At 47.3% G+C, this 144,179-nt stretch overlaps 2 protein-coding genes across 3 annotated transcripts; both read right to left on the reverse strand.

The window, feature by feature from the left end:
• Positions 1 to 21,410: 21,410 nt before the first annotated feature.
• Positions 21,411 to 62,569, reverse strand: TMEM74B (transmembrane protein 74B). 2 transcript variants are annotated; one of them, XM_086929054.1, is made up of 2 exons: positions 62,510 to 62,569; positions 21,411 to 23,055 (listed from the first exon to the last, which is right to left on the reverse strand). In XM_086929054.1, exon 2 carries the CDS (start codon positions 22,989 to 22,991, stop codon positions 22,257 to 22,259), a length of 735 nt encoding a protein of 244 aa, XP_086785180.1. In that variant the 5' UTR covers positions 22,992 to 23,055; positions 62,510 to 62,569; the 3' UTR covers positions 21,411 to 22,256. The 2 variants fall into 2 exon arrangements, with proteins under 2 accessions (XP_086785180.1, XP_086785179.1); XM_086929053.1 differs by having other exon boundaries at positions 21,411 to 23,189; positions 62,510 to 62,551.
• Positions 62,570 to 90,102: 27,533 nt separating this feature from the next.
• LOC147706284 (uncharacterized) lies at positions 90,103 to 91,053 on the reverse strand. Its single transcript, XM_086929055.1, has one exon. It carries the CDS (start codon positions 91,051 to 91,053, stop codon positions 90,103 to 90,105), a length of 951 nt encoding a protein of 316 aa, XP_086785181.1.
• Between the last annotated feature and the right edge of the window lie 53,126 nt (positions 91,054 to 144,179).

The following is a 144,179-nucleotide window of genomic DNA, read 5'->3' on the forward strand; positions in this document are numbered from 1 at the left end:
GATTCCTCCCTATTCAATCCGAACAAGATTGCTCCCTCTATATTTCCAATGGAGAGCACCTCCAGATGCATCAGATAATCTGCCCAAGGTGTACTGGAGATTCTATTAACCCTGTTAGTCCCCCTTGAAAATTCCCCAGTGTAAAGTCATTTGTTGGCTCTTTGAAGTTCCTTTCTTCTATAAGCTTTAATTTACCTTATTGTGGTTATAATGTATGATGGTGTTCTGGTGCTGATAAACTTGTTGATGCTTAGCAGTAAAAGAAAATACATGCAAGGAGCAAAACCGCTAAAGAGTCTATAGCGAGGTTTTGCTACAGTTTCCTGAAGGATAACCAATTATTGATGGAACACGATTGAAGGGGGAGATAATTCCATAACTGTGCAGTCTACATAGAAAAAGCATTGGGAGCTAGCAAACTGGAACTGCCAGAGCGAAGCAAACGAGTAGGACTGTTGTGGTTGAATCTCATTTGGAGAAGGCCGGCCTGATTAAATGTGGAGAATTATGAACTATACTAAGGGCCTTAAAAGAAACCCTTGTTGACACTGCTAACCAGTGGAATGGCTTCAGGGCACCAGATGAGGAAGGACAGTGTGGACGAAACAGGGCTAACTTTGCCACAGTGGTTTGAATAGCACTCATACGCTAGATAAGATAGTCAGGCGACAGGGTTGGATTGCCCTATAGTGCAATCAGGCAGTGCCTGATGGGCTAGTCTGACAAATAAGTGCATGGGCTGATTATATGGCCTGGTGAGACTGTTTTTACTGTTGATTTCCCAGATATTGCCACTTCTTTTAGCTATCTAATGCACTAATGGGGGCTGATTTTAGTTTTGTGCCTAGGCCTATTTTTTTTAGCCCAGTCCGACTATGTCAGGTGCACCTAAAAACAAAGAGGTGAAATTGTAAGGTGAACTTAGGCTCGACGACTGAAGTACCAATGGACAGTATTGATGTGGTAGCAATGGCAACGTTTTGGGGAGAAAACACATTAGACAAAAGCAAGTGGATGAAAGCGTATTTACATGAACGAAGTAGGTAAACACCAAGTCTACAAAGTGACCTTTATCTGCTGCCAATCTGAGGTCGTCAAGCACAACAACCAATGCTGATCCCATGCTGTGCGTCAGACTTAACCTCGACAATGCAGGGTCAAGTAAATCATCGTCTTTGAGAAATTTGGAAAAGCTTTTATTAACCTATTTGTCCACAATTTCCCCTGGAAAAAAGCAGGATATAGCTTCAGTGGGGTTGCTTGGGGTGTGACACCCCCCAAATAAATGCATTTGTGGTCTGAGAGTTGGGTCTGGGGACCCTGATTTGGGTCTTTGTCCTTATTTGACTAAAAGGTTTTAACTTGTTAATGTTTTTATCATGAACTTAGACCGAAGACCCACCCAATACAAATCAACATAGAACCTGTTTCTCATGGGAACAGTTTATCCCAGACCTTGGTCATCCCATCCCTTCACCATACTGGTTTTTAGTTGGGAAATTTGCAATTCACACACACCCCGAATCTCACGGACTAAGCAACGCCCTTGGAAAAGGGAGTAGAGATATAGGGCCAAATATATGTACCTTTTTTTTTTATATATAAATCTTTTTATTAAACAGTCATCGACATTTAACAAATTAAACCAAGCAATTACCATTGTTGTAGGCATAGCAGAGTAAAATAGAGTATCATTCACAGCATACACAGTGTGTGAAAATTATGGGGTGTGTAAATCATCCAGTTCAATATTAAGTGGGGGAGGGCATATGTCTCCAAGATACGAGTTCCACGCATTCCATATTCAGGACCATTTTTTGGGGGCAGCCTCTGGGCAGATACACTGTCTTTTCACGGTACATGCACCAGTCGAGGTTTGTTTCCCAGGTACCTATCATGGGTGGTGCCGCTGCTCCCCAGGCCTGAGCAATATCCCTCCTTGCTATCATAAGCCCCAGAGTGATCCACTGTGTTGGGTGTGTGTTGAAATCAGTAGGCTCCCAAATGTTTAGAAGACATCTACGTGCTTCCGGGCGAATAGGAATTCCAAACACGGCACTTATTACCTCATGGATTTCCCTCCAATACGATTGAATATGGTCACACTCCCATATGATATGCATAAAGGTGCCTAGCTGTCCGCACTTCCTCCGACACTCCCCCCTCACCCGCCCTTCCCATTTGCACCAAACGGGGCACTGTAATGTATGTCCTGTGTAGGATTTTGAGCTGCACTAATCTGAGACATGATGGAATTGCTACCACTCTGGGGGAGGACACCACATCCTGCCATTCCTCATCATCCATTTTCAGACCCTCTGCCACCCATTTATTTCGCAAAGCTAGGAGTGGGTCATCCATATTACATATTATTTTTTTTATAGATTAGGGAGTTTGTTTTCTCGGGGAGGTGGCCATCTAATATCCTATCTTCCAGTGGAGATAATTCCTGAAGGGAGGAACCAGTTGGCAGGAGTGAGTGCAGTGCGTGATGAACCTGGGCATAGCGAAAATATTCAGTATTAGCCAGCTTGTGTTGGCGTTGGAGAGTAGCAAAGGGTTACACTTCTCCCTTGTCCCACAAGTCTGTGATCCGTCAGATGCGAATCAAGTCCCATTTAACAAAGCCCTTTGTCCTCTATAAGTTACCCAATTGCTCAGAATCCCACGGGGATAGCCAGACTCATCCTATTCCCCCACCAGAGGGCTCTGTTTGCCACGTGCCACACTTTAACTGAATGGCCGGTGGGGCCTGTTAACTGAAATTGGTTCGGTTTCGAGTATAGTGCTCTATTGGAGTTACCTCCCGGGAGGAGCCACCTATCCATGCGGAATTCAGGGTTACTGTAGGTGCCATGGTTGATAGCCGCTAAGTGAGCAGCCCAATAATATTTCTTTATATCGGGAAGGCTGATGCCCCCGTCGTACCAATATAAGGTGAGTTTGCCAAGGGCGATACGTGGTGCGCCATTCCACAATAAGTCTCTGGAAACTTTCAATTTCCCGGAAATATGATGGCGGGACTGGGTAGAGTGAGTTCTGCAGGGCGTAGAGAAAGCGGGGGAGGGTTATTATTTTAAAAAGGACGGCCTTGCCCAGGAATGAAAGGGGAAGCGATTGCCAGCTAGCTATATATCGCTTCAATCTCAGTAGCGAGGAAGTAGGTTTCTATCATATATGTACCTTTTTTAAGGTATCAAACGGCCGCATTTCCAGAATCTGGCCATTTTCGAACAGAAAAAAGGCTTTCCCAATGTACCAAACACTATTTTGTGATTTGGTTACCTATTACGGAATCGCAAAATTAGATAGCAATTTGCTATTGGGAAGGGGCGTGTTTAGGGCATCACTTCCTAATACCGAATCACATCGATATATAGGAATGTTTTGTGAGCGAAATGAGGTTACAAAACATTTGCATTTTTATACCTACTTCAAGTAGGTGGTAACCCATTCGCAAATGGGAAGGGGTCCCTAAGGGACCCCTTTCCCTTTGTGATTGTATGCAAAAACATTTTTTAAGATCAGGCAGTGGTCCCACGGCCCCACTGCCTTCTCTTAAAAAATGTAAAGAAAATGTTTCTTTTTTTTTTCTCTAAACGCAACCCGTTTTCATTTCAGGAAAATGGGCTGCATTAAAAAGAAAATAGCTTTTTTTTAAAGCAATTACAGACATGTTGGGTCTGCTGACCCCAGCATACTACCGTCCCTGTGATTTTAGCTATTCCTATGGGGTTTCAAATTGCGACTTACCTCATTAATATTAATTAGGTAGATTGATATGCAACCCCCTACGAATCACTATATGAAACTCTTGGACTTTCGTACATTTGTAATAGTGATTACCTAATTGCGATTTGTAGAAAATTGCAATTCGGTAATCACTATTACAAATGTTGATACATGTGGCACATATAAATCTGAAATTCCTTAGGACTGTGTGGGCTGTTTTTTTGTTTTGTTTTGCAGCGGGTGCCCCTTTGCTTTTTACTAGTCTGAAAATACCACTTCCATTTATAGTGAGATTTACATAAGGATTGCACATGTGTGGCAAGGTAGCTTGATGCCTGTTTCCAGAAACTTGGGAGTAAAACATTTAAGAGTCATCCTGGTGTGTTTAAAGTGAGCAAGACTCAGGAACATGGCTGTCTTCAGCAAGCCTAGATTGACAAAATTTGGTGATGTTCTATCTCCAATTATGGTTTGCTGGGTGTCGGTTGATTTAGTATTGGAAAGCATATCTAGATTGTATAGGGATGTTTTTGGGTGCAGGAGGCTGTAGACAATATGTGCCACTTTAAGAAGTGAAGGGAAAGATAATTGCAAAGTAGATGTGCATGTTCTAACAAGTTCAAATAGCAAGAGGGTTTACTAATGACAAACCTTAAATCAATAGTGTGGTTTCTGAGAAATGCTGCTTGAGAACTGATTTAGCATAGTAATTTGTTTTTGCAGAATGAAGGCATTGCTTGTAGATGTCCGTTTTTGTTTTTAGTTCAAGTCTAAGTTTTGGGGAATAATTCACTTGCTAATGTTTCTCAAATTGTTTTTACATTCAAGGTTTGCTTGTCTAAGGGTGTCGATGTGCCAAGGTGCCGATGTGCCATGGTGCAGAGGGTCACGCACAAGGCTGGATTTCATTATCAGAAGAACAATGTGATGGGCCTACTTAATCCAATTGGAGATTGGAGGTGATGCCTCCTCCATTAGGATGTTAGTAGGAGAGCAAGATGCAGAGTCCTCTGCCTCTACTAAATGGTCAATTTGCGGATTAAGAGTTACAGAAAGAGTAGCTGATAGTTTATCACTGGGAAGTCTAGCGCAAGGATGGGACATGATAGGTTTGTGATCGGGTGTGCCATTAAATCGTTGTAGGTGCAAAAAGAACAATTGATGGACAGAATGCAGACCAAAGTCATACATTCCCCCCAGTACAGAGATCTGGGCCTAAATCCATTGTTTTTTGCTCTCCGTGCCATTCAAGTTTTAACCCAGCCGTATGCAATCAGTCTTGGCCCTGCATCCAATGGGAACAGTCCAGCCCGAACTGCCATGCCAGATCCTCCCTAGACTGGAAAAAAGCATCCTAGGACCGGTTTCGGGGTTCCTGGCTTGGCAGTTTGGGCTGGACAGTTTCCAAGAGGTACAGGGTCGAGACTACTTTCCATATAGCTGGGTCTAAACTGAGCTGGTGAAGTGAGCTAAAGAACGATAATGGATTCAACCAAGATCTGTGACTGGGGGTGAGTGTCTCAAAAGTTTCAGCGATACGTCCATCATCTCCTTGTGGTTGCTTTGTTTGCGCTAAGTTTGCAAGGTATGCCCAAACGTGGGTCCCTTACTCGGTTTGCCACTGGATTCAAGCTAGCCTGGTTGATGAGGGGTGTTACCCCGAAACAGGTCCCAGGATGCTTGTTTCTGGTTCAGGGAAGACCTGGCTTGACAGTTCGGGCTGGACTGTTCCCATGAGACACAAGGTCAAGACTGATTTGCATATAGCTGGGTTTGAACTGAGGTGGCAGTGAGCTGAAGAACGATGATGGATTCAACCCAGATCTGTGACTGGGGGTGAATGTCTGAAAAGTTTCAGCGCTCCGTCCATCATCTCCTTGTGTTTGCTTTCTTTGCCCTAAGTTGGCAGGGTATGCCCAGACGTGGGTCCCTTGCTCACTTTGCCACTGGATTCAAGCTAGTCTGGCTGATGAGAGGCGTTACCCCAAAACCGTTCCCAGGATGCTTGTTTCCAGTTCAAGGAAGACCTGGCTTGGCAGTTCAGGTTGGGCTGTTCCCATGGGAACTGATAAATCTTATGATTATTAACCTGCCAGAGCATATGAAGAAGCTATTCTCTGACCTGATAAGGGGGGACCTGGATCCTGAAATGTGGCTTTGACTTTACAGACACCATTGCTGGGTCTGTGGCTACGATTTTGCCAACAGTATGGGAAGTTCACGAGTTATTTTAGGGCTGTGCAGTCTTGACAATGGCAGCCATCTCAACCAGTCCACAGCAAATGTGTCCCTTAGTTTGAAGGAGGTTTGGAGGTAGGAGGTAGGAGGTAGGAGGTATCCACGACAGCAGCATTAGTCCCCTCTGCAGGCTCTGCCACTTCAAAAACCCTGATTTCCCTCTCAGAACATCATCTTTTGGTGAAAGGAGGGTCTCCCATTTTATTACTCAATGGGAGGTGATAATAATAGACCTCTGCGTGATTCAGCTGGTCTACCAGAACTACACTCTTCTCTTTGTATCCTCCCCAACAGACCACCCCCATTCTTTCAGAGCGTGCACAACGGTTCAAGCTTAGATCGTGAAGTGGCAGCCTTGTCTTGCTTGAAAAAGGTCCATAGAAGCGTTGTCTCTGGAAGAGAGGGACACAACATTGTAATCTGTTTACTTTTTGGTCCCCAAGAGGGATGGAGGCCTCTCCTGGATCTTTACATTCTAAACCTGTTCATCTGGACAAGTTCAAAATGCGGTCTCTTAACCAGGTCCTGCTCGCCATGAACTTGGCACACTGGTTGATGTCCTTTGATCTCCAGGACACCTATTTTCATCTTCCAATTCTCTTCACCCACATGCAACCCTTGAGGTGCATATCAGGGACCCAAAACTATCCGTTTGGAGTCCCCCTATTTGTACTGCTGATAGCCCAATGTATCTTTACATGGGTGTCGGTGGACTTGGCAGCTTTGCTGCATTGTTTGAAAGTCCATATATTTATATACTTGGAAGAGTGGCTGATGGAAGCAGAATCCCGATTGATTGCCTAGGAACATCTTCAGAGAGGGATGACTCTTCTCCACGACTTGGACTTAACCATCAGCGTCCAAATGTTTCGCCTCATTCCAGCACAGATACTCTTATTTTATTGGGGGTACTCAATACAACCCTTATGAAGGGCTTTCCCCTTCGAAGAGAATCATGGATATTTGGAACTCCAACTCGGTTCCAGGTCTTACAAATCTTGCTCTGTTAGGCCTCATGGCCTTGTATATCCAGTTGATGCCGCACACCAGATGGCAGATGAGAGCTCTCCAATGATGTCTGAGGATACAGTGACCTCAAGACAAAGGAAATCTCTTGGCTCAGATTTTCCAGTAGGTGCATCAGAATCTGCACTAATGTAAGGACCTCTCCAACCTTCTGAGGGGTCTACCATTCAGCTGCCACAGGTCACAGAAGCCTTCTTGTGGGCTGGGGAGGCTCGTCTGGGGGACACGGTGATGCTGGGCCTTCGGTGCATACCAGAGCATCATATGTACACAAAAGTGCTTTAACTCCTTGTGGTTCTTCTTGCCCTGAAGGCGTTTCTCTATTGCATTTCTGGGGCAAAGTATAAATTCTCTCCAAAAACACCACCACAGTCCATTACATCATAAAACAGGGCGGCAAGGGATGTTGATGTTTATGTTGGAAAGAAGGCCACTTGTGGAAGTGGGTGTAGTGACAGGGAATCTTAACAGTTGCAGCTTACTTAGCAGTCTCTCTCAGCGAGAGGACGGATGCTCTCAGCATCTCTCATGTGAGGTCCTTGAGTGGAAACTACACTCCAAAATTGGCAGATCTTCCTAAAATTTGCGTTTGCATTTGTGGATCTCTTGGCCACTGACCAAAACAGGAAGTATCCTCTTTTTTGGCATATACTTACTGTGAATGGTTCCCTCAGGGATTCTTTCATGGGTACTGGTCTCGGGTCCTGATGTATGCCTTGCTACCAATCCTGATTCGGTCAAAGTACCGCAGAAGATGCAGGAGGATGGAGGACCACTGATTTCTAAATACCTCAGACTCCGCCTGGAGAATCTGGTACACTGATCTGTTGGCACTCAGTAGTCGGCCTTTCCTTTCTCTCCTGTTCTGAGCAGACCTGCTCCTGCAGCAAGATCTCCAACCTGTATGATGTGGTTTCTTTCATGTAGATTGAGGTGTTTCATTTAAGGTCTTTTTTGCCTTCCTAAAGAGATCACAGACCTCACCATGGTAGCTAGTGAGCCTTCTACTAAATTAATCTAAGCAGACCACCGGAGTAAGTTTTTTCATTGATATGAGGTGGAAATATTCAACCCCTTTAAAGCTCACCACTCTGACGTCTTTCCATTTGAATTGTCCCCTGGCTGAGCAAGGCCTGGTTGTGACGACAAAAATGGGCTTTCTAGCAGCCCTCTCTGATTAATGAGCCTGCATGATGAACCTTTACGGTTTATGTCACCACTAGTGGCACATTTTGTCAAAGGCTTGATTATTGGTTTCCTCCTACTCCATTTATTGTTCCTCAGTGGGATTTGGAGGCACTGGAGAGTCATTGCTTGAAAGAAAGCTTACTAGAGCAGTCTGAAACCTGGAAGGAGTATCCATAAAGGAAGGAATCTGCAGGAAGATTATGTATCCACCAGAAATATTATTAGCGAAGGTAAGTTACTTTTTCTTCTAGGTGTGTTGAGATATTTATTATATTACTGTTTTAGCAAATTGTATGAGTGTGATATTGGAACCCTTATGATAAGCACGTCCGGTTTCCTTGGTCAAAAACAGTATCAAGGTCATGCCATTTCACCTTTGACTTTTAAATACAAATCTCCTACAATAGAAGGGAGGGAGTCTCAAGCCATTGCTGGTGCTACATAGAAAGACATTTCTCCAAAGGTCACTGGTCTTTCTATTGGATCAGAGAAGACAGCAAGGTGTGCAGAGTGAATATGATGGCCCTGGGTGTCTCTCCTAAACATGAGTGTTGTGCAGTCTTCAGCACAGGCAGGAATAATTCTTTGGGAATGACTATGGCTTAAAAGGCAGTAAACAAGATAAGAATGTCAAATGGTTATACTAGACCACAGTCAGGAGCAGCTAAGAAAGGGGTGGAAGGCCTCACTCAGGACGTTAAGGAAAGCCCTCACTCACCACCTGGTGATGACATGTTTCATCATCGGGCCCCACCAAAGAGACAGAGTGCCTCTTTGGTGTGCTACAACGCCAGATCTACTGCGGAGCAGGATAGTGAGATTCAGACGTGTCGTGCAAAGTAAATTAAACTAATGAGTGGTGAGGGTTTAAAAAGTCAGTAGTGTATCAGAAATAATTGTATTATTTGATCACTAAGGACAGGTTATTAAAATTTTATGTGTTTGGAAAAGAGTCCACAATTAATTGAGTGGTAGTTTCCTTACAGATCAGCGACATGTTTCAGCCATGAAACGGTGTAATGTTACCAGGCATTCTTCAGGACTTATTGATGTATTAAACCTGGCGGTATGGACGCGCTAAGGCCAACCCTTACCTAGGGACGTGAAGGTGAAAATAACAAAAAAGGGTGAAAAAGTGCAAACATTTTTTAGGAAGTAAGATTTGCTTCCTAGTTACTCCTGGTTTAGGAGGCTTCCAGCTTTATGGTATCTGCACCTGGAAATAACAAAAGGACATAGACACACATGTAGGACAGTACAAACGTTTAGTAATAGTACTGATCGCAGTTGTAAGTCTATGGTGCTTCAGTTCGTGGTATAGAGACATTTGTGGCAAAATAACGAAATAGTTATCACCACCTTAGCCCCTGGGTTCTTACTCACTAGCAGGAAGGAGGTGCTGTGTATTATACGTGATACGAGATAATCGTGATGGTGAAAGTAAAAAGGAAGTAAACTTCCTGGTTGCGATCAAGGTTATGGTATGATCGCTTCAAACAATAAAATTAAAATGTCTCACTTTTGTGGTGTCAGGGAAGTACACCATGGGTCACAGGAGGGGGGTGGGAACGTAATTGGCACACCCTCCGCGTTTGTCAAAAAGGGGTAAAGAAAGACATACAATAAGTCTGTAACACAGCGTTGGTACTTAGCTTTGAGATGAAATGGCAGTTGAATTGCAGCTTCTACTCACGCCCTCGACGCTCTGCACCCTCAGTGTACCTGCATCACCCTCAACTGGACCCCGAAGATGTGGACACGGGGCCGGGAGCTCTGTATATACCGGTTAGACAGCGAGGCGGTGATTGATTTCCGGTGGAGCGTGGCCGAAGACGGAATGCCGTCGACGCCCTGGTTTGGACCAATCCGAGAGCCTTCAGGACCATGACGAGGTGGTCACGTGCTCGGATCGAGTATGCTCGTTGTTAGGGAAACTGGGCGCGTCACCCTGCGCACTCGCATTCGCGAAGGCGGAGATGACGTCCTACTGCGTTGCCATGGTGATGTGAAGCAATGTGGGAGAACGTAGCGCATTTGGTACGCTCTTGTCAGAATCTCACACCGTGTAAATGCCATTATGAAGCGAAGTGAGAGTTTGATATAAATGGACGATGCGAGTGAAATGCTCCCTTAATCACGTGCACTTAAGGCCGGAGGGCGAAAAAATGTGACGAACAAGTGCCACGTGAAATTGAGGACTCAGTTGGCAAGTAAGCTAGTATAAGCCAGTGCAAGAGGGCAAAAGAAGGTCGTTACGGTGCCAGGTAACTCTCATGCACTTCCACACTAGGTGGAGAGCGTACAGGCTATTGTACCCCTTATCTAGTGTGTAGAGGGTGAGGCTGTGCATTAAGACTGTGAGGTGACATGTCAATCTAGCTGCAAGGTAGTATCGAGTTGATGATAATGTCTGAGCTCACACGATGTTCACTTGATCACAGAATTCCAGGGGATGTCATATTTAATCCAATGACATGGGTCCCAAGTCTATATACCCATTGCTGTTCTTTCTCAAAGAGGCGATTGCAGATGTTGTTGCCACTGTTCAGATGTTCAATGACTGTCCATTGCATATCATTGGTTGTATGGTTGGTTTACAGAAAATTCAAACAAAAATGGAGCTCAGAGGGAATACGGAAAGGGTCGCCCTCCACTCACAGTCAATAATACACAATGAGACCCAATCCAAAAAGCGAGCTAATGTATCAGTGACTCAAGGGGGGTCAAACACATCCTACTCCCCACTACTCTCTTATCAACATTATAATGAGATAATGCACTGTGCTCTGCTCTGTTTAAAATATCTGTTCTCCAAGACAACACAACAGAACAACACACTCAGATTGACCCAAATCGTAGTGGTTCAAAACAGTCCACACCACACATTGGACCTTACTCTAAATAGAGAAAAAATGTGCGAGAAGCAAGTGACCCCTCACGGAAACACCACCAAGCGGGGTAACTGGTATGCAATTTCCAGACAGGCCCCTGTCTCATCATCGGTGGTCACTCGCTCCTCGGGAAAAAATAAGAGGAAAGGAAAGAAGACGTGTCCAAAACAAACAACATATAAAGTGCTACAGTGAAGTGCAGAAAACTCTGCTAGTGACAAACACACACAAACAAAATAATAGAGTGCCTAAAACCACACACAAAACACCAATCCCTTATCCACTTTTATTCGTAGGGTGGTGATCGCGTGCTCTTGATTATTAAAAAGGCTGGTAGCTAGTCATGCATACCATTACCTACAGTGCCGACATGTTTCACTGCTGTATAGCGTAGAGCAGTTTCATCAGGGCTGCACTCAAGTGCTGCCACTTCACTCTTTTTGGACACTCAGTTCTGTAACGTGCTGTCAAGGGAGAACAGGTACGTAATTAAAAACATGTAGACTCAAGGCTGGCCAGAGGCATACTCTGGAGGGATGTACAGAGTGGTAATGTGAGGAATATTTACCCAGGAGCAGCAAAGCTTTGCATACCAGCCACTCCGGTATCAAAAGGGGACCCTAGATACTTCTGACGTAAGTGTGCCCCTTGATTTGTAATAAAAATATTTTATCTGCGGATGGAAGAAACAAATACACAATTGTAGTTTACATTGTGCTGTTGTGCCCCGTCGCACCTCATAAGCATTACATCTATGCTCCAGACTGAGCACAACGCGACATATACACAACACGCTGACCCCACAGACTACTGTCTGGGGATGCTACCCCCTAGTAAAGGTAAATCACTTGGGCGCTGGTTGTAAATACCATTGTACAGCGCACCCAACGCATTGACCCACAGATCATACATAATGCAGCAAAGCGATCGGAAAGGTCCTAGTCACGATCGTGACCCACTACGCTCTGAGCATGTGAAGCTACGAGGAGCCGAAGGGCTCGAACATGCTGCATTTAGCCCAAATAACCAAAGACAACAGAATACTTCCCTGGCGCTTGATTCAAGGTCCACGCCTCACCGTGACAAGCTCGGAAGACGCCTTTCCTCAGCCGTGCCGGTCGCCTCCACCCGGAGCACTGAAAAACGCAGCGCCGGCGAAGCCACGCCCATCGCGTCACACCACGTGATCGCGCCTCCTTGCGTGGCGGCCATCTTAGCCTAGTCAAAAGGCTTCAATGACTATAGGAGTATGCAATGACTCGACCCTGTCTTGGGAGCCAGGTGCTATACCACTGCAACGATGCCCTGTCAAGATACCTGGGTAATCGAACAAGGCTAGGGGGTAAGGGACATAATACTCAAAATTGCATGTAAATCGCCCCCTATATATAGACGCAACTGTTCCAACACCAGTACCTTCCTGGAACAATCTGAAGGACTGACATCTAAGTTGACCAATAGGAACTACCCCATGAAGGTAGTAAAACAAGCCAAAAAGAGAGCGCTCAACACCCCTAGGAGTGCCCTTCTAGAAAAGGTTATCAAGAAGAGGGACGACTGTATACCTGTGGTCATGACGTTCGATCCTATGGCCACCAAAATCCGTCAGTCCATCCGCAAGCATTGGTCCATTCTGTCCAACAGCGATTTCCGCATGCCACCCCCGAGATTTGCTTTTAAGAGGGCGACTAACTTGAAGGACAAACTTGTACATTCGAGGGCCCCCCAGGCACTAACTGACCATAATTCCACGGTACCCAAAGGCCACTTTCCGTGTGGAACATGCTCGGTATGTCCACTCACTAAGAAAAGCAAAAGTGTGAGTCTCACATCAGGGAAGGAGTGGTTTCAAAATCAGTTTAGTAACTGTAACTCCACACAAGTGGTATACAGGTTAACGTGCCAGTGTGGATTACAGTATATAGGTCTGACTTCGCGCAAGATCAAAGTGCGTATACAGGAACATCTGAGCACAATCAGGGCAGGTAAATTAACAACTAAGCTTGTTCAGCACTGCTCTACTGAAAAACACACATTCCAGTGGACAGTGCTTGAGAAGATTGCAGGCTCCCCCCAGAACATTGATGAGATCCTGTTAGCTAAAGAATCACGCTGGATCTATAATGAGAAAACTGATAGAGTTGGGCTCAACGAAATCATAGAATGGAACAGGATTAAATTATGAACCATGGTCTTATGCTGAAATATATTTCCATGCCTCCTGTCTTGGCCTGCATAGGTATCCCCTTTATGTCCATGGATCATGCCCCGGGGCTACACTTGGGTTCACATTCACATTCTCCCAGGCTAAGTGAGGAGTGTTAGCTCTTGCTTTTGCTCAATTTGTGCCCACTAACCAGACTCTCTAGATGTTACATTAGTTGCCTGTTGTGGGCTAGGTCCTTATCCAGCACAGCACTCCCTGGCTCTGTGATAAACTGGACTTATCTTGAATCTCACTACACTATTCGTATTATGCATAGGGGGTGAATTGCATGCAACTATGAGTATTATGACCCTGGCTAGGTCCCTATCCAGCACAGCATTCCCTTGCTCTGTGATGTACTGGAGTAATTTTGGGTCTCACTACACTATGCTTATTATAGTTAGGGGGCGATTTACATGCAATTTTGAGTATTATGTCCCTTACCCCCTAGCCTTGTTCGATTACCCAGGTATCTTGACAGGGCATCGTTGCAGTGGTATAGCACCTGGCTCCCAAGACAGGGTCGAGTCATTGCATACTCCTATAGTCATTGAAGCCTTTTGACTAGGCTAAGATGGCCGCCACGCAAGGAGGCGCGATCACGTGGTGTGACGCGATGGGCGTGGCTTCGCCGGCGCTGCGTTTTTCAGTGCTCCGGGTGGAGACGACCGGCACGGCTGAGGAAAGGCGTCTTCCGAGCTTGTCACGGTGAGGCGTGGACCTTGAATCAAGCGCCAGGGAAGTATTCTGTTGTCTTTGGTTATTTGGGCTAAATGCAGCATGTTCGAGCCCTTCGGCTCCTCGTAGCTTCACATGCTCAGAGCGTAGTGGGTCACGATCGTGACTAGGACCTTTCCGATCGCTTTTGCTGCATTATGTATGATCTGTGGGTCAATGCGTTGGGTGCGCTGTACAATGGTATTTACAACCAGCGCCCAAGTGATTTACCTTTACTAGGGGGTAGCATCCCCAGACAGTAGTCTGTGGGGTCAGCGTGTTGTGTATATGTCGCGTTGTGCTCAGTCTGGAGCAAAGATGTAATGCTTATGAGGTGCGACGGGGCACAACAGCACAATGTAAACTACAATTGTGTATTTGTTTCTTCCATCCGCAGATAAAATATTTTTATTACAAATCAAGGGGCACACTTACGTCAGAAGTATCTAGGGTCCCCTTTTGAAATATTCCTCACATTACCACTCTGTACATCCCTCCAGAGTATGCCTCTGGCCAGCCTTGAGTCTACATGTTTTTAATTACGTACCTGTTCTCCCTTGACAGCACGTTACAGAACTGAGTGTCCAAAAAGAGTGAAGTGGCAGCACTTGAGTGCAGCCCTGATGAAACTGCTCTATGCTATACAGCAGTGAAACATGTTGGCACTGTAGGTAATGGTATGCATGACTAGCTACCAGCCTTTTTAATAATCAAGAGCACGCGATCACCACCCTACGAATAAAAGTGGATAAGGGATTGGTGTTTTGTGTGTGGTTTTAGGCACTCTATTATTTTGTTTGTGTGTGTTTGTCACTAGCAGAGTTTTCTGCACTTCACTGTAGCACTTTATATGTTGTTTGTTTTGGACACGTCTTCTTTCCTTTCCTCTTATTTTTTCCCGAGGAGCGAGTGACCACCGATGATGAGACAGGGGCCTGTCTGGAAATTGCATACCAGTTACCCCGCTTGGTGGTGTTTCCGTGAGGGGTCACTTGCTTCTCGCACATTTTTTCTCTATTTAGAGTAAGGTCCAATGTGTGGTGTGGACTGTTTTGAACCACTACGATTTGGGTCAATCTGAGTGTGTTGTTCTGTTGTGTTGTCTTGGAGAACAGATATTTTAAACAGGGCAGAGCACAGTGCATTATCTCATTATAATGTTGATAAGAGAGTAGTGGGGAGTAGGATGTGTTTGACCCCCCTTGAGTCACTGATACATTAGCTCGCTTTTTGGATTGGGTCTCATTGTGTATTATTGACTGTGAGTGGAGGGCGACCCTTTCCGTATTCCCTCTGAGCTCCATTTTTGTTTGAATTTTCTGTAAACCAACCATACAACCAATGATATGCAATGGACAGTCATTGAACATCTGAACAGTGGCAACAACATCTGCAATCGCCTCTTTGAGAAAGAACAGCAATGGGTATATAGACTTGGGACCCATGTCATTGGATTAAATATGACATCCCCTGGAATTCTGTGATCAAGTGAACATCGTGTGAGCTTAGACATTATCATCAACTCGATACTACCTTGCAGCTAGATTGACATGTCACCTCACAGTCTTAATGCACAGCCTCACCCTCTACACACTAGATAAGGGGTACAATAGCCTGTACGCTCTCCACCTAGTGTGGAAGTGCATGAGAGTTACCTGGCACCGTAACAACCTTCTTTTGCCCTCTTGCACTGGCTTATACTAGCTTACTTGTTTTTAATTACGTACCTGTTCTCCCTTGACAGCACGTTACAGAACTGAGTGTCCAAAAAGAGTGAAGTGGCAGCACTTGAGTGCAGCCCTGATGAAACTGCTCTACGCTATACAGCAGTGAAACATGTCGGCACTGTAGGTAATGGTATGCATGACTAGCTACCAGCCTTTTTAATAATCAAGAGCACGCGATCACCACCCTACGAATAAAAGTGGATATGGGATTGGTGTTTTGTGTGTGGTTTTAGGCACTCTATTATTTTGTTTGTGTGTGTTTGTCACTAGCAGAGTTTTCTGCACTTCACTGTAGCACTTTATATGTTGTTTGTTTTGGACATGTCTTCTTTCCTTTCCTCTTATTTTTTCCCGAGGAGCGAGTGACCACCGATGATGAGACAGGGGCCTGTCTGGAAATTGCATACCAGTTACCCCGCTTGGTGGTGTTTCCGTGAGGGGTCACTTGCTTCTCGCACATTTTTTCTCTATTTAGAGTAAGGTCCAATGTGTGGTGTGGACTGTTTTGAACCACTACGATTTGGGTCAATCTGAGTGTGTTGTTCTGTTGTGTTGTCTTGGAGAACAGATATTTTAAACAGGGCAGAGCACAGTGCATTATCTCATTATAATGTTGATAAGAGAGTAGTGGGGAGTAGGATGTGTTTGACCCCCCTTGAGTCACTGATACATTAGCTCGCTTTTTGGATTGGGTCTCATTGTGTATTATTGGTTTACAGAAAATGTCTGCTCATTTTTGTTGTCGTTTTTTTGCACCTGATATTGGAACGGTGCTCACAAATTCTTTGTTTGACCTTCCTGCTGAACATGCCCACATAGCGTAGGTCACATGGGCACGTGATAAGATATATCACGTTTTGTGTGTTGCAGTTAGTGTGATCTCTTTGAGTCCACGTTTTGCCTGGCTAGAGCTCAAGTGTTTTAGAGTGTGTAGTGAGATGGCAAACACTGCAATTTGAGCAGGGAAAATGGCCAACCACTTTTGGTAGGCCCCATGAATCAGTGGCTGATCTTACTGTGTCAGGGGTAGCAGGTTTTGGTCGTGTATGGACCAACGCATCTCTTAAGCTGCGCGCTTTCTTAAAGGAGAAAAGGGGTTTTTCCCAAGTTTTGTTTGTTTACTGATTATAACCGGGGAATAAGAGTGTTGCTTAACTCTCCCTACCTCTCCTCCTGTTGAAGCATATGGCTTAAAAGTGCAATCTGTGGCCCACAGGGGGCAAACAGAGTGCTGCATAATGGCACTATCCTTGTCATGAATGGACTGGCCTATTTAACAGCCAGGCTCTCGAGTTCTGGGTCAGTTGAATTGTGTCTAGCAATTAACCTTAACGATTTAGCCCCATAAACTCACCTAAACTGAGCAACTGCATCCAACCTAGGCGGTATCAGGTCATCCACTTCAGGTAGGAGATGGCAGAGTTGGATATAAGGAAGTATTCTTATAAGTGGTTTATTTTGTATAGAGCAACTGCTAGAAACCATTGAAATCCCGCTTCGAGCAAGAGGGTAACATCTCACTGAGTGCCCAGACTGTGCACACTTTTAGAAGCCAGAGATGGGAGGTCCATGCCAGATGGTCAAGTGAATGTGGTCTAGTTGTTGAGGTCACATTCGTGATAAGGACCTCATCCTTTGAAGGATTCAACTTCACTGAAGTTGAAACCATGATTTACCAAGAGGTGATGGTCAGGCAGTCTTTTATGTTGGCTTGTCAAATATTCCCTCCAATGACTCCTGCAGACTTTCACAAACCAAACATTAGCTGTGTATCTTTGTTGTACATTTAGAAGCAAGCGCCTACCCGCTGCAGCACTTTGGTTAGAAGTTGGATGTAGATGATGAATAAAAGGGGAAATCACATGGTTCCCTGTGGTATTCCAAAGCTAATCATTTTTGGTGCAGAGCTGAACAAGGGAAGCCTAATTGACTGACGTTTCACTCAAATAGTATTACATCCATTCTGAGACTGATCCTTTAATTACCAACTTCTGGTAATATGGAGAGAGGGATGGTGTTATTGATGGGGAGCAAGCCAGCTAGCAGATCTACTATTGAACAGATTAGACCTACTGTTGGACAGCTAGATGGGTACAAGGTTTCTATGGAGGAGTGCCGTGGTGGGTTTGGCAAAGCATGATGGAGTTTAAACAGGGATTACTGCCTCCAAACACAAGAGTATAACTATATAAGTGACTCAAGAAGCTTACTATGAAATGGCAAACGTGAGTCTAGAACCTGACCCTATGCTTATGTGTATGAAGACTGCAAAGGTTTGTGGACCACCTACATGAAGAAGCTAGAGTTTGGCTGAACTGTCCCTATGCTAATGTCTCTGAAACTTCTCAAATTTCTAGTAAATCAGAAGGGAAACACATGCCATGAACCAACTATCCAAAGCAGCCTCATGCAACCAAAAGCAGCTCTCGAGGGACTTGGCTAAAGGCATACTACGACGCATGAACGTATAACCTGACCCTATGCTAATCATTCTTGGTCCACTCTGAAACAAAAAAGCAGAGTTTGCCTTGAGCCAACTTTACAAAGAGATGCAATGTGCCGCAAGTCTGTAAAAGCACCTCAAAGAAGGCATTGGCTAAAGGAAATCTACACTGCATGCTGATGTCCCTGGTCATTTACGAGAAGTAAAGAGAATGTGCCTATAACCTCACCCTATACTAATCATTCTTGGCCCAAAACATTACATTCCTCATTGTTAACTGTAGGTATTCTACATTTAGTTTGAAAACTTTTTGTTAAAAAAGATATAGTATAATTTAATTTAGTGTAAAGATATATTTAAAAGAAGCTGCTTTAATGTTTACAACTTTGACTGGGCCACAACTCTGACTTTGGACATTACCTTCTATTTGAATTTGTTCAAGGGGACAGATTAATTATTCTGACACCAGTAGGAGCCAAACACATTTGTACTTTAAAGGCAGGTTTTGATATTGCTAAATTGTCGTTCTGTTCAAAGTTGGAATTTCAAAGTTTTTCCAAACTAAATGTTTTCTTACGGATTCATCCTGCATGAAAAGTTTCAAATAAAGTATTAGACCTAAAACTTAATATCATCTCTTTACATTAAACCTCTCTCCATTTGACTTCGAAATCCTAGGTTTGAACATTCAAGTAGCCGGGCGGAAATTGAAACCCGCACTTAGCATTTGTACCACAAGACTAGTGTTAAGATAACAGTCTTTATTATTGTATTACATGTTTTTAAAGGTACATTCTTTCTGGACATTTAAAGGCAGCTTGCATGTGTCACGCATGGCCCAGCAGAAGATCAGAGGCCCTCTCCCGCCAGTGCCTCCCTTGTGCCTTGAGGCCCGCGTCATTGCTGCAGTGTGACGTCGTGTGGTGAGGCTCTTCGTGGGCGCCATGTTTAAAAGACATTTGTTCCACTGGTGCAAATTATACTCCATAAGCACTTTGTATGTGGTTAGAGAATCCTGACTGGGCTGAAGATGGAACTTCTAGGGAGGCAGTTTTTGTATTGTTTTGATCGTCCCCCAGAAAGCCTCAGGCCCTGCTCCTCCAAACTGCTCTTCCTGGTCCTGACCTGTGCAAGTGGGGCACAGTATACTGTACATAACTGACCTGGAGACAGATGCACATACAACCAAGCAGTGCTTAATTTGTAAAAAAAAAGGTAGGTGTCGGGCCCAACTTACACAAGTGTGACAATTTGAACTATTCCAGGTCATCTTGAGTGATCAGGCTAGAATAGGTGTACTAGTTCATTATGGTTTTTAAGTATATGGAAGTGTGAAACAGTTTTCTGGCCTTAAAAAAAGACAGACAGCTCCCCATGTGAAAGGCGGTCATAATTAAGTGCTGATGTTTGGAAATAGATGCTGGTGCTGAGCACCTGCAAACACAGGCACAAATTAAGCACTGCAACCAAGACTATGAAGTGAAACGGTTAAACTCTGGTAATATAGTGTATCTGTTAACGTATCTCGACACAGGAATGGACATTGATGTGGCAGTGTCTTGTGATGTGCTCTCTACTTCCTACTCCGCTTGTCAGTGCTCACTGAATTCAAGGAGTGAGTTATTATTGGTGTGTATCGCACACAATGTTTTCATGCTAAGTGCTTAGGAGAAAGTGCCAGATTGGTAACGCTGAGGCTAGAAATGTTCTTAGATTTCTTTCAAATGAACCAAATGCCAGCTACTCGCATTGTTCACAGCGATCAGCTTTTCCGATTGCCTCCCCTTTCACATTTCTCACACTGCCCACCACTGACCTCTCCTCACACTTTTTATCAGAGCCAGCTCTGCACACTGCTCAAAGTGCAGCTCCTTGTCCTGCCCCTGAAGCCAGCTTCTCACAGTATCCATAATGCCTACTCCTAAGGCTCCACAACAGTGCCAGTCCACCACACCGCTCGCAAGTGACAGCATCTCATACATTCCACCAAATCTGCAAAGGCAGGAAGTGACGCTGCTCAGGCTGTATGTGGCTGGTGATTGGCTTCTTACAGACTGATTGCCAGGAACCATGACGTGTCAAGCCTCCTTATCTGATTAGGCTTTGTTGTCTAAGTTATGTCCGCTTAATCTGTCTACTTCACTACCTGAATCTTGTGGTCAGTGGACTAAGGCATCCATGGCAGGGATCTCTGTTTGACCTCTTGGTCAAAGATCTGAATGACAGTGGGTCCACTCAGCCTTACATTCTACTAGCTCGATAAAATGCGTACCCTTCGGTAACAATACACATCTATACCTTAGAATCCTTACTTAAAGGTTTGCAGACCAGGATTAGACCCCTAATCACGGACTGTGCTTTTTGTAACAAATTGTGCTCTCTTTATTTTATTTTGAAGATCTAGCCCTCCTTCGCTATTGTCCAGAATAAGCGCCCATCACCATAGCACCCGCATCTGGGCAGAAAAGATATCGCCTATGTGGGACAGAAGATGTGGCATTGCCACAATAGCTGCCGATTTTGTATTTGGGGAATCAGGCTCGCATCCCGGCCTCAGCTCAATTTACTGTGATTCTGGTCAAATCACTTAATCTCTCTGTGCCTAAAAAATGTGTGACATATTCTGGTGCTCATGTGAAGCGCTCTTCTGCCCTCGAGCCAGATTTGCACTATAAAAATCACATAAAACAGGCGCTAAATCCTTCACGTTAGAAAGATGTGCCAGACACAGGAGCACACGGGTGCTCCTTCTCCCCTCCGAGGGTCCGAGATCACAGATCCTTTGGCTGCCTTTGGTAGATCTGTTTATACTCGGTGCTGGAGGGGGGCACGCAATCTCTTCAGGCCTGTTTACTCTGGCAGATCCACAGTGAGTGAACACCTACATTTTCAATGCCACCTTCCCTGCTCCTAACAAGGGCAGAAGATGCTCCTTGGCCTCCACGGATAGACCCTGCTAGGATGCTATATCTCAATAAAATGCAGGGCTAATTTACTGGTTTAAACTTTAACAGGTTTAAAACTTCACCCTTGTTGTGCTTTGAGTTGAACCCAGTGGTGATGCGGCGGAAACCTCTATAACACCAGTTCCATTTGCCTATTATTGGAGAGAATTTACGGTGCCCAAAATGGTGCTTTCAGGCTCCTAGCAGTCAAAGCTCTAGATTTTCAACAGGTTTAGGAACAGCCCCCCCCCCCCCCCCTCCCCCCAACCTCCATTTTAATGCAGATGATGAACACCCGTAACCTTGAAACTGGCCTCGAATATTAGACACCGTTTGTGAAGTCATTTGTACAACATTAAAGTTGGTAAAAAAAGATACACCGTGAACACCATTGTTCTGCTTGCTTTTTGAGTGTAGTAGGTTGAAAGGTTCTGTTTGTGCTATTGCTGTGGCTATTTAATAAGTACTTCGTGCTTTCAAGGACACCACTGACTACCTCGTAGTTCTGACACTCCGTGGCTAAATATTAATGGTCTGCTGAGGATCTGTAGATCCGTGAAATGTTACAAAAACCGGCACCGTTTCTATCTACAGGGAGTTCTTGCTCATAAAGCCTACTTCTATCGAAAGTGTTGAATTGAGGCCCCCCGTGTGTTCCTTTTAGCTTTAGAATTCTGAAAACCCGGAAGTAGCCCGAGCATCCGTTTCACTCCAGCGCCATCTTGAGGCGCTCCTCGAGGCATTGCGGTATCCCTGTGATGATTCTTGGCTGCAGCTGCGACAGCAGGAACACGAGAATGTGCCGTGGATTGTCTGAAGGTGTCAACACGGGCAACAGTTCAAGTGGAAACCGCCGCTTACGGTTCTTCAAGGCCAAGATGCCAGCAGGCCGCAGCGAATGACGTCACAGCTACCCACAATGCACCGAGGAACTCGCCAAGACGGTTCCAAGTGCGAACTTTACAGAGTTTCTGCCTTTCACAATTTTAAAGCAATAAGGCTACTACAGAAATGTTTAAAATAAAAACAACATACATGGTAGCTCATATCAACAAGGATGAGTCCTGTTCAAGAGACGCAGGCTTTCTGTAGACAAGATATGTCCCCTTGAGTGCAGGTGAGCTGAACAGTTGTGTGGGGGCGTTAGGACCTTGGATGGCTGTTTGGGTTGGTTTCTGCCACCTGGATGACTTCGTTCTCCACTAAGACCTGCCCCCCCTCGCCGTTGAGTTGTCTCATTCGCAGGTTAATGGACCCGTAGGTCTTTATGGGTCCTCTAGAGGCAGTGAAGGTCCTTCTCCTGTACAGCTCCCCTTTGCAGATGGATACCATTAGCATCATGGACAGGAGCATGCCCCCCAAGGTCAGGAGACCCAGTCCTGCGATGATGCACTTGTCCAGATGGGAGCCCAGGCGAGCGTAGTAAAGTTCCAGCCTCTCCATCTCCCTGGCACTCACAGTATCAGGGTTCACACGCGCTTCCCTGGGGATGGTGTAGGCAATCACCACCAGGACAATCCCACTCACCAGAAAGATCAGAGCACATATGAAGCCGTAGTCCACAGGGTGACCCGGAGGATCGGCCCCGCGCCCATCCTCGGACCTTGGGGACAAGTCTTCTCTAGGGAGCCTGCTGGCCGCAGGGCGGCCCCTGGCTTCATGTCCCCCTGCAGAGCTGCTTGGTGGGACATGTGCAGTCTCTTCCTGGCTCCTGAAGCTGGTCTCCTGCTCATCTGCATTGAAGGAGGCGTTATCAAAGCCGGCCCTGGAACCAGCTGTCGGTGCCGAAGACCTCTCCTCGATTTCAGGAGGAGACTTCTTGGTGGGCCCCTGTGCCCTTCCAAGGGGTTTCAGTTCCAGGGGGTGTGAAGACGCCATTGAAGGACTGCGCTCCTCCTCTTCATCACTGGATCACAAGGCCAAGTCAACATTAGCGGGAGCCCTGAAAGTGAGAACAGGACAGGAATGGGCAAAAGAAGAGCAGAGAAGGGGATACAGTGAGAAAGGGGTGCATTGGAGAAAAAAAGACTTGGATGGTGTGAGAAGCGTGAGGGAGGCAAAGGAATGGGAAGAATTCTGAGGAGTCGTTGTTGGAGAGAAAGAAAACAGGAAGTGAAAGGTAAGTGGTAATGAAGTTGGGAAGGAGAAAGAAAAGAAAAATGTAATCAATGGCAAAGCAGCAAAACATGTTAGATAATAGAAGTAAATCATTAATCAGATAAAATGCCTCTTCACAGCGTCTTTCTCCTCAGAGTCTATATCTCTGTACCATCCTCGTCTCAAATCCCATCTTTTCCGCATCCCTATCTCAGAGCCCACCTATTCAGTCTCCCCAGTCTCTGGGCTCACCTCTTCGGAGTCCCTATCTCAGAGCTGGTCACCCATGAGCCTCTATTTGGGAGCCTGTTCCCTAAGAGTCCCTATCCAAGAGCCAGTCTGCTTGGTGTGCCAGTCACAAAACCCATCTCTTTCGAAGACCCAACTAAGAGCCCATCTACTTTGTTTCGCCATCTCAGAATATGTGCTCCTTGAACCCCTATCTGAATGCCTGCCCTCTCAGAGTCCCTATCTTAGAGCCGTTCTTCTCCCTCTTCCACTTTCAGAGTCCTTCTTCTCTATCTTTCACTTTCAGAGCCCATCTCCTCAGTAATCCACTTTAAGAGCCCTTCTCAGTCTTCCACTTTCAGAGCCCATCTTCTCAGTCTTCCACTTTCAGAGCCCTTCTCAGTCTTCCACTTTCAGAGCCCTTCTCAGTCTTCCACTTTCAGAGCCCTTCTTCTCAGTCTTCCACTTTCAGAGCCCTTCTTTTCAGTCTTCCACTTTAAGAGCCCTTCTCAGTCTTCCACTTTCAGAGCCCTTCTTAGTCTTCCACTTTCAGAGCCCTTCTCAGTCTTCCACTTTCAGAGCCCATCTTCTCTGTCTTCCACTTTAACCCCCTCCCATGCTCATGACGAGCTCAGCTCGTCATGAGCCACGTTTGCTGTGTGCTCATGACGAGCTGAACTCGTCAAAACGGCTCCAACGCTCGCATGTGGGGCTAATTCCCCTGCTGTGTGAGCGTTCCACGGAATCGGGTGTGGCCGTTACGAACTCAGCTCGTTATGAGCACATTGCCACCGTGACTCATGACGAGCTGAGCTCGTCACGAGCACCGGGGCGCTGTGCGCGCCCCCCGCCCCCCAACACCACGGGGGAATGACCCACGCGGCCAAGGGGTTAAGAGCTCTTCTCAGTCTTCCACTTTCAGAGCCCTACCCAGTCTTTCACTTTCAGAGCCCTTCTTCTTAGTCTTCCACTTTCAGAGCCCTTCCTCTATGTTTCGCCATCTCAGAATCTCTGCTCTTGAGCCACTATCTGAATGCCTTCTCCCTCAGAGCCCCATATCTCAGAGCCCTTCTTTTGTCTTCCACTTTCAGAGCCCTTCTCAGTCTTCCACTTTCAGAGCCCTTTTCAGTCTTCCACTTTCAGAGCCCTTCTTCTCAGTCTTCCACTTTCAGATCCCTTCTTCTCTGTCTTCTACTTTCAGAGCCCATCGTCTCAGGCTTCCCCTTTAAGAGCCCTTTTCAGTCTTCCACTTTCAGAGCCCTTCTTCTCAGTCTTCCACTTTCAGAGCCCTTCTTCTCTGTTTTCTACTTTCAGAGCCCATCTTCTCAGGATTCCACTTTCAGAGCCCATCTTCTCTGTCTTCCACTTTAAGAGCCCTTCTCAGCCTTCCACTTTAAGAGCCCTTCTCAGTCTTCCACTTTCAGAACCCTTCTCAGGCTTCCACTTTCAGAGCCCATCTTCTCAGTCTTCCACTTTCAGAGCCCTTCTCAGTCTTCCACTTTCAGAGCCCTTCTCAGTCTTCCACTTTCAGAGCCCATCTTCTCAGTCTTCCACTTTCAGAGCCCTTCTCAGTCTTGCACTTTCAGAGCCCATATTCTCAGTCTTCCACTTTAATAGCCCTTCTGAGTCTTCCACTTTAAGAGCCCTTCTCAGTCTTCCACTTTCAGAGCCCTTCTCAGTCTTCCGCTTTCAGAGCCCATCTTCTCAGTCTTCCACTTTAAGAGCCCTTCTCAGTCTTCCACTTTAAGAGCCCTTCTCAGTCTTCCACTTTCAGAGCCCATCTTCTCAGTCTTCCACTTTCAGAGCCCATCTTGTCAGTCTTCCACTTTAAGAGCCCTTCCTATTCTTCCACTTTCAGAGCCCTTCTCAATATTCCACTTTCAGAGCCCATCTTCTCAGTCTTTCACTTTCAGAGCCCATCTTCTCAGTCTTCCACTTTCAGAGCCCATATTCTCAGTCTTCCACTTTAAGAGCCCATCTTCTCAGTCTTCCACTTTCAGAGCCCATCTTCTCAATCTTCCACTTTCAGAGCCCATCTTCTAAGTCTTCCACTTTCAGAGCCCATCTTCTCAGTCTTCCACTTTAAGAGCCCTTCTCAGTCTTCCACTTTAAGAGCCCTTCTCAGTCTTCCACTTTAAGAGCCCTTCCCATTCTTCCACTTTCAGAGCCCTTGTCAGTCTTCCACTTTCAGAGCCCATCTTCTCAGTCTTCCACTTTAAGAGCCCTTGTCAGTCTTCCACTTTAAGAGCCCTTCTTCTCAGTCTTCCACTTTAAGAGCCAATCTCAGTCTTCCACTTTAAGAGCCCTTCCCAGTCTTCCACTTTCAGAGCCCTTCTTCTCAGTCTTCCAGTTTCAGAGCCCTTCCTCTCTGTTTCCCCATTTCAGAATCTCTGCTCTTTGAGCCCCTATCTGAATGCCTGCTCCCTCGCAGCTCCCATCTCAGAGCCCATCTCTTTAGTCTACCGGCCCCAGACCCGTCTCCTCTAGGTCCCTATCTCAGACCCCATTATCTCATAGCCTCTATCTGAGAACCTGCCCCATCAGAGTCCCTACATCACCCGTCTATTCTGTCTTCCAGTCTCAGAGTCCATCTCCTTCAAGTCTCTACCTTAGAGTTTGTCGCATCAAACTCCATGTTTGAGACCCTTTCGTCTTAGAGTCCCTCTTCTTTTTAAGAAACAACACAATTGGGACAATCCTTAAGTTCTGGGTCGTCAAATGCGCTGGGCACTTTCACCGAGGGGGGCACCTATTTAAACATTGCATCTGTTGTGCTTCTTGTGCTTTGTGGGGTAGGGTGCTGTCTGGTCTTTCACCTCCTTCTTTCGTCCCATCTGCGTTGGGGCTTTACATTATGCAGAAAGTGGACATTTGTCTGATTTCCTGCTAACTATAGACAACCTGGTCTGTTTTTACTCATTTACTTGTGCCCACAGTAGGCCTGGGCTCCATTAGGGAAGGAATCTTTTCACTGCCCGTAAGATACTAATTTGCATTTGGTTGTACAAGATGGCTGCCTCCTTGAGCGAATGAATTATACATTTTTATATAATAACTTTATGGATTACACCATCTCTTGGCATTGTGATGGACCCCTTGAATGTGGGCTCCTCACCCTCGATGCCGCACCTGCCTCACCAGACACAATAAAGGCACACTGTGGCCAGTGAAGCCCCGCCACATCAAATTCACCACGCCCATGCACACTGAAATAAACGCCATTACGTCGAGGCAAATCCACATCCCATAATTGACATTGTTAGGATATTTGGTAAGGAAAGACAAAGGGATAGTGTAAGGGCTCGAAAGGTTTAGGGGAAGGTTCTGGTTGGACTTCACAACAGAGTTCGGGTTAGGCTGGCGGGTAAAGTTACAGTTATGTGTGTAGAGTAGGTGTAACTAGTAGCCCTAGTCTTTAGGTACGGATAAGTGAAGACATCTTTTTAATGAATAAGCGCCCACCTCTTAGCAGCAGAAGAGAGTGCACCCAAAACGAGACCCAAGTACCATCCACCAAGTATCAACAAACCCAAACTCTCCCCTTTCCAGTTTGACCCTTTCACGATTGGCTTCTTAAGGTACAAAGAATTCAGCCTCTGAAATAATAATGTTACATCCCCCAATAAATGTATTTTCTAGTATGTAGTTGGGTACAGGTTCAGGGACAGCTCCTCGATTAGAGAGGAGGAGGGTTGCCTCACTAACTTAAATGCCCCCAGAGATGTCAAATAAAATGGTAACAAAGTTATTTTATTACCATATTATTTCTCCTTAACCTGTCCCAAACCGAGTGTCAGGATGGGGCAGGGCCTGCTGAGTGGCAGCAGCAGGGAGGAGTGGTGGGCTGCCTGTGCACTAGTTTAAAGTGCGCATGTCTTTTTGGCCGCTGTCCTGCGACGGCCAGCCTGACATGGCACTTTAAACCTCTCAACCCAGCTGTCTAACCCAGCTGGGTTGAGAGCAAGCACAGGCCTCCAATGTACAGGGGAGTGTTGAGAGAGGCTGCTTCCTCCAATCCTGGTACTTCTCTCATGCTGGTTAACAGCATGAGAGTAGCGCTAGGATTGGTTAAGGGAGTTGGCTGAGGGCCGCGCTGGAGTCTCCACGAGAGAAGAGGACTAGAGCGAGGAGGACATGTTGTCTGCTGCATTGAGGTAAGTGGCTTTTTATTTGATCATATACCACGTGTGATTGCACCCACCCACCACCCATTTGCCTGCCCCACCACTCTCTGGGGTTTTCAGCTGCCACTGTACAGGTGCTTTCAGTCAGGTATGGTGAGGTGGCTGTCGCATTTCACTTAGGATTTTTACATGCAAACACAAACAAAAACACAAACACTGTCTCTATCTCCTTAAGCCCCTTAAGCCCCCTCCTGCTAAGTTAGGTAATGCTAGAGAGATTCTAGTCCTTCCTTTGTCCTCCTGTCACTAAGAGTGCTCTGCTTCTCAAATAATGTATTTTACCATGATATGCCTGTGTGATTGTTGGGAAATTTGAAGTAACCCTTCTGGCAAAAATCTTACTTGCCAAGCTAAGCCCCTGGACACCATTCCTTATTCAACAACCCTCTGCCAGAATAATTCCACTAGTACCCGATCAGGAGGGTTACTACAATTTAGCAAAACGTTACCGTGGCTATCATAAACTACTGGAATACTCCATTCTTAATTTGGACTGTGAAGCAAGGCAGAGACTAACCTATGTATGAGACACACTTGAGAAATCATTACAAGCTAGAATGTTAAGGAGCGCTCAAAGAAGCCTTAATGTTGCGAGATATCTCACTGTGATGAAAAACCCAAAGTCCAGACAAATGACCGACTGAGGGACCATACACTAAAAATAGGGACTTGGCAACACAGATCAAATCACAAATCCTGAAACTATAGAATTATGCCAGTGTGCATAGGGGGAAACTTAAACTGAAAGAGACCTTCTTCCATCAGTGCCGTGGTTACAGACACTCAAGACATAACATCTACTTTGTCACATTTTGCAAAGAAAAATAATTATTCACTGGTGAAACTGAAGGAGAAATCCCTGCCACATCCTGCCTGAAATAGCAGGAAGTGGAAGAATGAGCACTACTGCATGTCGCCCAAAAACACACACGCAGGCCATAAAACATGGACTACAAAACAGCCTGGAAACTGGACCGGGTACTACTGTGATATTACATGGAACTTAGGTGATTACTATGGCAGCCCTTGTCGAACACCTCATGCTGTGAAGTATCTGCAGTCAGCAGCCGCACCAGGATCACAATGAGCACCAGGACACTACAGGAACACCTCACATGCTAAAGGTAGGCAGAATAACTGGATGAGAATCCAATGAAAATAGAATATCACGCGGGATCAGTGTGGAAACTCTAATTTCTTTTTTTCCAGGGGCAACCTCGTACTCGCCCAGTGTTCCCCAAAACCAAAAGAACAAGGGCATGTCCAATTGGTACTTCAAGGTGAGGGAACATCGGACCCATATTCTGTCTGTTCAAAGTTGCTGTCTCCTCAGAACCCATGTATCTTCGCAGTATCTGTCTATTCAGAGCCCCTGTCTCTTCACATCTCTTTCTCTTCAGAGTAGTCTATTCGGGGGGCCCCTGTCTCTTCGGAGCCCCTGTCTCTTCGGAGTATCTGTCTATTCAGGAGGACCCTGCTGTCTCCTCACATCTCTTTCTCTTCAGAGTAGTCTATTCGGGGGAGCCCCTGTCTCTTCGGAGCCCCTGTCTCTTCGGAGTATCTGTCTATTCAGGAGGACCCTGCTGTCTCCTCACATCTCTTTCTCTTCAGAGTAGTCTATTCGGGGGGGCCCCTGTCTCTTCGGAGCCCCTGTCTCTTCGGAGTATCTGTCTATTCAGGAGGACCCTGCTGTCTCTTCACATCTCTTTCTCTTCAGAGTAGTCTATTCGGGGGGGCCCCTGTCTCTTCGGAGCCCCTGTCTCTTCGGAGTATCTGTCTATTCAGGAGGACCCTGCTGTCTCCTCACATCTCTTTCTCTTCAGAGTAGTCTATTCGGGGGGGCCCCTGTCTCTTCGGAGCCCCTGTCTCTTCGGAGTATCTGTCTATTCAGAAGGAACTGAAGGACTGGGTTCTTTGGACCCAGCGGTGCCAGGGCACAACACCTGAAACCTTCGTGGGTAACCTGCTCCGGCGTACAAATCACAGAGACACGGGACACTTCCTTCGGCGTCAAAGAGTCAAGGTTTATTTACTGCAGGGAACACAGAAGTCACAAGAAGTACATCGAGTGTAGTTCGGGGAGACTGCTTCAAATTGTATCTGTGGATCGCTCCTTTTATACAGTTTCTACCCATAGGATAACATGATACACAATAGTTTACAACCTGGTTCCCACAAGTCGCTCTCAGAGGGGTCGCTTAGATCACTTTGAAACACACAAGATCCGGAACATAAGTGCGGAAACATTTGGCGGTTCCCAACTGTAAAAACCCATCTTCCCACCATTAGCAAATTCCAATCAGCAGTAAAGTAGATCGAAATAGGAACGAAGACAGGTGCAGAGGAAGACGGAGACAGTGGGGAGATCGGAAAGGGTGTAAAAGGGGAGTGTCGAGAAGCACGAGATACAGGCATCAAAGGGACGTGCCTAATGAGATGCACAACTGAGACAATAAGCCCGTGCGGCAAGATGAGCCTCGAGCGGCGCCATCTGCCTTACAGTAGCATCCCCCTCGTCATAAAGACACTTTCAAAGAACATGTGTCTTCCGCAAATATCTTGGGAGTCCCAGGGTCGCGAAGCGGACAACGTCCGTTCGCTGGCTACTTGAGGGCAAGAGACAAAATGGATGCCGTATCTAAGATGGAACCCGTGGGTACAGATGACAAACCCACATAACAAACGAACGGTTTAAGTTAGCACAGCGAAACTGCGCACACTTGCTAAACTCGTCATTTGCGGTTCATAGATACTAGACTCGACCATATTCGTGTGAGTCGAAAACACCACTTACAATTGTCACGGAACCTCAGACGCTCCTTTTGCCCTCATGTAGGCAAGCACTAGTCGGAATCATACTCGATATTCATCAGACCATCAAGATGTCGTTGTAGCATAGCTCTGTCCAACCGAGTCCCCTTGGTAACAGATGGTTGTCTCATACACGTTGTAGCACAGAGGCCACATAAGGCAGGACCACACTGCACACAAAGGCAACACGTGAACAGGAACACTACCACAACCCCGATGATCGTCAGAATCTTCCAACCCCAAGTCGACACCAGGCCCCAAAACCAACCAAGTAGCGTCCAATCCCCTACATCCACGTGTATGGATTCGGAGATCTTGTGCAACTTCGAGATGGCTTGATAGACAGTAGGAGCATTATCTGGAATGAAAATGCAACAGCTCGAATGGATCACTTTACATACCCCACCGCGATCTGCTAAGACAACATCTAAAACCATACGGTTTTGTAATGTCATAAGTCTCTCCGCCTGAAGTTCTGTGGTGATATTACCAAGGGCACTGGCAGTAATGTTAGCTGTCGATTCTACCACTCGAGTCAAATGTCTCAGGTTCCTACTATTAACCATAGGTCCCCAAAACGGGAGGAAACCCTTGAAAAAGTCTCCTGCCTCTTGACCGGCAGTATCCTCTTCACTAATTACGCCTCGTACAACTCTAGTCTTATGATAATCGGCATCTACAGTAAACGTCGAAGGCAACAGATTTGCAACAAAACATGAGCCCATGAAGTCTGCGGGCAACCATGTGTATGCACGATCATGACAGATGAAGTACGTACCCTTGGCAGCCAGAAGCACAGGGATCGGGGACATTGACAGAACGTAACTTTCAGTGCAAGCACTTACTCCAAGTGAGGCTTGCGAGCCACGACCCACAAGACAAAGATTACCAGTGTGGGGTACGACCCATATTGGAGACGAGCTTTTAAGCTGCTTTTCATTAGTGAACGTACTATATTCCCCTCTATTCGGTGCCCTATAGGCTTGTACCTCTGCCTTAGGGATGAGATAAGCATCATAGATCTCATCTTCCAAATCCTGTATTATCATCGATACCACCCACTGCCATGAGGTAGGACCCGGTTTGGGGGAACGTTCTGGAGAGGGGTGGAAACCTAGTGCGCTTCGAAGCATTGTTTGGTATGCTCGAGCTGACCCTTGGGAACTATACGGTAACACCAGATATGGAATTCCCTTACCCGTAGTATGTGGCATCAACCCACACACCCAACAATTAGTAGTGTTAACCACTAACTGATGCTGATGGAGGAGCTGGATAAAGGAATTGTTGCGGAATTCTACACGTCTAGCCTGTTCGTGTTCTGGTAACATATGAAAGGAATGAGGAGAAGCAGTAGAAGTAATGTTAGGGTAAGGAGTAGGAGTAGGGGTAGGAAGTAAGAAGTAAGACATAGTGTAATACACCCCACCCGCCAAAAATGCGGAAGCAGTTAAAAACAATACAAACAATTGGGATACAAAACATTTCGTACGACTAAGTTTCTGCAGCTTGACTCTATATGCCTGAGCTCCTTCCAAATCATTCAGCTTCAAAAATGCCATTTCCCTACGACCGTCCGCAACGTTTCTTGACGCACTTCGTTCTGTGCAGCAATAGTCAATTCCCAGGAGTTCCTAGGAACCGACGGCCTTTAACCTAGCGTCAAGACCTACTGTCCAGAAGGAGGTACGCGCGCGGCCCTACGGCCCTCAATACACAATATGTATTTATTTAGCACAATAATTCAGCTGTGGAAGGAAAAAGATACAAGGAAGAAGCTTGATATATATATATATACAAAACAATTTTCAATGATACGAATGTTCAAAGTTGATCATGGGAAACGAAGATATTGCAGTTATCAATTTCAGCAAAGCAAGCAAAATTTTTATTTGTCCTTAGTGTGAGATCGCAAAGAATATCGATGTTTCCCGGGACGTGTCTGCACGTCGAACAAAGGATCTGTCGAAGAGACAGCGTCCTGCTGATCAGTTCGTTGGTCTGGTCTTGAGTCTCTTGCTGACAATGTTCCAACAATGGCTTTCTGCTGCACTGAGTGTTCACCAACAAGTTGTGCGTCACTGAAAGGTACAAACGCCGGCAATGTCGCTGCTTCTGTTGACGCAATGCCTTTCCTCACCCACGGGTCTGCCGGCAAAGGAATAGGGACTCGCTTACAATGGGTAGCATGTACCCAGTTCTTCCGTCCCTCAAGACGAACGGCAGTCCTCGTGGCCAAAAGCACCTGGTGAGGTCCAACAAAGCGGGGGTCCAGATTCTTCTTGCGCGAAAAATTTCGGGTGACAACCCAATCACCAGGCTGGAGCTGGTGGCCTGGACCCTCCGTCTGCGTCGGCAAGGCGTCGTAAACCTGTTGATGAATTAACCTCAGTTTAGCAGTCAAGTCATGTAAGTAGTCAATCAACATCGGGTACTCAAGATCAACGAATATACCTGGCCTAGGAACCCCCCACACATTCGCAGGACGGCCGAACACTATTTCATAGGGACTAAGCCCTATTCGGGAGTGTACAGTCGCCCTAGTTGACAGTAATGCTAGAGGCAAAGCGTCAGGCCACGAAAGTCCAGTCGTAGCCTGGATCTTCGCTAATTTTAGTTTAAGGGTGCCATTGTACCCTTCAACCAATCCAGCTGACTGGGGATGATTGGCGCTATGGAATTTCTGATTAATTCCAAGGCCCTTACACACACTCTTCATCACACTTCCAACAAACTCACTTCCGTTATCTGACCACACGACTCTAGGCATTCCATACCGAGGAAAGTATTCCTTCAGTAGGATTTTCGCAGTAGACAAAGCAGTATTATCTTTGAGGGGATAGGCCTCGATCCATCGGGAGAATGCGCAAACCACAACCAAAACGTATTTCAGGTTATTGCATCGCTCCATATGGATGAAGTCCAATTGGATCACCTCAAAGGGATACGAAGGAGGAGCAAAACTGCCAGGGGGAGTTGGGGTTCCTTTGCCAGGATTGTACATTATACACACCATACAATTCTTCACCAAACGTTCAGCACACTTAGTAATTCCATCATTCTTCCACACATCAGCCAACAACTTGCAAATACCTTTCGCGCTAATATGTGCTAACCCATGTGCCATTTGCACAACGGCCAGTACATACGCATCAGGCAACATCCATCTTTTCTGATCTGACAAATCAATCCAGCAACCATTCACATCCAACCTTCCCGTACTTTCTTTCCACTTCATCTTTTCAGTGTCGGTGGCCTCATTCTGAATTGCTTTCACACTCTCTATAGTATTCTCACACATACTTGATTCTGTAGGCCACCTAACCGAATTCGTCACATACATTCGAGTGCTAAGGTTCCGGGCAGTCTCCTTAGCAATCTCATCTGCAAACGCATTACCACGACCAACATCATCCGTCACTTTACGATGCGCACTACATTTAACAATTGCAACTTGAGCAGGCAAAGTCAATGCATCCAAAAGATCGTTCACAAGCTGGCCATGCTGTATTTTCGTGCCATGTGACGTCAAGAAACCACGCTCTCGCCACAACCGTCCAAAGCTATGCGCCACACCGAAAGCATACTGACTATCGGTGTACACATTCACACGTTTATCTTTTGCTAATACACATGCTCTAGTAAGAGCGATCAGCTCTGCAGCTTGGGCAGAATTCTGATTCAATCTCGCAGTCTCAACAACAGTATTCAATGTCACCACAGCATAAGCAGTAGTCACATCACCATTCGGCAATTTAAAACATGACCCATCCACATACAGGATGCCATCCGGGTCTTCCAATGGGGTGTTTTTAAGGTCCACACGACCTTTTGTTTCCTCCTCTGTCCGCAAGTAACAGTCATGTTCTGTTACTGCATCTGACTCTGCACTAATTGGTAACAAAGTTGCCGGATTTAGGACATTACAACGTTTTATCTGAATGTGGCTTGCCAAGAGCGTCAATTCGTACCCAGATAACCTCGCACTCGTCAAGTGCTGAGTTTTCGTACGGTTCAAAAGAGTATCGACTGCATGCGGAACCATCACCGTAAGCATATTATCCATGACCAATCCTGCTGATTGTCGGATGGAGACCGCAGCTGCCGCAGTTGCTCTCAAACAACTCGGCAATGCTCTAGCTACTGGGTCTAAGGTCGAGGAAAAATATGCACATGGACGTTGCTTACCACCAAAAGGTTGCGTTAAGACGCTTAAAGCACAACCTTCCCTCTCGTGAACATATAACGTGAACGGTTTACTGTAATCAGGGGTACCTAACACAGGGGCCGAACACAATGAATCACGTAATTCAGAAAAACTTTTCTGACATTCTTCCGTCCATGGTAAAGGAGTCGAAACATCCTTGCACGTAAGAGCCACCAATGGTTTCGCTAGCAATGAAAAATTAGGAATCCACTGCCTGCAGTACGATGTGATACCTAGAAAGGCACGCACATCTCTTTGGGTTTGTGGCACAGCCATGCGCGCAATCGCTGCAATTCTCTCTGGGGTCAATCTCCTTCCCTCCTTTGACAATAAGTGACCTAGATAGGTTACTTCTTGACAACAATATTGGAGTTTAGAAGGTGACACCTTGTGATTTAACTCACAGAGATGTTGCAGCAACGACACTGTAGCAATTTTGCAAATGTCCTGAGTATCAGCAGCCACCAATAAGTCGTCGACGTATTGGATTAAAGCCGCACCAACCGGCAACCTAAACGCATCTAGTTGACCCTTCAAAGCTTGACTGTAAATCGATGGACTTTCACAGTAGCCCTGAGGAGCGCGTTTGAACCGGAAGCTACGTCCACCAAGAGAGAAACCGAAAAGGTCCCTGCTCTCTTCGGCAATCGGGATGCTGAAAAACGCATTTTTCAAATCAATCACCGAAAACCATGAAGCTGTAGCTGGAATCAGAGTCAGCAGCGCCGTAATGTCAGGCACAACAGGGAATTGAGGAACCACAATTTTATTCACCTCCCGTAAATCAATAACAAAACGATAAACAGGCGGTTTGGTAGGATCAGTACGTTTAAGAATGGGCAGTACAGGACTATTGCACACGTTTCCCCGAGTTTCTTCAATGACATCTTTCTCGATCAAATCATAGATGATCGCTAACAAAGCTCGTTCACCATCAAGGGAGATACGATATTGGGGAATACGTGGCAATCGCACATTCGATTTCAACTGAACAACATAAGGGGAGATATCAAGTAGGCCCACGTCATTTGGACCCGTCGCCCACAAAGATGCAGGAAGAGAACTCAATTCCGGTGGAAGCTTATCGAGGGACAAGTACATGGGAGAGACTACCCTCTCTCCTAACGTAAGCTTTATACCCGCAGGAGAACAATACAAAGTCGCATACAAGCGTTTAAGCAAATCCAGACCCAAAAGATTTTCGCCACAACCAGTAGACAAAATCAATGGAGCTTCGAGCTCACGTGGCCCAATTTGAAGGGGCAAAGGGCGCGAAACTGGATTGCTAACGGGGGCGCCAGAGAATCCAACGGATACATTTGTTAAGCCAGACAAAGGTGCGCCAGGGAGTTTCGAATGCATGATAGAACTTTTCGCTGCACCAGTGTCCAACAGAAAAGGCTCAACGACGCCCGATGTAGCAACTGCGACGTAAGGCCCTCTCTGATCAACCGGAACTGATACCACTCCCTCTCCTTGTCTTTGGCTGTCCTAGTAATTACTATCGTCAGTTCCCTGATCGACGTAATAATCGTCTACATTGTACTGCGCAGATCGTCCTTGCGATGATCCACGTTGGTCGAAACAATTATTAGAATTTGACGAGTTATCAGAACAGTCGTTCTGAGCACCACGACCTCTACCACGTGATGCGTGCTGTGCACCACCACGACCTCCTCTAGACGAATTACCACCACTACGGTCATTTAAAGCAGGACAATTGAATTTAATGTGTCCCTCCTGTCTACAATAAGCACATTGATTGTACCCCAACGAAGATCTCTGAAAAGATGAATCATTACGCGGCTGCGATCGATTCGATTGCGACTGCGATCTATTCTGCTGAGGCGCATTCTGATTAGAACGCGGCGGATATGCTTGTTGTAACAACACTTTAGTTTTCAGCTCTTTCGTAATATTGTGCCGTAGCCAATATCTGAGCTGAGGTCTTTTTATCGGCACGGTCATTTTCCTCATGGAATAGGAGCGGGACGAAGAGATAGCAACCGTTCAATAGCACGTCGGACATTAGTGTCGACTATCAGTCCAGTTGCGAACTGAAGCCGGAGTTCAGACAGGGCGGTCAGCACCTCGTCAGGCGCATTGGCCGCTATCTGATCATGTAAGAACTTGCACATTTCATCAAACACATATCTCTGAGTAGGTATGTTGAATTGATCAAACGTTTCGAGGACAACACGAGGTGGATTTCTAACAGGGTTTATCATCCAACCCATCGCCATATTGTATAGCGCAACACGTTCTCTATTACCAGGAAGCTGGCTACGTCTCTGTGGACCATCAGAACCTGCAGACCCAAAAACAGGTCCGAGCGACTGAAAGAAGTTTGTCGCAAGGGGAGAATCACGATTACGAGTAGAGGGAGAAGAGTAAGACACAGGACTAACAAGAGAAGGAGTAGAGACGTTAGCAGCAACAGGGGTTAACAACACAGGAGCAGTAGCGTGAGCAGTAGCGGGAACAGGAGTATGTGGAAGCGGAGGAGCAGTAGGAATAGAAAGAGGCAAAGGAGCAGGAACAGTCGGAAGAGCAAGTGCAGGTTGAGGAACTGGTGGAACAGGTACGGCAGGGACCACAGGAGCTGCGGTACCCTGTACGTACGGAGGTGGCGACTTCATAAGATAGGACATTAAAGAATCCTCAACTGCCTCTTCCTTCTTATCCGACTCCGTAGACAAAACAGGATAGCATTTGTCTATGGACATACGCTGTAATCTCTCAAACACTTCCTTATCCTTATCCTCCTTATCACGCTGAAACTGCTCAGCTTTCTTCACTATAGTAGCAACAGTATCTCGCTGACTATGTTTATTTTGTCTGATCTCTTTCTGTCGGGCTTCTTTGCGCCAGAACCGAAAGGCATCAAACATGGCCGGCCTTGATTTACGTTCGAACAACTTTATTTCCAAATTATCTAAGATCGACGCTTCGAAGCTACCGTGAGGTGGCCAACGAAGATCGCCGTCTTTCTTTGTATATTTGATCCAATAATCGTTAAAAGCAATCGGGCCTAGCCCATGTTTGCTATATAAGTCATATGTAGGAGTTCCAACCGGAGGTATCGGACACGAGTCCTCCAGCAGGGAATCCGCACCACAAGGTCTAAAGCAACTGAACAAAGTACTGCGACCAGGCATCTTGCACACTAGCCGAGTTTCACAAACTTCAAGGGTTACGGGATTTCGGGATTTACCAAGTCCCAGCAAAGAACTAAACCCTCGGTCTTTGGCGGCTGCAGTCGTCAAACAAATACAACAACAACAAAGTACGCTAGCAAAGTGTCACCGACAAAAACACTCACACAGCGTGTACAACAAAGACACCCGCTAAAGTGTCTACAACAAAAACACTCGCTAAAGTGTTTACAACAAAGACACTCGCTAAAGTGTCTACAACCAAGAACTCTGGGAGCGACCCACAAATACTTAACTCAAAGATCAATGGCGTCCTCAGGAAGGCCCGTCAATCGTCTCGCTATACCAAGGTCTACGCCAGGCGCCAAAACAGGTCTACAGTCAGGGCAGCAGTCCGTCGCAGCCGTTAGGAGGCGGGAATCTTCGCGGGAAAAGTCTTCGGGCCACTTATTTCGACAACAGGATCGATGAAGCGGGGTGCACCTTCCCTCGGAGATTTCACACGAAGTTCCTCACGATCGTCAGGCTTGGACCGGTACCACTGATGCAGCCCCACGTTGGGCGCCAACTGAAGGACTGGGTTCTTTGGACCCAGCGGTGCCAGGGCACAACACCTGAAACCTTCGTGGGTAACCTGCTCCGGCGTACAAATCACAGAGACACGGGACACTTCCTTCGGCGTCAAAGAGTCAAGGTTTATTTACTGCAGGGAACACAGAAGTCACAAGAAGTACATCGAGTGTAGTTCGGGGAGACTGCTTCAAATTGTATCTGTGGATCGCTCCTTTTATACAGTTTCTACCCATAGGATAACATGATACACAATAGTTTACAACCTGGTTCCCACAAGTCGCTCTCAGAGGGGTCGCTTAGATCACTTTGAAACACACAAGATCCGGAACATAAGTGCGGAAACATTTGGCGGTTCCCAACTGTAAAAACCCATCTTCCCACCATTAGCAAATTCCAATCAGCAGTAAAGTAGATCGAAATAGGAACGAAGACAGGTGCAGAGGAAGACGGAGACAGTGGGGAGATCGGAAAGGGTGTAAAAGGGGAGTGTCGAGAAGCACGAGATACAGGCATCAAAGGGACGTGCCTAATGAGATGCACAACTGAGACAATAAGCCCGTGCGGCAAGATGAGCCTCGAGCGGCGCCATCTGCCTTACAGTAGCATCCCCCTCGTCATAAAGACACTTTCAAAGAACATGTGTCTTCCGCAAATATCTTGGGAGTCCCAGGGTCGCGAAGCGGACAACGTCCGTTCGCTGGCTACTTGAGGGCAAGAGACAAAATGGATGCCGTATCTAAGATGGAACCCGTGGGTACAGATGACAAACCCACATAACAAACGAACGGTTTAAGTTAGCACAGCGAAACTGCGCACACTTGCTAAACTCGTCATTTGCGGTTCATAGATACTAGACTCGACCATATTCGTGTGAGTCGAAAACACCACTTACAATTGTCACGGAACCTCAGACCCTGCTGTCTCCTCACATCTCTTTCTCTTCAGAGTAGTCTATTCGGGGGGGCTCCTGAATCTTCAGAGCCCCTGTCTCTTCGGAGTATCTGTCTATTCAGGAGGACCCTGCTGTCTCCTCACATCTCTTTCTCTTCAGAGTAGTCTATTCGGGGGGGCTCCCGAATCTTCAGAGCCCCTGTCTCTTCGGAGTATCTGTCTATTCAGGAGGACCCTGCTGTCTCCTCACATCTCTTTCTCTTCAGAGTAGTCTATTCGGGGGGGCCCCTGTCTCTTCGGAGCCCCTGTCTCTTCGGAGTATCTGTCTATTCAGGAGGACCCTGCTGTCTCCTCACATCTCTTTCTCTTCAGAGTAGTCTATTCGGGGGGGCTCCCGAATCTTCAGAGCCCCTGTCTCTTCGGAGTATCTGTCTATTCAGGAGGACCCTGCTGTCTCTTCACATCTCTTTCTCTTCAGAGTAGTCTATTCGGGGGGGCCCCTGTCTCTTCGGAGCCCCTGTCTCTTCGGAGTATCTGTCTATTCAGGAGGACCCTGCTGTCTCCTCACATCTCTTTCTCTTCAGAGTAGTCTATTCGGGGGGGCCCCTGTCTCTTCGGAGCCCCTGTCTCTTCGGAGTATCTGTCTATTCAGAAGGACCCTGCTGTCTCCTCACATCTCTTTCTCTTCAGAGTAGTCTATTCGGGGGGGCTCCTGAATCTTCAGAGCCCCTGTCTCTTCGGAGTATCTGTCTATTCAGGAGACCCTGCTGTCTCCTCACATCTCTTTCTCTTCAGAGTAGTCTATTCGGGGGGGCTCCCGAATCTTCAGAGCCCCTGTCTCTTCGGAGTATCTGTCTATTCAGGAGGACCCTGCTGTCTCCTCACATCTCTTTCTCTTCAGAGTAGTCTATTCGGGGGGGCCCCTGTCTCTTCGGAGCCCCTGTCTCTTCGGAGTATCTGTCTATTCAGAAGGACCCTGCTGTCTCCTCACATCTCTTTCTCTTCAGAGTAGTCTATTCGGGGGGGCCCCTGTCTCTTCGGAGTATCTGTCTATTCAGGAGGACCCTGCTGTCTCCTCACATCTCTTTCTCTTCAGAGTAGTCTATTCGGGGGGGCCCCTGTCTCTTCGGAGCCCCTGTCTCTTCGGAGTATCTGTCTATTCAGGAGGACCCTGCTGTCTCTTCACATCTCTTTCTCTTCAGAGTAGTCTATTCGGGGGGGCCCCTGTCTCTTCGGAGCCCCTGTCTCTTCGGAGTATCTGTCTATTCAGGAGGACCCTGCTGTCTCCTCACATCTCTTTCTCTTCAGAGTAGTCTATTCGGGGGGGCCCCTGTCTCTTCGGAGCCCCTGTCTCTTCGGAGTATCTGTCTATTCAGAAGGACCCTGCTGTCTCCTCACATCTCTTTCTCTTCAGAGTAGTCTATTCGGGGGGGCTCCTGAATCTTCAGAGCCCCTGTCTCTTCGGAGTATCTGTCTATTCAGGAGGACCCTGCTGTCTCCTCACATCTCTTTCTCTTCAGAGTAGTCTGTTCGGGGGGGCTCCCGAATCTTCAGAGCCCCTGTCTCTTCGGAGTATCTGTCTATTCAGGAGGACCCTGCTGTCTCCTCACATCTCTTTCTCTTCAGAGTAGTCTATTCGGGGGGGCTCCCGAATCTTCAGAGCCCCTGTCTCTTCGGAGTATCTGTCTATTCAGGAGGACCCTGCTGTCTCCTCACATCTCTTTCTCTTCAGAGTAGTCTATTCGGGGGGGCCCCTGTCTCTTCGGAGCCCCTGTCTCTTCGGAGTATCTGTCTATTCAGAAGGACCCTGCTGTCTCCTCACATCTCTTTCTCTTCAGAGTAGTCTATTCGGGGGGGCTCCCGAATCTTCAGAGCCCCTGTCTCTTCGGAGTATCTGTCTATTCAGGAGGACCCTGCTGTCTCCTCACATCTCTTTCTCTTCAGAGTAGTCTATTCAGGGGGGCTCCTGAATCTTCAGAGCCCCTGTCTCTTCGGAGTATCTGTCTATTCAGGAGACCCTGCTGTCTCCTCACATCTCTTTCTCTTCAGAGTAGTCTATTCGGGGGGGCCCCTGTCTCTTCGGAGCCCCTGTCTCTTCGGAGTATCTGTCTATTCAGGAGGACCCTGCTGTCTCCTCACATCTCTTTCTCTTCAGAGTAGTCTATTCGGGGGGGCTCCCGAATCTTCAGAGCCCCTGTCTCTTCGGAGTATCTGTCTATTCAGGAGGACCCTGCTGTCTCCTCACATCTCTTTCTCTTCAGAGTAGTCTATTCGGGGGGGCTCCCGAATCTTCAGAGCCCCTGTCTCTTCGGAGTATCTGTCTATTCAGGAGGACCCTGCTGTCTCCTCACATCTCTTTCTCTTCAGAGTAGTCTATTCGGGGGGGCCCCTGTCTCTTCGGAGCCCCTGTCTCTTCGGAGTATCTGTCTATTCAGGAGACCCTGCTGTCTCCTCACATCTCTTTCTCTTCAGAGTAGTCTATTCGGGGGGGCTCCCGAATCTTCAGAGCCCCTGTCTCTTCGGAGTATCTGTCTATTCAGGAGGACCCTGCTGTCTCCTCACATCTCTTTCTCTTCAGAGTAGTCTATTCGGGGGGGCCCCTGTCTCTTCGGAGCCCCTGTCTCTTCGGAGTATCTGTCTATTCAGAAGGACCCTGCTGTCTCCTCACATCTCTTTCTCTTCAGAGTAGTCTATTCGGGGGGGCCCCTGTCTCTTCGGAGCCCCTGTCTCTTCGGAGTATCTATCTATTCAGGAGGACCCTGCTGTCTCCTCACATCTCTTTCTCTTCAGAGTAGTCTATTCGGGGGGGCCCCTGTCTCTTCGGAGCCCCTGTCTCTTCGGAGTATCTGTCTATTCAGGAGGACCCTGCTGTCTCTTCACATCTCTTTCTCTTCAGAGTAGTCTATTCGGGGGGGCCCCTGTCTCTTCGGAGCCCCTGTCTCTTCGGAGTATCTGTCTATTCAGGAGGACCCTGCTGTCTCCTCACATCTCTTTCTCTTCAGAGAAGTCTATTCGGGGGGGCCCCTGTCTCTTCGGAGCCCCTGTCTCTTCGGAGTATCTGTCTATTCAGGAGGACCCTGCTGTCTCCTCACATCTCTTTCTCTTCAGAGTAGTCTATTCGGGGGGGGCTCCCGAATCTTCAGAGCCCCTGTCTCTTCGGAGTATCTGTCTATTCAGGAGGACCCTGCTGTCTCCTCACATCTCTTTCTCTTCAGAGTAGTCTATTCGGGGGGGCTCCCGAATCTTCAGAGCCCCTGTCTCTTCGGAGTATCTGTCTATTCAGGAGGACCCTGCTGTCTCCTCACATCTCTTTCTCTTCAGAGTAGTCTATTCGGGGGGGCCCCCGAATCTTCAGAGCCCCTGTCTCTTCGGAGTATCTGTCTATTCAGGAGGACCCTGCTGTCTCCTCACATCTCTTTCTCTTCAGAGTAGTCTATTCGGGGGGGGGCTCCCGAATCTTCAGAGCCCCTGTCTCTTCGGAGTATCTGTCTATTCAGGAGGACCCTGCTGTCTCCTCACATCTCTTTCTCTTCAGAGTAGTCTATTCGGGGGGGCTCCCGAATCTTCAGAGCCCCTGTCTCTTCGGAGTATCTGTCTATTCAGGAGGACCCTGCTGTCTCCTCACATCTCTTTCTCTTCAGAGTAGTCTATTCAGGGGGGCTCCCGAATCTTCAGAGCCCCTGTCTCTTCGGAGTATCTGTCTATTCAGGAGGACCCTGCTGTCTCCTCACATCTCTTTCTCTTCAGAGTAGTCTATTCGGGGGGGCTCCCGAATCTTCAGAGCCTCTGTCTTTCCAGAGAAGCTGTCACCTAAGAACCCCCTTTTCTTCAGAGTAGTTGTCTATTTAGGAAGGCCCCTGTCTCTTCAGAACGTCTGTCTCTTCAGAGTAGCTGTCTCGTAAGGACCCCTGTCTCTTCAGAGCCTCTGTCTCTTCAGAGTAGCTGTCTCCTCTGAACCGCTCTCTCTTCAAAGTATCTGTCTATTCAGGAGGGACTTGCCTCCTCAGAATTCCTGTCTCTTCAAAGTAGCTGTCTATGCAGAACCTCGGTCTCTTCAGAGTAGCTGTCTCTTAAGGACCCCTGTCTCTTCAGAACCACTGTGTCTTCAAAGAAGCTGTCTCCTAAGAACCACTGTTTCATCAGAGCCTCTGTCTCTTCAGAGTAGCTGTCTCCTCTGAACCGTTCTCTCTTCAGAGTATCTGTCTATTCAGGAGGGACTTGCCTCCTCAGAATTCCTGTCTCTTCAGAGTAGCTCTCTATTCAGGAGGGACCCTGTCTCCTCAGAACCTCGGTCTCTTCAGAGTAGCTGTCTCTTAAGTACCCCTGTTTCTTCAGAGCCTCTGTCTCTTCAGAGTAGCTCTCTATTGAGGAGGTTCCATGTACCTTCGGGGCCTCTGTCTCTTCAGAGTAGTTGTCTATTCAGGAGGGCCCCTGTCTCTTCAGAACGTCAGTTTCTTCAGAGTAGCTGTCTCCTCAGAACCCCTGTCTATTCTGAACCTCTGTCTCTTCAGAGTATCTGTCTATTCAGGAGGCCCTGTCTCTTCAGAATTCCTGTCTCTTCAGAGTAGCTGTCTATTTAGGGAGGACCCTGTTTAGACAGCTACTCTAAAGAGACCGATTATGAGCAGTCAGAAGGGCCCCGTCCCCTCAGAACCATATATTCAAAGCTTTTGTCTCTTCAGAGTAGCTCTCTATGCAGTGGGGCTCCTGTCTCTTCTGAAGCCTCTGTCTCTTCAGAGTAGCGATCTATTGAGGAGGTCCCCTGTCTTTTCAAATCCTCTGTCTCTTCGTAGTATCTGTCTATTCAGGAGGCCTTGTCTCCTCAGAATTCCTGTCTCTTCAGAGTAGCTGTCTATTCAGGGAGGGACCTGTTTGCTCAGAATCTGTCTCTTTAGAGTAGCTGTCTATTCAGGAGGCACCCCCTCCTCAGAACATGTCTCTGTAGAGCTTTTCTCTCTTCAGAGTAGCCTTCTATGCAGGAGTGACCCTGTCTCCTCAGAACATCTGTCTCTTCAGATAGCGATCTATTGAGGAGGTCCCCTGTCTTTTCAAAACCTCTGTCTCTTCAAAGTAGCTGTCTATTCAGGAGGGCTCCTGTCCCTTCTGAAACCTGTCTCTTCAGAGTAGTTGTCAGTTCAGGAGGGCCCCATTCACCCCAGAACCCCTGTCTCTTCAGGGTTTATGTCTATTCAGGGGGGACCCTGTCTCTTCAGAGTGTATGTCTATTCAGGGGGGCCCTGTCTCTTCAGAGTGTTTGTCTATTCAGGGGGGACCCTGTCTCTTCAGAGTGTATGTCTATTCAGGGGGGACCCTGTCTCTTCAGAGTGTATGTCTATTCAGGGGGGCCCTGTCTCTTCAGAGTATCTGTCTATTCAGGGGGGACCCTGTCTCTTCAGAGTGTATGTCTATTCAGGGGGGACCCTGTCTCTTCAGAGTGTTTGTCTATTCAGGGGGGACCCTGTCTCTTCAGAGTGTATGTCTATTCAGGGGGGACCCTGTCTCCTTCAGCGTATCTGTCTATTCAGGGGGGACCATGTCTCTTCAGAGTGTATGTCTATTCAGGGGGGACCCTGTCTCTTCAGAGTGTTTGTCTATTCAGGGGGGACCCTGTCTCTTCAGAGTATCTGTCTATTCAGGGGGGACCCTGTCTCTTCAGAGTATCTGTCTATTCAGGGGGGACCATGTCTCTTCAGAGTGTATGTCTATTCAGGGGGAACCCTGTCTCTTCAGAGTATCTGTCTATTCAGGGGGGACCCTGTCTCTTCAGAGTGTATGTCTATTCAGGGGGAGCCTGTCTCTTCAGAGTGTTTGTCTATTCAGGGGGGACCCTGTCTCTTCAGAGTGTATGTCCATTCAGGGGGGACCCTGTCTCTTCAGAGTGTCTGTCTATTCAAGGGGGACCCTGTCTCTTCAGAGTGTCTGTCTATTCAGGGGGGACCCTGTCTCTTCAGAGTGTTTGTCTATTCAGGGGGGACCCTGTCTCTTCAGAGTATCTGTCTATTCAGGGGGAACCCTGTCTCTTCAGAGTGTCTGTCTATTCAAGGGGGACCCTGTCTCTTCAGAGTGTCTGTCTATTCAGGGGGGACCCTGTCTCTTCAGAGTGTTTGTCTATTCAGGGGGGACCCTGTCTCTTCAGAGTGTATGTCTATTCAGGGGGAACCCTGTCTCTTCAGAGTATCTGTCTATTCAGGGGGAACCCTGTCTCTTCAGAGTATCTGTCTATTCAAGGGGGACCATGTCTCTTCAGAGTGTCTGTCTATTCAGGGGGGACCATGTCTCTTCAGAGTGTCTGTCTATTCAGGGGGGACCCTGTCTCTTCAGAGTGTTTGTTTATTCAGGGGGAACCCTGTCTCTTCAGAGTGTCTGTCTATTCAAGGGGGACCATATCTCTTCAGAGTTTATGTCTATTCAGGGGGGACCCTGTCTCTTCAGAGTATCTGTCTATTCAGGGGGGACCCTGTCTCTTCAGAGTGTTTGTTTATTCAGGGGGACCCTGTGTCTTCAGAGTGTTTGTCTATTCAGGGGGGACCCTGTTTCTTCAGAGTGTTTGTTTATTCAGGGGGACCCTGTCTCCTCAGAGTCTCTGTCCCCCTGGGTGATCTGGATTCATGGCACAGTAAATAGCTTTCCCTTTTCCCCGAACCCATAATCTGCCCAATGAGTTAAATCAGGTATCAGGCAGCATTAATCTGCCCCAGAACACTCTGTGTGATTACATCCGGACAGACATACGCTGCTGTTGTAATCAAATGATAGAAGACAACAATTGGAAGCAAGTAATTGCGCCGGGAGTGGAGGCAGGGGGGGGGGGGTGCCCGTGTAATGCCACAGAGCTGCTGTTGATTAATAGTACATCGCAGGGCTAACATGGTTACCCTGCTGACATACATCACTCTGGTTCCTCGGTCTATCCGAGATGGCGTGGGAGCAGACGAGGGGGCAGTAAAAGATGAAAGGGCATCAAACCACTGCCAACAAGTCTGTAGACCAGGCCTTGGGGCCGATTTATGAATACGGGAAGGAGTACTTTTACATACTCCACCATGGCTTCGTTACTAGGCCCAAAACTTCCAACTCCATATTAGTAAAAGGGCTAAGAGGTCACACTTCTACTTGTACTACTTGCATATGAATATTCCCATTTTAGATGTTTTGGGGCCAATTCAGAAAGGTATGTACAAGTACGTAAAAGAGTATTACAGGAGTTCTCTTTTACATACTTCTCCATGCCTTCATTTCTACGCACGAAAATTGGACAGATAGCGCCACCATGTGGTAATCTACCACTAGAGCCTGTGCTGATATGAGGTGCCGGTGCTGAGCACCAGAAACCTCCGACTCAAATTAGGCTCTGCCCCTTGCTCGCAATTTAATTGAGTATGGACAACTTTTTACAAATGGCTGGGGGATACATCTTGCTGTTTCAATGGACTTAATGAACAAACATAAAGACCATTTGTATACAGTGCACCGTATCAGATTATTTTCAAATGAATTAATGACTAGAATGAAAAGAGAAGTGTTGTTTCTACAAATGTTTGAATTCAAACACGTGACTATGGACTCGACTATTTTCAGAGGCTCAAAGAGTAGTGTGGAATCATCGTATAATGATTGAGAGAACATTAGAGCAGTGAGAGAATTAAACTATATTCACAGTTGGATATATGATTGACTAGACTTCCTTTGTTTATACCATTATTATTATTATTATTAAAAAAGATTTGGTACCGCGCACGTACACCAATTGGTTTCTTGGCGCTCTAGACCAGGTGGGAGAAGAACATTCAGGAACAAGGCCGCTAGCCGTGCGCCAGACGGAACAGGTGAGTTTTCAAAGAATTGCGGAAGCAACGATAATCAGTGGACAGACGGATGGCAAGAGGAAGGGAATTCCAGGTAACAGGAGCAAGAAAAGAGAAACAGGCTCCCCCATGTTTCTTACGATTGAACCTGGGGGTGATCAGAAGGTTATGAGTCGAAGATCTAAGGTGACGGGAAGGGACATAGGCGTGCAAACAGGAAGAGATAAAGGCAGGGGCACAGGTAAACAAGGATTTAAAGATGGTGCAGGCCATTTTAAAAACACACCGCTGTGCAACTGGGAGCCAGTGTAAAGTTTTCAGCAAAGGGGTGACATGCTGATGTTTAGGTTGCTGAAAAATTAATCTGGCTGCCTGATTCTGGACCAGTTGGAGTCGGGAAAGATGGCAGGCAGGGACCCCCACGTATAGACAGTTGGCATAATCTAGACGTGAGGTAATGAGGGCAAGGATAACAAGAATAAGGGCCTCTTGGGATAGAAACCTGCGAATCTTCCCAATTCGGCGAAGATGAAAGAAACAAGCCGAAGTGACGGTGTTAATGTGTGGCCGCATTGAGAGGTCACTGGAGATGGTGACCCCCAAGCTCTTCACAGTATTAACTGGACAGGGAGGGGAACCCAGAGCTGTAGGCCAAAAGTTGGGAGACCAGGGAGTAAGAGAGCCACCGGTCACCACCAAGTTAAGGTCTTGCTTGGGGTAGGAGATTGGTCGTGGCGACCAATCTCCTACCCCAAGCAAGACCTTAACGGCTGAAGTGGAGTTTGGCTCTGTTCATCAGTTATAATTTAGGACTCTCTCAGAGCCTTTTGTTGTGGCCTTTTGATTAAAGGGACCACATGTACTTAATCTTTAAATTGAGAATTATACTTGTCACTGAGTGAATCTGACTATCCCTTTACCCTACCCTGTCCTTGACACTTCCTTCACTTCCCCCCTCCCCGTTGTGAATGTGGGCACGTACATTGATTACAATTTGTTATGTATATAATTAAATGTATTATGAATTCTAACCAGTGAAAGGAAATAATGCAAATCTGAATAAAACTTTTTTGCATTCATTAGTTTTTTGTTTCTCGAATTAACTGTATAATAAGATATACGTTTTTGCAACATTTGCTTTTTTGTCTGGGACCCCTTCCCTTTGTACATTAAGAAAGAGGCTGCCACTTTTTGGGGGCTAATAATTGGATCAGTGTGGTTGAGTGCCTTGTTGGATGGTATAGTGTGTGGTTGGAGCTTGCAGAGGGTGCAATGACAGATGTGTAGCTGATATGGTAGGACAGACGTATGATGCTATGTAAGATGGTATAATAGTTGTGGTTGGTGCTTTAAGAGGGTGCAATGTTGGATGGCATTACCAATGTGGTAGGACAGACAGATGGTGCTATGTAAGATGGTATACTAGCTGTGGTTGGTGCTTGAAGAGGGTGCAATGTGGGATGGCATTACCGATGAGGTAAAACTGACGGATGGTGCTATGTAAGATGGTATACTAGTTGTGGTTGGTGCTCGCAGAAGGTGCAATGTTGGACAGTATTACTGGTGCGGTAGGACAGAAGGATGGTGCTATGTTAGGTGGTATACTAATTGTGGTTGGTGCTTCGAGAGGGTGTAATGGTGGACGGTCTTACAGGTGTGGTAGGATAGACGGATGGTGCTATGTAAGATGGTATACTAGGTGTGGTTGGTGCTTGAAGAGGGTGCAATGTTGGAAGGTATTAATGGTGTGGTAGGACAGACGGATGGTGCTATGTAAGATGTATAGTAGGTGTGGTTGGTGCTTGAAGAGGGTGCAAGGTTGAATGGTATTACCGGTGTGGTAGGGCAGACGGATGGTGCTATGTAAGATGGTATACTAGGTGTGGTTGGTGCTTGAAGAGGGTGCAATGTTGGAAGGTATTAATGGTGTGGTAGGACAGACGGATGGTGCTATGTAAGATGTATAGTAGGTGTGGTTGGTGCTTGAAGAGGGTGCAAGGTTGAATGGTATTACCGGTGTGGTAGGGCAGACGGATGGTGCTATGTAAGATGGTATACTAGCTGTGGTTGGTGCTTGAAGAGGGTGCAATGTGGGATGGCATTACCGATGTGGTAGGACAGACGGATGGTGCTATGTAAGATGGTATACTAGCTGTGGTTGGTGCTTGAAGAGGGTGCAATGTGGGATGGCATTACCGATGTGGTAGGACAGACGGATGGTGCTATGTAAGATGGTATACTAGTTGTGGTTGGTGCTTGCAGAAGGTGCAATGTTGGACAGTATTACTGGTGCGATAGGACAGATGGATGGTGCTATGTAAGATGGTAAACTAGTTGTGGTTGGTGCTTGCAGAAGGTGCAATGTTGGACCTTATTACCGGTGCGGTAGGACAGACGGATGGTGCTATGCAAGATGGTATACTAGTTGTGGTTGGTGCTCGCATAGGGTGCAATGTTGGAAGGTCTTACTGGTGTGGTAGGACAGACGGATGGTGCTATGTAAGATGGTATACTAGGTGTGGTTGGTGCTTGAAGAGGGTGCAATGTTGGATGGTATTAAAGTTGTGGTAGGAAAGACGGATGGTGCTATGTAAGATGATATACTAGGTATGGTTGGTGCTTGAATAGGGTGCAATGTTGGATGGTATTAAAGGTGTGGTAGGAAAGACGGATGGTGCTATGTAAGATGGTATACTAGGTGTGGTTGGTGCTTGAAGAGGGTGCAATGTTGGATGGTATTACCGGTGTGGTAGGGCAGACAGATGGTGCTATGTATGATGGTATACTAGGTGTGGTTGGTGTTTGCGGAGGGTGCAGGGGTGTAACACAGGCCCTCGCAATGCAGGGGGGTCCCCAAGCGCCAGGGGGCCCCCTCAGCACAGCACTCTCGCCGGAGACTCTTGATTGAGCCCGGAGGTGGGTGAGAGGGTGCAATTTTGGATGGAATAGCTGTACTTGTTTTTTGCGATAACTACAAGGGCGTCCATTGTGGCTTCTCAGGGGGTCATGTGGAATGTAAATAAGAGTAAACGTTTTAGGGATGAACTCTGTTAAACGAGGTCTATACAAAAATTGTATATAGAAAATTGGCAGTGTTTTGGTCTGTTCATTATTAAAGGCAGGCCTTCTTCAGGTTTGAAATCACTATGTCTGTAGTGTTCACACAAGACAGAAGCTGCACTGAGCTTTTATGTTCTATGTAGTTATGGAAGTTCTGTCTCGAGTTGGAAGCAGAGGACAGAAAGCTGACACTATTGGCACAAGCAAACGTAAAATGATTGAATTCCCACCTCATGATATTTACCAGTTATTTAGAAGCACAAGCTCAAAAATTTTAATCATGATGTTTTTTCTCTGAGTGTTTGGAAACTGAGGGGCAGATTTACAAGCCCCTTGCACCATCATATGTCACTTTTCCCATGTTAAAAATGACACAAAAGTGGCGCAAGGCGCTTGTAAATAAGCCCATGAGTGCTTAATTTGAGCCGGTAGTTTCTGGTGCTCGGCACCGGCACTTAATTGTCAGCACCTGTGCTTTTGACAGTTTGCCACAAGGTGGCGCTGTCTGGCTAATTTAAAGATGACCACAGCAACAGTTAAATATTAAGTCAATATACTTTAAAATGACTATTAGCTGCTGCCCAAGCCATTCTTCTAGCTTTGGGGGCCTGAAATAGTCCGAATTGTAACACTTGTAGGAGTGTGATGGCTCGTAGTTGTGTTGTTACTATCACTGGCCGCATAGCAGTGGCAATGGGTGGTGCAAGTTGCAGTGGCCTCCTGACGGAGCCCTGGTGCTTATGTGTTTTACAAATTAAGCATAGACTGCAGGAAATAAAGATTGATAGGGAAACACAAAAAATACGACAAAGGAAGAAGGTGGGAATGAAAAGAAGCTTGAAGGGTGAGATAAAGATGGAGGAAGAATCTGGTGGTGGATTAAAGAGGCATGAGGTGGAATTGGTACTACGCAGCCTTGGTATTCTGTGGGCTTCTGAGCAAAACTTTGAGCCCTGGCACTTATACTTTTAGAAGTAAAGGGCTGACTGACATTGATGGTGGCAGCATTTGATTATTGCAAGTGCGGAAATAAAACACATCAGTGGGTAGTACCGCTGCTGTCTGTCATGGGTATTACTGCTGTCTATCAGTGTGTAGTACTGCTGCTATCAGTGTGTAGTACTGATGCTATCAGTGGATAGTACTGCTAGTGTCTATCACTGAGTAGTACTGCTGCTGTCTATGAAGGGTACTGGGAATTGCTGCTGCTATCAGAGTGTAGTACTACTACGGTCTGTCATGGGTATTACTGCTTCTGTCTATTAGTGAGTAGTACTGCTGCTGTTCATCAGTGGGTGGTACTGCTGCTGTCTATCAGTGAGTAGTACTACAGCTCTATATCAGTGGGTGGTATTGCTGCTATCAGTGAGTAGTACTGCTTCTACCAGCATATAGTACTGCTACAGTTTATCAGTGGTAGTAGTGCTGCTATCATGGGTATTACTGCTGTATATCTGTGTGTAGTACTGCTGTTTTGTATCAGTGGGTAGTAATGCTGCTGTCCATCACTGAGAAGTACTGCTGCTATTCATCAGTGGGTAGTACTGCTGCTACCAGCTGGTATACCTGCTGTTTTCTATCAGTGGGTAGTAATGCTGCTGTCTATCACTGAGAAGTACTGCTGCTATTCATCAGTGGGTAGTACTGCTGCTACCAGCTGGTATACCTGCTGTTTTCTATCAGTGGGTAGTAATGCTGCTGTCTATCACTGAGAAGTACTGCTGCTATTCATCAGTGGGTAGTACTGCTGCTACCAGCTGGTATACCTGCTGTTTTCTATCAGTGGGTAGTAATGCTGCTGTCTATCACTGAGAAGTACTGCTGCTATTCATCAGTGGGTAGTACTGCTGCTACCAGCTGGTATACCTGCTGTTTTCTATCAGTGGGTACTACTGCTAATCTCTATCAGTTGTACTGCTGCTGTTCAATAGTGGGGACCAGTGCTGCTGTCTATCGGCAGGTAGTACTTCTGCTGTTTATCAGTAATTACTACTGCTGTCTGTCAGTGAGTAGTACTACTGCTACCAGCAGGTAGTACTGCTACGGTTTATCAGATAGTAGTGCTGCTGCTCTCATAGGTATTACTGGTGTATATTGGTGTGTAGTACTGCTGCTTTCTATCAGAAGGTAGTAATAATGAGGTCAGCGAGAAGTACTGCTGCTGTTCATCAGTGGGTAATGCTGATGCTGTTTATCAGTAGGTGGTAATGTTGTTGTCTATCTGTGAGTAGCACTACTCATGCTCATCAGTGTGTAGTAATGCTACCAGTGAGTAGTACTGGTGCTACCAGTGAGAAGTGCTGCTGCTACCAGTGGGTAGTACTGCTGCTTTCTATCAGGGCACAGGGTCAGACTGATTTGCATATAGCCATGTCTGAACTGTGGTGGCAGAGTGGGCAAAAGAACGGTGATGGATTAAACCCAGATCTCTTGACTGGGTGTGAGTGTTTGATTGATTCAGATGCTCCGTCCATCACCACCCCCTTTTGTACCGCTTTTGGCTGCCATAAGTGTGGTAGGGTATGCTCAGACGTGAGTCCCTTGCTCACTTTGCCACTGGATTCAAGCAAGCCGGGCTGAAGACGGCTGGAATACCAGAAACCGGTCCTCGGAAGCTTGTTTCCGGTCCAGGGAAGGCTTGGCAGTTCGGGCTGGACTGTTCCCATGAGGCACAGGGTCAGACTGATTTGCATATATCCATGTCTGAACTGGGGTGGCAGAGTGGGCTAAAGAACGGTGATGGATTAAACCCAGATCTTTTGACTGGGTGTGAGTGTTTGATTGATTCAGATGCTCCGTCCATCACCACCCCCTTTTGTACCGCTTTCTATCAGTGGGCAGTTATGCTGCTATCAGTGAGTAGCACTTTTCTACCAGTAGGTAGTACTCATTGTTTTTCAGAGTAGCACTGCTGCTATCATGGGTATTACCGGTGTATATCTGTGTGTAGTACGGATGCTCTCTATCAGTGAGTAGTACTGCTGCTATCAGTGGGTAGTACTGCTTTTACCAGCGGGTAGTGCTGCTGCTATCAGTGTGTAGTACTGCTGCTGTCTATCAGTGTGTAGTACTGATGCTGTCTATCGGTGTGTGGTACTGATGCTCTCCGTGAGTAGTAATGCTGTCTATCAGTGAGTAGTACTGCTTCTACCAGCAGGTAGTACTACTGCTATCAGTGTGTATTACTGCTTCTGTCTATCAGTGGGTAGTACTGCTGTCTATCTGTGAGTAGTACTGCTGCTGTGTATCAGTGGGTATTTCTTCTGATATCAGTGAGCAGTACTGATGCTGTCTATCAGTGGGTAGTACTGCAGTTCATCAGTGGGTAGTACTGATGCTTCTATCAGTGTGTAGTACTGCAGTTCATCAGTGGGTAGTCCTGATGCGTCTATCCGTGGGTAGTACTGCTGCTGTCTATCAGTGAGTAGTACTGCTGTCTATCAGTGAGTAGTACTGCTGCTGTGTATCAGTGGGTATTTATTCTGCTATCAGTGAGCAGTACTGATGCTGTCTATCAGTGTGTAGTACTGCAGTTCATCAGTGGGTAGTACTGATGTGTCTATCAGTGAGTAGTACTGCTGTCTATCAGTGAGCAGCACTGAGGCTGTCTATCAGTGCATAGTACTGCTGTCTATCAGTGAGCAATACTGATGCTGTCTATCAGTGGGTAGTACTGATGCATCTATCAGTGTGTAGTACTGCTGCTGTCTATCAGTGAGTAGTACTGCTGCTGTGTATCAGTGGGTATTTATTCTGCTATCAGTGAGCAGTACTGCTGCTGTCTATCAGTGTGTAGTACTGCAGTTCATCAGTGGGTAGTACTGATGTGTCTATCAGTGAGTAGTACTGCTGTCTATCAGTGAGCAGTACTGATGCTGTCTATCAGTGGGTAGTACCGATGCATCTATCAGTGTGTAGTACTGCTGCTGTCTATCAGTGTGTAGTACTGCAGTTCATCAGTGGGTAGTACTGATGTGTCTATCAGTGAGTAGTACTGCTGTCTATCAGTGAGCAGTACTGATGCTGTCTATCAGTGGGTAGTACTGATGCATATATCAGTGTGTAGTACTGCTGCTTTCTATCAGTGGGTAGTACTGCTGCTGTGTATCAGTGGATATTTCTTCTGCTATCAGTGAGTAGTACTGCTGTCTATCAGTGAGCAGTACTGATGCTGTCTATCAGTGGGTAGTACTGATGCATATATCAGTGTGTAGTACTGCTTCTTTTTATCAGTGGGTATTTCTTCTGCTATCAGTGAGTAGTACTGCTGTCTATCAGTGAGCAGTACTGATGCTGTCTATCAGTGGGTAGTACTGATGCATATATCAGTGTGTAGTACTGCTGCTGTCTATCAGTGGGTATTTCTTCTGCTATCAGTGAGTAGTACTGCTGTCTATCAGTGAGCAGTACTGATGCTGTCTATCAGTGGGTAGTACTGATGCATATATCAGTGTGTAGTACTGCTGCTTTTTATCAGTGGGTAGTACTGCTGCTGTCTATCAGTGGGTATTTCTTCTGCTATCAGTGAGTAGTACTGCTGTCTATCAGTGAGCAGTACTGATGCTGTCTATCAGTGGGTAGTACTGATGCATATATCAGTGTGTAGTACTGCTGCTTTCTATCAGTGGGTAGTACTGCTGCTGTGTATCAGTGGATATTTCTCCTGCTATCAGTGAGTAGTACTGATTCTGTCTATCAGTGGGTAGCTCTGCTGCTGTCTCAGTGGGTAGTACTGATGCATATATCAGTGTGTAGTACTGCTGCTTTTCTATCAGTGGGTAGTACTGCTGCTGTGTATCAGTGGATATTTCTCCTGCTATCAGTGAGCAGTACTGATTCTGTCTATCAGTGGGTAGCTCTGCTGCTGTCTCAGTGGGTAGTACTGCTACTGTTTATGTGTAGTACTGCTGCTATTAGTAGTGCATATCTCTGCTGCTCTCTATCAGTGGTGACTACTGCTGCTATTACTACTTCTTCTATCGGTTCATAACACTGTTGCTCTCTCTGTGGGTAGTACTGTTGATGTCAGTGGATAGAACGTAAGGAGTTACTAAGTAGTACTGCTGCTGTCAGTGGATAGTATGTATGTTATAAGTGAGTAGTACTGCTAATGTCTATCAGCGAGTGGTTCTGCTGCTGTCTATCGGTGGGTAGCTCTGCTGCTCTCTATCAGTGGTGACTACTGATGCCATGCATAGTATGTATGTTTTTGGTGAGTAGTACTGCTGCTGTCTATCAGTGAGTGGTTCTGCTGCTGTCTATCAGTGAGTGGTTCTTCTGCTGTCTATCAGTGAGTGGTTCTGCTGCTGTCTATCAGTGAGTGGTTCTTCTGCTGTCTATCAGTGAGTGGTTCTGCTGGTGTCTATCAGTGAGTGGTTATTTTGCTGTCTATCAGTGAGTGGTTCTGCTGCTGTCTATCAGTGAGTGGTTCTGCTGCTGTCTATCAGTGAGTGGTTCTTCTGCTGTCTATCAGTGAGTGGTTCTCTTGCTGTCTATCAGTGAGTGGTTCTGCTGCTGTCTATCAGTGAGTGGTGGGTCTTCTACTGTCTATCAGTGAGTGGTTCTCTTGCTGTCTATCCGTGAGTGATTCTGCTGCTGTCTATCAGTGAGTGGTTCTGCTGCTGTCTATCCGTGAGTGATTCTGCTGCTGTCTATCAGTGAGTGGTTCTCTTGTTGTCTATCAGTGAGTGGTTCTGCTGCTGTCTATCAGTGAGTGGTTCTTCTGCTGTCTATCAGTGAGTGGTTCTCTTGCTGTCTATCAGTGAGTGGTTCTGCTGCTGTCTATCAGTGAGTGGTGGGTCTTCTGCTGTCTATCAGTGAGTGGTTCTCTTGCTGTCTATCAGTGAGTGGTTCTGCTGCTGTCTATCAGTGAGTGGTTCTTCTGCTGTCTACCAGTGAGTGGTTCTGCTGCTGTCTATCAGTGAGTGGTTCTCTTGTTGTCTATCAGTGAGTGGTTCTGCTGCTGTCTATCCGTGAGTGATTCTGCTGCTGTCTATCAGTGAGTGGTTCTCTTGCTGTCTATCAGTGAGTGGTTCTTCTGCTGTCTATCAGTGAGTGGTTCTCTTGTTGTCTATCAGTGAGTGGTTCTGCTGCTGTCTATCCGTGAGTGATTCTGCTGCTGTCTATCAGTGAGTGGTTCTCTTGCTGTCTATCAGTGAGTGGTTCTGCTGCTGTCTATCAGTGAATGGTTCTCTTGTTGTCTATCAGTTAGTGGTTCTTCTGCTGTCTATCAGTGAGTGGTTCTCTTGCTGTCTGTCAGTGAGTGGTTCTGCTGCTGTCTATCAGTGAGTGGTGGGTCTTCTGCTGTCTATCAGTGAGTGGTTCTCTTGCTGTCTATCAGTGAGTGGTTCTTCTGCTGTCCATCAGTGAGTGGTTCTGCTGTTGTCTATCAGTGAGTGGTTCTGCTGCTGTCTATCCGTGAGTGATTCTGCTGCTGTCTATCAGTGAGTGGTTCTCTTGCTGTCTATCAGTGAGTGGTTCTGCTGCTGTCTATCAGTGAGTGGTTCTGCTGCTGTCTATCCATGAGTGATTCTGCTGCTGTCTATCAGTGAGTGGTTCTCTTGTTGTCTATCAGTGAGTGGTTCTGCTGCTGTCTATCCGTGAGTGATTCTGCTGCTGTCTATCAGTGAGTGGTTCTCTTGTTGTCTATCAGTGAGTGGTTCTGCTGCTGTCTATCTGTGAGTGATTCTGCTGCTGTCTATCAGTGAGTGGTTCTGCTGCTGTCTATCAGTGAGTGGTGGGTCTTCTGCTGTCTATCAGTGAGTGGTTCTGCTGCTGTCTATCAGTGAGTGGTTCTTCTGCTGTCCATCAGTGAGTGGTTCTGCTGTTGTCTATCAGTGAGTGGTTCTGCTGCTGTCTATCCGTGAGGGATTCTGCTGCTGTCTATCAGTGAGTGGTTCTCTTGCTGTCTATCAGTGAGTGGTTCTGCTGCTGTCTATCAGTGAGTGGTTCTGCTGCTGTCTATCCATGAGTGATTCTGCTGCTGTCTATCAGTGAGTGGTTCTCTTGTTGTCTATCAGTGAGTGGTTCTGCTGCTGTCTATCCGTGAGTGATTCTGCTGCTGTCTATCAGTGAGTGGTTCTCTTGTTGTCTATCAGTGAGTGGTTCTGCTGCTGTCTATCTGTGAGTGATTCTGCTGCTGTCTATCAGTGAGTGGTTCTCTTGTCTATCAGTGAGTGGTTCTGCTGTTGTCTATCCGTGAGTGATTCTGCTGCTGTCTATCAGTGAGTGGTTCTCTTGCTGTCTATCAGTGAGTGGTTCTGCTGCTGTCTATCGGTGGGTAGCTCTGCTGCTCTCTATCAGTGGTGACTACTGATTCTATGCCTAGTATGTATGTTCTTAGTGAGTAGTACTGCTGCTCTCTATCAGTGAATGGTTCTGCTGCTGTCTATCAGTGAGTGATTCTGCTGCTGTCTATCAGTGAGTGGTTCTCTTGCTGTCTGTCAGTGAGTGGTTCTGCTGCTGTCTATCAGTGGGTAGCTCTGCTGCTCTCTATCAGTGGTGTCTACTGATGCTATGCATAGTATATATGTTCTTAAAGAGTGGTATTGGTGATGTTAGTGAGGAGGTCAGGTACTGTCAGTGGGTGCTACAGATGATGTTCATGGGTAGTACTACTACTGCTGCTAGTGGGCACTGCTGGTGCTATCAGTGTGCAGTACTGCAATTAGTGAGTTGTGAGTATCAATGGCTATCCCTGCTTCCTCTATCATTGCCGCTCTGTCGATGGGTAGTGCTCCTGCTGTCAGTGGGTAGTACTGATGGTGTTACTAAGTAGTATTGCTGCTGTCAGTGGGTAATTACGATGATGTTAGTGAGTAGGACTACCGCTGTTAGTGGGTAGTATGGGTGCTGTTAGTAAGTAGTACTGATGCTGTTGGTGAGTAGTAATGCTGCTGTCAGTGGGTAGTACTGATGCTGTTAGTAAGTAGTACTGATGCTATTGGTGAGTAGTAATGCTGCTGTCAGTGGGTAGTACTGATGCTGTTAGTAAGTAGTACTGATGCTGTTGGTGAGTAGTAATGCTGCTGTTGGTGAGTAGTAATGCTGCTGTCAGTGGGTAGTACTGATGCTGTTAGTAGGTAGTACTGATGCTGCTGGTGAGTAGTAATGCTGCTGTCAGTGGGTAGTACTGATACTGTTAGTAAGTAGTACTGATGCTGTTGGTGAGCAGGACCGCTGCTGTTGGTGAGTAGTAACGCTGCTGTCATTGGGTAATTCTGATGATGTTAATGAGTAGGACTACCGCTGTTAGTGGGTAGTATGGACGTTTTTAGTGAGGAGGACTGATGTTGGTGAGTAGTAATTCTGCTGTCAGTGGGTGATAATGATGATGTTTGTCAGTAGGACTGCTGCTGTCAGTGGGTGGTAATGATGATGTTTGTCAGTAGGACTGCTGCTGTCAGTGGGTGGTAATGATGATGTTGGTGAGTAGTAATGCTGCTGCCAGTGGGTAGTAATGCTGCTGCCAGTGGGTGGTAATGATGATGTTTGTGAGTAGTAATGCTGCTGCCAGTGGGTAGTAATGCTGCTGCCAGTGGGTGGTAATGATGATGTTTGTGAGTAGGACTGCTGCTGTCAGTGGGTAGTAATGATGATGTTGGTGAGTAGTAATGCTGCTGCCAGTGGGTGGTAATGATGATGTTGGTGAGTAGTAATGCTGCTGCCAGTGGGTGGTAATGATGATGTTTGTGAGTAGTAATGCTGCTGTCAGTGGGTGGTAATTATGATGTTTGTCAGTAGGACTGCTGCTGTCAGTGCGTGGTAATGATGATGTTGGTGAGTAGTAATGCTGCTGCCAGTGGGTAGTAATGCTGCTGCGAGTAGGTGGTAATGATGATGTTTGTGAGTAGTAATGCTGCTGCCAGTGGGTAGTAATGCTGCTGCCAGTGGGTGGTAATGATCATGTTTGTGAGTAGGACTGCTGCTGTCAGTGGGTGGTAATGATGATGTTGGTGAGTAGTAATGCTGCTGCCAGTGGGTGGTAATGATGATGTTTGTGAGTAGGACTGCTGCTGTCAGTGGGTGGTAATGATGATGTTGGTGAGTAGTAATGCTGCTGCCAGTGGGTGGTAATGATGATGTTGGTGAGTAGTAATGCTGCTGCCAGTGGGTGGTAATGATGATGTTTGTGAGTAGGACTGATGCTGTTGGTGAGTAGGACCGCTGCTGTTGGTGAGTAATTCTGATGATGGTAATGAGTAGGACTACTGCTGTTAGTGGGTAGTATGGACGTTTTTTGTGAGTAGGACTGCTGCTGTCAGTGGGTGGTAATGATGATGTTTGTGAGTAGGACTGCTGCTGTCAGTGGGTGGTAATGATGATGTTGGTGAGTAGTAATGCTGCTGCCAGTGGGTGGTGATGATGATGTTGGTGAGTAGTAATGTTGCTGCCATTGGGTGGTAATGATGATGTTTGTGAGTAGGACTGCTGCTATCAGTGGGTGGTAATGATGATGTGTGTGAGTAGGACTGCTGCTGTCAGTGAGTGGTAATGATGATGTTTGTGAGTAGTAATGCTGCTGTCAGATGGTGGTATGGATGATAACTATGGCTAGTACTAATGTTGGTGAGCACTACTGGTGCTGTGTATCAGTGGGCAGTACTGCTATCAGCGGGTAGTAATGCTGTTATCAGTGGGTAGTTCTGCTTCTGTTAATGGCTGTTACTACTTCTTCTGCCAGTACGTAATTCTGCTACTCGGTATATGGATAGTAGTACTACTGCTGTCAGTCAGTGGGTAGCACTGATGGTGTTATAAAGTAGTACTGCTGCTGTCAGTGGGTAATTCTGATGATGATAATGAGTAGATTGGCCGCTGTCAGTGGGTAGTACCGATGCTATTGGTGAGTAGTAATGCTGGTGTCAGTGGGTAATAATGGCGATGTTAGTGAGTAGGACTGCTGCTGTCAGTCTGTGGGTAGCACTGATGGTGTTATAAAGTAGTACTTACTGCTGCTGTCAGTGGGTAGTAATGATGATGTTGGTGAGTAGTAATGCTGCTGTTGTGTGTAGTAATGATGATGTTGGTGAGTAGTAATGCTGCTGTTAGTGTGTAGTAGTGATGCTGTTAGTAATACTGATGCTGTTGGTTAGTAGTAATGCTGGGCTCAGTGGCCACTAATGCAGATGTTAGTGAGTAGGACTGCCGCTGTCATTGGGTGGTATGGATGCACTGCTGGTGATGTTTACCATTGGTAGTAGTACTTCTGCTGCGATCAGTGCCTGTTACTGCTGCCACTGACTACGGGCAGTACTGTGCTTTCAATGGGTTGTCCTGATGCTCTCATTGGGAGGGTCTGATGCTGTGGATGAGTAGCAGCATTGCTGTCAGTGTGTAGCACTGCTGCTGTTGGGGATTAGTACTTCTGCTGTCATCAACTGGAGGTACTTCGCAGCTTAAGGAGTACTTATCCAGTGAGTGAGTAGTGCGCATGCTGGCCGTGGGAGTACTGATGCTGAGTGTTCGGTGTTGATGCTGTCAGAGTAGTACTGAAGCTGTAAGTGTGCAATACTCCCCCAGTCCAACCCTGTACAGTAATACTGCTGCTGCCAGTAGGTAGTACTGATGCTGTCAGCTAGTAGGACTGGACGTGCCTCTTGGGCATTCTGGTGGTGCCGGCTGGACTGACAGGTGAGTGTCAGTGTGTGGGCCTGTTTTATGATCTGCTTGCCCGGTTTGTGCTGTTACTTTCCCTGTTAGTAAAAACAAACATTGTCTGCAGCAAGTCTTCAACCTCATGCATTCTTCCATATCTTGCAAAACACTCACACTTATACAGCGCGTGTTTACGAGTTCAAAACTGCTCCAGTTTGGAAACATGGGCTACTGTTCCGCTTTTGCTTCGGTGGCTGGGCCCATTTTCTGCCCCAGTCCAACCCTGTGGAGTAGAACTGCTGCTGTCGAAGGTACTATTACTGTTGCTGTCAGTGGTTAGTACTGATGCTGAGAGTGAGTAGCACTAATGGGAAGTGAGGTTGCTGCCCGTGGGTAGCACTGACGCATTCGGTGGGTAGCGTTAATGCCCTGGCAGTAAGGTGGGTTAAGGGGACGCTAGCGAGGCTCGCGCACAGAAGTCAGCTGTAGAAGTTAAGGGAGGAGGTGGCCGGGCGGCCTCTGGGGCCGTGTGTCCCCCACTGCCCTGCTCCCATCACTTACCTGCTGCGCTCGTGACGTCATCGAACCGTAGAACTTCAGGGCCTGTTCTGAGGGGGCAGAGGTCATCGCTCCTCTAGCCCCACTGCTCTGGGGGCAGGGTCCTGACAGCACTCAGGGCCTGACCATGGGAGCTGTCCTTTCAGCACCGCCACAGCCGGACTGTGGAGAGAGCGGACCCCCGGCGGACAGACACACTCGGGTATGACCCATATATGACCACACACCCGGACACATATCCATCGACACTGAGATAGAGTCGAATGTACCACACTTGACTCCCAGACACGAACGTGTTTAGTTGTGCACAGCTCCCTCGGGCATGTAGGCAGGCACCCTATACAATGCAGAAGGACACGCACGCATTTGGAAACATATATATATATATATATATGTAAAAGGGCACGCACAGGCGCGTGATACACGCATACCCCCGCAGGCACACACTCACATATCTGCTTATCTATGCACTCGCTCAAACACAACACAACACGCATGCAAACCCATGAACGCGGAGAGACACATTCTCCACCGTCCCCTCGGTGTGACACCTCCCACGGCGGCTGTAGGCGCCCCGTGCACCAGACAGCCAACCTCTGCCATACAACAGGCAGTGTTTACCTCCTACTACAGCGGAGCGTCTCCCTCTCCTCGCGCACACACACACCTCAATCACACACACACACAGACTCTCTCTCTCCCTGTCTCTATGTAAATATAAATATACCAGAGGCGGGATTAAGGAACGGGTCATGGATTATATGTTACACACAAGCAACTCCAAGCAGGCTGGTGTCATCGGCACGGGCATCCCCTGGGGTGCAGGGCGGCGGGGGCACCCCGTGCCACCAGTCCCCCGCGTGTGCACATGAGTGCACACACACTGCCCTACATTCACGAGCCCGAGCTCCCCGCAGACACGCCGCACCTGCTGCCATCCACCCACGGCGGCACAGCTGGGCGAGGGATGCCCCCGCATCAGCGGTCCGTAGGAAGGGAGGGGGTGCCGGGCGGCTCAGCGAGGAGCCTGAGGTCCAGCCCCCCTTCCAGGGGAGCCTGCAGCACTGCCCTGCGCCCACCAGCCTCCCAGTGCCCTCTGAGCTAGAAGGAGGGCAGGAAATCACGGGGTCACCCGGCGGCAAGCACGCACTGCACCTGTGCCCCCCAGCCCCGAACCCCCATGCGCAGAGAGCAGACACCGGCCGCAGGGCCCGGCTGCAGAGGATCCTACCTGGGAGCAGGGCGGCGAGCGGCGTCCCAGCATCTCCCGAGCCCTGCGGAGGCCGGTCCAGCGCGGGGGAGGGGGCGAGCGAGGGAGTCCTACGGCACAGCGGCAGAGAGGAGGGGGCAGAGGGGAGGGGACGCGGGGATAGGTGTGGAGAGGGGGAGGGAACGAAAGAGAGAAGGCGGGTGAGGAGAAAGATACAGAGGGAAGGCGGTGAGGAGAAAGATACAGAGAGAAGGCGGGTGAGGAGAAAGGCCAAAGGAAGCTGAAAGAGGAGAGAAAAGAAGAGGATGCCAGGCCATCTGACAACCTGATCTGAAATTTAGGAATTAAAAAACATGATTCTTCTGCTCCTCCGTTTAAATGTTCTGCTTGCCTGTTCAATGACAATTGCAATTGCATTTATATAGCGCTTACTACCCCTGACGAGGCTTTGAAGCGCTTTTGGCGAGTAGCACGCTTCTCCGGAACCCAAAAAGGATTAGTGGTGAGTTAGTAAAGCGAAATGTGACATTTATTTGAGCGGTGGACATGTGAGTCTGTTATTTGGATTGAAAAGGATAGTGGGGTACAGAAGAGGGAGGGGTATGCAGTTATATAGCGCTTGGTACCCCCTGATGAAGCATCAAAGCTCTGTTCGAGGAGTAGCATGCTTCCCCAGAATCCAAACAGGACTCCTTTTTTTGGTATTTGTACACTCTACAAGATTATTACCATAACATGCGGACAGAGGGACAGAAAATGAGGCGAGGAGAGGGGGGTGAGGTAGAAGGGCAGAATGACCCTAGCAGAGGAAAGAGACGGATGGAAAGGAGAGAGGGCATACTAGGCCGTCTGGGAGATGTACCAGGTGACAGAGGCACTGATGTCCTACTCCTTAGGGGTCGGAGGAAGGAAGGTAAGATTTATGAGCTGAAGAGGAAAGGTGCGGAGAAACAGGGCAGGGTGACCAGAGACCGTGGAGGTGAAACGCGGGGGAGAGGCAGTGACAAGAGGACAGAAAAGTCAGACGATGGAGGCGGGAAGGGGAACATGTAGAAGTCAAAGCAGGGAGGCAAAGGGACAGGCGACTATGGGGAGAGGTAGATGGGACAGGAATTGTCAGCTCTCGAGGAGAGAGGTATATTAAGGAGGGAAGACGAAGGTGATAGAAGGTAGAGACACTGCAGGATATCCAGGAGAGAGGCCCTAGGTCGTATAGAGGCGCATTGTGGGAGGAAGAGTACCGTAGTGAACATACCAGGACAGCGTCTGCAGATTGCAGAGGGAGCCAGCACTATAGGCTGTAGAGGGGAGAACACAAGCTGTCAGTGTGGCACCTTACTCCACTGAAGCCTCAAAACTCCTCTGTGGAGTCCCTCAAGGCTCATTGCTCAGCCCCACCCTCTTCAACGCATACATGATCCCTCTGTCCAGTGTCATCTGCGCACACATCAACATCCTCTCCTATGCAGACAAGCAACGCTTACTCCCCTGCGCACATAAGACCCCTAACACAAGAAACAAGTTCACCACCTGCATGACCGAAGTCGCAAACTGGATGAAAGCCAACTGTCTTAAGCTCAGCACAGACTAGACAGAAGCAATGATCTTCGGCAAGAACACCTCACCAAGGGACTCCAAATGGTGGCTGCCTGAACTCAAACCCACACCCAGAATCCACGCCAGGAACCTCAGAATCATTATCATCATCATCAGCAAACTGGACATGACTGCACAAGTCATCGTTGTATCCTGCTTCCACACTCTGAAGATGCTGAGGAAGATCTTCAAAAGGCTGCCAAGTAACACTAGAGAAATTGTCACCCACACCCTTGTCACCAACAAATTAGACTACAGGAACATCCTCTATGCCAGGATCCACAAGCAACTTACTAGAAGACTACTAACCATCCAAAACCTAGCAGCCAGACTCATCCTTAACTTCCCACACAGAACTGACATCACACCACACCTCGGGGAGCAACACTGGCTCCCGAAACACAAACAAGCTAATTTCAAAGTTCTGACGCACACATTCACAGCACTACATAACTTAGGCCCCACCTATCTCAACAGTGGCATATCCTTCCACCAACCACTCAGACACCTCCACTCTGCAAGACTCCTTTCCGCACACATCCTACACATACACAAAACCAGATCAGAAGGACAGACTTTCTCTTACATCGCTCCTAAATTTTGGAACAATCTCCCACTCCACATCAAGCCTCCTCTCTTCTTAAATTTTGCAAGAAGCTGAAGGCCTGGTTTTTCAATTAACCAACCCACCATAGGCAGGGCTAAGCACACACACCTGCTCAGTGCCAGCATACTCTCGCAGGTGATAGTGTGATTTACAGATGTACAACATAACATTGAGTAGAGGGGACACTGCCTGTGGAGGGGAGCACTGTGCGTTATAGAAGTCAAGAGGCACTGTAGGTTGCTGAGGGGAGAAGCACTGTGTGTTGAGGAGGGGAGAGGCTCTGGAGGTTGTAGAGGGGAGCAGCAGTGTATGATGCAGAAGCAGGAGGCACTGTAGGCTGCAGAAGACACACTACCTGTGAAGGAGAGAAGCACTCGATTTTAGTGGGTACGGACCCCTAGGCTGCATGGGAAGCAGCACAGGAAGTTGTAGAAGCGAGAGGCACTATGGATGTAGAGGGGAGAAGCGCTGTAGGTTGCTGAAGGTTGTAGCGGGGACCCAACCTGTGGAGGGGAGAAGCACAGTAGGCTGAAGATGGAAGAAGTACTATTGGTTGTAGTTGGAGCAGCACTTTAGACTGTAGAAGCAAGGCCGGTTTAGGGTGGTGCGACCTGTGAAGCCACAATGGGGGCTGACGTGAAGGGGGGCACTGATCCGGGGGGGGTCGCTGTGTTTAGCAATACGTTACGATTTAAAAGCACCTACTTAAAAGTTCCTTGTGCATCCAGCTTTCAGGCAGCAATAAAATATCATGATGACTCTTGTGATTAATGTTCTTGCTAGAGAAGGAGAGAGAAATCAGAGTTTTGTCTAGAGGCAGTTTTGACTCACCATAAAGTAGCGCAGAGGGTTAATAAACCTGTTGCAAAGAGCAGATCGGTATATTATGTGGATACCAGAGAGGATTAGTAAACACAGCTGTTACCAGCGCTTTAAAACAAATGGCATGTTTGTGAGAGAGGGGCTAAGGAGGGATGAGGGGTACTTTTGCCGGGTGGTAATGAGGGAATCTGAGGAAGAGGTCATGGGGGGGACGCCAATAAAGATTGTTCCACCGGGGGCCACCAGCGCTAAATCTGGCCCAGTGTAGAAGTAAGAGGTACTGTAGGTTGTATAAGGGAGATATTTTGTAGGTGGTTGTGTGGGAGCCACAGTGTAGGCTGTAGAAGTGTGAGGCACTGCAAGTTGTAGAGGGGATCCGGTCTGTGGAGGGGAGAAACGTAGTTGTAGAGGGGAGAAACACTGTAGGCTGGATAGGGAAGTGGCACTTGAAGTTGTAATGGTGGGGAGCAGTGTAGATTTTAGAAGTGTGAGGCAGTATAGATTGTAGAGGGGACACAACATATGGAGCAGAGAAGCACTGTAGGTTGTAGTGGAAGAGGCACTGTATGTTCTAGAGAGGTGAAAAAATGTGGATTGTAGAGGCTAGAAGTACTGTCGGTTGGAGGGGGAATGCTGAAGAGGGTAGATGGAATATAGGCTGTAGTGGCATGGAAGGTGGTAGGAGAGCTAGTGGCAGGTATTAGAGGGGAAAGCTATATAGTGCACCGCAGTGCACACTACGTCTTCGATGTGACAAGTCCGTCAAGTACAAACTGAAGACAAAGGGGTACCTAAAGTGTTACCTACATGCCATTTATGTGGGGAGGGGGTAGGTGACGCCCCCTCCAGAGTCATCTCACTTTCAGTTTCAGTAGTGTAACAGGCGGGAAAGAGAGGTTATACATGTGAGATGCACGTTGAGCACAGTAGCGGTTCTGTAGCCTGCGGGAAGGGGAGAGTCGGACTGCAGACAGTAGAGGTACCTGTAGGCAGCAGAGAGGTGGGGAACCTGGAGGTAGACAGTAGAGGTGCTGTAGGCTACAGAGAGGAGTTTGGGGTCAGATTGTAGATAGTAGAGGTACTGTAGGCTGCAGGGAGGGGAGAGTCCGACTGTAGACAGTAGAGGTACCTGTAGGCAGCAGAGAGGTGGGGAGCCTGGAGGTAGACAGTAGAGGTGCTGTAGGCTTCAGGGAGGTGTTGGGGGGCAGACTGTAGATAGTAAAGGTACTGTAGGCAGCAGGGAGGTAGGAAGTCAGGCTGTAAATTGTAGGGATACTGTAGGCAGCAGAGAGGTGGGGAGTCAGGCTGTAAATAGTAGGGATACTGTAGGCAGCAGAGAGGTGGGGAGTCAGGCTGTAAATAGTAGGGGTACTGCAGGCAGCAGAGAGGTGGGGAGTCAGATTGTAGACAGCATCGGTACATTAGGGTGAAGGGAGGTGGGGCATTAGACGGGATGGGTAGGGTGTAGACGGGTGAAGTGGTTGTACAAGGATAGGTAGGTTGTAGGCAGCAGATTCACTACATCTGTAGAGGTGAGAGACGCACTGTAAATGGAGGGTGTTACCTGTTGTAGGTAGCTTGGTAGAGTAGTGTTGGGTGAGGCAGTAGGGGTCAGTGCAGTGTACCAGAGTAACTGAAGTGCATGACAAGTCAGGCAGACTTAGCCTAAAGCCACTGAGTGCAGTATTCGATGGGTCCATGACAGACATGGCAGGCTTCAGTCGCCTTCCTCTCCCCATTCGCTTGCCCCCGTCACTTTCAGGCTCAGAAATGGAGCCTGCGTTGAGGGGAGTTATTAAAGGGCCAGGCGAGGCAGGGTGTGGACAATAGCGTAGCAAGGCTGCCATGGGCACTGGTGCAAGCAAGGAAAAAGGCCCCTTTGACTGCTTCTGGGGCAGCAAACTACAGTAATTATCAGGGTACAATGGGCCCTCAAGGGTCTGGGACTTGGTGCCACTGCACCTGCTGCACAAATGAAGCTATGCCGTGGAGAGGTGTCAGAGGTTGGAAGGGCGAGGGACCTAGAGATGGTGGAGGGGTTGTCAGTATGGCTGGGACAAGTCGACTCCTGTGCGAGGTTGGGGGAGCAGACACACTATTAGCTGGGAGCAAGGGCGTGGAATATGCTCCAGGTGAGAGATCATGCGTGGAAGGCTAATGAAGAAAAGGGATAATGAGGCATGAGGAGTTTATTCGGTAGGTGGAGGAAGCAGTCAGTGCCAGGGGCTGAGACAGAAGTGGGTCTGTGGTGTTAGAAGGTTCACTTGACCTCCAATCATCAAGGGTTTGGCAGGGGCGTGGGTTCCGTTGATGCAGCAGGTGCAGTCCCGCCCAGAAGAGCCCACTAAACCTTGACGGGAAATGGACTTTACAACGCAGCTTTAAGCATACGTTCCTGAACACCGCTCGCCTTCACCACGCATATGGCTTGACCACGCATATGGCTTAACAACACATATGCGTGGTTAAGGCAGTTGGCGTTATAGCTGCTGGCCGGGGAGGGGAACCGGAAAGGACCTGCACGATGAGGTAAGTTGTACTGGGGAGTAGGTTTTAAGTGAGGGAGACGATTTTAGGGCTCAGGGTGGGGGTGGTCGGGGTAGGTTTTAAGTTAATGGTCCGATTTTAGAACTCAGGGCGCAAGGGTCGGGGTACGTTGTAAGGTAGGGGCAGAGTTTAGTGTCAAGGCAGGGGGCGGGAGGGGCAGTTTTAAGGGCAGGGGGAGTCACTATAGTTTAAGGTTTAAAGGGTGGGGTCGTTTTTAGAGCTCAGGGCGAGGAGGGGGCATAAGGGGCAGTTTTTAGGGCAGGGGGGATCACTTTAGTTTAAGGTTTAAAGGGTGGGGTCGTTTTTAGGGCTCGGTGGGGTTATAGAGCAGGCCACAGGATTTTAGGACTATGAGTGGAGGGAAAGGGGCGTGAACTTTACCACACGCCCCTTTACCACAAAATTGCGTGGTAATGGCATGAGAGTTAAAGGCAAACGTGGTAAAGAAATGCATTGTTCAGAAGCATCCGTGGTTCAGGCTGCTTGGTAGAGGCACGCGTGGTTCAACCATGCTTGCCTCTGTCATACAACCAACCCTGACTATTGCAGTATTTTATCATTGAAACGGCAGCAAGCGGTTTCATTTTCTTGCTTGCACAAGGCCTGTGATGACACACCGCTACCCTGCAGGAGTGAGGCCCGGTTTGCCCTGATCATTGATTTTGTTCAGCCCCCGAATCCTCTCTTCCGCCCCTAAACCCCTCTCTCCCTTCAGCCCCCACCACTCACAGCAGCCGGGGGCCTCGGATGGCAGGCTGCCCCTGTCCTGACATCGTATCCTGCTGATGAGAGTGGGGGAGCAGCAGCGAGGCCGAGCCCAGGGCTGGGAATCGATGAGGGCGATCAATGCGGAGCGAGAAGGGTACAGGGCAGAAGCAGCCGGGGCGCCCCTCCCTCCCTCGCGTGCACCCGCCCCATGGGACAAGATGAGCACATGCGGGCCCGTCACCACTCAAGCAAGCGCCAGGCGGCGGTCTCCTGCGATAGAAATGGGGTCCTACTGTGTGTTACATGTTTACATCTTCTGGAACTGGATAGCAGCGCTCCAATGTGCCCCACTTACTGGGCACGCACACTCATGCCTCTTACTGTAGCAGTAACATGTGGATGGTCCCTGGAGGACAGCAGAGAAGCTGAGAGTGGCGGGATCGTGTTTACTAAATTGCATGTAAAGAACTACACTCAGGTCAATTCCAGTGACTGCTTTATTTCACGGTATTTTAACGGCCTCTAGTGGCCGGGACAGGGCGATGCACCTCTCAGAGACCTCAGTTCACCCTTTTCCACCGGTAGAAAATGCACGGAACGACCTCTGTGCAAGACCTTCATCAGCACGGACGTCCAGTGGCGTAACGAAACTTGAGCCCCCCCCCCCCTGCAAACTACATGGAGGGGGCCCCCCTCCCATCCTGTGTGCCAGTCTAGAGCTCTCAGGCCAGCGACCCGCCATACTGCGGGGGATGCGGGGCTATTGTTACACCACTGTAACTAATCCAGCCGTTATAAGTAGCCCTGGGCGTAGTGGGCGTAGTGGTGCTTCGCGGAGCTACGTGAAGTGGGCGAGAAACTACGCCCACCTCCGCACTCTGCGTAGCCCCACTACGCACCGCAGGCCTCCCTCCCGCCCTCCCTAAATACTTTAAATTAAAAGTGTAAAAGACTTAAAAGGCACTTACCTTGCCCGCCGCTGCCCGCCGCGTCCCCGGGGCTCGCTATCTTCATGGCTGCCGTCTTGTGTAGTAATGCGCATGCGTGGGCGACCGCGCATGCGTATTTCTCGTGAGAAATGCGCATGCGCGGCCGCCCGCGCATGCGCATTACTACACAAGACGGAAGCAATGAAGATAGCGAGCCCCGGGGACGCGGCGGGCAGCGGCGGGCAAGGTAAGTGCCTTTTAATTCTTTTACACTATTAATTTAAAGTATTTAGGGAGGGCGGGAGGGAGGCGGGTGGCGGCCAGCTACGCTCCGTCTGCGGAGCGTGCGTAGTGCCGGATTCTACGCCTGCTACGCAAAATGCGTAGAAGCCGGCACTACGCACACTCCGTGCACGGAGCGTAGCCGCCGGTCCACCCTTAGTTATAAGTAACACTGGATGGTGGAGTCAAAGGTTGGGCTTAGTCTGCCAGCAGGCTATCATAGGTGGTGGTCCATTCATTACAGGGTCCCTGCCATCGGTAGACCGGGGGAGTTTGCCCAATTTTAGGTGGGTTTCCTGATGCAGACTCCTGTCATGATATACAACATCGGACCCACTCATTGTTCAGTTTTGACAAAAGTGCATCCAATGCTCCTTGTTTCCGTTTTGAAACATTAGACAATGCGACAATGCAGTATTTCAAAAGCAGATGTAACTACAAAGAGCACATTTTGATAATACATTTTTATTAGTAGACAATAGCAGTCTTAAGAGGCATTGCACAGCTTCATACACACTTTGACCCCAATTCCATCAGAGTCTCTCTCTCTCTCTCTCTCTCTCTCTCTCTCTCTCTCTGTCAGTCTCTTTCTCTCTCTGTCAGTCAGTCGGTCTCTCTCTCTCTGTCAGTCTCTCTAGCTCTCTCTTTCTGTCAGTTAGTCAGTCTCTCTCTTAGTCAGTCTATCTCTCTGTCATTCAGTCTCTCTCAGTCAGTCTGTCTGTCAGTCAGTCTCTCTCTCTTTCAGTCCCTCTCTCTGTCAGTCTCTTAGTATCTCTCTCTCAGTCAGTCTCTCTCCCTGTCAGTCCCTCTGTCTGTCAGTCTCTCTCTCTGTCAGTCTCTCTATCTCTCTCACTCAGTCTCTCTCCTTCAGTCAGTCTCTCCCTTTCTGTCAGCCAGTCTCTCACAGTCTTTCTCTGTCAGTTTTTCTGTCAGTCCGTCTCTCTCCCCCTGTCAGTCTCTCTCTCTCTCTGTCAGTTAGTCTCTCTCTCTCTTATTCTCTCTCTCTGTCAGTCAGTCTCACTCTCTGTCAGAGTCCCAGTCTCCTGCTCCCTCTGTCAGTCTCTCTCTGTCAGTCAGTCTCTATCTCAGTCTCTCTCTCAATCAGTCTCTCTCCCTCCCTCTCAGTCTCTCTCTCTCAGTCAGTCTCTCTCCCTGTCAGTCCCTCTCTCTGTTAGTCTTTCTCTCTCAGCCTCTCTCTCCCAGTCTCTCTCTCAGTCAGTCAGTCTTCCAGACAGTCTCTCTCTCCCTCCCTCTGTAAGTCTCTCTCTGTCATTCTCTCTCTCTCTCGCAGTCAGCCAGTCTCTGTCAGTCAGTCTCTCTCTCTCTCTCTCTCTGTCAGTGACTCTCTCTGTCAGTCTCTCTCTCTGTCAGTTTCTCTCTTTGTCAGTCTCTCTCTCAGCCAGTCAGTCTCTCTTTCTCTTTGTCTCTCTCTCTGTCAGTCAGTCTCTCTCTCCCAGTCACTCTCTCTCTCCCAGTCAGTCAGTCTCTCTTAGTCAGTCATTCTCTCCCAGTCAGTCATTCTCTCTACTTCAGTCAGTCTATCTCCCTCTCTCAGTCAGTCTCTCTCTCTGTCAGTCTCTCTCTCTGTCAGTCAGTATCTCTCTACCTCAGTCAGTTTCTGTCAGTCAGTCAGTCACTCTCTCTGTCAGCCAGTCTCACTCTCAATCAGTCTCTCTCTCTCTCTGTCAGTCAGTCACTCTTTCAGTCAGCCAGTCTATCTCTCTCTCTCAGGCAGTTTTTCAGCCAGTCAGTCTCTCTGTCAGTCAGTATTCATTCTCTGAGTCAGTCAGTCTCTACTCTCTCTCCACTCTCTCTCTCTTTCCATTCTCGCTCTCAACTCTGTCCACTGTCTCTCTCTCCACTGTCTCTCTCTCCACTTTCTATCTCTCTACTCTCTCTTTTTCTCCACTCTCTCTCTCTCCCTACTTTCTCTCTACTATCTCTCTCCACTCTCTCTCCTCTCTCTCTCTCCATTCTCTCCACTCTCTCCTCTCTCTCCACTCCGTCTCTTTCCAGTCTCTCTCCAGTCTCTCTCTCCATTCTCTCTCAAATCTCTCTCTCCACTCTCTCTCTTCTCTCTCTCTTCTCTCTCTCTCTTCTCTCTCTCTCTACTCTCTCTCCAATCTCCCCACCCTCTCTCTCTCCACTGTCTCTCTCCACTGTCTCTCCCTCCACTCTCTCTCTCTCCACTCTCTCTCGCTCACTCTCTCCACTGTCTCTCCACACACTCTCTCTCTCCACTGTCTTTCTCCACTCTCTATCTCTACTCTCTCGCCACTCTCTCTCTCTCCACTGTCTCGCTCCACTGTCTCTCCACTGTATCTACTCTCTCTCCACTCTCTCTCTACTTTTTCTTCACTCTCTCCCTCCACTCTCTCTACTCTCTCTCCACTCTCTCTCCACTGTGTCTCTCTCCACTCTATGTACTCTCTATCTCCACTCTCTCTACTGTCTCCCTCCACTCTCTCTCGCCACTCTCTCCACTGTTTCCCTCCACTCTCTCTCTCTACTCCCTCTCCACCCTCTCTCTCTACTCTCTCTCTCTCTCTCTACTCTCTCTCCACTGACTCGCTCCACTCTCTCTCCCCCCACTCTCTCTCTCCACTCTCTCTCTCTCTCTCTCCACTCTCCCTCTCCACTCTCTCTCTCTCCACTCTCTTCCACTCTCTCTCACAAAGTAGTGTGCGTTGCCATGGGCGTCCGCAGAAATTTTGCGGGGGCACATTTTTAACTTCATCACCAACCCCCTTGCACCCTTCTCCCCTCTGCCTTGCACCCTTCTCGCCCTCCCCCTTGTACCCTTCTCCCCCTACCCCTTGCACCCTTCTCACCCTTGTACCCTACTCCACCTCCGCCTCGCACCCTTTTCTACCTTGCACCATTCTCCCCTTTGCCTTGCACCATTCTCCCCTCTGCCTTGCACCCTTCTCTCTGCCTTGCACCCTTCTCCCCTCTGCCTTTCACCCTTGTCCTCTCTGCCTTGCACCCTTGTCCTCTCTGCCTTGCACCCTTGTCCTCTCTGCCTTGCACCCTTCTCCCCTCTGCCTTGCACCCTTCTCCTCTCTGCCTTGCACCCTTCTCCCCTCTGCCTTGCACCCTTCTCCTCTTTGCCTTGCACCCTTCTCCTCTTTGCCTTGCACCCTTCTCCCCTCTGCCTTGCACCCTTCTCCCCTCTGCCTTGCACCCTTCTCCCCCTCCGCCTTGCACCCTTCTCTATCTTGCACCCTTCTCTGCCTTGCACCCTTCTCTTCCCTGCCTTGCACCCTTCTCCTCCCTGCTTTGCACCCTTCTTCGCTCTGCCTTGCACCCTTCTCCCCTCTGCCTTGCACCTTTCTCCTCTCTGCCTTGCACCCCTTTCTACCTTGCGCCATTCTCCCCTCTGCCTTGCACCATTCTCCCCTCTGCCTTGCACCCTTCTCCCCTCTGCATTGCACCATTCTACCCTCTGCATTGCACCCTTCTCCCCTCTGCCTTGCACCCTTCTCCCCTCTGCCTTGCACCCTTCTCCTCCCTGCCTTGCACCCTTCTCCTCCCTGCCTTGCACCCTTCTTCGCTCTGCCTTTCACCCTTCTCCTCTCTGCCTTGCACCCTTCTCCCCTCTGCCTTGCACCCTTCTCCCCTCCGCCTTGCACCCTTTCCTCTCCACCTTGCACCCTTCTCCCCTCTACCTTTCACCCTTCTCCCCTCTACCTTTCACCCTTCTCCCCTCTGCCTTGCACCCTTCTCCCCTCTGCCTTGCACCCTTCTCCCCCTGCCTTGCACCCGTCTCCCCTCTGCCTTGCACCCTTCTTCACTCTGCCTTGCACCCTTCTCCTCTCTGCCTTGCACTCTTCTCCCCTCTGCCTTGCACCCTTCTCCCCTCTGCCTTGCACCCTTCTCCTCTCTGCCTTGCACCCTTTTCCCCTCTGCCTTTCACCCTTCTCCTCTCTGCCTTGCACCCTTCTCCTCTCTGCCTTGCACCCTTTTCCTCTCTACCATGCACCATTCTCCCCCTCCGCCTTGCACCCTTCTCCCCTCTGCCTTGCACACTTCTCCCCCTCCCCGTTGCACACTTCTCCCCTCCGCCTTGCACCCTTTTCTACCTTGCACTCTTCTCCTCTCTGCTATGCACCCTTCTCTCTGCCTTGCACCCTACCCTTCTCCCCTCTGCCTTGCACCCTTGTCCCCCTCCGCCTTGTACCCTTCTCCCCTCTGCCTTGCCCCCTTCTCCCCTCTGCCTTGCACCCTTCTCCCCCTCCCCATTGCACCCTTCTCCCCTCTGCCTTGCAACCTCCGCCTTGCACCCTTATCTACCTTGCACCCTTCTCCTCTCTGCCTTGCGCCCTTCTCCTCTCTGCCTTGCACCCTTCTCCCCTCTTCCTTGCACCCTTTTTCCCTTTGCCTTGCACCCTTCTCCCCCTCCGCCTTGCACCCTTCTCTACCTTGCACTCTTCTCCCCTCTGTCTTGCACCCTTCTCCCCTCCACCTTGCACCCTTCTCCTCTCTGCCTTGCACCCTTCTCCCCTCCACCTTGCACCCTTCTCCCCTCTGCCTTGCACCCTTCTCCTCTGCCTTGCACCCTTCTCCCCTCTACCTTGCACCCTTCTCCCCTCCACCTTGCACCCTTCTCCTCTCTGCCTTGCACCCTTCTCCTCTCTACCATGCACCCTTCTCCCCCTCTACCTTGTACCCTTCTCTACCTTGCACCCTTCTCCCCTCTGCCTTGCACCCTTCTCCTCTCTACCATGCATCCTTCTCTACCTTGCACCCTTCACCTCTCTGCCTTGCACCCTTCTCCCCTCTGCCCTGCACCCTGCCCTCCACCTTGCACCCTTCTCCCCTCTGCCTTGCACCCTGCCCTCCACCTTGCACCCTTCTCCTCTCCGCCTTGCACCCTTCTCCCCTCCGCCTTGTACCCTTCTCCCCTCTGCCTTGCACCCTTCTCGGCCACCCCCTTCCACCCTTCCCACCCAATGGAGGGTGCTGCCACCTGGAACAATGGCGCCATTCAATAGCATGATGGACTAGGGCCGGCCCTGACTGGGCCCACACCAGACGCACTGGGGATCCGGGGGTAGGGGGCAACTTCCCCACTTGCCCCCCCCCCCCCCCCCTGCGGACGCCCACATGGTGCGTTCTAACAAGAGTGCTTACCTGAGGGCACCATTTTGCTGCCTCATCTCTTCTCATATGAGCATTGCCCTGGGGAATGCTGTCTCTGGGGCCCAAACTCCACCCTTGTCCTTGTCTCTTCCCAGAGGAGCAGAGCCCTGTGGGGAATGCTCTCTCTGGGGCCCCCATCCTTTTTTTGGGCCGGGCTCTGACTGAAGAGGACCAATGTAAGTTTGTTTCTCTTCAGTCAGCAGAGGGGCTCAGAGCAGGCTGCAGACAGCCTGCAATCAATCCCACAATGACCTAAACTTTGTAGGCACTTGGAAATTCTTATAATTCTTTTTAGGTATACCATATGTTGCATGAATATTACAAACTTACTCCCCTTTCGTTAATTATTGTGGTAGTCGGTATAACCTTGAAAAAGTGCCTCATTTAATAATCGCCCATTCCCTTATGGTAGCAATAAAATTCAGATTGCGAGACAAAAACAAACACACACCTTAGTTTCAGAACTGTACCACAAGCAAAATGAAAAAAGGCTGTGGGAGCGAGATGGCACCTCATGGGTGCACCACCAATGGGAACCTGGCAGGTACTCACCAGGATAGCCCTGTTCTCATCATTGGGACCATCAAGCTCGGAAAAGAAAATTGTGTCCAAAAAACACAAAAAAAGGAAAGTATTTTGTGAAAGTATGCAGTGAAAGAAGACCACAAAACGACCAATAAAGTGTCAAACCAACATATAAAACACACACAGCAACACAGATATGCAATTTTATTCTGTCTCTTGTGTTGGGTGTGAGACCTAAAAAAAGTGAGTGGGTTACTAACTATCCAACCAACACCACTTTACTTGCCGACATGTTTCATTGCCATCGATTTTTTGGCAATTTCTTCAGGGCATCATACATATTAAAGCCACTGCATAAGGACAAACTAGTCTTCGCAACTGAAAGAAAAAAATAATAAACACACGTTTGTAACACCCTGTCTGTAGAGCGTGTCCTGCCTCATCCCAAACACATATAATTCAACCTTAATTACCCTCGCTCGGCCATCTGTACTCGTACCAGCCAGGAGGGTGATGACCTCATGGAACTGCAACCCCAAATGTGGGTCGTTGATTCTTCCCCTTCAAATTGCTGTGAGGGTTTGAACAGGGAGACAATGTGCATAGACAGGGTGTTACAAACGTGTGTTTATTATTTTTTTCTTTCAGTTGCGAAGACTAGTGTGCTCCTAAACAAGTAGTTGGAGTAATTCCATTCTTTATTACCCAACGTAAAAAGGATATAGCCAGGACCTCCCCGCTCAGGATGTAATCCCCTCTAGGTTCACCACTGGGGCATTACCTGTCCCTGCTGTATGATTCAGGTTAATAATTTATTACATTTGTTTTCACATTTATCACTTATCTGCTCATTAGCAGCTACTTTTCCAGCAAGTAAGAGTATTCAGCTCTACAGTCTTTGGGCCCCGCATATATATTGGATAGCTAGCTGAGCCAAACTACACGTGGAAATGTTATATAATTGGTTAATATGTATTGTTTAACAATTATTTATTAAGCCAAAAAACTCACCCATCTCCAAATGTTTAGAGTATTACATAATCTTTTTTTTCTTAATTTATCTGTACTTTAGTTTTTAATTTTTTAGGGCAGCAATTCCAATCTTTTTAATGTATACAGACCTTTCACCAATTACTTTTTAAGATTAAGATAGTCAGCATCAGACCATCCTCCCTCCCCCCCACCCCGGTTTCCCTTTCTTGCTCTCACAAGAGAAGGGTAAGTAATTGAGCACAGGCAGTTGTACCACTTCAGAGCGTCAAGATCACTCAACTCCTTCTCATGTTGAAATTGTCTCAACGTACTCGAAGTACTGAGTTCTTAATCTTTATTGGTACGCCACAGTCACCGTAAAAACATATTAAAATGAACGAGTAAGGAAGATATGAAGATGGGAGGGAGCAACATTTTTCCTCTCATTGGTATCTCGAAGTTGATACATTGGCCAAAACGATCATGCGATACCAAAATGTCATAATTTGGTATACCTTCCATTTCAATGTTTAAATGCCTCTATTGGGAAGAAGCCTGTACACCGGCCATAAAGAGGGACCAGTTGTTTTTTTGATTGAAGATGCTACAAATGCTTTGCAATGCCTCAGTCATTTCCAGGGGGAGATCCCCTTGAGCATTGCTGAAGTCCTTTAGTCAAGATTCTGACATTTTAAAAATCTTTGAGGTCCATCTTTAATTTAAAATCACCTCCAGTTAACATTATGGCAAAACCTTCCCACATAAAGGTTCTTTTAGCTTGATAAGACCTTCTTTAGTAAATGTGCATACAGATGAATTATCACTAGCAGCCTCAGTTCATTCATAGCATGAGTAGCAGAGACTCTACCCACTGACCGTGTCAGACCTCATTGGCAGCGCAGTGGGGGCATGCAGCAGAGAGGGGCTACTGGATCCGGCCATTGCGGCTGAGGTCGTTTGTACGGGGGTGTAAAATGTGCACCATTTGCTTTTATGTAAATACACATTTCTGGAAAAATATTCATCTCTGTAAAATTAAGCACATGGCAAAATGCAAATTTTGCATTTAGTGCTATATTTTAGCATGAAATGCGTCCTCTTGTGCTTTTTAGACACAAGGACGCATTTCACACAAAAAAAAGTGTGAAAAAAGAACGGCTGCGAACAACGCCTGTTGCACACAGGTTGTGTGCACTGTTCTCGCATCTTGCACTATAATTTTGCAGCAAACTTGACATACTTACACAGGTGGCTTAATGGTCGTATTTCATGTAGCAAGTATAACATGAGATTTCTGAGATTATGCAAATTACACCTGCATAATTAAAATCTCTCCTGGTCCTAGTCATTCGCCACTGGTATCCTGGGCTCCGTCCTACAATGGCTCTGCACACTGGATGAAGTACAATACTTCCCGCACTTGACTCTCAGCAGAGCAATAGCAAGCAGCCAAAGGGTTCACAACTTAACAGTCAACCCACAGACACAATAGTCACTATGGGCCAGATGTAGGTGGCCATTTACCGGCCGGTAACGACCGAATTCGGCCGTTACCGACCGGTAAATGGGTTTTTGGGATGTAGGGGGCCAATTTTACCGAATCGGTAAATTTACCGAATCGGTATTTTTACCGATTCGGTAATTCCTAGATGTAGGTGGGACTCTTCTGAGTCCCAAAGGCCTTTCAGATTCGGTATTTTACCACCCAATCCAATTGGGTGGTAAAATACCGAATCCAGGTGTGCATGCACATGTGTGCATGCACACACACCTATGCCATGTGACAGACAGACATGCCCTTAGGGCATGTCTGTGTGCCACATGGCACACATGCCTGTATTTGGGGTGCCAGAGGGTGTCAAAGTGACACCCCCTGCACCCTTGCTGGAATCGGTATTTACCGAATCGATAAATACCGATTCGGTAATGCCCATTGATTCCAATGGGCTTCAATGCCCATAGGAATCAATGGGCATTACCGAATCGGTATTTACAGAATCGGTAAATACCGAATCTTAACAATTCTGTATTTACCGATTCTGTAATACCTACATCCCCCCCCCTCTATTTTACCACTTCTTAAATACCGTATCAGTAAAATTCGGTATTTAAGAAGTGGTAAAATATAATTACCTACATCTAGCCCTTAGTCCAGACTAGCAGTTACCTTACTAAAAAGAACTTAATTATCACAGTAACGCCTTACACAACACAACACAATGGAGCTCAGAACAAGACTGCCATTGCAACTACGATGCCTAGTAAAGTGACACACCAGCTATGGAACCCACTCTCTGTTCTAGCGGTTGGTATAGTGTCTATAGCAACTTGTTTCTAGTTGAAGGCACAGATCAGGTACAGGTGCAGTTCACTAGGTCTCCATTCACTCGAAGCAATTTGCAGTTCAGTTCAACTGTTTGTACACAAATTAAAGAAATTATTTAAGCAACATTCACTGTTCCCACTGAAGCACTCCGTCTGTGCAACTGCATTAGTCTTTCACGTTAGGCCTTGCTACCTGCTCATGTTGTAGTCGGCTTTTGCTGGCTGGGACTCCTCGTGCTGGTGCTCTCAAAAACATCTCCAGTGACCCGGGACTGCGGAGGCAGGTCCACTCAGTGCTAAAGTCATGGTGAGGGAGCACCATGGCAGGACTGTTCGGCAGGTGGTCCGCCCACCTGATGCGGCCTCCAGACCGAGATTTAAGGGATGCTAGTTGTGTAGGTCCTGGCTGTGGGCCAGGTTCACACAGCAGTTGTATTTCTTCAGGCAGCTCCTCCTCAAGGTTGACTGGGGGTGGCGGGGTCAGGGTGCAGCTCTGAGCCTTTGGGTGCCAGACAGCCCGTGATGGCTTCTCGGCTTGAGTCCTGTACGCTGTCCAATGCGGTGGTTGCAATGGGAGATTCCTCATGTTTATTATTTGATATGTTTTACCTGAAAGGCTAAGAAAATAGTTACAGAATATACATATTGTTCTTTGAGCCATGCCTTCGACCCCGCTTCCACACCCACTGACCCGCCCCACTGCACTCAGGATCACAGTTCCCATACTTTGTTTAGCGGACATCAACCACTGGGTTACAGAGGACAATATGTCCCAAGCAAAGCCATAACTTCAAAACTGTGTCACGTATTACTCCACCTTTCACATTTGATGGCGGCTGGTAGTTAAGGTTGAGCTGGTATCTTAACAAATCTACTTCACATCTTTTGAGTTTTTGTGTTGTAGCCAGTGACTAACCTTCAACATTAACCGAAGCTTTTTTTTTCAGTGAATTATTTTTTTTATTTTTTGTTTCAGAACCAAATCCCATAGGGGCTATGGAAAGAGGCCCAATTAAGAAGAATATTCTTTGCCAGGAATTAACTTTTATGGCTCCAAGGATGCCACAATATCGAGTCACAAAGTATCCTGCAACAATGTCAAATGCAGGAATTCGACTATCAATATACTATCTAGGTAAGTATATAAAGGTAAACGTAGTGTTACTATTCTTACCTGCACATCTACGTACTTGGACAATGTGTGTGTGAGTGTGTTTGAGAAAGGCTTACGGAAGCCAAAACGCGTCAGTGTTGGGAAATGCTGCTAATAAATATAATTAACTAATTGTCTGGAGTACCGAGGGTGAGGGAAAAAAATTAAAATATAATAGATGTGCACTTAAGAATGCTAAATTACATGTCTTTAACTTGATGATATATCGGTGGTCCATATCCTGCACGCAATATATTTGCAAGACAATATTAAAATCTCAATATTGTGTAGAATATCCTCAGGGAGTAATGAGCCTTAATGGGCCCTGACAGTAATGAACATCAATAATTGCACCGAGCATACATAAACCTGAATTGCTTCAACTAATAAGAAGCTTTTAGGTCCCCAGGTAGAAATAACCATTAACAGCATCTTGTAGTCGGAATCAACGGGCTAAGTATGTAAGAAATCTTGGCCACTAATAAGCAGAAATAGACACATCGACTAAGGAACTTTAATATCGTGTCCAGTAACGGCCCCTGGCAGTGAGTAACAATGGTTCCAGTCATTGTTAAGCTCTAATGGGCATTAATGACCCTTGCGTACAATACAAGCCATAGTCATACATGTTATATATTAACTAATTAATAACGCAAGGTGATTTACCGTCAGCATACCCAAAACCTACCATCAGCCCATTCATATGACACGCTTTTATTAAAATAAGATAACTACACAGAACAAAAAACACGTGTACAAGTAGCAATTACATCAACTTCTTACTCACCAACTTAAAAAAAAACCACTTATTATTAATTTTGGTTACACTGGTAGCGCATCTTCCAGAAATGTGATTACAACAAAAACGTATAGCAAATTTCATAAACATACATTTGAGTACGACATAGTGCAAGATGAGACAATTTTTCAATCGTTGACGTCTAGCGGTACTGGGCACATTATATACAGATGTCAACATAAACATTCATACCTCTATTCTAATAACAGGAACAAATATTGTCTCTTACCAACCCCATTCCCCATGGGACCCTGCAGCTCTAACCATATGCCAACTGAAATAATGGCCGTGAGTCAAGAGTTAGGGCACACTTTCAGAAGTTTAGGTGGGGATAGTGGTGGGGAGTCTACCCCATTAAACCTTAACAAGGCTGTGCCTACTTGTTAGGGTGGGTGCATGTCTAATGTCTTGAGTACTCCCAGTACTCAATACATGCAGCGTGTTTAACCTGAGTCACTTCTGGGACATCCACGTACCAGCTCCTCGAGGGGTCTATCATCGTTTTTGAGGTTTCAAGAGTGTTTGAGGACCACTCTGTCCCACTTGTCAGCTATTGGTAGCCGTCACAAGCCACATTTCCCCTCTGTGCTGAGCTTCCGCCAACTTAATAACTGAATCACTCACAGCCTCACATGCAGAGCAACATACACTCAGTCTCACATGCAGAGCAACATACACTTACAGTCTCACATGCAGGGCAACGTACACTCACAGCCTCACATACAGAGAAACATACACTCACAGACTCACATGCAGAGCAACATACACTCAGTCTCACATGCAGAGCAACATACACTCACAGTCTCACATACAGAGCAACATACACTCACAGCCTCACATGCAGAGAAACATACACTCAGTCTCACATGCAGAGCAACATACACTTACAGTCTCACATGCAGGGCAACGTACACTCACAGCCTCACATACAGAGAAACATACACTCACAGACTCACATGCAGAGCAACATACACTCACAGTCTCACATACAGAGCAACATACACTCACAGCCTCACATGCAGAGAAACATACACTCAGTCTCACATGCAGAGCAACATACACTCAGTCTCACATGCAGAGCAACATACACTCACAGCCTCACATGCAGAGCAACATACACCCACAGTCTCACATACAGAGCAGCATACACTCACAGTGTCTCAATGCCATATGCTTGCCACCTTCACCTCTGATGGCTGAAGCTGGAGTTACGGCTCACCTTCTACTAGCATTGTAGTGGAACATATTCTAGCATTCTATGGACCAAATCCAGGCTGTCCAAACCATGTCATCAGAACCATTTTCTGATGACATTATTTTCCCATTGGGCGTCAACTTTATTTTTTAATTAGGAAGGATCTACCTTAGCCATTAAAGTTATTGAGTATAGGACAGACCCTGACCTATTTTAAATCACCACTCACATGAGCACAACCTCCCACTGCCCCTACACCCGCACGCACCCAACGGCTTCCTAAAAAGATCTCCGACAAAGAGCGTCGGAAACGGTGAGCCCGTCGTGCATTGCAGCGCCGGCTCGACGAGGAGCAAGGCCCAATGATGAAACATGACACCTTTCTGGGTGTGTGAGGGCAACATGACAAAAGATTGGTCTTTTCCCCTTCCCCTTTCATCCCCTCTCTCGGAACTGCACTCCATATGTTTAATACGTTCTCCCTGGAGCCACCACTCCACGTGTTTAATACGTTCTCCCTGGAGCCACCACTCCACTTGTTTAATACGTTCTCCCTGGAGCCACGTGTGCAGGACCTGTTTAAAGATTGGCTCCCGGTCCCACCTTCTCTTTCTCAATCAAATAAAAAATATCACTGTATGTGGTAATCAAGTCTAGCTCGCCATGACACTCCTATGGCTGTTTGGAGTACTCTTTTGTCAGCAAAATCCTGATCCTCACAACTTAATATAAAAGCCAGAACGGATCACACAATTGAATTATTGTTAATGAGGCAATTAATTTGTAGAGGATATGTTTTTTCATATTTGCTGTCTTTATATATAACTGTAGTATTTCCATGGCTTCTCGTTAACATAGTGTCAATCATATTAGTTCAAGATATTAAGTCAAAAGTTATGGAAATGTATACAAAATCCAGCCATGTCTAAAAGGGAAGAAAGTGCACGGTGAAAGTTTGCTATGGTCGGCATAAACATGAAATACTCCTAAGGGGTTCTCAAAAACTTGAAAAAGGCTGCATGTACACATCTTAAATCACAAACAGAAGCTGCCCTCTTAAAAAAAATGTAGTTGTGTCTGCTACACTAATTATCTGAAAAGGAAGCTAAACAATGGCAGAGCGTCCTGTGACACAGTCACCTGGCTTCTGGCCGAGGTCTTCAAACCTTTTTGCTTCGAGCCCCCTACCGAACATGTTTTGAAGACTGGCCCCTTTCCAAAATGTTATGTCAAGAATGGGGAGTAGGAGGTGCAGGCCTGAGCGATGGGGATGGGGATTATGAGATCATTTCAGGGGGACTTTTTTAGTATCTCATAATTCCCAATAAATGGGAGACTTTTAAAACAGCAAATACAGAAAAAACTGAAGCATATAAAAAAACTCTACTCCCATTAATCGGGGTCTTGTGAGCCCCTCACACTCCTTGGCCGGCATGCAACTGGACCTTCTACACTAATGATGGCTGCAGCCCTGAGTAGCAGACTATCCCCTATTCCTCGTTCATCTCTTCCCCCACCAAGCCTGGCCATCACTCTAATTTTGATACAGACTTTCTGTCCCTTTCAGAAAAAAATAGCTCCCACATGTTGCCTGGCTGTTAGCAGCATGGGTGCCCTCAGCACTAGTGCTCTCCTGCAGGCCTCTATTGTAAAGTAACATAGTCATAACGGTGCAGAGGGCCCTTCACACTCCTTGGTCCTGGTGCCACTGCATCTGCCTCAATAATGAGAGTTATTGCCTTCCGAAGCGGGCATTCTACTCTGCTCCTTGTTAAACCACCCGCCCTCCTTTCTGCCACTGTTCCGCGGCCCAGGCTAAGGTGCCTCCTCTCCTTCAGTGTTACCAGCTCTTGGGCCATTGGTCCGATGGCCAAAGCAACACTGGCACAGCAATGGTGCATTTAGCCCTAATCAGCGGCAGGTCCTCCGCAATGGCGGAAGGAGCGTCGCCCCACTGCCTGGCTCAGAGCTAGCAAATGTAAAATAAAAGGATGTTCTTGCATTGTTTTATTTTGAATTTGCCAGCTCATAGCCAGCGCTGTAGAAAGGGGCGGGGCCTAGGCATGGAAGGGGGAGGAGGAGTGCCACGTGCACTCCACTCCCTAAGTGCTCATGTGTGTTTGGCCGGCCGTCTCAGACCGACCAAAACACATATGCAGACTTAGATTTCCTCCAGCCCAGCTGCATTGAGCTGCCGGGCTGGACAAACCCCACAGACTTTCTAGTCTGAGCAGGGCATCTTTTCAGCCCACTCAGACCAATCTCTGCGCTGCTCTGCATTACGAGTATTGGATGGGAGTACATCCTAGGGGCTGTGGGACCCAAGAAGAGGAGAGGCAGTCGACACGATGCGATGCTGGAGGCGGCCGGCGGCACTTTTTAATCAATTATTTTAACCCCTCCCTCGCGTGACCCCTCCTGCACCACCAAACTTTATTTGTGGCGGCCGCCACTGGCACTAATACAAGCAAGGAATAATAGCACAACAGCCCTAATAAGGGTTTAGTTGAGCCCTCAAACTCCTGGGCCCAATGATACCTACTCCTCTGTCCACTCAATTGGGTTATCATTCCTATGCCTGAGGCCCAAAGCAAACTGTCTGCCACTTTGTTAAAAAAAAAGGGAATAAATACCCACATCGTGCCCCTTTGTTGCTTATGACCAGGGCCAATGGAATTATGTGATTGCGCAGCTGTGGTGTTTTTGCATAACAATCGTTGCATAATCCATTATCTGCAGATTTTAACAAAAATAAATGTGTTTCTAGCGCAAACGCTTCAAAAGTTACTAAAAATGCAGCGACGCTTGTTGCCACACAGTGGAAGGTCCTTTGCCAAAGGTAACTGTTCACCTTGGGTATTAACATGGTACTAATGAGGTGTAACCTATACCCAGACAGTGTTAACAAGGGTAAAAATGAAAAAATAATGAAATAATGCTACCACAAACTGTGCCACATTACGCTGCATAATTTATCTTTCCTTGCGCATAATTTAGTCAACGCTGCTGCAAAAATTGGCCCTCCCCTACTGCATAATTCCAGTTGCCCTGCTCATGACCTGTTCCCTGAACAGCAAGGGTGATCTTGGCCCCAGTCCTAACAAAGAAAATGTCCCCCTTCCATCCCCCTTTGTGCTAGTATCACATCCATAATGGGGGTGGTGGCCCCCACATCATTGCCCAGTGCCAAAGCACCTGCTGCACTAGTAGTAGTGATGGCCATTTGAAGAAAAAAAAACAAGAGAGCGCATTTCTCAACACCTTCTTCATGGCATCTCTCTGAGGAAGTGAGGAAGCCCTGTTTGTCCATTTGTAAACGACCCTATATAGCACTCTCTTCTCTGGGCCATCTTGCTGACACTATTTATGGATTTTGCTCTTTTCTGCTGCGTCATTACTCTGAGACCCCAGTGGGCCGGGGGATCGGGGCTCTGAATTTTGGCCTCCTCCCTGCCACTCAACTCGCCTGAAAGGACATCTGCATATAAACAGAGGTCGAAGTAGGCTCGGGGTACGCGGACCAAAGTGCCCATTTGCTTTTAATGTTACAAAAATGGTCCCCATCCTTTCTGTTGAAAACAACCATCCCTGAATTGAGAATGGGGATCTGGAGGTCCCTGTGTCCGAGAGAGTAAGGAGGTGGATCTAAGGTGCTTTAACTTATGGAGTCACTTGAAGCATCATCTTGACAAGATTTATCATTTTTCAGAGGGGATGTGAGGATTCTGAGCTTTGGAAAGTGTCTTTTTAATAGACATGCAAATGCCTGCACTAGGTAGAGTAGTTGGCTATTACTAATACGTATTATTTGAATGCACTAGTTTTATCTCAAACACAAATAGCTAGCGTAACATCCTGAAACCTAGTCATTTGCTCATAGTGAAATTAATATACACTTGCGCTATTGTTGTGATAAGTCAAGAATACTCAGTATTTGGTGTACAATGTTGTACTACCCTTTTTGCAATTATTTTTGTAATTTAATAGTCTCAGAAATAAAGGCATACACTTTTCAGGCTAAAAGCTCACAGTTTGAGAGTTGTGTAATGTATGTCTCATAAGCTATAGCCACTCTGTTTGGAAACACCTACACCCACCTTACTCTCTCGCCAAAATACCCACCAATCCAAAGCCATCTCACCCCTAGCGACTCCTTCCGCACACACCCCATTCACTCTCGCCGAAAATGACATGCATGCAAACACACATACAAATACCCACAGTCACCCAGAGACCCAGACCACACTCACACATCCTACTTAAATTACATCCAATCTGTGTTATTCACGTACACACCCATAAATCAAACAAAGGAAATCCACACACTCATCGTACCTCCCCAATACTCATACATAGATTACCCAGTACTACTAAAACGCAACCTTCTACACCCACACCATCTCACACATATTAACTAACATCCCTACATACAGAGTCGCTTAATCACAACCACAGCTAACCATGGAAATGAAAACCCTATCCACACAACAAACTCATTCCACACAACCATGCCATGCCGGCCAGCCTTTCCAGTTAAACACAGCCAGAAAATGGCTGTGCCCTGGAGACATGCAATGTCGCAGATCTGCTAATGGTCAGGAAGAGACACTGTTCCTGTCCCATGTTCTAGTCACAAAAAGATGCTTCCGAAACTAGGCCTGGGCAATTCTACAAAGGGGGGTGTGGGTGGTGTTTTTTGGCCCAACGCACTTGTCTCCGTTCGACGTGCAAATATGTTTTTGAGGCACACACGTCACCTGAGGGAACCGCTCCTCGAGTCCCTCGAACGCCGTCTTCTTGGCGCGCTGCCGCCTCGGCTGGTTGGAAGCAGCTGCCAGCTGGGGCTCGGGGGAGGGTGCCTCGCGCCTTCTTCACCTGCGCCCTCCCGGGTGTCAATGGTCCATGTGTTGCGCTGCCGTATGTGCGTCACTTACTGTGTGAATTAGTTGTGTGCGTATCATAGCTCCCCCGGGCCTCTAAGCGCTGGCTGGGGATCCTTGGTTGTGGTTCAACCACACCCCCTCATGACTTTCTTCTCAGTCGTTGCTGTGGCTGCACACTGGCAACAGTGCACGCGACAGGGAGCACGGGGGCGTGGCTACTAGCATTAGTGCAGCAGGCAGCGCGCGGGACCCGGGAGCGCGCGGGGCCCAATGCTCCCCAATGACGTCTCTGTCGCTACCCAACTATGGGTCGGAAGAGACTATTTCTCCATGTGGGAGGGGGTAACAAGCAATACCGCAGCAGGTGCAGTGGCACCGGGGCACAGAGGTGTGTGGGACCCACTTCACGTTAATCAGAGGCTGATTTATAATACAAACCAGATAACTTGGGCCCAACTTCCGAGCTTGCATTTGGGCCCCTAACTCACGGGGTGCGACGCTGCCCAAGTGAACTTTGATACGCCACTGAGGGAGGGGCTACTTGTGCAATGGCAACAGTGAAGGGTCGGCCATAAAGGGTGACCTGTCTGCGCCTCCTGGAAGGTTAGGAGTGTGTGTGCGACCAAAAACGGAGGCTTAATGGTCTTGGGGCGGCTCCTCCATTAGGACGGAGGAGCGCCGCCCCACTGCTTACTGGCAGTGCGAGAAGCAGAAACATAAAATGGTATTTTAAATAGAGGTAAGAGGTTAGAGGTAGGAGAAGAGAGGTGAGAGAATAAGGGAGGGAGAGAGGAGAGTGAGTAGAGGGGAGAGTGAGGAGAGGGTTGAGTGAGGAGAGGGTAGAGTGAGGAGAGGGGAGATGGAGGGTAGAGAGGAGAGTGAGGAGAGAGGTGAAAGAGAAGGAGGGGAGAGAGGGATTGGAGAGAGGGGAGGGGAGAGTGAAAAGAGGGGAGATGGAGGAGAGGAGAGTTGGAGGGAAGAGCGAGGAGAGAGGGGAGAGTGAGTATAGAGGGAGTGGAGAGAGGAGGGGAGAGGGGGAGTGAAGATAGAGGGGGAGGGGATAGTGAGGCGAGAGGGGAGAGTAAGGAGAGAGGGAAGAGGGGAGGGGAGAGCTGGGGTCCCGTTTGTAATTTTAAAATAAAAACGTGCCAAAATGTTTAAAAACTGCAATTGGTGATTAAGTGTGCTTTGTGCGCACGTACAAATGTAGATGGGGAATTATAAGCAAAATAAGACACAGCAATGTGGGTTCCAAGATAGGATGTTAGCATTTTCTTTTCAAACCCACACCCGCTTCTTGTTTACACAGATTTCATGCTGTTTGTTAGAAGATGGAAATAAAATTGCACCTTAAAACTGCAAAATAATATGATTTGCTGCATTTAATTTGTTTACAAATTAAACACTAATAGGGCGTTTCTAACCATGACATTATTCAGTTTGCCCTTCTCCATGCCAATAGTAGAATGTTTACTATAGTTAGGCAGTGCAACAAAGGATTTTAAGACCGCATAGGGAGTTAGCGCAGTAGCATTTACAAACCGCTTTTCTGAGGTGAAGTTTATTGTACAGTATTTGCACACTGCATCGGGAGCACTGGAACCAAATCTAATTGTTTTTTTTTTTAAAAAAAGCATTTTCACTACGCATTAAGGCCAGGGATCGAGAATTAACGCAGAAGCATTTGAAAAAAAAGCAAGCTCCCATTTTCAGACTGCATCGGGGGTAATCGCTTTTCACACCTGAAGTTTGGAAAAAGCATTCACGAGGGTTAGCACTGAAGCCTTTAGCATATAAAATAAGCAAGCACCCAAAATGGAAAGTTCAAAACCGAATTCTTAAGACCAATAGGAAGGAGCATGTTTACTGTACTTACCCAGTGCACTAGGAGCATGTTTACTGTACTTACGAAGTGCAACAAAGCATTTTCAGACCTCATCGGGGGATGGGGTAGCGTTTTTCTCACATGAAATTATATGTTCTAGATGTTAACACCGCATTCATTAGGAGAACAGAAATGAAACCGAAATAGCACTTTCACACCGAAACCAGAAAAGCATGATTCACTGCACTTAATTTGTTCACAAATTAAACACGAATAAGGGCGTTTCTAACCATGACATTATTCAGTCTGCCATTCTCCATGCCAACAATAGAATGTGTACTATAGTTAGGCAGTGCAACAAAGGATTTAAGACCGCTTCGGGAGTTAGCGCAATAGCATTTAATAAACACTTTTCTGACGTGAAGTTTATTGTTCAGTATTTGCACACCGCATCAGAGAACTCGATCAAATTATGTCAGAATTGCGGAATTATGTGCTCAAGTCAACGCAGCGGTCTAAGTGTATTGAAAACACGTAAATGAACCTGTTTTTGCGTTTTTTACCTACTTGCAGTCTCTGGGAGAAAGCAAACAAGCAAACTCACCGCCGCAGCCCGGCTTCAACAGGAAGCCAGGCAACCTTTGTTGGGACGGGGGCGGGGCCGGACCTGCGACCGGAGCTTCCCAGGAGGCAGGCTGCAGTGGCTGGCGCATGGCTCCGGTGCAGAGAGGAGAGCCCTGCGTGCAGCCGGCGTCCGCCCGGGAAGCCAAGGAGCGGAGTGCCGGTGTCCCTGTGCCCGTATTACGTCGGAGTGAGCAGCCCCGGAGCGGGACGAGTAGAAGTCCGGGTGAGTGGTGCTCCGTGCTTGCGTGTCTGTGTGTATGCAGGGGGGAGGGAAGGGTGGGCAGCGTGTGCGTGTGTGTGTGTGTGTGTGTGTGTGCGCGCACGCACGCGCGCCTGTGTGTGTGTGCGTGCATGCAGAGGGGTGGGGGCTGGCTGTGTGCGAGCAGGGGCTGTGAGTTGATCTGCGCAAGCGCGGCTCAGACGCGCTCTCCCGCGGTCAAAACTGAGACTGCAAAAGCGCGCGTCTGAGTCGTGTCCACTCTCCCGAATACGGGCAACATTAGGTCTGTAGCAGACACTCTCAATGTTCACGCATTGAGAGTACGTCTGCTCGACCTAAACATGCTGCTGCTGCAGTTAAAGTCAAACTTAAATTGCACGTCCTCAGAACGGGTGATGCATGCGGCACTTAAGTCTGGCCGTGGTTACGTCACCAAGGACAGTGTAACTTAGTCACATGTTCACTTGCGTTTGCCGCGTACCCCCAGTCTCTTGTCCTGTGACTCCTCGGCTTCTACTCGATGGGAGTCTGTGGCAGTTGCAATGCGGCCACTGCGCCTCCTCCCGCTGGTGTCCGATAGGGAGACGCTGCTGACACTGGAGGCTGCCTCACTACCCTCTTCCGCCCCCAGTATGCTGACACTGGCTGACCCAGGCTGCATTTGCTCCACTGCGGTGGTCACCCTCTCAAGGGCCTTTGCCACATCCCCACAGTAATGACCTAGGTCCACTTGCAGGGACAAGGACCTGCGGGACAGCACAGCCGTGTTGTTGCAGAGCTTATTGATGGCCTTGTTGGTAGAAGTCACTTCCAGCATGATCTGCCTGTGGCGACGCCGCTCACTCTGTTGGCCTGCCACTACGGCACGTGTGAGTTCTTGCAGGCACAGCTTTATGTCATTGTTGCCGGCAGCTACAGCAGTGGTGTGCTCACGCATAGCGTCTGTCATCTTGCTAAGTTTGTTGCATAGCTTGGTCATGGAGAGTTTCATGGCACCCATGTGTCTCCCCTGCAGGCGCTGGACACGCAGCATCCGGGTCTCCACAACTCCGTACCCTCCAGACAGATCGACTGGTCTTGCAGCACCACGAGCCGGGGTCACAGCCCTCTGCCTGATGCGCTGTCGTGATGATGTTTGGCTGGTTGGAGTGACGGCAGCCTGGCGTGGAACATTTGGGGGTGCTGAACTGTGATCAGATTCCATCAGGGGCAGGGAGGGAACATCAGCTCTGCGGCTCTGTGGAGTGGCCCGCACTGGTGGTGGTTGTGTTGGTGGTGGTGGTGTCTTGGACTGCGAGGTTGGTGGTGGTGGTGTCTTGGACTGCGAGGTTGGTGCTGGTGGTGGTGGTGGTGCCTTGGACTGCAGGGATGGTGGAGGTGTCGACCGCCGTGGTGGTGAAGGGGAGGACATGTCTTCAGCTCTATGTGAGCACTCGGCTTCTGACAACACTGGCGTCTCAGAGATGACGAGGAGGGCACTGTCGTCTGAATCGTAGGGGGATGCATCTGTGTGTGAAACAGTGCATAGTTATAATCATGGTATATTATGTGGAAATAGCAGTGGCATCTCACAATAAATAAAATTTTCTGTCTGACAATTGGCCCTTAGCTGCTGTATTCATCTCTGTGCTCTGGCATGCACCCATTCATGTATGTACTACAACTCCCATGGTGCAACACTTTGGTGAGGGTATGTGTTTAGGGCAACATTACATGGGCACTGGGTCTGGCATGGGGGATTGGGCAGGGACTTACTACACGCTGCATTGTTACGCTGCCATGCTTCTTACCTTGTCCTCCTTCCGCAGCACCAGAGGTGTCCAGACGTGTGACCACCACAACAGCTTCCCGTTCTATGGTGGACTCCACTAGATCCTCCAGGACAGTGTTTGGCGTCACGTTGGATGTGCCCCCTCCTGTGCCATCAGCATCCTTGACCCTCTGTGCAATCTTCTCCTTGGCCCTCTTCCTTAGGTCATACCACCGGTTTTTTAGGTCGTCGATGCTGCGGTGGGTGACTCCACAGGCATTTACCTTGTCCTTGATGCGCAGCCACATCTTGCGCTTTTCTGCCTCTGGCACCTTCAGGGACAATTTGCCAAACAGTCTATCATTATTGCTGGTCACACACTCGATGAGGATTTCCAGCTCCTGATCAGAAAACTTCCTTTTGCGCTTTTGGTGTGTGTCCTTTCCCTGCTGGGGGGCCTCCTTCTCCATCTTCTCCTGCTTGCCTTGTCCTGCTTGCTACAGGTTCACTCTTGCCCCTCAGTTCCTGTGCTCTGCCTCCTCCTCAGTGCAACTCCGAACACAGAATGCAGCGTGGCTGTCCTACTTCCTGGTTGTGATGTCATCGGCCCGCATCCGAAGCGTCGCGTAATTTCCCCGTTTTCGCTATTACCGAAATCGCTAATACCGGATTCACTAATACCGAATCGGTATTAGCTAACTCGGTATTTGCTACTCAAGCGGGTGAACTTTCGCTATTTAATAGCGATTTTTACCGAATCGGTAAATTTTACCGATTTGTTTGATGCATCGCGGTTTGCATGTCCTTAATAGCGATTCGTTATTTTTCGCTATTACCGACGTGTATTACCGATTGTTGATGCATATGCCCGATTATATTTTATTTTCAACAACCATGTTGATCTTCAAATCTTTATCTGCAGTGGGAAGGTAAATGCCCAAGGATTGTTATGGGACATAAAGATCGCTTGTAAAATAGGTTTTAAGGAATTCGGTTTTCGGTGCATCACAAGGTAATATTTAATAATTGAGGATTTGCACACTAAATCCTGACTAAGCAATCCAAATTCCAAAGTGTACCTGGGTGTGATGAATAAAGGGAGTAAGTGAAAAATTCTTCCATAGCAATGCAGTTTTTCCAAGGTCAGTAAAAAAATTGATGGGAGAGTATGCTGTCCATAAGATGTAGTCTCTAAGTTTTTTACTTTTATAACCTTAAATATTGCTTCAGCACTCACCTGATTGGACTCCGGGGCCCCCTGCGGAGGATTGCGACTTGCCGGGGGTCTAAGAAGGGCGGCCCTGAGACTCACTGCTCCCACTGCATGGCGATACCTCTGTCCCCCTGGCTCCCCGTGTGGGGCTGACGGCATCCGGGGAGGCGGCGACTGACCCCCCCCTGCACCGCCCGAGGGAAGGCGGCACTGCTGCTGTGAGTCGGAGGTGAGGATCCTCCTATAAAGCCTACGCCTGCTGACTGGAGGTGCCACACTTGCTGGGGTGGCCGCGGGGGTGAGGCTGGCCCTCTGCTCCTTTTTGGACCCTGCATCTCACACTGACCACCCCGTTTCGCCCCCTGGCCCAGGCCTGGGCTGGGCCCCGGGGCCGCCCCCCTTGTGGAGGCGCGGACATCGGGAGACCGTGAATGGAGGCTCCTCGATCAGTCCTTCCCGTGTGAGGCGCACCAATGTACACCTTGCAACCCGGCGACGCCGCAGGGGACCGGAGCGGAGTGGTCTTTCCAGAGGGGATTCCCTGGGGCCCTGCCTGGCCTGGAGTTACACGCCGGCGATGAAGCTTGTACCCGCCATCGTCCCTGAGACGTCCTGGTCCTGCAGCGTCCAGGCCTGGGGCCCATCCCAGAGTGACGCCACACCTGGAGTGGATTGTCGGGGTGCTGTCTGACCCCGGGTGGTATGCCTGGTGCCTCGAACGCTACTTCCTCCCCCCCGGACACCCCATCTGGAGCACTCTGCTTTGAAATAGCCGGGCGCTGGAGTAAGGCTCGACCACTATATCGGGTGGTTACAACACAGCTTCAACTCCCACCCGCTCCTTCCCTGCGTCTGCCGGCTGATTGCCAGCGGCTATGGGCAAACCCTGCAGCCCCCCGGCCTCCGGCTCCACAATTCAAACGAAGATGGACCAGTTTGCGACATCAGCTCGGGGGCCCGGTGGGGAGGTGGCGGCCGGCCCACACCTGGCCGGAGGAGACCTCTCGACCATTTTACAGGCGATCAACGCGTCCCAGGCATCCGTGGAGAATAAGATAGGGGAAGTCCGGATTGACATGGCCCTAATTCGGCAAGACTTCGTAAGGCCACGAGCGCATCACGGAGGCTGAATCCCGACTCTCTACCATGGAGGACGACGTCAACACCCTCAAGTTGCAAATGGCCCGTCTTCGTTCACAGACCTCGGAACTCCATCGTCGAGCAGAGGATGCTGAAAACAGGGCGCGCCGCAACAACCTGCACCTCCTGGGCTTTCCGGAGGGAGTAGAGAAGGCCAACACCGCCACCTTCATGGAAATCTGGATCCGCTCCTGGATGCCCAAGGGCAAACTATCTCCCTGGTTCGCGGTGGAGCGGGCTCATCGCTCCCTCGCCTCTAAACCGCCTCCTGGCACCCCCCCCCTCTGTCCCATCATCCTCCGTGTCCTCAACTTCCGTGACAGGGACGCCATGCTGGGGGCGGCCAGAGAACTGGGACCGCTGCACTACCAAGCCTCCAAAATAATGGTGTTTCTCGAGGGAGGTCCAGTCGCAGCGCAGATCGTACGATGAAGTCAAGCAAAAACTAAGGGCACTAGGCCTGCGCTACGGACTCCTCTTCCCGGCCAGACTGAAGGTGATTTTCCAGAATAAGACCTTCTTCTTTGACTCCCCTCAAGCTGCTTGGACTTGGCTCACGGAAGAACGGCCCCTCCTGCCGACGGCTTCTCCCCCGCCGTCCCAGCGGGCCGCGGAGCGACTGGGCCAGACCGCGTCGCGACCCAGGAGACGCAGGACCGGATCCCGCAGGAGGGCCACCCGTTAGGGAGGTGGTTCCCAGTCACCGGTGTCACAACCCCAACACTCCCCGTCCCAGACCCAGGAGCGGGGGCCCGCTACCCCTCAGTTGGCCTCCTCCCTGATTGACATGGGCAGTGTCCCTGGCCCTGGTGAGACTCTGAGGCGGGCAGTGTCGGACTCGGACCTATCCGGAAGCCCTGTGATCCGAGGTTCAGATGTGGACACCGGGCCCTGATCGGCGCTGCCACCGGAGCCCGTGGCTCCATCCTGGAACTCTCTTCTGATGCTTACGCCTCGGACTTCATGCACAGACTCACTATGAGCTTGCCAAACTGGTTTGTTGGGGTATCTCTAACGCTGTAATCCTGAGCTCAGACACCTTGTTCCGCATATAATTGTCTATTTTCCTTCCTCTAATTTGCTGTTAACATTATATCCGAACATATGGAGGGGGTCCGACTCAGCCACGTCCCGATCTCGTGGTTGCTAACCGTTTTAGTTTAGCTGTTCGCCTCCTTGCAAAGCATTAGGGACTTGGTTTAGGGCGACAGATGCTTCCCGTTCGGAAGTATAGGGTGGGGGGTGAGGGTGGGGGGAGAGAACGTTGTCTCTCGAGCCTTGGTTGTTGTTGACGGTCTACGGGCCGCCCTGTTTTGTTCTCATGAGTAGTCACAGGTCCTGCTTTCATCTACAGCTGTCGCATACATCCCAGTCCTCCTTGAGAGAACGTTGTCTCTCGGGACTTGGCTGTTGTTGGCCGCCCACGGGCTGCCTTGTTTTTGTTCTTAGGAGTGATCACATGTCCTACTACCCTCTTCATAGGTCGCACACACCCCTGTCTTCCTTCACTAGGCCCCAAAGCCCAGGATCTAACAGGGTCCCCCCTCTTGACGGGGTGGGCTCCTCTTTGCCCACGTTCCACACGACAGACCCCATTTCCATGACCCGTGCCTATGACAAACCCCTCCACATCCTTTCCTGGAACGTGAACAGTCTCCTCGACTGTATCAAACGGACTGCGATGCTGCGGGCAGCCCGCCACCACATGCCCGATGCCCTTCTCCTCCAGGAGACGCATCTTTTGGGCACCCAGTCCCAATTCCTGGCCCGACACGGGTTCGACCGTGTCTGGCACTCCGGCTTTACCAGAGGCTCTCGGGGGTGGCCATTCTTCTGCGGCGAGGGCTTCTCGTCACTGTATCTGACATCATGATTGACACCCAGGGAACGTACGTGGCCCTATCGGGCCTGCTTGAGGGTAACTCTTTGAATCTCCTCTGCACCTACGTACCTCCGGTGCTTTTATCACCCACTCTCCGGTGCCTCACGCAGGTAGTTTCCTCTCTCCCCCAGGGCCTCATCGTCGTCGGGGGAGACTTCAACTTGGTCCTCAAACCCTGCAGGGATGTGTCCGGGCCTCCCTCGGCGCATCGGCTTGCCTCTGTGAAGAGCTTGGTGGGATGGACCTCGGCGTTGGGTCTTTGCGATGTGTGGCGAGTGTGGAACCCCTGTAGGGAACAGTACACTCACACATCAGCCGCCCACCATACCCACTCACGTGTGGATTTGATGCTGATGCCGGCCACGGACTGCCAGTTGGTGTCAGGGGCAGAGATTCTCCCCAGGGGAATCTCTGATCACTCCCCCATCTTGATCCACAATGGGCCCCGTCCACAGGCCCTAAGACAACCTGGCGTCTAAACGCGTGGTTTCTGCAGGATCCCGACCTGGTGGATTACCTCGGCCAGGAGCTCCGACATTACTTCTCCGCCAATGTAGGGTCGGTCCCCTCGCAGGGAACGCTCTGGGAGGCGGGCAAGGCTGGCCTCCGCGGAGTCGCCAAGGGCCTCGTACATGCCAAGCGCGCAGCCCAAACCGCCCACCTGGCGCAGCTGGAGTCCAGAGCCGTTCACTTGGAACAGGCTCAACTGGCTGATGACGATGCTGACTCCTCTAGACAGCTCGCACTGGTTCGGGACGAGATTTGACGGCTCTCCATGGAATCGGCCAAAATGCTCTGGCGCTCCTCTGTGGCGCGCATCTACGGCTGGGGCGACAAGAACGGCAAACTGCTCCACAATCTGGTATCCTACCCTAGAGCCCACCGCATCATTCCTGAGATCCGAACGGCCCCTGGGACACACCATGTGACAGCTCTGGCCATTGTGCAAACCTTCGCGCAATATTATGAGGTCCTCTACACCGGGCGCCCTCCCAGAGCCTCCCTTGCTGCCTTGCTGACGGACTCCGGAACATGCCTTCCATGCCTTCCCGGGGAAACGGCAGATACCCTAGACGGGCCTCTCACTCTGGAAGAAATTCACGGGGCCATTTCCCTGCTACATTCCGGCGAGACGCCAGGGCCTGGCGGTTTTCCCCAGGACGATCTGGTACCCCACCTGACGGAGCTTTTCCGTCAAGTGGCCGAAGACGGGTCCTTCCACTCTGAATCAGATGTGGAGACTACCGTGGTCATCCCGAAGACACACCGCCTTCCCTGGACTGCTCCGATTACCGCCCTATCTCCCTGATAAACACCGAGATTAAAATCTTCGCCACTGCATTAGCTCAGAGACTCCGGCCACTCCTGCAGGATCTGGTCCACCCTGACCAATGCGGGTTCATGCCGGCCAGGGGTACCCATCACTGTATCGGTCGCCTTCACCTCACGCCGGCCCATCGGCATCGGCACTCCCCATATCTGGCCCTTCTCCTTGTGGACTTTGAGAAGGCCTTCGATACAGAGGATTGGGGTTACTTGAGTGATGTGCTGAAGAGGATGGGTTTCGGACTTCCCTTCCGCCATCTGGTCCAAGTTCTTTGCAACTGCCCCAGAGCCCGGGTGCTCGTCAATGGCTCGTACTCCGCCCCGTTCCCGATTCGGAGAGGCATCCGCCAGGGCTGCCCCCTCTCACCACTCCTTTTCGCGTTGGCGATGGAGCCCCTGGCGGCGCTCATACGGCAAGACCCCCTCATCCAGGGCTGGCGATGGGACCGGAGCCAGGTGGACAAAATTGCTCTTTATGTGGACGATGTTCTGCTTTATTTGGTCAACCCGGAGCACTCTGGCCCAAGGTCTCTGAGAGCCCTTTCTGCTTTCGAGCAGGTCTCAGGACTCCGCCTTAACCCGGTGAAATCCACACTGGTCCCCCTTCACCCCTTGCGGACATGCTTTGACTGGCAGGCGGTGATCCCCTCCGGAGGTAGTCGTTCAAGTACCTGGGTGTATGGGTGACCCTCCTGGCTGAGCTAGAGTGGGACCTCAACGTTGCCCCCCTAGTCACCCGGATGAAAACCGATCTCAAGAATTGGCAATCCCTTCCACTTAATCCATTAGACCGGAGCGCCCTTTTCAAAATGATGATCCTTTCCCGCTTTCTTTATATTTTACAGAATATTTTGATTCCCCTCTCGAATAGCTGGTTCAAGGAACTGGATAGCACACTTATCTGGTTTCTGTGGGGGAGTGAGTGTTCCCAAATGTCCCTGTCCCATTGCCGAGTTCCTCTCTTTGACGGTGGTATGGGAGTCACCAACCTTTACTTTTACTATCTAGCCACCAAACTCATTGTGACTCATGATTGGTTTGCGGGTCCATTTCCCTCCTACATTTCGGCAAGACGCCAGGGCCTGACGGTTTTTCCCAGGAATATTACTCTGCATTCCGCGACGATCTGGTCCCCCACCTGACTGAGCTTGTCCGTCAAGTGGCCGAAGACGGGTCCTTCCCTTCTGAATCAGATGTGGCGACTATCGTGGTCATCCCGAAGACACACCCGCCTTCCCTGGACTGCTCCGATTACCGCCCTATCTCCCTGATAAACACAGAGATTAAAATCTTCACCACTGCATTAGCTCAGAGACTCCGGCCACTCCTGCAGGATCTGGTCCACCCTGACCAATGCGGGTTCTTGCCGGCCAGGGGTACCAGTCACTGTATCCGTCGCCTTCACCTCACGCCGGCCCATCGGCATCGGCTCTCCCCATATCTGGCCCTTCTCCTTGTGGACTTTGAGAAGGCCTTCGATACAGAGGATTGGGGTTACTTGAGTGATGTGCTGAAGAGGATGGGTTTCGGCCTTCCCTTCCGTCGTCTGGTCCAAGTTCTTTTCAACTGCCCCAGAGCCCAGGCGCTCATCAATGGCTCGTACTCCACCCCGTTTCCAATTCGGAGAGGCACCTGCCAGGGCTGACCCCTCTCGCCACTCCTTTTCGTGTTGGCGATGGAGCCCCTGGCGGCGCTCATACGGCAAGACCCCCTCATCCAGGGCTGGCGATGGGACCGGAGCCAGGTGGACAAAATTGCTCGTTATGTGGACGATGTTCTGCTTTATTTGGCCGACCCATAGCACTCTTGCCCCAGGTCTCTGAGAGCCCTTTCTGCTTTCGAGCAGTCTCGGGACTCCGCCTTAACTCGGCGAAATCCACATTGGTCCCCCTTCACCCCTCGCGGACATGCTTTGACTGGCAGGCGGTGAACCCCCTCTGGAGGCAGTCGTTCAAGTACCTGGGTGTATGGGTGACCCTCCTGCCTGAGCTAGAGTGGGACCTCAACGTTGCCCCCCTAGTCACTCGGATGAAAACCGATCTCAAGAATTGGCAATCCCTTCCCCTTAATCCATTGGACCGGAGCGCCCTTTTCAAAATGATGATCCTTCCCCGCTTTCTTTATATTTTACAGAATATTTAGATTCCCCTCTCGAATAGCTGGTTCAAGGAACTGATGGTGGTATGGAAGTCACCAACCTTTACTTCTACTATCTAGCTACTATCTAGCCACCAAACTCATTGTGATTCATGATTGGTTTGCGAGCGGCTGGTTCAACCCAGCCTACTGGGTGGAGCTTTCAGTCCTGGACTTTGCGCAGCTCCAGGGCTTCTTGTACGGCTCCCCGGTGCCACATTCAATGCCCTCCATCACCAGATCGGTCCTTATGGCCAGCGCGCCGCCCTCTGCGTGGTGCACTGGGACCGGAAGCTGACTAGACAGACGCCCCTATGGTGTGGCACCTGGTTGGGGGAGACCTCCTCCCTGGAGGGTTTCCGCCGGGATCTGGTGGGGATATCCACACTGGGAGATGTGTGGGTAGGGGACCATATACGTGCCTTCTCTGACCTGCAGCAGACACACGCCCTCCAGCGATCTCATTTCTATAAATACCTGCAGCTCCGCCATGCCCTCCACATACACCTCCCAACACCTACCTCTCTTCCGGAGTTTAGTCCTCTGGAGGCTCAAGTCATGTTGGGTAACCTGGGGAGAGGGGGGTGTCCCTTATATACCGAGCCCTGATTAACAACTGCCCCACTTCCCTAGATTGCCTTAGAGAGCGATGAGAGGGTTGGGTGAGCCCTCTGGAAGAAGCAGATTGGCGGGATGCCCTTATGGCTCCCAAATCCTTAACCACATCTTCGAAATTACGCCTGGTGCAGCTCTATATCCTCCACACGGCGTATCTCACGCCTGCCCGCCTCTTTCGTGCTGGTGGGAGAACCTCCCCGGCCTGTTCCCAGTGTGCTGATACCCCAGCCGACTTCTAGCACATGGTGTGGCTCTGTCCGGCCGTAGCTCCATTCTGGAGAGGGGTGGAATCGGAGCTTACGCGGGCCTTGGGCTGGGAGGTCCCCCAAGACACTTGTTGTTGGGAGTGTTTGATGGCCTGGACGGCTCCCGGGCTGATAAGCGCTTCTTGGGGACAGCACTGGCGGTAGCGAAACGAGACATTGCAGCTCAATGGTCCCAGGCTGCGGCACCGACAATACGAACGTGGAGAAGGGGTGCTGGGTGCAGGAGGAGGCCCTCTTTGAGGCCCGGGGATGCCCAGCGATGTTTGGTAGAGTATGGTTTGGCTTGTTACCTTCTTGACCTAACTCATTCTTTCAATATACTGATGGGGGAACTAGTTACTTATTTTAAAACGTCGGCCATGATATGTACTGTGAGGTGGGAGTGGCAGGGGTATTTGATTGGACTGTGTGATCTACTATTAATGAACTTTATGTTGAAAACTTCAATAAATTTGATTATCAAAAAAAAAATATTGCTTCAGCAATTGGGCAGTACATGATTGACTTCGACCTCCCCAGTGCAAAATTTAGGGCACTTTCTTTTTTTCATAATGTGGGTTCAGTGAATTCGTGGTTTACAGGTGTCAGATTGCCAAACTCCCAAATACTTACATGCTAGTGTATACCCCAGCGTAACAGATCCATGAAGCCTGGTTTTCTTTCATTTATTTTTCTATTTTCCCCCCAAAATGACCTTTCTTTCAGGAAATGTATTATTTTGGTTGTATTTATTAAGTTCGTCCAATGCTCACCGCAAGCTCACATCTGTTTCATCTAGCATGACTAGATTGTCAGACAAAATTTAAATTTTGGGGGCAGATCTTTTGATGTAAAGACCTGACTCTAGTTAGAGCCTCAACAATGTTAAAGGTATGCACCTTTGTTTAAGACCTCTATATGTGTCTATGTAATTGTAATTTTATTATCCATAATTAAAATCATTGAATGCAATGCCAAAAACGGTACAAAAGATATCAAATCGTAAAATCACTGCATAGAATACCAAACCACCATACAAAAAAGTATAAGATTAAAAAACATAAATCATCATAAACTAGAAGAGGCTTTTGGCTTTAGGCAGTGTGTGACAGCTGCTACTGGCACAGAATGCCTAAAGACATAAGTTCCAATACTTTTATTTTTAGCTTTTTCCGACCTTCATCCTGACCTTAGAGTAAAGGGTGAAAGTATCTTTCCCCAAGGGTAGAGAGGTGCCCATTTTAATGAGTTTAGCCCATATCTGGTGGTCAAACCCATCAAATGCTGCTTAATAATCTTTAAAACAGGCTAAAACCAAAAGTGTGTAAATGTATGTCCTATTGTTCAAACATTATTGATTGTGGAGCAATGTTGTCTAATTGGGGTTGATTGGAGTGGGGTGGGGCGAACTGGAGTGGGTGGATTGAAGTTGGGTGGAGTGGAATTGGGTGGATTAGATTGGGGTCGGGTGGGGTGGACTGGTGTGGGTTGGAATGGTGTGAGGTGGAATGGTGTGAGGTGGACTGGTGTGAGGTGGACTGGAGTGAGGTGGATTGGAGTGGGGAGAATTGGAGTGGGTTGCATTGGAATGGAGCATATTAAATTGCAGTGGAGTGGTTTAGATTGGAGTGAGGTGGATTGGATTGGGTGGGGAAGGGTGGATTGGGGTGGTTTGGGTTGGGGTAAGGTGGATTGCAGTGGGTGGATTGGATTGGGGTGGATTGAATTGGGGTGAGGTGTAATAGATTGGAGTGGGGTGGATTGAATTGAAGTGAGGTGGACTGTTTTGGAGTGAGGCAGATTGTTTTGGATTGGAATCGGGTAGGTTGGAGTGGGGCAGATTATTTTGGATTGGAGTGGAGCAAGATTGATCTGGACTGGAGAGGCAGGGGCAAATTGGAGTGGGCAGATTGTTTTGGATTGAAGTGGGGCAGATTGTTTTGTATTGAGTGGGGCAGATTGTTTTGGACTGGATTAGGGAGGACTGTGGTGAATTGGATTGGAGTGGGGTGGATTGGGGGTGGGGTGGACTGTATCGGGGTGAAGTCGATTGGAGTGGGGTATATTGGAGTGGGGTATATTGGATTGGGGTGGATTGGATTGGTGTGGGATGGGTGGATTGGATTAGAGTTGGGTGGATTGTGGTATATTGGAGTGGGGTGAAGTGGGATTGAGGAGGATGGATTGGGGTTAGGTGGATTGGATTGGGGTGGGGCGAACTGGAGTGCGGCAGATTGTTTTGGATTGAAGGGGGGCAGATTAGAGCAAGGATGATTGCTTTGAATTCGAGTGGGATGGATTGGAGTGGGGCCAACTGTTTTGGACTGGATTGCAGCAGATTGGAGCGGGCAGTTAAGAGTGGACCGATTGTTTTGGATTGTAGTGGGGCAGATTGTAGTGGTGTGGATTAGAGTGGGGCAGATTGTTTTGGATTGGAGTGAGGCTGATTGGAGTGGGGCAGATTGGAGTGGGGGAGACTGGGGTGAGGTAGACTGAGTGGGGCATACTGTTTTGGACTGGAGTGGGTTGGATTAGAGTGGGGCCGATTGGAGTGGGGCAGATTGTTTTGGATTGGAGTGGGGCAGATTGTTTTGGATTGGAGTGGGGCAGATTATTTTGGATTCGAGTGGAGCAGATCTTTTGGATTAGAGAGGGGAATATTGGAGTGGGAAAGATTGGAGTGGGCTAGTATGTAGGTGTACACTTGCACCACCAGTTTGATTACAGTTTTGTTTTTGTTGCGTGCTCATTGGGTGTGCACTCCGTCATGCACGTTGTAATATTATTGAAAAGCATGCCCCTGAATTGGGGAACGTCCCCTGGTCACTGCGGTGTCTCTGGTTGGGGTTCAATGGTTCAATAGTTATTACTGGAAAAATTGACATAATCATCCACTATTCCATTAGTTTAAATCGGTAGTTTTTTATTCATTTATTTTCGTGATTTAGAGTTGATATTCACTCCTATTTCAAATTGTTTCATTATCCAAATACATGTTATTACTTGGTCCAATGCATTTCGCCTACTTAAAGCCTTCATCAGGGAACATGTGTCTAAAAGTAAATATATGGTAGTACACAAGGATACGTAAATGCTATTGCTAGAACGGTGATATCATGGTGAGGCTGTATTAATAAGTGTCAATGCGACCCCTTCTATTTGATCAACTGGTCCGTTCGGTGTGTGGTTATGAACTGTGCTACAAAACCAATTAAGTGAAGGTCAGTGTTTGGCTAAGTATGTGGCTAAAAACGAAAATAAACGGAAATGATGGCGAAGTGAGTTAAAACAAAACAGATATCTGTAATGGTGCTCTGTTGTGTTACCGGTCGTGTTTACTCAGACGGTTTGCAGGCTTGATGAGGTCCTACCAACGTGGTGAACTACACGGGTATCAGAAATGGTGTTCCAGTGTGTTGCGGGTCGTATATACTCAGACGGTTGCAGGCTTGATGTGGTCTTATCAACAAGGTGAACTTGCTGTGAGTCGGGTGTATGCCGAATACCGTGTGTCAATATTATGCATTCTCGTTTTTCATAAACGCGGCAAATGCCGCTTAGCCATTAGATAACTCAATCGGGTGCGCTTACTTACTTGGAGATGTTTTCTGTATCAGGTCCCATTCACTGTGTGCGTGAAGGAGAATAACGACTTGCAAGTGTCCCATGCAGTGGTTAAATACGGCTTTGTGAAGAGTATGATAAAGATAATGAACGGACTAGATTTTGACGCCTGACGGCAGGTGCCATATTAAAACGCCTTCGTGAAGAATGGTGAAAGGACTGGATTTCAACACCAACTTCAGGTGCTATATTGAAATGTCCGCGGTAGACCTTATGACCCCTCTATTTGGGTGTCTAGGTGTGAATACATAAGTAAATCTTGTGGTATAAAATTAAATCATTGATTCCATGATAAATAAACTCACAATTAAGGCTATTCAATGAACTATGCATTATACATTTTATATTTATGGGGGCGATATCACAGAGGCATGTAGAAAACCGTTCCAAAACTTAAATGAGTGTGTGGTTATAGGTAACAACTATATTCCACTCTGTTGTTCATCCCCAACGGTTTGAGGGTTCCTAGTTTATAAATCCAATAATTCTCTCTTTGCAACAGTAATTTGTTGTTGTCTTTGCCTTCCGTCTTTGGTACTATCTCCAGTACCGTCAATCTGAGTTGACTTATGTTGTGTGATGCTTCCATGAAGTGGCTTGCTACTGTGGATTTTGTCATTCTGTTGCGTATGTTAGTGTGAACGGGACACGCCCCCTACCTCGCCTAGGCCGCCATGTCACTCAAGGTCCCGGACATCTCCGACCGATCCTCCGGCCTCTCAAGCATCCCGGACTCCACCCTTCTCTCCTTCTTTGCAGGACCCAATCACGACAAGCGGAAAACCGGAAGGACTCCCGAGTAACCCCGGAAGCCCATCCCCCTACTCGGAGCCGGAACATGGAAAAGTCGGAAGCGAGGACGGCACTTCGTTCAAGGAGTTGGACTCGTGGCAGGAGACAGCTTGTGGTGAACCTGAGAAGAGAGTCGATGAAGACGAGGAAGTCTGGACCGAGGACTGGTGGAGTCCGGTGGAGGACGCTGGAGAGCGGCCGCAACTCACGGGAGAGTTGCGGCGTGGCACGTGAGTAACGAACCCTTTGTATATTGAAGAGTGTAAATAGCTGTAGGTTAAAACAGTCACGACCGCACGTTTGCCCTTACCACTGTATATATTGTATAGTACCTGTTCCGTCACGGATGTCACTGTACAGACTCCATGCACTTGTTTACGACAGCACCAACCCCTCTTTTTCCCTGATACTCTTTTCCTTTCCCTCTTGACCCGTTCCCTACCCTCCTCACGGTCCGTTCGCTTCCCACACACCTGGTGACGGTAGTCGGTATCCAGGCAATGTACAACAGTCAAACTAACGGCCCTTTCTCTTTCTCTCCTTCCCATACCTCCGAGGAACCACCATCCCGGTGAACGGCCAACTGGAGTTGCTGGACGACCCCAACCAACGCCTACCCAAGGATCAGCCCTTCCGAGGAACTACTGTGACGACCGACGACCCAGCATCACCCCGAAGCCACCCCTGTCCTTTTCTATTCTCACAAACTGAAACGTCTGTACACTACGGATAAAACCGGCTCAGAAATAGCCCACTATATATGGCCTGCACGCCTGTTATTCTGGTCCGCACACAGCCCACGATCACAGTTAGATTTGAGTTCATTAATTCTGGTCTTTACTTTGTGTTCCGTTTTATCAACGTAACCTTGTCCAAGGTTGTTACCTATAACCACACACTCATTTAAGTTAGGGAACTGTTGGAGACAGAACCATTGGCCACAATACAATCAACAAGCCCCACCAATCTTTCAAGGCCCATACAACCAACACCAACCACTCCAAATGTATGGTTGGCAACCACCTTTCCAAGTACCACCATTCCAAACCAATCAATTTCGCCCCCCTTTTTTTAGCCCAGGGCAGACGCGGCAGGGGAAGAAAAAAAACCAACAAACCAGGTACATTGGGAAGAGGAAGACCCAGTCGGGAGCTACACCCAAAGCAAAGCAGAAACAAACAGCACGAGAACCTAGTGACCAACCTGTCCTCAAGACCTCTTTCAGCTGTTGAAGAAAGTGTCCTCAACAAAGGATTAGGTTTTGTGCCCACTGGATAAATTCCAACTACATTGTGAGTTGGCGAATTTCTTCAGAAAACTGAGACTAAAAGCTTTTTTTGAGAAACAAGGTGAACCATCTTCTGCGAACCATCCCAATGAAATGGGACTCGGAACAAAATCCACCTTCACACCACCGCCCCATACCATTCCAGTGAAAGTGATAGCTTTTGAACTAGCTGTGTTCAACGATGTCGAAAAAATGACAGTTACTTCCAATTTCCACAACATGAGTAAGGCGGAAAAGACTGCTTTATCTGAACTAAAATCCTGCGAAACAATTATCATCAAATCAGCTGACAAGGGAGGAGGTGTGGTGGTGATGGATAAAAAGATGTATTGAGACGAATGCCTCAGACTTCTGAATGATACCAAGAACTATAAACCCTTACATTCAGACCCCACAGACGACCTCAGAATAGAAATTCTTCAGCTGGTGGAAACAGCAGAGTCATCTGGAAAAATCTGTAAACAATAAGCAGACTACCTGTGTACATCGGAAGGTAAAGTCCCATATTTTTACATTCTACCGAAAATGCACAAAGGAAAGATCCCTCCCCCTGGTAGACCAATAGTGTCAGGGATAGACTCCCTCCTGGAACCACTTTCCAGGTTTTGTGACTTTTTCCTAAAGACAATTGTACAATCAACATCAACCTACTTACAGGACACCAAGAGCCTATTGAGACTTTTGCAAGATATCACAGTTGATGATAACACCATACTGCTGAGCTTTGATATTGAAAACCTATATACAAGTATACCCCAGGATGATACCATCACGGTTCTAGAAAAAACTCTGAACAACAGCACCTGGTCTTTTAACACACCAAAGGCATTCATTTTAGAATGTGCCAAACTCGCTCTAAAAATAAATTATTTTGAGGGTTCCCTTTATCTACAAATAGGGGGCACCTCGATGGGCAGTGTTTTTGCTCCCAGCGTGGCAGGACTCTACGTTTTTGATTTTGAAGAAAGATTAATTCTTCACGAACAGAACCCTTTCTCCAACTACTTGACCTTTTGGAAACGTTACATTGATGACGTCCTGGCAATTTGGCTAGGACCGCTGGAAACTCTACAGGAATTCATTGCATGGATCAACACACGTGACCAAAACCTCAGGTTCACCAACAGTTATGACAAAGAAGCTATGGTGTTTCTTGACATCACAATAACTAAAAACAACAATTGTCTTGAAACCAAAACATATCAAAAACCAACAGCCAAAAATAACCTTTTGCACTTTGAAAGTTTTCACCCTCGACCCCTTAAGGAAAAATCTCCGTTACGGACAATATTTGAGACTTCGACGCAACTGCAGCAATACCCCTGACTATCGCAACCAAGCGGCTGAATTAACTGAGAAACTCACAGCCAGAGGGTATCCAACAAAGATCACCACGAAATGCCAAAAGCGAGCTAGAAACCAACCAAGAGAAGCTGTATTAGAAGAAAAAGTGAATAACAATAACAAGACTATACCACTAACTTGTGTCACAACTTTCAATGCCATATCCAACCAAATGAGCAGAAGCGTGAATAAACATTGGTCTATATTGAACACTGGCAATTTGCATTGGGAAAAACCCTTATTCTCTTTTAAAAAATCACGCAGCCTGAAAGATATGTTGGTAAACACCAGACCCAAATTGGCCATTAACAACGATGAACAGTCAATCACGAGAGCCTCGGGTCTCCCCACGGTCACTAGACATTTTCGCTGCGGAAATTGTAGCGTGTCTCATCTTACCGATAACATAAAAACTTTAAACCTAGAAGAAGGTAAAATCTGGAAGCAACAATCACATACCAACTGCAACAGTACCAATGTGGTTTATTTTATCACTTGCCCTTGTGAGAGAACATACATAGGAATGACAACCAGAAAGGTCAAACAAAGGATCTGTGAACACCGCAGCACTATCTGTTGCAAGAAGAATGTGACCAGGCTAACAGACCATTTCTTGGAAGCAAATCATACATCCAATGACATAAGATGATCAGTAATTTAACATGTGAAAGCTGGGCCAAATTTACAAAAAAGACTATTTTAAAAGGAGCAACAATGGATCTATAGACTATCCACACATATCATCGGATTGAATGATAATTTTCCCTGGGCCCCTGTCCTTCAAAGATGATCCATCTATGCAAAACTCTATAGTTTGTCAACTATAGTCCTCCTTAGAGCACCTATAGTCTTCCTTTGAGCATTAATAGTATGATTCATATTTTTTTGCCCCATTTGAAATTATTCTGTGGCATTTATTCCACACCCCTCCACATTTTACCTTATTGTGCCTTTAATTCCAGTCTCGATAGACAGGTCTACTGACCTGTTTCTCCAGTCATTTAGTCACGCAGTTGCACTTGTGAAATTTGCTCTCTAGGTATCTTATGGTAACACTACTTTGTTTCATAATACGGCGCTCGCGCGCCCACCCTCTCTATCTGTTCTCGTAATTCCAGGTCAGATAAACCCATTACACTGTTCCTTTTTGACACAGCTCGACCACCGGACTGTGATGCCGAGCGGTTGCCTAGCTGCGGCGCAATTCACGCGCCCCAGGTGACCCCGTCCAACCCGGAAGACGCCTCCTGATAACCCCCTCGCCGGCAATGCAGCCTTCCTACAGGGACAACGAAGAGGCGTGTAGGTATTCCGGATCACGGATTTCTACGAAACTGTACGTTTTCAGACAAGCCAGACGCTGCCACATTACCGCCATACAGCTTACGGCAGCGGCGTCCACGGGCCGTTTTGAGCCTTTCTCTACCCTTCCATGATATTTACGGCACTTTTCCATTGTTTTACCCTCAGACTAGGTTTCCTCTTGAACAAGCCTCCCTCTGCCCCCTGGAGCAATTGAGACCCTTGAATATAGTAAGATTTCCTCCCGTTGACAGCTGTCCTAAGACTTGAATACAACGATTTATATATGCATGCATGTTTATTTTGATTCACCAATGTTTGAGTGAATTGAAGTAGTCACGCTTCGAATAATTTTCTGTGTGCTAGTGAGACATTTAATACTATTTCCCAGCCACCAATCACACGTTATTGAGCTGTGTGAATGAGTGAGCAAAGATTGATGGTTAAAATCTAGTACCACCCACTACCATGATACGGCCAGTTTATGCACTTGATACCAGCTATTACACACGCTAGTATTCATGTCCCTGGCACCCTATTGATTACTACTCAATTTACAAATGGGATTCGCATGAAGCATGCAGAATTATGAGAATCTAAACTACGTTACAGGCATGTATACTATTTGTTTGTGATTGTTCCTTTTTCCTTCCACAGGTTTCTCTGCTTTTTCTCACCCATTTGGGTTTGAGACAGCCTGCGGCACAATTTTGCAGCAAGTTTTTAGGAATTTAGGTCTGGGTACACGTTAGTGTGTTTATACCAACCATTTTCCTTTTTGGTCCTGACGAAAACCTGGGATTACCGTTTGCAGGTTGAAACATGTAGACCCACTTTTTAAACACACACATAGATACTACTGGTCATTATCACCTATCAGTATCTACACTCTGTTTTTACCATTGTCCAGTAGCTTGTGAATAAAGTTTTTTCTATACGTCATACCAGGACAATTTTTAACATTATTTTTTGCTTGCACTCGACACCCAAAAACCAGCTCCACTGTAGTCAGGTGTCGCAGCACACCCGGTTGGCACTCGGCCATCTGGGTGGACCCCGATGATGAAGCATGTCACCAACCAGGTTGGCGAGTGAGTGGTTTCTAAACAAAAGGACAATACCCTTTTGCTTCCTTCTTTGACATCCCATTAAGAACCCTTCCAGGTTCTATTTTGGTGATACTCCTCTTTTGTTTATAACCATATTTTAGTCCTGGGGACAAGGAGTACCTTCCACTCACTACGGTGAAGAATCCCTCACTCTCTCTTTTGTTGTTACGCTGTAACAAAGAGTGCCACGCAAGCCAACAAATGGTAAGCAGCGGGCTGGCTTTAAGCCCTTTCTGTTAACAACTGTGTCTCGCAAGCGAGATGCATGCTCTAATATTTGGTGTACTCAGTAAGGGAATGAATCACAAGAAGGAAGGAAGGAAGACAGACAGTGAGTAAGAGAAAAAAACACTAACAACTGATTAGATATAGGAGAACAGTAGAGAGTACAACTATAGATAGATTTTGGTACACTGTGTGAGAAGTTGGCCTGATATGTGATGTCCACTATTCTAGTGGGCACCCTGTATCAGTCCAAACAACCCTTATGGTGATGGTTGTAAAGTCAACCTTATAGACCAGCTATCCTAGTGGTAGCATGGACAAAGCAGTCTTAGGCTAAACTCAAGAGGGCATGTGAAGCCAGCTGTTTTACCATATGTAACCCCTTTAATACCAAATGAAAGGACACCACACAGGTTATATATAAAATATATATTTATTTATTATTAACACAACCCCTCTGAACTCTTTATGAGGTCAGAGGCACAAGATCATAACAAGATACTTAATTATCATACAATAAGTTGCACAATATACAGTAGTGCCCTAGGGGCACGTCAAACCATATACTAAAATAGTGGTATAAGAACCACGTCACGAAGAAGGAATAGGCCCAGGGCCTAGAGAATCGCTGGGACTACGCTGTACTACCAAAGGATAGTAAGCAGGAGGCCCACGGGAGGCGTGTGCAGTGTCTTAACACACACGCGAGTTACCATAAAGTTATAATGGGAACGAAAGAAATGGAAATTAGTTATTTTAGGACACTTCCGGATGGACTAGGAGAAAGCTACTGAAAACTAGGACACTAGGATAGTCAATACCCACAGGAGCACCGGAGTACTCGCGTTACCTCACCCACAGGATGCGGGTGCATAGGTGTCAAAGTGTGTCAGGTTTCGTCGCTGAATCCTATGGAGCCTTGGAGAAAGATGCTGCAGGCGACCAGGAGAGAAGTGTCTGGTTGGATCCAAGGGCGGATCTAGGATGAAGAGTACCTGAAAGCAGAGGGGACAGAGTCTGGGTCACTAGCCAGTGACCAGGAAGGAACCAGGCAATGTCGTGAAGCAATCAGGTGATGTCGTGAAGCTTGTCTCTGCAGCCACGTGGACCAGGAGGTGTTGATGACGACCAGGAGCTGGGCACGGACTGTCCCACGAAGGATCTCGCTGTTGGCGGTGTCGGCTTCCGGATTGGAGTCAACAAGCCTTGGCAAAGGCAACCCACGCAGGAATCGAAGACGGTTTTTTGATCAGACCAGCAAGGTCTGATGGGCTTCTCCTTTTCAGGGAAGCCAGGGCCAGCCTGGAGCACCCAGGCCAGCGGTGTAGATTCATAGATTCGTCGTCACAGAGGCCACTAGACAACGGGCAAGTGACCGGACAGACGCGTCAAGCACAAAAACACTAGCAGGCCCCACGGGGCACTCGTGGAGTGTGGAGGGCTGTGCGTCAGTGCAGAAGGTGCTCGGGGCTGGGGCTTCTCAATCCCCAATGCACAGCTTCGAGGGTGCTTCGGGAGCTGCACAGGTAGCGAAGTGCAGGTTTTTCAAGATGGCCGGTCCCACATCTCTCGTCGCCTCCACGGGTCTCAGCTTTGCTGTGGCTGTGGATCGGGCTCAGGGAGGTCTGGAAGTCTGGTTCTTGTCTGGCTCTGTGATCGGGCTCCGGCGGGAGCGTCGACAAAGCAAACCGCAGATCGCCCGATGGTGCCTGTTTGCACTCCTTGACCACAAGGGAGATTCTTCAGTCATCTATCTTCAGTAGAATGTCGAAGGTCCAGAGTTTCGTTTCAAGTTTCAGTTCAGGATAAATCTAAAGACTCAGCTCCTACCTATATACGAATCTGAGGGGCTGGATTACCTGCTAGGTCCCTCCTATGGGTGGGACCAGGGAAGGGGGTGGTTACACCCCTTTCCCTTTGTCCAGTTTTGCGCCAGAGCTGGGGCTAGAGTGCGCCAGCAACTGGTTTCAACCGGACTATGCATGGGACACCTTGTGTGCTCCAGGCAGTGTCTCATTTCATTCAGCCCTCCCTGCCCCAATACACTATGGCCTGTCTGGGGTGGTGCTAGCACCTCCCAAGACAGGAAACCTATTGTCCAAGCCTCCCTCGCTGGAAGGACTCCCAGCAGCAGGAGGTCAGACTTGTGTCTGTGGCAGCAGCATCCATTTTGTGATGCTGAGGCTCTGGTTAACTTTAACCGGGATTACTAGGAACAACATGTCTTCTCCCTCTAGAAGGGTGGAATGCTACCCTCGTCACCAGAACTGGCGAAGGGGTAGTATTCCAAAGCGTATGACACCGTACACGACCTATTTTGATAAAGCCAAACCAAAGTTAGCATTCAACCGCGAGGATGATAATGCACTTGAGAGTATATGGTATGGCTATATCATAAAACAGCTATGAGGACATGGTTCCGAAAGCTGCAGACAGGCTCAGCTCATGCTAGAACATCATCTCACATAAAACCAAGCACTTTGCCTCTAGGATTGTTAAGGCCTGCCATAGGAGTGACTCATAGGTGGATATGTGTCTATATATAATGTTAGATATAGGTATACTATATCTATAGCAAAGGGTGATTACACCACCTTGCCCCAGCTGAGTGATCAGCCAGTTGTGTCAATTTGGATGGCCAGCCAGGGGTGGCATAATACATGCTGCAGCCCCTGCTAGGCCTTGTATGCACCTATGCCCTGGGTACCTAAGGTACACTATACAGGGGCTCATAAGGTGACCCAATATCCAATTGGAGATGTACCTAAAGTACATGGAGTTCATTTTACAGTGAGAGCAGATAGCCTGGGGCCCTCATTAGCAGGATCCCAGGCCAACTAAGTCGAAAACCAGGTAAACACTAGGCAAAAAATCTGGGGTAACCATAGTCAGGTATCCAGCTTCCTACACACTGGTAAAATGGTACTGGTACACTGGTAAAATGGAGGCGGTGCCTAGCAGGTACCATCTGTCAAATTACGATGATGGCTGGAGACAGCCTTTCCATGGCGGTGAAACCGCCATGGAAAGGCTGGTGGGGATTGGTGACGAGGGCCCGTTGCGGGCCCCCCATGTGTAGGGGAGAGGTGAGAGTGCACTGGGGAAGGGGGGGGGGGGTACCCTTGGTACCCCCCTACATTTCACAGCACCGCATGGTAGGCACTGTGTGGTGCCTGCCAAGTAGTGCTGTGGAATACATAACCCAGTCTTTACGCATCACAGCGCAATGTTAAACTGCAGAATGCATCCGCTATGGTGGCCGATGCATCCTGATTTGTGGTGCAGGACTGCCGCATGTATGGCGGATGATCCCGGTTTACACCAGGATGGCAGACGGACTCCAGTCCGTCCGCCATACTAATGACCAACTTAATTCTTATCCTGTTGTTGCACTTGAGAAGAAAAGAAAAAAACACTTATTAAACCACCACATAGGGCAGCAATTCAAATGGCTTTTGTGTTTTTATTTGTTGACCCAGAAAACCCCACCAACATGTGGTGTCGGAAGTGGTATTTGTCGTGTCTGATACAAACTGATGAACATTATTGATCAATTCACAGAAAGGCAGAATAAATCAGAGTGGGCCTTACAAAGCTACATAAACCCTCCGAGACTGAGCATAGCATCTTTGGAGATTCCATAAAAAAAACAGGCAGAACAATTACATAAGGTGTCTGAGGGGCAACTTAAATTGGCCACAGGCATTGCGCACAAAGTAAGGGGCTGAAATGTACTACTGGGAAAGATCCAGACTCCGTCCTCCTTAATTTCGAAAGAGCAGCACACGCAAGTTTGTGGGCCATTGAGAGGTGGCCACACTACTTGGCGCCATTATTAGTAGGAGAAACACAGACTATCTGTCAAGCTGCCAATGTCAGCGGAAACACACCATATGCAGATATTAAGAAGGCCATTCTCGAAGGCTTGGGATTGATGAAGAAACTCGTCAAATACGATTCCGGAAGGAAAGTGGTTTACCTGGGGATACCCCTAGAACCCTATTCTAGCATTGGCTTAAACACCAGCAAGCGACCACGGAGGAGATAATGTCTAAAATGTACCTGGAACAATACCTGTAAGCTTGCCAATATCAATGCAAAGCTGATTAAGGCAGCACCAAGGGTTGAACCTGGAACAAGCCTGTGAAATGGATAACCACCTTTTCTCGGGCACAACCACCCAAGAAACTACCAGAATATATAAAAGGGACCAAACCTCTGCTAGTACTTCTGTAGATCTGTGAGTGGGTGTGAGAGTGGCTATGTTGCTCTTTGAGGTGGTAATGGAATATTAATGTTTTACAACAGGATTCCGGTATTTGGAAGGGACACCCTTCACATTCCTCTTCCAAATACAGGTTTGCAAGGGTTTCCCAAACCCATGTAACAAATCGTAAAACTTTTTACAAATCGTTAAAAGGGCTTTGTTCATTTTAAAAAGGGTTTTAGCATTCACTACTTCTCTGATTTACTGAGTCAGAGGGCTTGCAAATGCTATAACCGTCAGTACATGAGGCCAGTAGGGAATGATACACATATAATGCTTTGCTAAAAGGGGTGCAATTTGTGTTACTACGTTTACCAGATGCATATAATTTTGCGAATGGACCTATGTATTAATAGGTCGGGTAAAAAATATCAAAATCGTTGTGGGCTGCAATCCGACCTATCTCATAGATATATTAATGATTGGCTACACAGTCACAGGAATTGCGGCATGCTCAGGTCAGCAGACCATCAAGTCTGTGATTGCTTTTGAATAAAGAAATCGTTTTTTCTTAATGCAGTCTGTTTTCCTAACAGGAAAACGAGATGCATTAAAAAAATGAAAATGTTTACAAACTTATTTTTAAGATTAGGCTTTGGTCCATGGGACCACTGCCTATTTAAAAAAAATATTTTTCACCAATCACAACGGGGAACGGGGTCCCTCAGGGACCCCTTCCTGTTTACGAATGGGTTACCACTTCATTTGAATTGGTAGTAAAATGTTAATGTTTTGCAACCCGATTTCGGTTTCCAAACACATTAATACATACCTTAAGGTAATGATATTTGGAAGGAACCCCCTTAAAACTTCCCTTTATAATAGCAGTTCCTTAATGTTTCCTAAACCCATTTAACGATTTGAAAAACCTTTCCTGAATGGTTTAATGGGTTTAGTACATTTTTTAAAGTATTTTAGCGTTTGCAAACCATCAGATTTACCAAATCTGAGGTTTGCAACATTAAAACACATTGTACATCAGGCTCTTAGTCCCTATTTTTGATGAGCAGAGTGAATTTTCCTCGAAGGTGCAAATTCTACTTTCTCTTTTGCCTCCAGAGGGGCTGCGACAAGAGGATGGTCTGTCGATTCACTTGGTTTGTGTAGGCTAAATGTGGCGCTGATGCTGTTTAAGACCTAAAGTAAATTTTGTCAGAAAAGGGGGAAGGCATTTAGAGCCCAAAATAAGTTTTTTAATTTCTGGACATCTACATAAGATCGTCTGATTTCAAGAATTTAAATACAGTTAATTTGATATGAATCCATTCAGTCACATTCAGAATATTCAATGACCAGACTACTTGGAGGTGGAGACTGAAAAAACAGTCTTTCAAAAGATTGCTTGTTTGAAGCCACCCTAACAGAAATGTTGAATTTCTAGGGCTATCTATTTTCAAAAAGGACAAGATGCCACTACAACACACTTCAGATGTCAATAATACTTCTCATGTTGTTTTAAAGATGCTTTCATGACACTCAACGCCTTGAGAGCCTCTTTGATGAGGCAGGTTCTCAGCACACTATTCCAAAAATAAAGTGATGTCTCTTTGATTCTTTCTGAGTGCTCCAGGCTCATCCGTGGTCCCTACAGCTCCAGTCTCCAATATCCTGAAGGACTCACAGGGTGGCTCTCAGGATGGTTGACCATAGTCAGGGGGTACTGCACTTATTGTGTCATAGTCAAATGAGAGGTGTCATCAATCCTGTCTCTCCTACCCTTTGCTGCATTGATGGATGGGCAGGCCAACCTTCCTGTGCAGTGCTGTTCACTACCCTAACTTTCATACATGAGAGGAAGGATACACTCATCCAGCGGTTGGATAAAGGTAAGATTTGCGTCTCCATCCGGGAAGTAAATGCAGGGCCTTTATCCTATTTTTGCTGATTACCAAGAGAAGCAGGAACTTGAATGGCCGACTTTAGATGGTCAGATGTGAAGCATACTCTATACTATGTGATTTGCAGGCTGAATTGGTAATGTGAATGTCATTTGTTGATTTCATATTTATTCAATTACTTGCCCCCTACACCTGTTGTAATCTGCTCCTGGCAACTCTGGAACACCAACTGTTCAGTTTCCTCTGACTACATCTGGGACTGTGAGCCTGCCCTGCTTTGTTACAGACATGGTGGACTAAATGTACTTAAATTTGAAAAAAAAGTTTTTTTTAAACCAGGCTATATTGGAAAAGCCACTCATTTCATTTCTGCTAGTAATTGTGAACTCGCTAAAGATGAGTGTTGAAGCACAGGAGTTTATACTTTTAAATTCAGAAGCCTGGGAAAGCGGTTCTGTTAGCAGTAAGAAGGTTGGAAAGGAGTGGGCCTCCCTAGCTCCTGTAAGGATTACACTTCCTAGCATGATTTGGGCCTTCAGCACATGCTCTAGCTGAGACCCTTGTCTTTGAGAAGATGCAGACCGTGCTTTACAATAATTTCCGTTGCCCTGACAACAGCTGCAAAAGTCTCTGCTGCTTTCAATGTATCATGTATGTTCCATTCATTGGGTGAGTGCTATCTGTGAGGGACAAGGAATGCTTGTACTGAGCCAGCATGGTAGGACACTCCCTGTCACCTGGGTCACAATATTCCAATCCTGGCTTTAATCTAACAACCCACTGCATTCTGAGGTGTAGTTAGGGTTCGCTCAATTTAAACAATTTGACTAACATTGTAGTTCTGTATCTAGAAGAAGGAATGAATACCTGGACTAGAATTCGGTGTTCCCAACGGCATGGAGCTATATGGAAACCTCAAAATTGAAGTAGGGGTTCAGAAAGTAGGAAGACTTCCAAACGCCATTAGGACTGTGACAAAATGAGGCACATACAAGCGGGATGTTGGAGGGCTGTCTGCAGTTGTATCAGTTTCACTACAGGCTGGTCTGCTTCCGGGTTCTTTGAGCTAGCTGGATTTGATAGAATATGTTATGATTTTAAAGTGGTCATGCAGGGAATAATGTTGCTTTAGCGCTCAAAACTCCATCAGACATCATCTAACAAAGAGGCATCATTGTTAATGGTCGATTGGTAATGGTGTCCTATCTGCTTAATATAACCTGTCCTCTTCGGTCCACCTGTTTGCCCCTTTAAGGATGAACCAATATTAAGGCTGAAATTGCAGGCAACCCACTCTGTAGAGTGTCATGGAAGTCTTATTTAGTTATATATTTATGTAGCAAGATACTGAAAAGTGTGTGACTCTTAGAAACATATTATTAATATCCTTCTTATTGCTTTAATTGTCTGTGTCAACTGCTCAATGGTTCAGAAAAGGGGGTGGTGATGGACAGAGTATCTGAATTAAGCAGAACACTCCTACCCAGTCAACAGATCAGGGCTTGATCCATCACCGTTTTTTAGCTCACTGCACCATCCCAGCTCAGAACCTGGCTACATGCAAATTAGTCTGTCCCTGGCCCAGTGCATCATGGGAACAGGGCAGACCAAACTACCAAGCCAATTCTTATACTGGAAAGGAAACAAGCTTCCGGGGACCGGTTTCTGGCATTTCAGCCATCTTCGGCCCGGCTTGCTTGAATCCTGATGGTGCAGTGAGCAAGGGACTCACATCTGAGTATACCCTTCCACGCTTATGGTGGACAAAACGATTCAGAAAAGGGGGTGGTGATGGACAGAGTATCTGAATTAAGCAGAACACTCCTACCCAGTCCAAAGATCAGGGCTTGATCCATCACCGTTTTTTAGCTCACTGCACCATCCCAGCTCAGAACCTGGCTACATGCAAATTAGTCTGTCCCTGGCCCAGTGCATCATGGGAACAGGGCAGACCAAACTACCAAGCCAATTCTTATACTGGAAAGGAAACAAGCTTCCGGGGACCGGTTTCTGGCATTTCAGCCGTCTTCGGCCCGGCTTGCTTGAATCCTGATGGTGCAGTGAGCAAGGGACTCACATCTGAGTATACCCTTCCACGCTTATGGTGGACAAAACGATTCAGAAAATGGGTTGGTGATGGACAGAGTATCTGATGTAAGCAGAACACTCCTACCCAGTCCAAAGATCAGGGCTTGATCCATCACCGTTATTTAGCTCACTGCACCATCCCAGCTCAGAACCTGGCTACATGCAAATTAGTGTGTCCCTGGCCGAGTGCATCATGGGAACAGGGCAGACCAAACTACCAAGCCAATTCTTATACTGGAAAGGAAACAAGCTTCCGGGGACCGGTTTCTGGCATTTCAGCCGTCTTCGGCCCGGCTTGCTTGAATCCTGATAGTGCAGTGAGCAAGGGACTCACATCTGAGTATACCCTTCCACGCTTATGGTGGACAAAACGATTCAGAAAAGGGGGTGGTGATGGACAGAGTATCTGATGTAAGCAGAACACTCCTACCCAGTCCAAAGATCAGGGCTTGATCCATCACCGTTTTTTAGCTCACTGCACCATCCCATCTTAGAACCTGGCTACATGCAAATTAGTCTGTCCCTGGCCCAGTGCATCATGGGAACAGGGCAGACCAAACTACCAAGCCAATTCTTATACTGGATAGGAAACAAGCTTCCGGGGACCGGTTTCTGGCATTTCAGCCGTCTTCGGCCAAGCTTGCTTGAATCCTGATGGTGCAGTGAGCAAGGGACTCACATCTGAGTATACCCTTCCACGCTTATGGTGGACAAAACGATTCAGAAAAGGGGGTGGTGATGGACAGAGTATATGAATTAAGCAGAACACTCCTACTCAGTCCAAAGATCAGGGCTTGATCCATCACCGTTTTTTAGCTCACTGCACCATCCCAGCTCAGAACCTGGCTACATGCAAATTAGTCTGTCCCTGGCCCAGTGCATCATGGGAACAGGGCAGACCAAACTACCAAGCCAATTCTTATACTGGAAAGGAAACAAGCTTCTGGGGACCGGTTTCTGGCATTTCAGCCATCTTCGGCCCGGCTTGCTTGAATCCTGATGGTGCAGTGAGCAACGGACTCACATCTGAGTATACCCTTCCACGCTTGTGGTGGACAAAACGATTCAGAAAAGGGGGGGGTGATGGACAGAGTATCTGAATTAAGCAGAACACTCCTACCCAGTCCAAAGATCAGGGCTTGATCCATCACCGTTTTTTAGCTCACTGCACCATCCCAGCTCAGAACCTGGCTACATGCAAATTAGTCTGTTCCTGTCCCAGTGCATGATGGGAACAGGGCAAACCAAACTACCAAGCCAATTCTTGTACTAGGAAGGAAACAAGCTTCCGGGGACCGGTTTCTGGCATTTCAGCCGTCTTCGGCCAAGCTTGCTTGAATCCTGATGGTGCAGTGAGCAAGGGACTCACATCTGAGTATACCCTTCCACGCTTATGGTGGACAAAACAATTCAGAAAAGGGGGTGGTGATGGACAGAGTATCTGAATTAAGCAGAACACTCCTACCCAGTCCAAAGATCAGGGCTTTGCTCACTGCACCATCAGGATTCAAGCAAGCCGGGCCGACGAAGGCTGAAATGCCAGAAACAGGTCCCGGAAGCTTGTTTCCTTCCCAGTACAAGAATTGGCTTGGTAGTTTGGTTTGCCCTGTTCCCATCATGCACTGGGACAGAAACAGACTAATTTGCATGTAGCCAGGTTCTGAGCTGGGGTGGTGCAGTGAGCTAAAAAACGGTGATGGATCAAGCCCTGATCTTTGGACTGGGTAGGAGTGGTCTGCTTAATTCAGACACTGTGTTCATCACCACCCCCTTTTCTGAATCGTTTTTGGCCACTATAGGTGTGGCAGGGTATACTCAGACATGAGTCCCTTGCTCACTGCACCATCAGAATTCAAGCAAGCCGGGCCGACGACGACTGAAATGCCAGAAAACGGTCCCCGGAAGCTTGTTTCCTTCCCAGTACAAGAATTGGCTTGGTAGTTTGGTTTGCCCTGTTCCCATCATGCACTGGGACAGGAACAGACTAATTTGCATGTAGCCAGGTTCTGAGCTGGGATGGTGCAGTGAGCTAAAAAACGGTGATGGATCAAGCCCTGATCTTTGGACTGGGTAAGAGTGGTGGTCTGCTTAATTCAGACACTCTGTTCATCACCACCCCCTTTTCTGAATCGTTTTTGTCCACTATAGGTGTGGCAGGGTATTCTCAGACATGAGTCCCTTGCTCACTGCACCATCAGGATTCAAGCAAGCCGGGCCGACGACGGCTGAAATGCCAGAAACCGGTCCCCGGAAGCTTGTTTCCTTCATAGTACAAGAATTGGCTTGGTAGTTTGGTTTGCCCTGTTCCTATCATGCACTGGGACAGGAACAGACTAATTTGCATGTAGCCAGGTTCTGAGCTGGGATGGTGCAGTGAGCTAAAAAACGGTGATGGATCAAGCCCTGATCTTTGGACTGGGTAAGAGTGTTCTGCTTAATTTAGACACTCTGTTCATCACCACCCCCTTTTCTGAATCGTTTTTGGCCACTATAGGTGTGGCAGGGTATACTCAGACATGAGTCCCTTGCTCACTGCACCATCAGGATTCAAGCAAGCCGGGCCGACGACGGCTGAAATGCCAGAAACCGGTCCCCGGAAGCTTGTTTCCTTCCCAGTACAAGAATTGGCTCGGTAGTTTGGTTTGCCCTGTTCCCATCATGCACTGGGACAGGAACAGACTAATTTGCATGTAGCCAGGTTCTGAGCTGGGATGGTGCAGTGAGCTAAAAAACGGTGATGGATCAAGCCCTGGTCTTTGGACTGGGTAAGAGTGGTCTGCTTAATTCAGACACTCTGTTCATCACCACCCCCTTTTCTGAATCGTTTTTGGCCACTATAGGTGTGGCAGGGTATACTCAGACATGAGTCCCTTGCTCACTGCACCATCAGGATTCGAGCAAGCCGGGCCGACGATGGCTGAAATGCCAGAAACCGGTCCCCGGAGGCATGTTTCCTTCCGAGTACAAGAATTGGCTTGGTAGTTTGGTTTGCCCTGTTCCCATCATGCACTGGGACAGGAACAGACTAATTTGCATGTAGCCAGGTTCTGAGCTGGGATGGTGCAGTGAGCTAAAAAACGGTGATGGATCAACCCCTGATCTTTGGACTGGGTAAGAGTGGTCTGCTTAATTCAGACACTCTGTTCATCACCACCCCCTTTTCTGAATCGTTTTGGCCACTATAGGTGTGGCAGGGTATACTCAGACATGAGTCCCTTGCTCACTGCACCATCAGCATTCAAGCAAGCCGGGCCGACGACAGCTGAAATGCCAGAAACCGGTCCCCGGAAGCTTGTTTCCTTCCCAGTACAAGAATTGGCTTGGTAGTTTGGTTTGCCCTGTTCCCATCCTGCACTGGGACAGGAACAGACTAATTTGCATGTAGCCAGGTTCTGAGCTGGGATGGTGCAGTGAGCTAAAAAACGGTGATGGATCAAGCCCTGATCTTTGGACTGGGTAAGAGTGGTCTGCTTAATTCAGACACTCTGTCCATCACTACCCCCTTTTCTGCTCAATGGTGGCATGATTCAAGATACAAGAGTTTTATTTGATTTGGTTTAGACCTCAACAGAGGTCAACAAATACATAGTTAACAATGGTAAAATATATTATTTTGACATTAAAACAATTAAAAATAACTTTAAATGAATTTATACAGATTGTAGCAAGCAAATTCATCAGACGGCAATTTACAAAACTTGATTAAACTTTGAAGAGCAGAGATTGTGTCTAAAACATATAACCTTTATGAACGGGCGCCGGGCCACTACCAAAATCGGATTCGGACAAACTAGCAACACATGTAAAAAGTCTTGCACTCCTCTTTTACATAAATCATACATTTCTGTGGTGCTTACCGATTTGTCCCATTTAAAAGTATGGGTCTTAAGTGGAAGAATCCCCAACCACATTAAAATTATGGTGCACCTGACACTGCTTCTAAAGAAAAATGTATATATTGTTGCAAAGGTTTGTATTCTAGACTATATACGAGGTGTACAAAGTACTTTAGCTGGGAACAATGTTCTACGTCCAGATCATAACTTATTCTTGGAGTCAGGTTCTTTAGGAAAAGCTTCAAATGTGCGGGAGTCCAAGATTTCAAAAGTGCTATCGTGCAACAGGACTTAGTTAGTGCAATATTAAGATTCTTGTTAAAAGTATGATGTGAGGACTCATTTCTGAAAGTTTCCAATTTTAAAATATACCTTAAAGTCCCTAGGTCTGCATGTAAAAGATATAGGTCAAGCGAAGTATATTAGTGATGGCTTTTGCATAGGCACTAACTAAGGATAATTCTAAGCATATTGTTTGGACAGGGACAAACTGGTTAACTCTTAACAGTTTCTGTAATAAAATCTCTTCTATTACAATTAATAGATGCCAAGCCTTAATCAAAATACATTCTAAGGCATATGTTAAAATTGGTGGTATTTTTGAATGAAAGACCTCGAGCAAGGCTGAAAAGTGTCTATTCCCAGAGGAAGAGTAAAATCTCTGTAGTGCGCCGACATGAGCATCAGCCTTAAGAACAATGTACTGAAAATGAGAGGAATTTTGTAAAGTCTGAGTAAATATTCGCCCCAAATAAGTGTATTCTTTAGCGATCTACAAGGGTTTATCATCTAATGTCCAATTAAAGTGGAGATATTGCTTTCTCCCTCTAAAGGGAAGGACTTTTGTTTTAGAAAAGTTTGGAATGAGGAAATTCTCTTTAGCATAACGATTTAAAGCATTTAACTTTCTTTGTAGGCCTATGGGAGTGAGATCTAAAATTACTACATCATCAGCCTACATTAAAATGTGTATGTCACTATAAGCTATTTTTGGCGGGAAATTATTTATTATTGGAAAACACTCTGAAAGATCACTTATATAAAGGGAAAATAAAATAAGGGCTAAAACACAGCCTTGCTTTAATCCATTCCTCATAGGAATTAATCCAGTTAATCCCTTTTCTCCACCCATTCGGACACTACACCATGTTGCAGGGTGTAATGATATAATTAAAGTGAGTAGCTCGTTAGGTATTCCAAGCTTCACTAACTTAGTCCAGAGTGTAGGCCTATCTACACGATCAAAGGCAGTGGTAAAATCGACAAAAACACAGTATACAACCTACTGCTTTGATACTACATATTTATCTATTACTATTTGCAGGGCTGCAATATTGTCCATTACAGAGTGCTTTGGATGAAAACCAGCCTGGATCATAGGTATCACTCCTGTAGAAAATGCCCAGTCTTTCAGGTGATCCAGAACGCATGCTGCAAAGTTCTTCCCAGTAGCGTCCAGTAGGGCTATCTGTTGATAATTATTAGGCATCAACTGGGAGCCTTTTTTTAAGATAGGGACCACGATACCACCCTGCCATGATTTTGGAATTCTCAAGGTGGATAAACAGTGGGCGAATAAGGGACGCAAAAAATTAGCTCCAATCTTTGGGATTACTTTAAAAGACTTTATTCTGTATTTTATCTGGGCCTGTTGCTGCAGATAATCTTGCAGCCTTTATATGATGGGCTATTTGTTTTGGAGTTGGGGCTAAAGCGGCTTGGAACTTTTCCGCCTTTCTGGTCCAAGATTTTATTGGTTTTACCAAATCCCATGGGTTTGGTTTGTAAATCTCTAGTAGATTCTTTTCCCACTCGGAAGGAGATATTGGAGAAGATTGGAGAGGTTTCCTTGTGCCCTTTTCTTCTGCTACTATCCTTCAGAACTCCATAGTATTTTTGCTATTTACTGCAGTTTGAATATCCACCCAGTTTTTATCTTTTTGTGTATGTCAGATTTTCTCCCTTTGTCGCTCTTTTTTCAACTTTTCAAACTCTTTCTGTCTGGCTCCAGAATATTTTAAAAATTGCAGTCTGATCAAATCATTTAAGCTTGGTGTTACACAGTCTCATCGCTTTAAGGCTAAATGTCCTCTACTCTTGCCATGCCATGCCATTGCATGTCCGGACAAAGAGGCCACAATCGCGGATACTGCATGCTTATAAGTTGTTATCGGGTCGGCTACAAAATTTCCGACGATCAGTTGTAAAGAGATGATGCAGTATTTATTTTATCAATTGCATTGAAATTCCATTTTATCTGCCCGTTATTAGTTTTGCTTCTGCAGATCCATTTAGATAAGTTGGAGACCATACATCGGTGGGTTACAGAGTGATCTCGGTTCCCAAGTACAAGATTGCATGATTATTTTATTTTGAACTTTTAAAAGTCAGTGTTTGCATTTTTCTGAAGAGGTCCAAACTGCAGATTATGTAATCGAGGATGGAAGAGCTAAAATGCCCCTTTCTCGTGTAAGCCACTAGAATATTGCCTTCTATTCTTCCATTTAATATTAGTCATTTGATACAATCACTGAGGCAACAAGCATTTTCACCCTTTTATCAGCTTTCGCCTTTATCGGAAATAATGGTAATGGAATTGACAGCATTTCCACGTAAGCTTGAGTCCCCCATTTAGTCAGTGGGGTGTTCGTTAACCATTTAAGGGACCTTGGGGGATGATGAACATTAAAGATTAGGAGATCGTGAGCTTAATCTTTATACATTGGATATTAGGAAGAAACAAGTTGACTACTTCCTGGTCCAGAACATATCTTCCTTTAATAGGATTGCAAGATCTCCTTTTGCATGGCCCCTTCTCGCAGCCTCTGCCGGGAGATCGTACACAAAGTAGTCTTTTCGGTTGAAGGTTGCTAAGGCTCATGTTTCTTGCAGCGAAAAGTCAGTTTATCGCCGATGGGTAGGCTCCTTCCACATACGCTTTCCTTCTCGAAGGGCTGCTCCCAACACGTGGGGAGGGGAGAGCTGCCGCTGAGTGGAGCAAATCCAAGCAAAACGGCAGTTAGAGCAGACTCTTACTCACTGGCCTCACCTGCTCACTGTCCAAGCCATAAGAGGATCACCCCCACTCCCCTAATCTTGCTCACCACAAGCCTTACACAAACTCATTAACATCAGGCCTCATCTGCACAGGGAGGGGAGGGGGAAATATTGACTCTATACTCCGACCTGGGACCAGAACCCTGGGTTCCATGAAGGGTCTGAGGCAGGAGAGCCAGGGGCGGAACACCAGGCTTGCTGCTACTTTATGTCTTGCGATGTACCTCTGCTGCCAAAGCTCCTGGTCTCCTGTTCGACTGGTATTGGAGCTGGAGCTCAGGGTCTGGTTGGGCAGCTGATGCCTCCTGGTGCTGCCTTCTGGGGGTCAGGTGTACCCGCCTGGCACCACAGGTTTTCCGAGCCCTTTGAGAGTTGGGGCACTCAACCCCAGCTGCACTCGGTCTGAAGAACCGCCTCCCGGAGCCCTCTCTCTATGGCAGATGACTACAGGTGCCGCACTTGCGCACACCGCACTTGCGCACACCGCACACACTCTAGAATCAGGCAGGGGCCTGAGAGCTGCGGGGAAAGAAAATATATGCTTGCATGAGCTGATGGCTTATGGCTGGGCCGGACTAGTTTCAACGCTTCCGTCCCTGGCACCGAGCTCCGGGGGATACGCCTGATTCGACTGTGCTTATTTCTCTACTGGCTGCAAAAAAAAACCAAGATGATGGACAGAATGTTGCACAATGGCAAAACATTCACCCCCACTCACAGATCTGGGTTTAATCCATTGTTAGTTTGCTCACCAAGCCACCCCAGGTCAGACATGGCCATATGCAAATCAGTCTTGACCCTGTGCCTCATGAAAAATGACCAGCCCGAACTGCCAAGCCATGTCTTCCCTGGACCGGAATCTAGCATCCTAGGACCAGTTTCTGGCTATCAGCCGTCTTCAGCCAGGATAGCTTGACTCCAGTGGCGTAGTGAGCACGGGACCCACGTCTGGGCATACCCTTCCCACATAGGGTGAACTGCAAAAAAAAACAAGATGATGGACAGAATGTTGCACAATGGCAAAACATTCACCCCCAGTCACAGATCTGGGTTTAATCCATCGTTATTTTGCTCACCAAGCCACCCCAGGTCAGACACGGCCATATGCAAATCAATCTTGACCCTGTGCCTCATGGGAACAGTCCAGCCCGAACTGCCAAGCCATGTCTTCCCTGGACCGAAATCAAGCATCCTAGGACCGGTTTCTGGTTATCAGCCGTCTTCAGCCAGGATATCTTGACTCCAGTGACGTAGTGAGCACGGGACCCACGTCTGGGCATACCCTCCCCACATAGGGTGAACTGCAAAAAAAAACAAGATGATGGACAGAATGTTGCACAATGGCAAAACATTCACCCCCAGTCACAGATCTGGGTTAAATCCATTGTTATTTTGCTCACCAAGCCACCCCAGGTCAGACATGGCCATATGCAAATCAGTCTTGATCCTGTGCCTCATGGGAACAGTGCAGTCCGAACTGCCAAGCCATGTCTTCCCTGGGCCGGAATCAAGCATCCTAGGACCGGTTTCTGGCTATCAGCCGTCTTCAGCCAGGATAGCTTGACTTCAGTGGCGTAGTGAGCACGGGACCCACGTCTGGGCATACCCTTCCCACATTGGGTGAACTGCAAAAAAACAAGATGATGGACAGAATGTTGTACAATGGCAAAACATTCACCACCAGTCACAGATCTGGGTTTAATCCATTGTTATTTTGCTCACCAAGCAACCCCAAATCAGACACGGCCATATGCAAATCAATCTTGACCCTGTGCCTCATGGGAACAGTCCAGCCCGAACTGCCAAGCCATGCCTTCCCTGGACCGGATTCAAGCATCCTAGGACCGGTTTCTGGCTATCAGCCGTCTTCAGCCAGGATAGCTTGACTCCAGTGGCGTAGTGAGCACGGGACCCACTTCTGGGCATACCATTCCCACATAGGGTGAACTGCAAAAAAAATAAGATGATGGACAGAATATTGCACAATGGCAAAACATTCACCTCCAGTCACAGATCTGGGTTAAATCCATCGCTATTTTGCTCACCAAGCCACCCCAGGTCAGACATAGCCATATGCAAATCAGTCTTGACCCTGTGCCTCATGGGAACAGTCCAGCCCGAACTGCCAAGCCAGGTCTTCCCTGGACCGGAATCAAGCATCCTAGGACCGGTTTCTGGCTATCAGCCGTCTTCAGCCAGGATAGCTTGACTCTAGTGGCGTAGTGAGCACAGGACCCACATCTGGGCATACCCTTCCCACATAGGGTGAACTGCAAAAAAAACAAGATGATGGACAGAATGTTGCACAATGACAAAACATTCACCCCCAGTCACAGATCTGGGTTTAATCCATAGTTATTTTGCTCACCAAGCCACCCCAGGTCAGACATGGCCATATTCAAATCAGTCTTGACCCCGTGCCTCATGGGAACAGTCCAGCCCGAACTGCCAAGCCATGTCTTACCTGGACCGGAATCAAGCATCCTAGGACCGGTTTCTGGCTATCAGCCTTCATCAGCCAGGATAGGTTGACTCCAGTGGCGTAGTGAGCACGGGACCCACGTCTGGGCATACCCTTCCCACATAGGGTGAACTGCAAAAAAAACAAGATGATGGACAGAATGTTGCACAATGGCAAAACATTCACCCCCAGTCACAGATCTGGGTTTAATCCATTGTTATTTTGCTCACTGAGCCACCCCAGGTCAGACATGGCCATATGCAAATCAATCTTGACCCAGTGCCTCATGGGAACAGTCCAGCCCGAACTGCCAAGCCATGTCTTCCCTGGACCGGAATTAAGCATCCTAGGACCGGTTTCTGGCTATCAGCCATCTTCAGCCAGGATAGCTTGACTCAAGTGGCGTAGTGAGCACGGGACCCACGTCTGGGCATACCCTTCCCACATAGGGTGAACTGCAAAAAAAAAACAAGATGATGGACAGAATGTTGCACAACAGCAAAACATTCACCTCCAGTCACAGATCTGGGTTTAATCCATCGTTATTTTGCTCACCAAGCCTCCCCTGCTAAGGGAGAAGGGAGGGGATTAATAGGCAAAACCTAAAAATAATTAGAGAGAACACTGGCGCACATCTGCTTGAAAAGAATTATGCTTAGGTTCTAGGGCTTGTTGGACCACCATACCTTGTCAACACTTTTTATTTCAACTATTTAGTCTTTTTTATTTTCTTGAGTGGTCATTGTGTATTTAAACTATGTCTTCAGGTTAATGCTAATTACAAAATGAATAGATTGGGTATTGCACTCTGTTTAAATGTAGCTTGGTCGTTTGTTTGGTAAGTGTGCAGCGCTAGATCAGTGCCTGCTGACTGTGTGTACAAATGTATGTGGCCTGGTATCGCTAGATAACCAGGACTCTAGCGCGCACAACACAAAGAAAGTATTCCAATAAAACGTTTGGAAAAACACTTTTATCCTTATTTCATCAAGAGTTCATAAATGAAGTATATACGCAGTTCAAAACAATCATATTGAGAATAATCACAATCACAACATTTATATCATGTATACTTTTTGTACAAAGCAATATATTCTAAAAACCCAATGCATTTCGGGGTAAAACCCCTTCATCAGGGGTCAAATTTGTAGATTCAGTATAACTATACCGAGTGAAGTGTATCGTAGTTTACGGTCAATCTGTATCCTGATTGTGCACAGTCTGCAGGTCTTGCGTGTGGCCACTATTTTAAAAGATCTGCGAGCCTCGATGTGAATGCGGATGGTCTCGCTTGTATGTATTCGTCGTGTTAAACGATTGAGTTTATTTCGAAACTAATAGCGGCGTCCCTGTCCTGTCAGACTGTGCACAATCAGGATACAGATTGACCGTAAACTACGATACACTTCACTCAGTATAGTTATACTGAATCTACAAATTTGACCCCTGATGAAGCGGTTTTTACCCCGAACTGCATTGGGTTTTTAGAATATATTGTTTTGTACAAAAAGTATACATGATATAAATGTTGTGATTGTGATTATTCTCAATATGATTGTTTTGAACTGAGTATATACTTCATTTATGAACTCTTGATGAAATAAGGATAAAAGTGTTTTTCCAAACGTTTTATTGGAATACTTTCATTGTGTTGTGCGCGCTATTGTCCTGGTTATCTAGCGATACCAGGCCACATACATTAATGCTAATTACAGCCAATAGTACTCTTTCTTTGTGCCAAAGGGAATTTTTTATTAATGTGATGTGCATTAAAACTAAAATGGGTTGCAATATCTATTCAAACTACACCTTCCTTCTAGGAAGCGCTCATAGTGTTCTATTATAATTATGTTCAAAGTAGTTTGTTTTTATTGTTAATGGTGCAAGCGGTAGTTAGGCGGTGGCTGCATTAATTTTGGTGCAATATGCTTGAAATAAACTAAAACATTATCCACTTCATCAGGTTGCCATTGCCAACATGTTGGCTTTGCCAATGCTTATTTGTGAATCCAGTCTGCCCCACATGTCAGCATTAGAGCACTTATTTCAACTGCTTGCGAAACAATGCCAATCAAATCATCACACAAGTGACATAGAATGTATTTGAGGCAAAGAGCAAACCTATAATTGTCACGTGTATGCACACTGTACACTTGACAGCCAAGGTCTTGTCAGTATTTATCGCATGCGTGAAATGCTTTTGCAAGTGTCCAAGAATGCTAAAGGCCAGAGCTGCCGATTTTGGAGCAGGGTAAAAAGGTTCAATCATCGGCGTCCGCTCAACATCCTGTGATTCTAGGCAAATCACTCAATCGCCACTTGCCTTTCAAAAATGAATGTTTCCTTGTGAATTGTTACTGGTGCTCGTGTAAAGCGCTCCAATGCCTTCGAGTCGAGTTCGCGCTATATAAAACTGCAACAAAAAAGAGTCTTTCTCTGCAGTTTATTCGAATACTAATCAGTAGTTGTCATCTTAGCTCAGGAAACAACGCTTTAATCCTTGCACGTCGCGGACATCTTGGAACTGGAAGTGCAATGCTCATGTTGCTCGTAGTTGCAGCGCCAGTGGATGCCGGAAGTAAGCCAGACATGTAAAGATAGGGGGCAGGAAGTGTTTCTTTTGCTGCGTTCGTCGGCTTCTTTCTTCCGGTGCTGGTCTCCCACGCTGTAATCATGTCCGTGTTCGAACAGCTTTGAGCCAATGTGGGCAAACTTCTAAAAGGCATCGACAGGTAGCGCATACATGTACCATGCGAGCTCCTGGGGAAAGAACAAAAGGAAAGCCAATCGTAGAAAAGTGCTACTATTCTAGGAGCTCCTTCAAGAGATGTGATCAGCGCTCTCCCCTTCATAAGACCGCTTTTATCGGCTGTTGAGTCACTCCCTCATTAGCTCCTGGATCATGATAGGATGAGACCCTCCTCGTTTATGTATTCAATCTATATTATTTGTATTCTGGTATACTTGTCCCTGTGCAACCACTACACACTGTGAAACCCTGCCTAGTCAAGTCGCTCTGCAGTTGTTTCTAATTACATTTATTTTCTCGTTGTTTTTGCAGATTTCTAGAGCATTGTTTTTTATTCTGGTCATTATTTCGCGAGCCCTATGCCGGAGGTAATTCATTGCCTTAACAGTCATTTAACATCATCTAATTATACATTTAGGTATAAAATGCATATACATTTATATATATAACCTCGTACATCTCCAAATAAAAGAAGTGCACAATTGGGAGCGATCATACTCTTCGTATGCATCTTTATTATATTTGCGGTATTTATAGAGCACATACATAGCCTTGAATAGCAGCGCAGTACTGTGTGTAAGTACACCCCATGAAAAAGACTTGCTGTTGAACTTTCCAATAGGAGATTGTGAAAAACAAATGGGTAGTAAAATAAAAAAATGCTAGACACGGCCTGGCGGCCGTGAAAAGTGTGAAGCAGGGGGCGGGGTAGCGGATCCCTTTGAAGCACGGCCTCGCGGCCGAAAAAGTGAAACAGCCTGAGGCCGAGCGCACGCTGGGGGATGCCTGTGGGAGGGAGGCTGATGGATTTGATGTGGACGCGCTTTCCGCTCGAGTAATCCACAGGCACTGTCCAAAATCCGCGATGGTTTCAGAGCTTGAATGGCCCACTATACTCTCGTCTATTTATTCCTTGCGGAATATAATAGACGAGACCTAAAAACAAACTGTGGATTATCAGCAGTGGTACCTGTATCAAGCACTGATTATTTCTTGCTATTGGTAGTTGTTACTCTTGTAACTTCAACTACAATGGATACTTGTACGTTTTGAAAGCTCCTCATGGGGCAACCTAAATATATAAAGCAGAAATTATGTAGTGGAGTGTAGCTCTAGACATTATTAGAACTTTAATACTAGCTGAGAAAGTTACTGATCAGTTTAGATATTGGAGGCCCCATTAGCTGGTCCCCAGATGTGGAGTGTTAACACTGCATACCCAGTGGAATGGTACCCATGTCCCATTAATTCTGGTGGTGCAGAATTAACAGGTGTTCCGGCTTGAAACTTGTGAGTCCCATGCGTAATGTGGTATTGACTTGGAAATCTGTAATTTCAAGTCTGATATTCCAGCAATTTCTCATTCTTTGTAGCAGTTTTCTTTGACGTTTCAGCTGATATGAGCAGCTGAAACCTTCGGGGGTTCCATGGTAATTCTGCAGCCTTCAAAATTTAACAAACAGGACCCCTTTCTACAATTGAATAATCCTCTGTGATAGCCTATTCCGGTCGCTCTATAGTGGATTCCACAGTGTCATAACTTGTTCTCTCTTTCTATTTTACTCTTGTTTTTAATGTTCTTCTTTTCTCACCTTTACTATCATGCATTCACATACCAACACTAAAAACCTGTTCTAAATCCGCTCTCATCTTATTTCCTTCAATTTCTTCCTTTTTATCTTTGGTTAATTTCCCTATATAATTGTCTATATTATAAGTCCTATTCTTTTATATTTTATTAGAGTGATACCTCTCCTTTATTATTCTTCACTTTCTTTCTACCGACATTTCTTGACTTTCTCTCACTTATTCGTTTGCAATTTTATGCTTCACCTTATATCAAGTTCTTGATCTTTTTTGCTTTAAAATTACTTTTTATATCACCATAAGTCATTAGAGTTTTTCAATCAAATAGCTTATTGTTTTATTCACAACTGAATTTTTTTATCCTCCCTTCATCTTATTATTGTATAACTTGTATTTAAATAAGATGCAGTCTTCATCCTTATGAATTCCTATATATATATATATATATATATATATATATATATATATATATATATATATATATATATATATATATATATATATATATATATATATCTTCATTTCTGTATTTTATTGCTTTTATTGTCTTATATTTAATAAATGCTAATAAACAATTTCAACACAAAAAAATCACAAACAAGCCAATAGCTGTGTTAATGGCTCCATAAGGAATGACAGGCCTCTTGTAATTTGTGTCCTCGTAGCAAACAAAATCAAGGTTACAAACTAATCAAATTTTATGAATTAATGGGCAGAATTCAGGAAAATGCTAGATCATAATTTAATAAATTACACATTTCTTTCATTGGAAGAATTAATTTTGTTAAAATGGTGATCCTGCCTAAATTGTGCTTTTTTATTTCAACATCTAGCTGCATTTATCCACTCTCACTTTTTCACAAGTTGTAATCACCCTTGGAAATTCTCAGCTGGCGCGAGGAGTTAACAAGAAAAAATGAACTCATAAACTTAGTGGGGGCATCTTTAACTCGTTTCGAGATTAACATATTCTTGGAAAGAACAGCTTCAAGCATTATCATTTTTATTATCACTTCGGCAATATGATGCAAGCCAGTGTGATTCTCTCACAGCACAAATACACCCAGTTTCTTTACGTTGCACTAGGATTTACAGGTTGTCTTGGGTCACAGCAACGAAGTTAACACCTGTAAAGAAAGAAGGCCACAAATCACTATAACTGACATAAAACAGTAATGAGGTAACCGATAAACAACAAAAAGAATTTCCCTTACCAGCTTTTCACAGGAAAGATGCTCCTATGACCCTCATTGCTACCAGTACAGAGCTTGCAGCAAAGAAGATGCTGAAGCACTACAGGAAAAGTAATGTGCCTTGATCCTTCATTCTGCAACACAGGACTGAAAACAATGCTCCTATTAGACACAGTTTTGTATCTCTTGAATTTCATCAGAAGAGAACGTCAGATGGCCAGCCTGCAAGCAGTCTTCAAATACTGCCACAAATTAAAATACTTTTTTTTTTCAAATAAACGAGTAAGAAAAACATATATGCCAATTTAGCACATACAAATGCTATCTTAGTTAATAAATGAAGCTGAAAAACTGTCAATAAAGGAGGCCCACAAAGGTCAAGCAAAATTAAGCTAACAGTTTCCACCGATGTGTCTTGGATGTACCCAATATGTCAAAAATGTCAAGATTTTTTTGGGCAGTTTTATATAGCACAAACTCGACTTGAAGGTTTCGGAGCACTTTACATGAGCACCAGTTACATTACAGGGGAGACATTCATTTTTTCCAGAATTTTCTGCCAATATGGATATCTTTTTTTTTTCTAATTATCTTTTTATTTAGTTGAGACAGTGAAATGAAAGCATTCCAGCACAGAGCAGTATATTATAACATGACAGTAAAATTACCCATCATTGCACGTTATCAGCTATCTTGAGTTTAGCCTGGGATATTTCCCTACATTCCATTCATTATCCCCCTCCGTGGCCCCATCATTCCTTGTCTTCCAATGTCGGTAGATAAATCGCCCTCACCCTCTGAGCTGTGCATGGACTACCACTTTATGTATTCCATTTGTCCAAACTCCCCCATTTCTGCGGACATCCTCTGTTCACATAGACTGATTTTTCCGTTGCTATGCATCAATCCATGTCTCTTTTCCAGTCCCACAGGGTTGGTGTATTCTCCGCCCCCCAGCACCGTGCTATGTTGTGCTTTGACTGCATCAGTCCTAGAGTGACCCAGCTCCTATCCACTCGTCCCAGATCTGTGGCTTCCCAGACATTAAGGAGCACCATTTAGCAGAGAGCAATACATTTCCAACGTATATCTCTGTCGTACTTGATATAACAGCTTCCCAATAAACCTGTATGTTTGAACATGCCCATATAATGTGGAAAAAAGGCCCCTCCTCACCACATCGTCTGAGACAAAGCGAATCTGCTATCCTTGCCATTTTAACAGGAGTGTTACAGTAGATGTGGGCTCTATGTAGTATTTTAAGCAGTATTAGTCTAAAGCGTGCCCTGCTGGCTACTTACCTAGGGAAGGCCAGGGCTTCTGACCAGTCCTTTTAGTGTAGGCCAGGAATGCCCCTTTCCCAGCACTCTCAAAGGTGTGCAAGGGTATCGCGGTAGTTGTTAATGACCTTTTGATATGTCAATGAGACCGCCTTATGCTGCAAATGTTCCTCAAGGAGTCTGGATTCTAGTGACAACACCTCAGGCACTGTTTCACCTCAAGGCACTGCCGCCTGTAGGGCATGCCAGATCTCTAAGTACCTAAAGGCCTCAGAGGGGGCCAAGGCATGGGATGCCTGGAACTCTGATAACGCTAATATCCTCGTCCCAGAGTACACATCCCCAACTCTGGAAAGTCCATTAGGTGTCCTTTATCAAATCCCTTTCTTGTGCCCATAGCACCTAACTGTTCTGCTTTCCAGAGGAGTGTAGCTTGCGTGATTTTACCTTTCCACCCTATTTTTGCAAGTCTTGTTCCATTGTTGGATCATTAAGGCTGTAGGGCCCTACAGGGAAAGACGTAGAGGGTTGGCATACAGGGCCCCAAGGTACCCCCTTGGCTGCAGGACTAGCCTGTCCAATCTATAAGCCCGTTCCGTCTGTGGTTGAATAACCCATTGGTTAATGCATACTAGCTGCGCTGCTCTATAATAGGATTTGATGTCTTGCAGGGCCTTTCCCCCTTTGTACCACCCTCGTGTTAGTTTACCCATCCCAATTCGTGGAGCGCCTCCATCCCAAAGAAGAGACCATACCTCTCCTTCTGTGTTTTGAATTTTTTTTCTGGCATTGGAAAAGGAGTATTTTGCATGACATAGAGAAACCTTGGTAGTGCCATCATCTTGAATAGCGACACAACTTCCTAGCAATGACAGGAAGAGCGAGCGCCAATGTCGAGTTAGTGGTGACAGATTCCTAAATACCGGAAGCCCTCCTTTATTTTTATTTTATTTTAAAGGTTTTATATAGCGCTGGCTAGACCCGGGGGTATCAGAGCGCTTTACATGAGCATCTGATCCTAGTTACATCGTTACAAAGGTTACACAGTTATTAGAGCATGGCAACATAGTTACTTGTAAGGTCGAGATAAAACAATAAGCACAAATTCGTAAGAGTAAAAGCAAGCAAGGGGAAAGATTCAGGGGAGGGGTAATGAAGGCGGGAAAGAGAAGAGGAGGGTGAAGGACACAGCATGGAAAGAGGAGGGGAAGGACGACGGGGACACAAACCGGAAGACGAGTCAAAGCAACGTCCAAAGTCCAGTAAGCTGTGATCCCAGGGGAAGTGGTATCACTTCCCGATCTCTGTTGTGGGAGGCTCCCTTTACCCGTGGACTCTCTCCGGGGGGTCTCTGAGACTCCAAGGCCTATATACTGGATCCTTCCCTAAAAAGGGGAGAGGGAGTGCTTTGGCAAGGGGTGCCATACCATACCTCAGCTGTGAGTGGCTCCCTTGGCGCAGTGGACTCTCTCAGCGGGTTTGCTGAGACTCCAGAGTATAAATATTGGATATTTCCCCAACAAGGGGAGAAGGAGTGCTTAGTCAAAGGGCACTAAGGACAGGGGGCTAGGCAGACTAGCAGTCAAGGTGAGAGATTCAGGGGAGAGGGGATAGGAGCTAGGGAAGTAGACAAAGAGAGAAAGAGTACTAAATGGGAACATATTTAAATTGATGAGTTATTATATAGCGCTGGCTAGACCAGAAAGAAACAGAGCGCTTTACATGAAGAACAATAATGTTGCAATTTACAGCAGTTAAAAATTACATAAGTATCAAGAAAAGCATTTAAAGAACATAGGGGACAAGTTGAATGGCGCAAGGAATGGTAAGTGGATAGGGTAAAGGGGTAAGAGGAAGATAGGACGTAGAGAAGAGGGGAAAATCTGCCCAAGGTCCGTCTGGGTAGGTGATGGCAGGGGGGGAAGTCCACAACCGATCTCCTCTTTAGCTAGATGGTAGCTCCACCGGTAATCAGCCAAATCGCTTGGTCTCTACAGTCTGGGGTAAGTTCCACTGGTTCCAAGTCCTGATGTGTAAGCAGGTTAGGGGATAGGTTCAAGGTCTGGTCAATGTCCAATTGTTGTCCCAGGGAAGTACAACAACGTGGAGGGGACCACTATGGAAGCCATCTTGGGGTCAGGCAGGGGACTGTACAGTACACTGTTGGCCATCTTAAGGTCAGGCATCTGGCACTTAGAGTCAATTTCCAGGACAGTGGCTGCCAGAGAATAACAAATCCAGCGTGCACCCACCATCACATGAACAGACCTGCACAAGCACATACAAATGTGGGCACACACTTTCATATGCGCACATACGCACACACACACACAAGCACATAGACAAACATCCAAAAACACAGGTACACATAAAATCCCATGCTCTAGTACAAAAACACCTAAGTACATGCACACGCAAACACCATCACATGCACAGACATGCACAAGCACACACAAATGCGCTCACACTCTCCTACACGTAAATGCGCGCACACACACACAATCACACATACAGAAACTACCAAAAACATAAGCACACATACAATCATACACGCACAAGCACACATACAATTCCATGCTCTAGTACAAAAACACTCAAGGACATGCACACATCATCACACGCACAGACATAAGCACACATACAGAAACATCTGCTCGCACCAACACGAGCACACATAGAATCATATGCTCTTGTACAAAAACACCCAAGTACATGTCCACACAGTCTCACACACAGCCATGCACAAGCACACAAATCCCCGTGGGTCACTTGTGCACCAGGATGCCTTAAGAGAGCGTACATGGGTTCTGTGCAGTTTGTCTTTGCTTCTAGTCTGCTCACCTGCTCTGCCTTCAACTCAGGAGTTGAGGGAGTTTTTGCTGCCGTTTTGAGCGTCTCGTTTGGGGGAGCTTCAGGACCTCCTCTTAGGCTTCCATGCAAGGCAATCACAGCAACTGCCTCACAGGTCCCACAGCATGTGATCTGTTCTATGGGGGCAGAACTTCGGTAGAGCCGCATGAACGCCAAACGCCGGCAGCACCACAGGTCGCATCACACTCTATTGGCAAGCAAGGTTCTTGGCCATGAAGAACGAATACCTTTGATTTAGATCACTTAATCGTATAGGCTGAGTATTTGCTAAATGTCAAGAAAATATTTAGTATTCTGGAGATTGAGGTTCTGGGCGCTGCTACATAGAGTAGTATGTCATCTACATATAGTGATATTTTGTCTTTCCAGTCCTCCATCCAGCGGAGGCCTCTGATCAATGGGTCCCCTCTAACCCATGTCGCCAGTGGTTCGAGCATCAGGGCGAATATGAGTGCTGATAAGGGACAGCCCTGCCTCGTCTCTGGCTGTAGGGTAAAAACTCAGGCTATTAGTCCATTAACCAGTACCATCTCTAAAGGGTCAGCATATAGGTGACATATCCAGGACAGGAAATGAGGGCCACAGCCTCTTTGTCTCAGCACCGCAAAGAGATATGGTAATTTGATAGTATCAAAGGCCATGCGTTGATCGAGTGAGAGAACCACTGCTTCCTCCCAGATTCAGTGTGTGCGCCCTAAAACTTCCTGGAGACGTCTCAGATTAAGGGTGGTGCTGTGCCCTGGCATGAAACCAGTTTGGTTTAGATGAACCAACCCGGAAAGAGGAGGGGGGGGGGAGGGGGGGGAGGGGGGGGGGGGGGGGAGAGAAGCCGAGAAGCCAAATGTTTGGCTAGAATTTTAACTTCCGCATTTTGGGGCCGATTATGATGTTGGTTGGAAAGGCTCTAAACGGCATTCAGTTCGTCCGAATCCGATTCGGAACCCGCGTTTTCAACCAACTCAGAAACATTTCCGACTGACCGATTACGATGTTAGGTAACCGTTCGGTTCTTCCAACTCGGTTACGACCGACTTTCAGAGAAACCGAGTTGGTCGGAGCCGACTCGCATGGCTCTATGGACTGCGTTTCCGACCGAAGTATTACGATCTCAGATACAGACAGTCATTCTGAATTGGTTTGTAAGACATGACCTGCTGTCGGAATCTGACTTTGGCTGCACGTAGCAAGCCCCCCTTCACCCAGAGGCCTCCGGTTGAGGTCCGTGTGGGTACCCATGGGTCCCCTCTTTCCAACCATGCACAGTGTGGCAGGCACAATGGGGTGCCTGCGACAGGGTACAAGGTTTTCCCCAACCAACCCTTTCTTCAATGGGATCCTGAGGTGTCAGTCGGAACATAGGCTCCCATTGATGTCAATGGGAGCCTGACCGAACGGTGTTCAAAAACATCGTAATCGATCGGTCGGTCAACTCCCCGAAAATGATTCAGAAAACAACATCGTAATGAGGTTGTTAGTAATGAAATGGGGAGGTAGGAAGAGCAGTGTTCAGCAGGCTTTCCTTCTTTATGGATGACCACTATGGTCGCTAGTCTCTGATCTCTGGGAAGTCTGCCCTGGTGCCTACTCTCTTCAATCATCTTCAGTAAATGCGTTGCCATCGAGGACGCTAGGAGTTTGTATAATTCTATGGGAATATCGTTGTCCCACCACCCTCCCCGAATTAATGGCCCTTATTGCCTGTGTCACTTCCTCTTTGGTGGGGTCCTCTTCTAAAAGTCAGGTCTCCTCTGAATCAAGAGGCGGGAGTGGAATATCTGCCAGAAACACCTCAGCGTCTTGCTCTGTTATTTTGGAGCTTGTGGTGTAGATTTGGGAATAATAGCCTGCAAATGTATTGCTGATCGCCTGGGGTTCTCAGATTGTCTCCCCTTCCGGTATATCTATGGCCGCTACCCAACGTCGTGCTCTCTCCTGTTTATCAAGCCATGCCAGCTGTATCCCCATATTACCACCAAGCTCATACACCCTATGTTGTGTCTCCCTTATTTTGGCCTTGGTCTCTTCCGTTACACAGTCTCTATATTCCTGCTGTTTTAGATTTAGCACGTGTTGTATGTCCTCATCTTCTTTTCCCACTAACTGGCCTTCAAGGTATAGTATGTCCTAGTCTATTTCCGTCACTTTTGCTCTTTTGTACTGTTTGGGTCCTGCTATCAATGGCGGGGCTTTCCCCTTACCACAGCCTTGAAGGCCTTCCATTGTATTACTGACAACTTGTGGGAGTGTTAATTTTTTCAGAAATAGTGGTTTGTCGTCCCTACCAGACCCTTTCTGATCTGAGGCACTTTAATATACCAGGGGTTAATAGCAATATGTCCAGTGGAATACCCATACCCCGCCATATATCTCGCCCATTTTGGGGAGTGATAGGAAATACCTCTCACTAGGTGGCTCACATCTCCAAAATGGGGTATCTGTGTTGCTAAGGCTATTAGGCAATCAATTCTTGAGTGGCTTCCGTGTGCTCCTGAGTGGAAGGTGTATTCTTTTGTGTTGGGGTTAAGGGATGGATCTCCAGATATCTACATGTCTCAAAGTGGAGAGAAAGTCCGTCAAGGGAGTTCGGCAAGAGTATGTCTTCTTTGGGGGCAGTCGGTCAAAACACTTGCCTCCTGTGCTCGATCTAATTGGGCTATCCTTTGAGTCCGGGACTGTTCCCAGTAAATGGAAACAGGCTAGGGTTATCCCTATTTTAAAAAAGCCCACCTTGGACCCTTCTAAGCCTGAATATTATCGACCCATCTCCCTCCTCCCATGGGTATCCAAACTTACGGAGGCATATGCCAACAAAATCCTGTCTAACCATCTTCAAAACTCAGGCATTCTGGATCCATCCCAGAATGGTTTCCGCGCAGGCCATAGCACGGAAACTGCTTTGTTGGCCATGGTGGAGCATTTGCGGAAGATGATAGACGCAGGACAGACGGCGGCACTGATCCTGTTGGATCTCAGTGCCGCTTTCGACACTGTCTCCCATCCCATCCCTCTTCAACGACTACAAGAGGCCGGTGTGGAGAATACCGCACTAGAATGGTTTCGTTCCTTTTTATCTGGACGCACCTTTAAAGTCTCCACCCCCCCATTTGAATCTGCCCCACGCAACATTTCCCAAGGGGTCCCGCAAGGCTCGGCACTCAGCCCGAGACTTTTCAATTTATACGTGCAGCCGCTAGCCACTATTGCAAAAAACTGTGGTTTAACCATGGTGTCGTACGCCGACGACACCCAGCTAGCGGTTGCACTAAATGGGGACCCTGCGATTGAAGCCACGAAATTTCAGATAGCCCTAAAGGAGGTGGCCAGTTGGATGACGAAGAACTGTCTCCAACTTAACGCATCAAAAACAGAGGTCCTAGTTCTGGGTAAACAGGCTCATCTTTGGGGAGACCACTGGTGGCCACCGGAGCTAGGCCAAGCCCCCACTCCTGTGACAGAGGCTAAGAACCTCGGGGTCTGGATTGATTCCAACCTGACTTTCATCCCCCATACTAAAAGAGTTGCTGGCACCTGTTTTGGGGTGCTGCAGAGCCTCAGACCTATTTTTAAATTTTTCGATGCTCCTACAAGACAACTCATTGTCCAAGCTACAGTACTCTCTAGGTTGGATTACGCCAGTTCGCTTCTTTTGGGCGTTAACCAAGCTGAATTAACACGCCTTCAGCGTGTGCAAAATGCAGCCGCCAGAATGCTAGTAGGCCTGCCCAAATTCTGTTCCGTCAGTCGCACCATCTACGATCTTCATTGGTTGCCTGTCAGACAGAGGATCAAGTTCAAAGCTCGGTGCCTGGCCTTTAAGATTCTAAAAGCCTCTTCACCTCCTATCCTTGCACAGGCAATTACCTACTACACCCCTGCTAGAGTACTACGTTCGACGGGTCAATTTCTGGCCTGTGTTCCTCGCTTCAGGAGGGCCAGAGTGGGCGGTCGCTCCTTTGGCGTTCTGGCAGCGAGTCTCTGGAACACACTACCTGTTGACATCCGTGCTATACCTGACATACTGTCTTTCCGAAGAGCTATCAAAACTTTTCTGTTTCCATTACTCTAATCTTGGTTCTGTCTAATTTCCTCTTCTGGTTGTGTTATTTTGTCCAATACAGCGCCGGGATGCCACTTTGCTGTGGCAGCTGAGCGCTCTATAAATTTTATAACATAACATTTATAACATAACTTGCATCCTGTCATGTTAAAATCACCCTCCAGTAGGAGTCGTCAAGCCAGGAGTTCAAGCAGAAGGGTCCCCAAGTCCGACAGTGTCAAGTCCCTCAAAGTCAGGGGGGGCATATACCGACAGGATATTGTGCGTTTCCCCCACCCATGACTTTGACAGTGCCACAAACCTGCCCGGTTAATCGCTATTCTGGGCCCAAATACAAAGGGATAGACATAGTTGCACCGAGCAGTGTCCCCCAAGGCATATCGCTACCGGCAACTTGTAACAGGGCAGAATGTATTTGTAATGTTATTTTTTAACTTTAATGACCTGTAAAGGTGGTGTTGCTATTATAGGTCATAATTCATCAAAAGTTATAGCCCTGTTTCAGGCGCGTGATGTTGAAGGTTGATGGATATTTCTAGATTGATAATACTCGCCTCATGAGTAACTCTCCTTTTGGAAGAACATTAAATTAAAACTTCACACTTTGATGAATGATATTCCTATTATTATCGGAGATTTAATCAGGGTATGGACCTGTTTTTTGAGAGAGAGGCAGTTCAAGTATGAAAATACTGCAGATAAAACCCAAAAAGTTGTGGTAAGGTTGTTTATACTTTATATAATTACTTCTATTGCATTACATCTTGCTATTGTTTCTATACAAACGTTCTAACTGATGCCCTGCACCTCTCCCTCGCCCATCATGATTATTTTCCTCCATGTTATTGTTGCTTCAGTCTGGTGACAAGTGTCCTCTACAGGCCCTGATAGTGTTAACAACAGCGAGGAAAGGCTTCTTCTGGAAAATGGAAGCTAATCTTCTCTTCTCGTCAGTACCCCTTCCTTACATAATGGTCACCAAGTTTTCCGTTTGGTGCCAGAAAATATGCCTGTTCCTTGCCCACTATCAAGCTAGGAACCCCTCCCCCCTTCAGGCGCTTCTTTCCTTCCACCTACCTAGCCTGTCGCACAGTGCCCTCAATGCGTTTGTAATCATATAGCGCCACCTAGCAGCCACTTCTTGCTACAAAGTACAATTCGTGGATATATTTTCTGCTTTGGAAAGCGAGGTGCTAACCATTTGGGCTTGACCTCAAGGTTATGCAGTTCTTGAAGAACTCGAACACCAAAATTCAAGAAAGTAAGCTGGGGAGGAAGAAGATTTGTCCTGGGTACTGTGAGGCTGTGAAAGTCGCTTCCGCTAAATATCAAAAGCTGTCCAACACTGCTCGGTTTCAGAAAATCACTAAAGACATGACTTTTTTCAAATGAATGCACCCCTTCGGCATTCTCTTCCGCAAAGCGCCTAGACGCTCCTGGGCAATCGTGCGCTAAATAAATTCCAGAATCAAATCAAATCAATCAAATCACGGTGCCATTAGACTCAGATCGTGCACTGAAGATCTTGTTTTTAACCAGGTTGGACATAATATCCTTTGCCTTTCCTTCTACAACACCATCTTCCTTTTATAATTTTTTGCACCAATGTGGAAATCTACCACCACATTTACAAAATCCATAAGAGTGAGAAATAAGATAGAATAAGTGTTTTTATTTTTTTGTTTATAAATGATATGACTGCAATTGATGGGAATTCTTTCACACCTGCAAGAAAAAAAGTATTATATTACATTTATTTAGGGCTGGACCTCAAGATATTTTTTGAATATTGACCAACAATGAATCCACAACAAGGTTCACAGCCTCCTGATTTTGATAGGTAGAAGAGGCTTTACAAAGACTTAAACTACATTTCATTAAGGAGCCTTATAGCGTTATAGAGAGTTAACTTTTGTTTCAAAAGTCAACCTGCAGGCGAACCCACTGAAAGTTATATTGCTGCTTTACATGTTTTAGTGGTTAGCTGCAAATATGGTAGTATTGAACACCAATACATTTGTAATCAAATCATTATGCGCTTTTTTTAATATAAAGATACTAGAACAGCTCCCAAGGCATAAGAACTGGATTCTGGCTGAAGCTACTGACCTGGGAAAAGGAACTGAATGGGCAACTGGTTATTTAATGTCTTATACGAGGACACAGAGGGGCCAAATAAAAAATAGCCTTTATTAAAAACATGGAAAATCAGAGAAGTACCACAGTGTTTATTTTAATTCCCTACTGCTGTTATTTTCTATGGGAGGGTGTTGCAACATCAGTGGTTGGCCTTACTACAAGCCCTGAACTGGAGTAATGTATTACAGTTTTCGGTCCCTTTTTGACTGTAGTAACTTTAGACGTGCAGTCTGTGAATAGCAATGGACTTTTTGGGGTGGGTGAATATCCCTTCCTAAACCTCGCATTACTCTTTCCCAAACCCCTCCCATTTAGTAGTAAATATTTCCATTTTTTAACCACTCCCACGTTCCCTCCCATATTTACTATTAATTAGCAAACTTACATGTGTGAGGAGATCCATGTAGAAATGATAGGAGAGGTGGAGATTTACACTTGTAGATTTACAAATAGCATTTTGTAGTCCTTTAGTAGTACTGTTGTAGTAATACTAAAGTCCTACAGAATGCAGGTTGTGAATAGGGCCCCAGTTTATTAATAGTAACTAGCAATCGGGTGTTGCCCACGTGGTTCATAAATTTAACCCTGTATGATTGTATAAGCTGGCCCAGAGGGTAGATGTATGAGCTGAAAAGATTGGGACTTAATGGGGAGCACTGAGGAATGTCCTGTAGCAAAGCCTTACACTCAGAACAAAATGGAAGGACATGAACAGCCTGCCTTCTGCTCTCTAAATAGGACTAGACACACTGAAGGTCTGACTCCCGAAAGCCTGCCTCAGCCAGTCTTCTAAGCAGTCTTTCATGCAACATGTATCAAAAGCGGCAGACAGATCAAGCAACCCCAAGGCATCCCAACTGGGCATTGTCTGCTGCTTAAATCGAAGGTCGCCTAGGATAGACTCCAAAGTAGTTTTAGTCCCATGTGCAGGTCAAAAGCCTGATTTTACGAGTCGAACATGTTATGCTGTTCCACAAACTGCTAAATAGGCCTGTATATCAACTTCTCCAAGCTTTTTACAAGAAAAGACAGTAGCAGAAATTGTTTAAGGTGGCAGTGTCAGCGATGGCCTTCTTCAACCGTAGCACAGCCACTGCCTGTTGCCACTCGTCCGTCACTG

The sequence above is a fragment of the Lissotriton vulgaris genome, chromosome 7, assembly GCF_964263255.1.
Source record: "Lissotriton vulgaris chromosome 7, aLisVul1.2, whole genome shotgun sequence".
In the NCBI taxonomy this organism is placed as follows: Eukaryota; Metazoa; Chordata; class Amphibia; order Caudata; family Salamandridae; genus Lissotriton; species Lissotriton vulgaris.

Bases quoted from the DNA above. Each gene is read 5' to 3' on its own strand.
- TMEM74B (XM_086929054.1), bottom strand. From the start codon at position 22,991: ATGGCGTCTTCACACCCCCTGGAACTGAAACCCCTTGGAAGGGCACAG.
- LOC147706284 (XM_086929055.1), bottom strand. From the start codon at position 91,053: ATGTCCTCCCCTTCACCACCACGGCGGTCGACACCTCCACCATCCCTG.